At 39.2% G+C, this 144,179-nt stretch overlaps 2 protein-coding genes and 1 long non-coding RNA gene across 8 annotated transcripts; 2 read left to right on the forward strand and 1 right to left on the reverse strand.

Annotated features, from left to right (window-relative positions):
* Positions 1 to 7,799: 7,799 nt before the first annotated feature.
* LOC124865742 lies at positions 7,800 to 9,974 on the forward strand. Its single transcript, XR_007037653.1, has 2 exons — positions 7,800 to 7,931; positions 8,435 to 9,974. It is a non-coding gene; the product is annotated as an uncharacterized LOC124865742 (long non-coding RNA).
* Positions 9,975 to 11,064: 1,090 nt separating this feature from the next.
* On the reverse strand, positions 11,065 to 81,058 carry galnt1 (UDP-N-acetyl-alpha-D-galactosamine:polypeptide N-acetylgalactosaminyltransferase 1). Of its 5 annotated transcripts, none has more exons than XM_047361108.1 (14): positions 80,608 to 81,058; positions 51,404 to 51,517; positions 38,115 to 38,254; positions 37,862 to 38,030; positions 28,697 to 28,863; positions 28,070 to 28,197; positions 26,924 to 27,003; positions 26,402 to 26,572; positions 20,591 to 20,708; positions 20,185 to 20,365; positions 15,505 to 15,644; positions 13,705 to 13,803; positions 12,017 to 12,151; positions 11,065 to 11,898 (listed from the first exon to the last, which is right to left on the reverse strand). In XM_047361108.1, exons 3-14 carry the CDS (start codon positions 38,251 to 38,253, stop codon positions 11,683 to 11,685), a joined length of 1,743 nt encoding a protein of 580 aa, XP_047217064.1. In that variant the 5' UTR covers position 38,254; positions 51,404 to 51,517; positions 80,608 to 81,058; the 3' UTR covers positions 11,065 to 11,682. The 5 variants fall into 5 exon arrangements, with proteins under 5 accessions (XP_047217064.1, XP_047217068.1, XP_047217065.1 ...); XM_047361112.1 differs by having other exon boundaries at positions 11,065 to 11,829; positions 80,608 to 81,054; XM_047361109.1 differs by lacking the exon at positions 80,608 to 81,058 and adding an exon at positions 80,396 to 80,477.
* A 21,881-nt stretch (positions 81,059 to 102,939) lies between these two features.
* ino80c (INO80 complex subunit C) lies at positions 102,940 to 106,484 on the forward strand. 2 transcript variants are annotated; one of them, XM_047357281.1, is made up of 5 exons: positions 102,940 to 103,250; positions 104,667 to 104,780; positions 104,880 to 104,991; positions 105,117 to 105,184; positions 105,273 to 106,484. In XM_047357281.1, the coding sequence occupies exons 1-5, from the start codon at positions 103,062 to 103,064 to the stop codon at positions 105,402 to 105,404; spliced, it is 615 nt and encodes a 204-aa protein (XP_047213237.1). In that variant the 5' UTR covers positions 102,940 to 103,061; the 3' UTR covers positions 105,405 to 106,484. The 2 variants fall into 2 exon arrangements, with proteins under 2 accessions (XP_047213237.1, XP_047213244.1); XM_047357288.1 differs by having other exon boundaries at positions 102,940 to 103,244.
* The last annotated feature ends 37,695 nt before the right edge of the window (positions 106,485 to 144,179 follow it).

Below are 144,179 nucleotides of genomic sequence, written 5' to 3' on the forward strand. Positions count from 1 at the left end.
AGGACAATTTTGTCTTGAACCTATTAATAGTAGTCTGTCCTCTGGTGTGGTTCCTGATCATTTTAAACATGCAGTGGTGCAACCTCTTATTAAAAAACCTGGACTAGACACCACTAATTTAGCTAATTTTAGGCTAATTTCCAAGCTATCTATTATTTCCAAAGTCCTTGAGAAAATTGTGTACAGTCAATTACTTAGTTTTCTTGAAGAGCATAATATCCTCAAGGTTTTTCAATCTGGTTTTAAAACGTTCCACAGCACTGAATCAGCTCTTCAGTTTTTAATGATATTCTTTTAGCAATTGACTGGTGATTGTGTCATCCTTGTGCTTTTGGACCTAACAGCTGCTTTTGATACTGTAGACCATGACATTCTGTTATCTCGTTTGGACCAGTGGGTAGGAATCCAGGGTGTTGCCTTAAATTGGTTCACATCCTATCTGTCCAACTGAACATTCTGTGTTAGTCTTGAGGGGTCAGTGTCCTCCTCTTTTCCACTTTCTTTTGTTCCTCAAGGCTCAGTTTTAGGCCCGCTTCTGTTTTCTCTCTATTTCCTCCCACTTGGTTCTATTCTCAGAAAGCACGGTATATCATTTCATTGTTATGCCAGATCTATGTCCCTCTTAAAAAGTAAAATTCGTTTAAGATAGACTCACTTCTTAGGTGTCTTGAGGACCTGAAGGCCTGGATGGCAATGGATTTTTTGAGTTTTAATGAAACCAAGACTGAGGTTATGGTTTTTGGAGGTACTGCGTGTCACTCCCCTATAGGTTCCTTGACTCAGTACAATAAATTGTAAGTGAGGAATTTAGGAGTTGAAGTAGATCCTGATCTCAAATTAGACAACCACTTCAGGTCAGTTGTTAAAAGGAGTTTTTATCATTTGAGGCAGATAGCCAAAATAAAATACTTTATTCCAAAAACACATTTTGAGACAGTGATCCATGCCTTTATTACCACCCGGCTGGATTACTGTAATGCACTTTATCTGGGGGTTGGTGGGTCCTCCATTGCCCAACTTTAAAGGGTCTAACATGCTGCAGCGAGGCTTTTAACTGGCACACGTAAATATGAGCACATTTCTCACATCTTGTCTTGACTCCACTGGCTACCTGTGCCTTTTAGGATCCATTTTAAAATACTTTTGTTTTTAAATCTTTGAAGGGCCTTGCCCCACCTTACCTGGCTGATCTGTTGCATCCCTATATACCCTCCCGCTCTCTTAGATCAGCTGATCAACTGCTCCTGAGGGTCCCTAAGACCAGACTTAAACTAAAGGGAGATTGATCTTTTGCAGCAGCAGCTCCTAAACTTTGGAACGAGCTGCCCCTCCAACTTAAACAGTCCCCTTCACTGCCTGTTTTTAAAACGCGTCTTAAAACCTACATGTTTTCTTTGGCTTTTGACACTGTGTAAGGTGTTGTGTTTTGTTTGAATTATGAGCTGTGTTGGAATCTAGTTTCTGTACAGCACTTTGGTCTGCTGTGGTGCAAAACTGCGTTATAAATAAAGTTGGATTGGATTGGAGCTCTGGCTTTATGTTTACGATCATTCAGCTCCATCTTTCCATCAACTCCCATCTGCTTGTCCTTGCTGTAGAAACGCATCCCCGCAGCATGATTCTGCCACCACCAGGCTACACTGTGTGGATGGGTTGTTTAGGAAGATGTGCAATGTTACTTTTCCACCACACATATCTTTCAGAATCTTGCCAAAAAGTGACATTTTTAATCTGACCAGGGCACCTTTTATCACATGTTCGCTGTGTCTTCTACATGATTTTGGAAAATTGCAACAAGCTGCTTCACCTTAGACTTTAAGGTGGACAGCCATGTTCTGGTAGGTTCTCAGGTGTAAAAGGCAACATTTGAATGGTGTCTTATTCTGTGTGAAAAGTAATACAGTGGGAAGTTGTCATCATAGAGCACAATTTTGTCTTCTAACACATTTAGAAAGGTAATCACACGCTGTAAAGCATGTAAACAACCAAACTCTTATTTTTCAAGACAAACAGAGCCAAAATGTCCTCTGTGTTTGTGAGAGCTGAGTCAGACCGTGTCATCTGTTCTGTAAAGGCTTCACAGATTGCCAATGTGTCAGTGCAGCTCGAGACAGATGGACAGAATAAATATTAAAGCTGTGAAATGCTCCAATAGAGGCTGCTGCTGAAGTCAGGCTTCTATCCACAAAAATAGCTGACTGATTCACGTGCTGCTTTTCCTGCCCTCGTAAAATTTATTAGATTTATTGTAAATGTTTAAAGTGAAGTGAAAATTATTTAACAAAACATCCTGATCTTTAAACTTGCAGGAAGTCCAGAAGGAAACCACAGAGTCAAAACTGGCCTCAGTAAGAGGCTTAAATCATTAAAGGAAATAGGAAATGGGACAGAAAATTGTAGCATGTCTTTACCTCAGCTGAAGCTCTCTGTGGATGGCGGTCGATGCTATGGGGTGTAGGAGCTGGTGATTTAAGTTTTTAAAGTGAAACCAACAGCTTTCCATCATAAAACACTCCAAGCCTGTGAAGAGTTTTAATTACAGATCCCTCCTCACTTATTAGACCCCCTGCCAAAGATGTGTAAAAAGCCTTTAAAATCATTTTTCATATTCACAAACTCAAGCTGTAAAATAAATTCAAATTTTTAAGGACATTTATTTAGATGTTAGGAAATAAAGGTTGTAATCTTGAACATGTTCAATAAAATACAAAACATTTTTGATGGTCTAGGAACTTTTAATTCATAATAACGGCTTCCTGTTTTCCTGGTGTACACATATAATGTGGCATAGAGGCCCATTTCTCTATATCCCTGCATACGAACCCAACTAGGGTCACAAGTTTCCATAGCAACCACTAGACTACATTGCAATCAGTTGTTTGGAAGGCACGAAAGGATAAAGTCTTTTCCATCCAACCATCATAGTCATGTGGAGTTTGCTAGCCTATTCTGGGTCTTTAACCAGGCCTGTGTGCAGCGGTTCAAGTGGGTTTAATGTAAAACAAAGGATAAATATGCAGAATAACCCCCTTAACAGTGTCAGGCATGGTGGAGGATCTGTGTTGCTGTGGGCCATATCTTCTAACAAGGTTGTCAGACACCTGTTAGAGCCTGAGGCCCGGATATTTTAAATAAATAACCCGTGGACTCAACCAGTAAACTGAAGTAAAATAGTCCAAACATATCCCTGTCAACACAGAAATGGTTTACTGGGCACAAAATCAGCCTTCCAAGGCTGTTCACCAGACCCAAATCCTGTAGAAAACCTGTTGGGTGGTGAGATGACCCAGGACTGTGTAAAGGGAAATGGTCAAGGATCCCTCTCTCTTTACGCTCCAACCTCGTCAAATGTTACAGATGAACAATTGCTACCCTAATGACAAAAGGGGGTTGTAATGTATTAAGAGCAAAGGGTTGCCAACAATTGTTATACTGCTGATTTTGTTTCAATAAATTTGATTTAATGGAAAAAAAAAGACATTTAAGACATTACACAAATATTTAACAGAGTTGCCAATAAAGATGGCACACACTGTAGCAATATAAATAATCATGACTCTTCTATTCTTACAGACTATAGCAGTTTTATCCTTTATGTTTCTCCATAACTGATGAACAGACAAGACAGAAACTGGTCAGAGAGGCTGACAACAACATTGAAGGAGCTGCAGGAACATCGGCTCCTACTGTTGTGTTTCAGATGTTCAACAATCTCCTGTATTCTCTATAGTTCTGGACTGTGGAGTAGAGTTGAAGAAAACATCCAGACCCCAAAAACATTGTGGAAGAATAAGTTGTGGTCCAACAAAACCAAACTGGAACTTTTGTCCCCAACTCAATGGTGGTGACAGGCCAGCGTCATGCTCTGGGGTTATGTTTATTCAGATGAAACTAGACCTTTTGTCAGCTATTCCACATACCAGTCAGTTTTGACCCCAAACCTGCAGGTGTAGAGCTGAAGCAGAAGGATTTAAATTTTTCAACATCAAAGTGAGTCCAATATGTCAAACCAACAGAGCTTTTGGATGGGCTGAGCTAAAGTCCAGAACTAAATCTGACAAAAATGGGTGAGCTCACCTTCAGAGGGCTGTGGGTGAGAGACATCCTCACAGTCTGATGGATCTGGAAGACCTTTAGTCAAGTCAAGATGCGGGATGCTGTAAGAATCCTACCAAAGGAATAATGAAATTGAACAAGTTTTCATTTAGGGGTGTAGTTAGGATCTAATCACAAAAATCTGTAATTTGTAAAAGGATATGTACACTTTTCAGAGCCATTGTAAGCAAATAAGAAAAAAGGTTTAAAAGGTCAAATTTAATTTTACTTTCTAACTTTCTTTCTTTGTTTAAAGAAACTTCAAACTAATTTTGTTCTTCTGAGTATCCTGTTTCATCCCAACCTTCACTACCTAATATCTTCTATGTTGTTTCTACATTATTATAGAGGTGGGCGAAAAATATATATTCTTTGTTAAGTTACAATTTATTTATAAGTTCACAATATGTAAAAACATGGCTCCATTTACAGAGCATTCAGGCCAATGAACATTTTTGAACAGATTTTAATGAGTTTTTGTGATATGAGTAAAGCATAACAGACTTGAAAGCCTCTCTGACTGGTTTGATCAACACTCAATTAAAGTCACTCTTGCTAAATAATAGCTTATGAAGATAAAGAAATGGGAGAAAAATAAAACTGATATGTCTATCAATGTGCTCTATTGATGACACAATAATCTGCTGTCAGATCGTTAACGTGTGCTAGTCCTTCATGATCTATTATCCTGTCTCCTTCCCCTAATGTATTGGTATTAAAATAATAATTAGCAGAAAAGTGTTGAAATACTCAACAGGTTTTTCTAAACAGCTGAACAAATGAGGAGAGACTAGAAGCATCTAAACTGATCAAATAGCTGATTTCAGACAAACTATATCAACTAAATTTAAAAGACAGGAATCTAATTACACTCATTCACTCTGTTGCTCTGATCAAGCTTCAGTGTTCTGTCTTTTCTTAAAGTTTTCCCTCCGGACTGCGGCTTGATTCGGCTTTGATACATTTCTTCAGATCAAAGGCTTCACATATTTCAGTTGAAGTCTGTGGTACAAGACCAGAGCAGAGTCTTTCTGAGCCGGTAAAGATCTCAATCTCTTCAACAGCAGAGTCATTAGTTTCATTTGCAAATAGATCCTGATGCTTCCATTTTGCTCTCACTTTATGGAGCTGGGCTGTTTCAGTATAAACGTGTCATGAATGCATCCACCAGGTGACCAGATGCTGTCTGAAAATAAAAAGCATCAACACATTTTGCAAGTGTGCGCTAAAAGCTGTTGTCTATGTCTTCCTGATGGCTCTCTTTGGACCCAAATCCTCACAGATGAATAATTCATCAGATGGAGAGCAGAAGTTTGAATAATCTGCCCTGCATCAGTCAGTCTGCGGCCCGGCTCTCTCTCTCTCTCCCCATCACACTGGACCTTCATGTTTATTAATAGGCCGGGGAACAGTCCCACCAGACCTATCAGGCTTCAGCGCAGCCTCATTTCTCATGAAGGCGCTCATTTCTCACTGCGGCAGAGATGAGAGAGATTTATCTTTTCAATGTGCAAGAATGACTTACAGCGACAGCCATGTTTCACACATTGTGACCGTGGGATTCTCAGGTTGTATTACAGCACTCTTTCAGTTACAAGCCAACTAAAGGCTTTGAGAGGAGCTGATTCAAGTCTGATCAAACACAAAGCCTGATTGATGTTAATATTTCAAAAATAATATACTAACAGAAAACTAAATATTGGAGCAAATTATTAAAGAAGTTTCAGATCTAGGTTGCAGTTTAATAAATTTGAAAAAAACCTCATCGTTTATATCCTTAGACAAATAATGTTAATCTGACTTTAAAGCCGTTTTTGCAGCAACTGGGGGGAAATATTCAGTAGTTGTCATCTTACTACAATGCAAGTCTCCCTCCATAGATCTATATAGAACAAGGGCAGTGGCAGTTCTTGGATAAATCACACCCTCAGCAGGCTTCCAACTAGGCCACAACTGACAGATAAACTATATTTCTGTTTTTATCTGGTGCATGTCCACCTCGCTCTCATTACCGCCCTGGGAAACTGCCCATAGGGCCCGTATCAAAAACCTCAACAGAATACAGGCCATGAACTTAAAGCCACAATTAGCTCTCTGTGCTTCACAAACTGAGGGATCAGAATAGGGTCCATATTTTAATCATTTTGAGGTTTTAGAATGAAGAAATGGCATCTTCTTTCGTAACTTACAAAACACAGAATTAATGCATAGACTACAAGAAATGAACATCATTTATAAAATATTGGTTATAATTTTTATAAACAACCCTTTTAAGAGTATCCTGAATTTGCCAGATTACATTTAGAAGCATCTTTGTGTAGCTTCAACTAAAATCCGATCTGAGAGATGAGGAATAAGATTAAGTTCTCAGTTCTGGTCACGGATGTCATAATTCTGTCCTTTCTTGGGGTGGAATAGACAAGAAACGGCTTAAATGCTTCCTAAATACTTAAAAACAAACAAAAAGGTAATTGTGATTTTCACTAATGCACAGTGTTAAAATTATACATACCTAGAAGTTGCTGACCCAGAAAGAAGAAACCCCTCCAAAACCCAACCCTTTAAAATTGACTGCAATTTGTATCCACCCACATGGGAGAAGGGATTTATTGTCAGAAGACCCTAAACTTGAGCTATAACTTAGACCTTCGAACTGAAAAACCCTGTAGCCATTGTCAAGCATGGTAGTGGTAGCATTATGCCAAGGGTTTGTTTTGCTGCCAGTTTATTGGAACAAGGATGCAGGACACATTGGCTCTAGAGGACTGGAGTTGGAGACCCCTGAGCTACATGACTGAAACTTAGAAACAATTGGAAAGATGATCCAAAAGACATCAAAGCTTTGGGAATGGATCAAACAGGCAGACATTAAGCTTCACGAATGGCACCAACCTGAACCCTGTTGAAAATGTGTTGACTATACCTAAATGTGTCCGTTCCAGGAAACCAACCAGTTTAAGAAAAGCTTTAGCAATCCTTAACCAGACGAAGAGTTCTATATCCAGCCAGAAATAAGGTGTGGCTGCAGGGCAATTTGCAGCAAGCCATTTATTCAAATGTAAACGGGGTTATATGTATATATTTGAGCTTAAAGGTATATCATCGACCCTGTGTAGATTCTAGAAAATCACAGGAAGTTCAACCCAATTGTTGGGAAGAGATACAGTGAACAGCCTGAGGGGGGACCTGCAGGTGGGACAGAAACACGGACAAAGGCTCGATCCACCTACTAAGCCACACAGCGCTCCTCAATGCTTGTTTTCCAAAATCACTGAAGTTTTATAACCATTACAACCTGGAAAAATATTGGTTCAAATGCATCATTAAATCTCAATGTTGATTCGACATTCATGCCTTTGATACCTACACTACTGGTAAAAAGTTTCAGATACGCCTTTTCACTTTACAGGTCTCTTTATTTACATTGTAGATACTCACCATAGGCAACAAACCTATGAATGAATGCACATGGAATTATGTAGTAAACAAAAAGTGTGAAATAACTAAACATTTCTATATTTTAGATTCTTCCAAGTAGCCACCCTTTGCTCAGATTACTGCTTTTATCTGTCGGCGTTCTCTCTATGAGCTTCATGAGGTGGTCCCCTGAAATGATTTTCTTGAATCAGAGTCTTGAAAGAACTTCCCAGACGCTCATTGAGAGACGGCCAAAGGTTAATATTTCACTCATCACAGCAAATGGTGGCTACTTTAAGGAATCTAAAATATAAACACATTTAAAGTTATTTTACAATTTTTTGTTTGCTTCAAAAATAGTTGTAAACATAAAGGAATCCAATAAATGAGAAATGCGTTCTAAAACTTTTGACCGGTACGTCTGGCATTTTGGCATTTCCTTCTCCCCAGTCTTCCTCCAGACTCTGGCACCTTGATTTCCGAATGACATGCAGAATTTGCTTTCATCCGAAAAAAGTACTTTGGACCACTGAGCAACAGTCCAGTGCTGCTTCTCTGTAGCCCAGGTCTGGGGAATGCGGCACCTGTAGCCCATTTCCTGCACACGCCTGATTACGGTGGCTCTGGATGTTTCTACTCCAGACTCAGTCCACTGCTTCCGCAGGTCCCCCAAGGTCTGAAATCGGCCCTTATCCACAATCTTCCTCAGGGTCCGGTCACCTCTTCTCGTTGTGCAGCGTTTTCTGCCAAACTTTTTCCTTCCCACAGACTTCCCACTGAGGTGCCTTGATACAGCACTCTGGGAACAGCCTATTCGTTCAGAAATTTCTTTCTGTGTCTTACCCTCTTGCTTGAGGGTGTCAATAGTGGCCTTCTGGACAGCAGTCAAGTTGGCAGTCTTACCCATGATTGGGGTTTTGAGTGGTATTTATACACATTTCTGACTGGAGCTGTAGAGTTTGGCATAACAGAGAAAAGTCTTGATGCTTGTCAGAGAACTGTTGTACTGTTTGTGCAGAAAAATCAACACACTTCTCAAGTCCTTCTGTAAACCTTTTCACCTTTATTTTCTACATTTGGATCAGCTCAGTGTGGAAGCCTGGACATGTCAGTTCCTTTTAACCTCGCCCTCTCCACGGCCCCCAACATGGGAACAAATGAGACACTCCCTCGGTCTCACTATCAAAAACATCTTCACCGCCACAGTCACTCGCTCTGATATGAAAGTCCTGTCGATGGCCTCCTCTCTGTCGATCAAAGAAAAGTCTGCATGGCGTGTAAACCCTTCCTCCACTGGAGGATGCTGAAATGTTTTAAACCTTTACAAAATGACTCATGCTGACTTACAGCAGCAGGAGTGACAACAAAACAAAAACACAGTATCATGAAGGTTGAAATGATGACAGTTCTTTTGTCTGAAACTGAAATATGAATGTAGAAATTTGCAAAACAAAAAAGTGATTATAAGTGAAGATATGGTCTGCTCCCTCTAGCTCTCCAATTATTCCCTTACCATCTAATTTTCCTAAAACACCAAATAAACACTGCTTATGTATCCTAACAGCAGCTGTACTGCTGCCGATATGTCTGCACAGATATGAAAGCAGGGGTATGCTGATCTTTAGTCAGCAGTAGGTTCTGTTTGCCATAAAAAAAATAAATCAAGTTTGACCTAGTAATCATGGATGAAAAACTGGGATAAGTACTGAAGAAAAGCACATTCACACCTGCACAGATGCATCCACACACTCCACTGCAGGAAAGAAGCCCTTGGAGTGTATTTCATAAAAGAGGTCGATATGGGATTACATTTGCATCTCAACAAATAGGATTGACAATAAAAAGTTAAATTATTTCAGTAACTCAACTTTATGCATTCATTACAGATAGTTGGTGTTACTTTTTATTTTGATGATTATGGTGCATACCTAATAAAACCCCAACATTCAGTTTCCCAGAAAATTATAATATTACTTAAGACCAATTAAAATGTGGTTTCAATGTAGAAATATTTTCTCCAACATTATAGGAAAGACTGTTGATTATATTGTTGTCCAGTGGGGAGTCATGGACATCCCTCCATATGGAGGATAAGTCACAAAAGGTCATTATCCAGTTCTAGATACAAGCATTATAAAGGAAAGCTTAGTGGAAGGAAAAATGTTTTAGAAACTTAGGGATGTCCGTGGTCTTAAGAGGATTATGAAGAAAGGCCCATTCAAAAAAATCAGGTGGAGATTCACCAGGAGTGGACTGCAGCTAGAGTTAAACTGTCAACAACCACCACTCACAAACATATTCTTGTTTTCCAATATCACTGAAGTTTTATGTTGTCATACCCATTACAACCTGGAAAAATAATGGTTCAAATGCATCATTAAACCCAAATGGTCTGACTACAGCTTGGGATTTTATGACAGCTGTTACTTTGCTTGTGTTAAGGTACTCCTGAACCAGAGACCTCAGAAGTGTCTTACCTGTGCTAAGGAGACAAACAAAACGCTGCTCAGTGGTCCAAAGTCCTCTTCTCAGATGCAATTTTGCATTTCATCTGTAAACCAAGGTCTCAAGGTCTGGAGGAAGAGTGGAGAAGCACACAGTCCAAGTTGCTTGAATTCCAGCGTAAGTTTGCATAGTCAGTGATGATGAAACCACAGTCATCTTTCTAAAGCCAGCACTGCCATTTATTAGGAACCTTTAGAGCCCCTCCTTCCTCCATTTGCAGATGAACTTCATGAAGATGTTTATTTTATTTATCAGCAAGGTAACCATGGAGATCAGATGAGAGCTGCTAGTTAAACAGCCTATTCTTCCTAAGCACCTCAGCAGAGCCACAGGCTGACTGCCTCCATGCATCGCAGCATTGATGTAAAAGGAATGCGACTACTGAGTACATATACCACACAGCACATGGACATGCTTCCAATAACCTGATGTTTCTGTAATAAATATCCTTTTCTGAGGGTTTTATACATTGTAAGCCTGAAGCATCAAAAGAAAATTTGAATTAATCAATATGTGTGAGAAGTCTACATACTCCGAGTTTCATTTTTTTAAATTGAGTTACTGAAATATTTTTTTATGATCTTATTTACTGAGATGCATCTGTATGAACTCCCTTTTACAGAATGTGTGTGGCTTTATAGTGTTTGTACAGGAGAGTTTCTAATGGTTAAACTCCACTGTAGGCAGTAAGTATCAGCTTAATATGCGGACAGCCTGTTAATGTTTACGCGAGCTGTATGTTCTTTAAAGAAAACAGACAAACTAAGAGGTTAATGAAACAGTAGAAACAGACAGGCATGTAAAAACTGCACAAGGAAATCGGAAGATATCACAAACATATTTCTCTATCTCTACATTTCTGCTGTTGGCAGACGTCCAGATGAGTTTTCTTATTTTTCTGTTCATATTATGTGCCCTCCCCTCCCCTTTAAATTCCCCAGCGTGGAGGCTGCAGTCTGTAAGATGAGATACAGAGATGTAACACCAGAGGGGGACATACACTGCTGCAAGACCGCAAGGAGGGACTCTGACACGTCAACACACACACACACACACACACACACACACACACACACAAGACGTAATCTCTCACACACCCAGTCAAACATGCATTCTTCTTCATAAAACATTGTGTTCAATATCAGTTATAAAATTAACTTAAAAAACAAGAACTTGAGGAAAAACAACCCAAAAATATTCAGGCCCCTTCTAAAAGCATACATTCATCTCAGTTCAAACACACAGATAAGTGCACACACGCTGATCGGAGGCAGTCAGTAAACGTTAAGTGATGAGCTGAAGGGAAGCTGTGCACAGAACCTCGACTCCACGGTCCTGTATTTACCCGCAGGAGCCAGTCACTCTTAAAATCTCTTCTTAAAAAATAAGAACAAAACAAATGTAAAACAACAGATATGGTCTCTTAGTAGGAGTCTCTACAGTCCTCTCTGTTCGCTCTGAGGAAGCTTGAAGACTCTTCTTCCTCTGATCTCTAGCAGAGGTAGTACCGTCCCATCCGTCCTCCTGAATCCCCTCCAGGGAAGTCTCTGTCCTCGTGCCCAAATTGAATAAAACATGCCCATTAGCCTGACTGCTCGCTTTGGGCCACTGTGGGTGTGTGTGTGTGTGTGTGGGAGTGTATGTTAGGGAGTGTGCAGAGTGTGGTCAGAAGACCTCGGGTAGTGTGACATTGCGCAGCAGCCACTGTTGGGAACGTGAGTGTGTGCAGTCTCTGACACTGGGCACCTGGCTGTCCTCCTCGCTGGCCTTGTCCAGGCACTGGTTACTGTTGACGTGGACCAGAGTCAGCTTCTGCACAGACAGGGGGGTGTGGGGTGGGAGCGTGTTGGGGAACACGTGTGAGGGGTGCTGCAGATCCAGCTATAGAATAATTTGTTTACATCCTTAACACTAAGTGCATAAATCTTCATCCCAATATTGCACAGCATCAAAATTCCAAGTAGAGTTGAGCAGTATGTCAGAAATCTATCCCACTCACCACAGGATCGTATTCCCACAGCTGGTTGCCTTTAAGGTGATGACACTTTAGCATCATGACAGGTCCATTTAGCTTGGAGACATCTAAACACAAGTCATCTGTCCGGATCTCTTTGTTGGCCGTGTAGGAGAAAACCTGCAGGTCAAACAAACACGCACCAATCTGTATCTTAGTGTGTATCCCAAAGACTCCCAGTTTAGAATGTCCTAAAGTAGCTTCTGCACAAGGATTGTGCAGAAGTCTGTCATACTGATGCTATTAGTTAAACAAAATCTTGAACATGTGTTATTTCAAGCTGTGGAAGAACATTTTGCACATTCAAATTACTATTTGATAAAACATGCTGGTGTGGTACCTTCAGGCAGACATAGTACCGTGCAAAGGGCTTCACACCTGTTCGACCTGTTCACATTGTGTCCCGTTAAAAACCATAAACGTCGGCTTTCTTTATTGGGATTTTATGTGATAGACTAACACAAATTTCATTGTCATAAAGTGGATGCGAAATGACACTACATGGTTTGAAACTTTAAACTGGACCTCTAATTAATTTTCTTCTGTAATTTCTTTCTTCTTGCCATTCGTCCATAAAGCCCAGATATCTGGAGTGAAAAACTAGAAGCTGTCCGGTCAACAAGTTCTCCCACCTGACCTGGGATCTCTCCAGCTCCTCCTAACGTGCCAATAAAATACAGAGACGTTTGTTTTTGTAACATGGTAAAACCTTAAAAAAATAAAAGGGTAAGAACATCCTGCAAAGCACCGTATGACCTATAACAACCCAGGCAAGTAAAAGTATTTTTCATACCTGGGATGTATTTTACGTTGAACCCCATGCTAGCCTTGGGTTGTCTACATGATTTTAACTAGTCAGTCAGTCAGTCATTTTCTACCACTTATTCCATAGTGGGTGGTGGGGTAGCTGGTGCCTATCTCCAGCAGTCTATGGACAGGTCGCCAGTCCATCACAGGGCAACACACAAACAACCACGCACACACTCATTCATACACCTAAGGGCAATTTAGAGTGACCAATTAACCTATCAGGCATGTCTTTGGACTGTGGGAGGAAGCCAGAGTACCCGGTGAGAACCCACGCATGCACGGGGAGAACATGCAAACTCCATGCAGAAAGATCCCCGGACGGGAATCGAACCCAGGACCTTCTTGCTGCAAGGCAACAGTGCTACCAACTGCGCCACTGTGGAGCCTGATTTCAACTAATAAAACTAATATGCTGTTGAAATGGTGCACAGACTGTTCTCTCAGTGCTTATGTGTAGAGTTGTACATCAATCCAGACACTTTGAAGTCGGGTCAAACGTCTTCCACTGAATGCAGATTTAGGGGAAAAAGGTTAAATAAAAAAACAGCTTTATATAGTTAGATTTTTGTAAGTTGAATTTCTTAAAGGGACATTTTATCATCAACACATTTTTTAGTAATAATGTAATAATTGTTAGTTTTATTGTCTCAGTTTTCATCTTGGTAATCTTTCTGCCCATTGTTCGTTTTGAATAAAAACGTTTGCCTTCTGCCGTAACTATAAAGCCCTCTGAAAAACTGACCGTTGATCTTACCCAAAAGCATCTGACCTCTTTAAAGAATAAAAATTGTTTCAATTATGCTGTTAAATGAGTTTATACACCATTTACACATTTATTTTAAGAACAAGAATTGCCTTCTTACCTGGTTGCCTCCCATGCCGTGGCAGTTGAAAATGCCGACCTTCTCATTTTCCTTGCGGGCCATGTTGTCCAAACACTGGTTGGTCTCCACGTTACGGATCTGAGGCAAACCCACACAGATCAGAGTAAGGATCACTTACTAAAGCACAGTGGACCGTGGTGTAGATATGTACAGGTCCTTCTCAAAATATTGGCATATTGTGATAAAGTTCATTATTTTTTATAATGTCATGATGAAAATTTAACATTCATATATTTTAGATTCATTGCACACTAACTGAAATATTTCAGGTCTTTTATTGTCTTAATACAGATGATTTTGGCATACAGCTCATGAAAACCCAAAATTCCTATCTCACAAAATTAGCATATTTCATCCGATCAATAAAAGAAAAGTGTTTTTTATACAAAAAACGTCAACCTTCAAATAATCATGTACAGTTATGCACTCAATACTTGGTGGGGAATCCTTTGGCAGAAATGACTGCTTCAATGCGGCGTGGCATGGAGGCAATCAGCCTGTGGCACTGCTGAGGTCTTATGGAGGCCCAGGATGCTTCGATAGCGGCCTTTAGCTCATCCAGAGTGTTGGGTCTTGAGTCTCTCAACGTTCTCTTCACAATATCCCACAGATTCTCTATGGGGTTCAGGTCAGGAGAGTTGGCAGGCCAATTGAGCACAGTGATACCATGGTCACTAAACCATTTACCAGTGGTTTTGGCACTGTGAGCAGGTGCCAGGTCGTGCTGAAAAATGAAATCTTCATCTCCATAAAGCTTTTCAGCAGATGGAAGCATGAAGTGCTCCAAAATCTCCTGATAGCTAGCTGCATTGACCCTGCCCTTGATAAAACACAGTGGACCAACACCAGCAGCTGACACGGCACCCCAGACCATCACTGACTGTGGGTACTTGACACTGGACTTCTGGCATCTTGGCATTTCCTTCTCCCCAGTCTTCCTCCAGACTCTGGCACCTTGATTTCTGAATGACATGCAGAATTTGCTTTCATCCGAAAAAAGTACTTTGGACCACTGAGCAACAGTCCAGTGCTGCTTCTCTGTAGCCCAGGTCAGGCGCTTCTGCCGCTGTTTCTGGTTCAAAAGTGGCTTGACCTGGGGAATGCGGCACCTGTAGCCCATTTCCTGCACACGCCTGTGCACGGTGGCTCTGGATGTTTCTACTCCAGACTCAGTCCACTGCTTCCGCAGGTCCCCCAAGGTCTGGAATCGGCCCTTCTCCACAATCTTCCTCAGGGTCCGGTCACCTCTTCTCGTTGTGCAGCGTTTTCTGCCACACTTTTTCCTTCCCACAGACTTCCCACTGAGGTGCCTTGATACAGCACTCTGGGAACAGCCTATTCGTTCAGAAATGTCTTTCTGTGTCTTACCCTCTTGCTTGAGGGTGTCAATAGTGGCCTTCTGGACAGCAGTCAGGTCGGCAGTCTTACCCATGATTGGGGTTTTGAGTGATGAACCAGGCTGGGAGTTTTAAAGGCCTCAGGAATCTTTTGCAGGTGTTTAGAGTTAACTCGTTGATTCAGATGATTAGGTTCATAGCTCGTTTAGAGACCCTTTTAATGATATGCTAATTTTGTGAGATAGGAATTTTGGGTTTTCATGAGCTGTATGCCAAAATCATCCATATTAAGACAATAAAAGATCTCAAATATTTCAGTTAGTGTGCAATGAATCTAAAATATATGAATGTTAAATTTTCATCATGACATTATGGAAAATAATGAACTTTATCACAATATGCTAATATTTTGAGAAGGACCTGTATGTGTTGGCGAGAGTACCTCTCCCAGGGAGTAATAGTGCCTGGGGATCTGGGAGTCGGGGTAGACGTTCTCCAAATACCAGCTGAAGGGTTTACACTGGAGCTTTTGTCTCAGAGCGGAGCGAGATGAGATGTCACCATAGTCCACCTTGGTCACACCTGGAGACACACAAACACAGACATTAATGTGGAAAACTGCCTCGAAGCTGCCATGATCACTGTAAGATTATATAACATGTAAACTTCATTGAAAATGTGTGAGAGTCGAGTAAAATCCAGTTGAGTCAAAACAAAATGATGTGTTCCTAATAACTTTAAAATAAAACAAAACAAAACAGGGTTTTATTTCCTGTGACTTTAAACAGTGCTGTGCATGAGTAACTATCACATTCTGTGATGTTTCAACTACAAACTTCAATAAATGTGATTGTACGTTTATGTGGTAAACAAACACAAAGTTTAAGATGTTTTTCATTTTTGTATCCAATAAATATCGGAATAATTTAACTTGCATATCGATTCAGATAAGGGCGTCATGAGGACCAAGGAACCCACCATGGTCATGGAGAAACTTATAACAACGTTCATAGCAGGGTTAGAATATGAAACAACATTCCAAAAATGTGAACATCTCAAAGAAACGGTTCGATCCAGCTTCTGAAAACAGAAAGAGTAATGCTCATTCTGTCTCTGCACACCAATTGTGGTCTTCATTGAAGAGCAGCTAGAAGAAAAGCTAATTGATGAAAGAAAGATATAAGAAGTCCTATCAGCAACAAGTCATTTAGGGGGCACGGCAGACATGTGGAAGAAGGTTCTCTGATCAGATGAAACCAAAACTAACTTTTTGGCGTGAAATGTACATGAAATTTGCTAAATAACAGTGCATGTTCACCTTTCAGCTGGGCAATGACCCAAAAATATACACCTGGAGCCACAAAATAAAGGTTTATATCAAATCACACTAATGTGTTGTTGAATGGCACAGTCAGAGTAAAGACCTAAATCCAGAATAAAAGTTGAGAATATGTGGCAAGACTTTCTGAGCTTGAGCTATTAGGCAAAAAGAACGGGCAAAAAAAACGTACGTCTCCAGGTGTGCAAAGCTGGTAGAAACATTCAGAAAAGACTTCCAGCTGTAATGGCAACAGAAGTTGGTTTTACGAAGCATTAAATCTGTGGGCCAAATAAAAATGCATGCTGGAATTTTGAGATTTTACTTTGATAACATTTTCTAAGTCAGTATGTAGCCCATTTCTTTCCTTTCACAGTTATGCTATGGTGTGTTGGTCCGTTACATGAAAACCCAATAAAATACACACTTTTGTGGTTATAATGTGACAAAATGTGAGTAAGGATACAACGCACCATATCTTAACCAACAGTAGGCATTCAGCAGAAGACCCGTCTGTTTGCTCATTTATATAAAGTATAGAAAAAGATGAGAACCTTATTATCCACACCTTATCCAAACCTTTTATGTGTTATTCTAATGTCCTGTTAGGAGTTATTCTTGCTTCCACTCTTGAAAGCAACAACATTCAGAGACCTGGTTTGTAAATTTTCAGTTTTTCATGACTTCATTTAGACATTTGACAGTGACAGGAGTCTTGGAGCACACAAGAAACTTGACAGAACCTCCAGTGAGGTGTAATCTATGAGGTCAGAGTTTTCTTTCTTCAATATGACATGTTTTCATGACAGCTTTTATTAGTCTGACAGACCTGCCATGTTTGTCCAAGAAAAGACAAATAATGAATGGGAAAAAAATATACACTTTTAAACAGGTTTATTTGCAGAGAGTGGAGATTTTTCTGCCCCATAATTATAGAGAAAATGATTCTTTATTACGTTTTCTGAGCACTAATCTTTTTATGAATGTCTGTTTTAAAATAAGGTGAGTGCAAGCAGTTTAGAAGTGATACCCAAATGTCAGGATGACCCAGCAAGATTGCTATTCCACTGGAGTAATTGGCTCAGTTCCTCTCTGTGAGTCTCATTGCAGCTCTCCAGCAGCCTAATAATGCAGTCAGGCTGCTCCCTCTTCAGTCTGAACCAACCGGACAAGCCCAAACTCTCAGAACTCCCGTCTATCCCTCGGGATACCATGGCTGTCTCAGCCTCAGCTCATCTCTTCTACAATTCCCTCCCGCCTTGCTTGTTAAAATACTGATACATTAATAACCACCAATGAAATATTAACAGTCCAACGAGACTTTTCACCACTGACTGTAAAACTGTTGGCTGACCGCAAGAACAGCTTCCTGTGGTTCCCGGCAGCATTCCATGCCAGCTGACGTTGGATATCCAACCATGGCTTGTTTCCCAATCAGAAAGAGGAAATGTGTTTGTAACTGTTTGCAAGTGTGTGTTTGGTCAGTTTTTAACTTGAGTGTATTTAACAAACATGCCAGGACACAACCAAACACATGTGTTACTAACCGTGTTATTTTAACAATGAGACAGGCTTTCCACGGATGGCTTTACATAGCAGCAGCAGTTCAGAGCTAAAAGCTGATTGGTTTTAATTGATTTTAATGTTTGGACCAACTGCAGTAAAGTTGTTGCTTTGCATGAACCAGGATTTTGTCTCTTTATTTTCATGACAATTCACATTGTATATTCTCACCAAAGGCTTCAAAACTGTAAATAAACACACATGGAATTATGTCACACTTTTTATTTACTATATAAACTATAAACATTTTTATATTTTAAATTATTACAAAACAGCCACCTTTTGCTTTGATTACTGCATTGCTCTCTTGGCATTCTCTCCATCAGGTGGTCACCTGGAATGGTTTTCCAGGAGTCTTGAAAGCACTTCCCAGACGCTCATTGAGAGTCAATATTTTAGCCATCACAGCAAAGGGCAGCTACTTTAAGGAATCTAAAATCTAAAACATATTTTTAGTTATTTTACATTTTTTGTTTGCTACATAAATCCATATGTGTTCATTCACAGTTTTGATGCTTTCAGTGAGAATTTACATACAACATAAATAAAACTATTAAATGAGAGAGGCGTTCTAAAACGTTTGACCAGTAGTGTAAAACAGTGAAGACATCTCCTTGAGACACTAATTTAAAAAAATCTAATAGCCTCAGTAGTTGGGGTGGGTAGTGAGTGATTAACCATTAATCATCCTGTGATAATAATACATAAATTAGTGATGGATGCAAATGGTTGGGAGAGTTTAAATCATTTCCCACCTGTTGATCCCACCATCAATGCAGCATCAGTAAACACTGCATTTCTGTTTTAAAGTAGGATTGATGACTGGAATTGTTTTTGTGTGCTGTTCAAGTTGCACTACTTAATTTAATTAGTGCAGGTATTTGATGAGTACTTTTTATTTTTACTGCAAGTTTTGTTTTTATGCCCTTTAGACAATATGGTGTTCACAGTATAAAAACTGAGGACTGTAAAACTCTTTAATGTCAATTTTATCGTGCAATGATAAAATATAATTATGAAAGACTTTCTGGCTTTTCTCTATTCTGTATGTATGCATTTGCTGTGCCGCAGTGATTTCATTCACATTTTACAGTTTGACTTTATTGAATCAAATCAGCAACGCTGCTGATTTAGTGTAGCGTAGAGGACGACTCAAATGGCAATAATTAGAGATGCACTGATCATGCTTTTACTGCCTAATAGTAATTTCTGTTCTGCTTCTGAAATAATTCTGTGAATTTAGATATATTTGTAACATTCTATAAAATAAAATATATTTGCAAATAATTTGAATGAACTAAAGAGGCATATGATTGTTTAATGTGGAAACTTTCAACAGCTTCACAGTTGTTACACAACTGTTATCTGTAGCTGGGAACCTTGCACAGTAATCTCTAGTGCCACTCTAGGTTGAATATTTTGAAGTTATTATCTGGGTAATTAAGTCTTCTATTAAGAATTTAATTATTAATGTAACCCCAGGTATCAGCTGAGGCTCCTAATCACCGCATTATTGACTGCATTTACCTATGTATCTTCTGTCAGCTGCACCTAAACACCACTGTTGTAAAAAGTTGGGATGGAAAATACCAACTAGTGCTAATCTTTTGAAAACAAAAAAATGAAAGGGTTTAGGGTTAAGGGTCAGGCCCTAGAAATCAAGGAAAACGAAAGGAAGTCAATGGAAGTAACCGAAAAGTCCTCTTAAAGTTAGTAAAATGCACGTGTGTGTGATCAGGTAAATAGATCTTCTGTAGCATGAAATTACTTGCCACACATCCTGCGCTGCTCATCTACCACAGCAGTATCACACTGTCACCAGGTTAATGGATTGATCACACCTGCCAGAGATTAACCTCCACACACGACTACCTACATGCATATCTTAACGAACACTGACACACACACACACACACACACACTCTTGTTTTGCTATATGTAGTGAGGACCATCTGTTGACTTCCATTGATTTTCAGTCATTTTCAACCCTTTCTATGCCCTAACCCTGACAATAACCCTAAACCTAACCCTTACCAGTTCATGCCTAACCCTCACCTTAACCTAAACTCAATTCACATCTTAGTCCTAAACCTAACCGTTAGCAAAATAGGTCATGAGGACCAGCAAAATGTCCTCACTTTGGTACAAACGGTCCTCAATTTGATGGTGAAATCAGGAAAATGGTTCTCACTGTGATGCCAAGACAGGAACACACACACACACACACACACCCTGACTCACCAGGAGAGATGATGTAGAAGAAGTTCTTGAACTCATCCATCCAGACCTCTGCCAGGCGGCGGTTATTTTTGTTGATGATCTGTCCCGTTCCTCCGGGAAACGTGTAAGGCGTTGCCTTTCTGAACACGTGGCCCACGTGAGAGCATGTGACAATCTCCAGAGTCCCGCCACACTGCCAGATCTGTGAGGAAGAAGTTTGTAAAAAGCTGTAAAGTGTGTCTACTGAACATGTAAATGTTGGACTCTGTTGAAAGATGGGTGACTGCTGCCGTTTGTGTTCTAAATGGGTCTGAGATCAGAGTGTAGCATGAGTGTGTGTGCATGACTGTTAACCCTAGCTGACAATCCTGAAATCATGCCATAGTACTCAAGAACAGAGTCATGCTGGTTGATTGCGTTTGCTCACTCTGAAAGAGATTTCCAGGTTTTCTCCACCCCAGATGTCCATGCCTGCGTCATACGTGCCGATCTCCTGAAAATAATCTCTGTCAATGGAGAACAAGCCGCCTGCCATGGTGGGAGTCCTGGAGAGAGGAATAAATTAAAGAGTGAGGCTGGCTCATGTCACTTCATTCCCCAGCAGCCTGTTTTTTAAAGGTCACTCAGTATCAACAGATCCCATCAGAGCTCTATACATTGCTCAACAAAATAAAGGGAACACTTAAACAAAACAATATAACTCAAACTCTTGTGAAATCAAACTGTCCACTCAGGAAGCAACACTGATTGACAATCAATTTCACAGCTGTTGTGTAAATGGAATAGACAACAGGGGGAAATCTTTGGTGATTAGCAAAACACACTCAATAAAGGAGTGGTTCTGCAGGTGGGGACCACAGACCACTTCTCAGTACCTATGCTTTCTGGCTGATGTTTTGGTCACTATTGAATGTTGGTGGTGCTTTCACACTCGTGGTAGAATGAGACGGACTCTACAACCCACACAAGTGGCTCAGGTAGTGCAGCTCATCCAGGATGGCACATCAATGCGAGCTGTGGCAACAAGGTTTGCTGTGTCTGTCAGCGTAGTGTCCAGAGCCTGGAGGCACTACCAGGAGACAGGCCAGTACACCAGGAGACGTGGAGGAGGCCGTAGGAGGGCAACAACCCAGCAGCAGGACCCCTACCTCCACCTTTGTGCAAGGAGGAACAGGAGGAGCACTGCCAGAGCCCTGCAAAATAACCTCCAGCAGGCCACAAATGTGCATGTGTCTGCACAAACGGTTAGAAACCGACTCAATGAGGATGGAATGAGGGCCCGAGGTCCACAAATGGGGGTTGTGCTCACAGCCCAACACTGTGCAGGACGTTTGGCATTTGCCAGAGAACACCAGGATTGGCAAATTCGCCACTAGCGCCCTGTGCTCTTCACAGATGAAAGCAGGTTCACACTGAGCACATGTGACAGACGTGACAGAGTCTGGAGACACCATGGAGAGCGATCTGCTGCCTGCAACATCCTTCAGCATGACCAGTTTGGCAGTGGGTCAGTAATGGTGTGGGGTGGGGTGGCATTTCTTTGGAGGGCCGCATGGCCCTCCATGTGCTCGCTAGAGGTAACCTGACTGCCATTAGGTACCGAGGTCCCTCCCACCCCGGTCACAGACTCTTTGAGACTCTCCCCTCTGGCAGGAGGCTGCGGTCCATCCGGACCAAAACCTCACGCCACAAGAACAGTTTTTTCCCATCTGCCACCAGCCTGGTTAACAAAGCCCGGAAACCACCTTGACACTCTCCCTTTCCCCCACACCCCCCCTTTTTTTGCTGACAGGACACCTGTAACCTGTAACTCTATGTGTTACATTAACGCTCAGCTTGGACTCCTGCTTTACTTGCACTGCTTTACTTGCACAATGATCACCTGCACTGTTGTATTGCTCTTGCATCTTATACTGCTCTATATTTACTCTCACTCACTTAAAACTGTGCACATATATTTATATTATATTGTAGATATGTTTATACTGTTTAATTTGTACTGTATTGCACCGACTACGCCAAAACAAATTCCTTGTATGTCCAAAAACGTACTTGGCAATAAAGCTTTTCTGAATCTGATTCTGAGATGAGATCCTCAGACCTCTTGTGAGACCATATGCTGGTGCGGTTGGCCCTGGGTTCCTCCTAATGCAGGACAATGCTAGACCTTATGTAGCTGGAGTGTGTCAGCAGTTCCTGCAAGATGAAGACATTGAAGCTATGGACTGTCCCACCCGTTACCCAGACCTGAATCTGATTGAGCACATCTGGGACATCATGTCTCGCTCCATCCACCAACATCACGTTGCACCACAGACTGTCCAGGAGTTGGTGGATGCTTTAGTCCAGGTCTGGGAGGAGATCCCTCAGGAGACCATCCACTGTCTCATCAGGAGCATGTCCAGGTGTTGTAGGGAGGTCATACAGGCACGTGGAGGCCACACACAATACTGAGCCTCATTTTGACTTGTTTTAAGGACATTACATCAAAGTTGGATCAGCCTCTAGTGTGTTTTTCCACTTTCATTTTGTGTTTGACTCCAAATCCAGGCCTCCGTTGGTTAATAAATTTGATTTCCATTGATGATTTTTGTGTGATTTTGTTGTCAGCACATTCAACTTTGTACAGAACAAAGAATTCAATGAGAATATTTCATTCATTCAGATCTAGGATGTATTATTTGAGTTCCCTTTATTATTATTTTTTTTTTGAGCAGTGTATTTCAGCCCGTTCTTTACTTTCTTCCTGTTATTTTCCATTTCCCTTCTCTTTTCTGCTATGGACTCTGTTGCTGTGATGGCCATGTTTAATGGTCTCAGTTCTCTTCCCCTTTATACCCTTAACACAATGACCTCCTCCTTTACAGAGGAGGCCTATTTTCTCTGCTGCCTGTTTTCTTCTTTCAGTTAACACTTGCAAAAAAAAAACAGTACATCCCGTAGAAATAAACCCAGATGAAATGGCGGTGCACATCGCAGCATTTGGCTTAGGAATAAAAAGCTGGTAAGGAACAAGATGAAAGAAGATGTTGATTTTAAAGAAGCAACTGTGTGAGAATATAGAGGTGAAGACAGATAACTGAAGTGTTTCTCTCAAGGCAGATAACACATCAAAGTCCTGTAAACTGTTCAGAACAAAATTAAATCAGAGTTTTTATGAGACTCAAACACGCAGCAGTAAAACAAACAGCAGACACTAAATTAAAGGGGAGCTCTGATCCTGAATAAAGCCTTTATCCAAACAGAGTCTGTCATGTTCATAAAAAGCAGCGTTTACAGCCCTACGCTTATCAAAAAGTTGATGTACACAAATGCTGGGACCATAAAAGACCACAAACGCTCCAGTCGGACACAGACTTTATACTATGAACTGAAATAGCTTTTTATTCTTGTCTGGAGGGATTACAGCAGCTCCACACACTGATATTTCTTGCATCAGGGGAACTTCAAAGTTATTTCTGTTTTTTATGTTACCGTTAACAACTGTGACTTTAGTCACAAAGATTTTGGTCACACTGTAACAGCAAAAACGAAGGCTGGTTTTCTACACTTTAGCTATTAAAAAGAAGCACTGCAAGCAGTCAGTATGCACCATAACCTGCTTATTACAGGTTTATAAGGCCGTCCCAGCTTGAATAATAACTAATTTACAAACTAATTATCAGCCTACTATACCTATTTCCCTATATTCACTCGTTTACCTATTAAGGAAGTCTTATTGTAAAGAGACATTCACTCAGATGCAGTATAAACCATCCAGATCAGTATATTATTAAATTCTACCAATGCATCAAAACCAAACCGACATGGGGAATATTGTTAAATAAGGAAAATGACAACTTTCATGCTTCCATACTCCTGCAAAAAACATCTTCACACACACAAAAAAGAGGAATTTAAAAATATCTTGGGAAATTTAAAAGGAGCAACACTTGCCAGCATTTCTGGACACAATAAATGACAGAATTTTATTTATAGCATTAAATAAACAAAATAAAAAACTATGGGATACAGTATTGTGTAAAGGTATTTGAGATCATCAAACAAAGTTTTATATCAATCAAAGATAATCTGAGTTGATACAAAAGGTAGTTCTTCAAATGATTCAGATGATTCCATTTATTAAGGAAAGCAAGAGACCCAAACCAGCCTGGCCCCCATGAGAAGAGTAAAGCTAATAACCAGTTGTGCAATACTTGGTGGCAACAACTACAATCAATCGTTTCTGATAACTGGCAATTAATCTTTTCATGCCTGTGGAAACGAAGCAACTCATAATGTTTCCTATGAGTTAGGGACAAATAAAATGTACAATATTTCTTAATCCACCGTCCTAAATGTTTCAAGGGATTCCCTGCAGAAACACCGGACTTAAATAAATGGATTATTAACAGGCTTCTACAGCACTAGCAGACACCGACTCCTAGTGCTGTAGAAGCCTGTTATTAAAAGGTTATTAAATCATTTGAATCAGGTGTGATGGAGCAGAGACACATCTAAAACATCAAGAACAATGAGCCCTAAGTACCAGGACTGAGAACTGCTAAAATATAATGTATATTCCAGCATAGCAGTCCACACTCACATTAGTGAGTCAATTTCTCCAAAAATTATTAAAACAGTAAACGCTCAATCTAGCGTCCATAACGTAGTAGTTCTATTTCATCCCTACTGACCGCCAGAGGGTGGTGCTGAAAGCACTGAATGTTCCCTTCGCGCATGCGCAGTTCGAGTAATTATACCAACAGTCACACCTGTGACACCGGATGACCACAGAGGCTATATATGCCTACATCACCCGAGGCTCTGTTCCTACAGAATTGTCTCGCGGAACCAAGGATTCTGAGTGACAGAATCTCTGGCGGTCATCCGGGATTCATAGAACCGTAGTTACATACGTGACTTTCGTTTTTCACCTAAGAACCCTCTCTGCCACTCTTGTCCATTTTCTTTCTTCAAGCTGATTCATGTAGACTGACCCTAACTGAAGCAGTTAACTGAGGTTGGCAGTGCTTTAGATGTTCTGGGATGTTCTGTGAACTACTTCATTAGTTGCTGATGCACGTTTAGAGTCAGTTTGGTAGGCTGGCCTCTTCTGGAACGGTTTAGTACTATTCAATGTTCTCTCTATTTGTGGATAATGGCTCCCACAGGTGTGTGGGAATCCCACAAACGCTCAAATGGCTTTGTAACCCTTTTCAGACTTTTAGATGTGCTAAAATATCTTTCAAACAGCAGATGTTCTTTCTGAAATCTTATCACCTACTTCATGCTGTCATACAGGTACTATTTGCATGAATTCTTGATTATAGAGGTGTGGAAGTAACCTGACTTGGGCATGGTTAATGAAACTGAACCAAAAATGTGGTTAATCTCATGATCTAACTAGGGGGGTGTAATCACATTTTCACATAGTTATAGGCTGGTCTGGAAAGCTTTTTCCATTATTACATAAAACCCTCTTTTTTTCTCACTTTAATGATCATTTTAACGAAACTACAAATTAAACAGCTTTTGAGTGTGTGTTCCCAATACGGTCTTCCCTGCAGTGTGACAGAATGGGGTTTGTCTCCTAATGTAAAATAATCTGCTCTGCCCTGACACCGCGACCCATTTTTATATATTTTAGGCCACTTACAAAACACTCTCAGGAAAATTCTGCAAAGCAGAACAGTGGGAAAGAAGCAAAAACAAGGGCGCTTCAAGTTACATAATATTATCTGAGTGACCTTGGAAAGTGGCATCAAGCATGCTTAGAAACAAGAGCAGGAAGCGCAGATGATGGACAGCGAGAAATAAACTCTTGATTTTTGCTTCAAGGTCTAAAGCATGAGGGAAAGCAACAAGTATAACAAAACAGGAGCTTATAAACCGACACCGAGGTCAGCTACAAAGGAAAGTTTATGAACTGCGTTTATTCAGTGCTGCTGCCCTGAAAGCATCTTGTGATTAAGCATTTCCAGTTGATTTGGTATATATGACTACTCGATACAACTGTGAATGCCCATTAGCAACATTAAAGCTTACAGTACATGTTATTCTAAACAGCTGATTAATGGAGTTGGTGTATTATTGTGTCAGGTTGTTTGACTGATATTTTATTTTGTCTCTTGGGGAAAATCTTTTCACACATGATCTAACAGAGGTCAGACTCAGCTGCACAGAAGCAGAACAAGCTCAGCCTGCTGAAATAAGTTAAAAATGTTCTGAAGGAATGCGGTGCGGACTGTTCCCAGACCTGACGGGTAGCGTTCGGTCTCCTTTGCGACGGTCCATCTCCCTCTGAGGTACGGGGTACCAGCGGAAGTTGAGCTTCCAGTTGAAGCCTCCGTACGTCATGTCAGATCCTGCCATGTACTCAAACGTGTCATCGCTGATGACGTCGATAATGGGGCACACAACTGTTTTCCTGGAGGCGCAATCGGACATGCACAAGCACATCAATGCAAGTCACTCTACAAGCTCAAGCAGCTGTAAGAAAGCATAGGTGGCATCTACCTGCAAAATGTTTCACATACTTAACCAAATACCAGTTAAACAAAAAGCAGCTAATATGACTTCTAATTGTTAATCACACCTTAATAATCGTTAGTTTTCCCTAAATGTTTGTGTGTTCATGCAAGCAGTGAGGAAAGATTTAGAACTGTAAGCAAAGATGAACTAAACACAAGGACAAGCCCCCTGCAGGCTCAACAGCAGCTTACAGATATTGCATAACCCTCTGCTTTGGGTCGACGTCTCTCTTGTACATTGTCCTTACTTGTTTTGTTTGATGCGGGCCAGCAGAGGCTCTAGCCACCCTGTGGTGCATTCACAATGAGCATCCAGAAAGGTGATCACCTAGGAACCCAAAGAGAAAACGGACACATGGAGGATACATTAGCAACAGCTGCAGTGCAGATTCAGGCTAATTCAATTCACATATACACTACCATCTTTTGTCATGTTAAAACAACAAAATTATATGTATTTTAATTGCATTGTATGTGATAGAACAACACAAAATAGCACATACTTGTGAAGTGAAAGGACAATAAATGTGTTTTATAATTATGTATAAAGAAAAATCTCAAAGTCTTAGGTACTTGCATCTACCGTATACAAAACAAATCTACCCACGGGTATAAATAAAGTAACCTTGAACCTCTTCAAGTCAATATGTTGCAGAACTACCGTTGACTGGACCATTCTAATTCTATGATTTAAACCAATCCACTGCACCTATAGCTATAGGTTTGTCCCGCTGGAAAGCGATCATCTGCTCCGGTGTCAAACGTTTTGCAGCCTCTAACAGATATTCTTATGGTGCATCTTCGTGAATAAACTTTTTCTTGTCACTCAAACGAAAAGGTCAGATTCCTCTGTGGTGTTTTACTAATAAAAGTGACATTTGCTTGGCCTGTCAGATTAAATAGACAGCCGTGTCTTGGTGTGTTTGCAATTGCTCCCCGAGATGTGCAAAACTAGGATAGTTTCATAACCAACCCCTGCTTTAAACCTCTCCTAAACCTTATCCCTGACCTGTCTGCAGTGTTCTTTGGTCTTCGTTAACCTGTTTGTTCACTGATGTTCACTAAAACAACCTCTAAGGCCTTCAGAGAACAGCTGGATATATTCTGAGATTAATTTACACACAGGTGGAGTCCATTTCCCAGTAAGATGAATACTGAGGGCAGTTGGCCACACTGGATTTTTCTTTAGGGTTGTCAGAGTAAGGAAGGGGTCTGAATAAAAATGCATTCACATCTTTATTTGTAAAACATTTAGAAAATTGCGCATCTTTTTCCCTCCACCTTATGCACCTCTTTGTGTTGGTCTAACAAATAAAACCCTAAGAAAATACATTGCAGTTTTTAGTTGTAAAGTGACCAAATGTGGGAAAATGAACAAATAGACATGCACACACCTGGCCGGTAGAGATGGCAGCCCCTTTAAGGCGGGCACGGATGAGTCCGGACCGTTGCTCCATCCTCACCACCCTGACAGGCACTTCTAACTTTCTGACGTACTGCTCCAGTGGTCGTTTCAGAAAATCTAACACAAACACATGAAATACAGAAATATGCAAACACTAAACAGACTCTTAAGCATTTGGATTACAAGCTTTGCTCTTTGTAGCAACAGAGATCAAAGGAAACTGTGTGCTTATGTTTCAGCTGGTTTGTGTGCCTTGGCATGCCTGTCAACATCCCTTCTACCTGGACACAGCTCCCCTCCCTGCACAAACACCCCCATCCTCTGTTTTACAGCATCCAACTTAATATTATTATAATATTAAGGTCTTATTAGATGCACTGTTACTGTGTGTTTGCAACTGGGGGGAAAGGAGGGTTATAACACAGCTTAATCCCTGTGGCTGGCAAATTAAAGACCTAATCTCCCCCAAACAGGGATTACCAGCTGGCACACACAGCCCTAAACAAGTATATGTTGACTAGCTACAAACACACAAATAATATTATACAGTAATGCTAAAAAAATAGGCTAAGCCTGAAACAGGAGATGCTGAAGGAATTATCTGCACTGAGTTTACCTCTCTCGCTGGCATCGTCCACCAGGACAATCTCCTCCAGCAGCGTGTGTGGAGAGCGATCAATAACCGAGTGGACGGTTCGCAGCAGTGTACTCCAAGCCTCATTGTGAAATACAATCACCACGCTGGTGCGAGGAAGATTATCAGGGTATAACTTGTTCTTGCACCTATGAAGAGTGAATTAAACAGAACAAAAATTGTAATGCAACAAAACTTGTAATGCATTAATTACCAGGTACTTCAGAGATTTAAATGGAAAAACTGGCTAGTGGAGCTCTTCCAACAATCCAGCTTCTGTTTATTTGTAAGAGAACTGCAATAAAAGTGGGTCTACACCCCACAGTCGTCCAACAAAGACATCAGACAGTCTTTTCACCAATCGGACCTTCAGATCATGACCCTGTTAAAAATTAAACTTCTATCAAAGAAAAACCAGAGATCAATAATGAGGTAGTAGCAAAATAGATATTCCCAATACTGGAGAGTGATTCGAGACAGATTGCAAGTCTACAGGAAGACAGTTGATTAATGTTACTAATTAGATCTCAAGTCATTATCATAGCAGAGAAGAGCACACAGTTCTCTTACGAGAGAAAATAGTGGAAATACCTACAAGAGAACAAAAAACCGATCATACTGAAGACAAAGACCAGGGAACAGTTAAAGTCAGAAGGTTACATACACCCATCATGGGCACAAATGCCATTAATCTTACACAACAAATGATGTATTAGAAGTATTACACTACAAAAGTGATTAAGTCATTTTAAAAAATAAGAACTATTTGCACGTTTGAATTTATTTGGGATCTTTTCTAACCCACACAGGGTTATATTTTTATACACAGGGTCAAACATCTACATAAACCCGAACAAATACTTCATCAAATGTCACTTAGCAAGTTACATTTTAACAGCCCACTTTTAGAAGCCATAACAGGCTTAAGGTATAATTCTGGTTTTATATTTGACTACTTGTCTTGGCATACTTAGTAGTTTGTTGGTTGGTTTTCAAGCATAGTAAAAACATTTTCAATAGATTTAAGTGGTTTGGGAGGGTTTAATGTTAGCCTGTGTCGTCCATTCCAACCATCTGATCCCTGGCTGCCATGCTTAGATAAAAGGAAATTGTTTTGTCACTGTACATTTATATTTTAGCCTGTGTGGACAGATTTGATCCTGTGTAGCTTAGAGAAAAAAACCCACAATAGATTAAATAAAAAGTAAATCTTTGAAATTGTTAGTTGTATAATCATTTTACCTGTAAGTGTTTTTTTCCAAATTAAACATCATTAAAAGCTCTAAATAAATATAACATTCCTGCTCATAATGAGGGCATGAAAACATCTCATCTGAACTGTATTTAAAACTCTATTTACAGTATTCTCTGAGGAGTACTTTGAATCCAAACACTGATGAATAACACTGTTTATTTTAAGGCTATAAAAGTTCCCATAAAACAGCTGAGTGAGGGTTCTGTTGTTGGACATGTTTAGGTGCTTCCTGAAGGGAGGCCCAACATCCTGAAACAGTTTTTGTTTTGAAACTAAGAAAAAAACACACTAGAGGGACATAAAAAATAAAGATTGCATTTTACTGAAAACAAAAACATTTATATTTAAGCATTAACTCTGAGACTTATTTATTGGTTCACTTTAGACATTTTGATACATTGTTGAGGGTAGCTGCAAAACAGGCCACAACTACCAACAATTACAGTCATGGTCATGGCTGCATCAGCCGCATTGTCTTAATTCACGTGTTTATTAATAAAACTGGGTGAATACAAATAAACAAACAAACAAAACCAAAAAAAGTCGCATTACCACATTTATTAACCGTTTAAAATGCTGACACCCTTCCTCCCTGTAAGCCTTCAGCTTCTTACATCTTCTCTACAGCGAACCATTTTCATGACAATTTGGACGATCATTTTGTTCCGGCGGATACCTGTAAGTAAATAAGTATAACACCAAGTAATTTGATGCAGAAATGTAAACAATGGATTTCAAATTAAGCATTATTCTAATCACATTTGACCATGTTTCTAGGAATATTTAGTTTCTATATGTTTAGTTAATAGTTTAAATGGAGGTAGAGACATTAGACTGTAAGGTGTTGGCATTTAAACTTTGAATGATTTCCATTGCTTAACAAAGTTGGACAAATACAACAAGTTCATTCAGGAATCTTTGTCAGTTGTTTAGCCTTACAATTGTTCTGACCCAGCTAACATTTTCTTTAATTCAGCCAAAAATAATGTGTAAAATGTTGGCAGTTCAGCTAACCCATTAAAAGACAGAATAAGAATGATGTAATCATAATATACAATATTTTATAAAACAAAGTGGGTCAGAGTTAATGGCCCTACTTTCTTAAGACCAAATCTATTATATGTTGTTGTATATTAAACATATTATAAAGAGAAGTGTTTGCAGAGCACGAGGGATTGACCGGTTTTTAACAGCCAAACGTTTGCCTGTCTAGTTAGTTAAACTCTGCTTTTGTATTTAACTTTTTGGCTTTTTTCTACAAAATGTTAAAACCCAAATCTTAAAAAAATTGTTAGTTTTAGAAGAAGCTGAACTGGAATCAGAAATTTGCAAAAAATGTTGCAGTTCGGGTCTCAGTGCTCTCAGACGTGGGACCGCAGTGATGGAGGCACAAAAGCCAGGTAAAATGAACACATCTTTTTTTTCTTGATATGTTAAATTTAGTAATAAGTTATAACCTCCTCCCCTACTTAAAAAAACAAAACAAAAAACAATCAAACATCCTCTTCTTTAAATGTCAAGATGTAGCGATGAATTATCTTCAACTGTTCCCGCTAACGAGCAGTACAACACCACGGCACACTGACAAAACCTTGCTTCTACAAGAACCGTTGCTAATATACCATCATATACAATTTACAAATTGCAATATGGCAGACAACAGGGTCCTGCAGAGGATAGTGAGGGCAGCGCACTACAATTGCAGGACATGGAGAAATAAATCATGCGATGACAACAATGTCATTAATATTGTATCAATAATATTAGTTGCAATAAATCCACATTTTTCTCACACCTTTTCTAATCAGGCATTACAATGCCACCATCTGTCTCTGTGACCTTTAACATCTGTGTCCTCTTCTTGGCCTCCATTTACCAGGCTGAAAACATAACTGGAATGCAAAGCATGAATTTATGACCCCCAACAAATATTGCATTTCAGACAATCCTTTGCGATTTTAACTTGTGATAAAGATACATCAATGACACACTGTGCAGCCATAACTGAAATGGTCATTGTTATGTTGCTATCCTCTGTCCAGGAACTGTTTCAGAAAACGCTGCAGGTAGAATCTTCGATGTAAAACACCTTATAATAAAAATATAAATTGTTGGTGAATAAATGACAGCTGCTCTCTGATATTCAATCGTCTATATGTTAGTTTGTCAAATCTCTGGAAGCAGCTCATTCATCAGCAGAAGGCAGAACTGATACCACCCCAGTGACTTCCAACCACTGACAAATTCAGGTCTTTCAACAGCCAAATGGAATATGATCTCTGTTCGTCCTTTTTCATTTCTCCCCCTCCTCCTTGTGATCATCCTGGGGGCTGAAGTGTTTTCTCTGCTGCTGATTATGACAGAAGGAATGTAACAGCAACAGAGAGGAGGTTAAGAGTACACTTATTCTGCAGTTGCCTAGGGAGCATGTTAAATAAGACAGAAATTCTGTCTCTGCTGTGCATGTGTGTGCACACTAATACTATCCATAGGAGGGAGGCTGATGACTATAGTAGATGATTCATAACAAAACAGAGAGTCTTTCAGCTTTTATCCTGAGCGAGATGTTGTTTCTTGCTCGTATGTTCTTTCACGCACCAGACCCAATCATTTATTAGAGTTTTATTTGGTGTGAATTGGTCCAAAAGCAATTTTTGCATGTCGAATGATTTAAAACAACAAGTACTTGTTGGGTGTGATGCACATCCGAGCAGGCAGGGTGACAAACATTTGGCTGCAGCAAGGCAGGGTAATAAGTTAGGAGTTGTTTCTCCAGCCAGAGGATTGTGGGAATATTTGGGATGGGTGTGCAAACTGTTTTCAATTAAGCAGGATTACTCTTGCAACATTACACACAGAAAACCCCGTGGTCAATAACACTGAAATCAGCAACTCGATGAAAATAGGCAAAGTTTTCTGAAAAGTGTGGTCATGGAAAGTGTTTTCATAAACTGGAGATCCACCCAGGCTCTCACACACACACACAAACACACACACACACACAAACACAAACACACACACACACACACACACATCCGTGTTTTACTATCTTCATGAGGACTTTTCGGTTACTTCCATTGACTTCCATTCATTTTCCTTGATTTATAGTGCCTAACCCTGACCCTAACACTAACCCTAACCAGTTAATACTTAACCCTAACCCTAACAATAACTCAATTCATACCCTAGTCCTAAACCTAACCCTTGTCCCAAGAATGGAATTTGAAAAAGTGAGGACCAGGAAAATGTCCTCACTTTGTCAAAATGTCCTCACTTTGCAATAAAAATACAAAAAATGGTTCTCACTCAGCAACAAGTACAAGAACACACACACACAGACTGTAAAATGCTCAGTTCACGTTTATCTGCTGCCTGGAACTAACATGAAGTTTCTTCACTGCAATTTTATTTTCCACTTATTTTTGGTAAACCAGCTGATCAACACATACACACACATAATAAGCACAAATATATGCATGTTTATACACAACTAGGTGCACATTCCTCGTGATATTGACTCCGTCTACCTACCTTTCAAATTAGGAGATAAGACGAAGGGGAAGCAAAGTGGAAACACACCTGGTAATCAACTCTTACTCAAAGACTAAAACCCATTTCATGGATCAATGTACTCTGTCTTTCCTGCCTGGTCTGGTATGCACATGCCTCTACCTGACAGTCATACGTCTCTCTCGTTTTCTCATCAGAAAAAGGTCGTAGGGAAAAGGAGAGCCGGCTTCCAAAACCAACCATGACATTTCTTTCATGATCCTGGTGGAACGCAAGCTGCTCGACTGCTCTGTTAAATCTCCCTTTCCTAAAGACCAATAGCAGACAAGCGCTATTGCAAACTTTGAATTGTTGTTATAGACTGCAGTATTACATTACACTGTAAATTTCCTTGAAATTAATTACCATTATGTAATTCATGTTGTAAAATGGTTGTTTTCATAAGGCAACCCCTATAAAATCCAGTTGTTTTTGCACTGGAGAACCAGTCAAGGACCTTTGTGGGTTATTGGTAAGCAACAAAGCACATGCCTACACGTCCCTCTCATCTGGTGTTACAATCCTCATTTATGTGCATTCTCCAGTTTTTACCAAATTTCTTTTCCAGGGATTTATTCAAATAAGTGTAACAGCTGAAAACTTACATAGCGCCATTAAAATTATTAAACCTAACTAAAGAAGTAGCGACATGACAATACTAGACTAGAAAATGTGGATTTAATCAAGAAATGTGACCAATAAAACAGAATCAACTTAAAAATACTGAAATATGCTGAATCTCTTAGTTTTAGAAAGTGTGCCAATTAATCTGAAATATCCTTAACTGTCCAAGGTTTTTTTTTCCTTTTACAGTGGTGTTCACAGTTAAAGTGAGATCACATTAGCTGCTATAGCTTCCTGTCTGTCTGTGTGATAAGACCTTCTCAGCAGGGTCACTTTCTAGCAGTGCACTGAGTCACACTGTCCCTTAGAAATAAATGATAAAGTCACTAATGCTTTAGACGTTGTTAGAACATTATACATTTTTAAGTTGATATCTTGCAGAGTTGGTATTTTGCCAAATTAAGCAGTGTTTCACTACTCTTCTATGGTCAACATACCACTTATGCTTAAAATACTAAACATATTTACTCATAACTGCCATGTTTTACAGCTTTACCAAGACAGAACATAATGAATGAATCCCCATAAATTTGGGTTGTTTACTGTTGAAATGTTTTACATTTACCGCAGGATTAGATACATTATAAGAGAAATATTTTTATATTGTAAAACATACAATTTAGAAGTACTGAGACAAATGGAAAAAAGGGAATTAGGAGAAACAAAAATTGTAATAAAGTGGACTTTATAGGGTCCATTATAAAGCAAAATCTGGTCACTGCTGTTTCCTGATCTTGTGCAGACTAGACACAGGTTGGTAGACTTGCATGGTGTGATGAATTTGACCAAAATAAAACAACATGGAAAATAGAAAATATCAATGTTATCGTTAAATATAGCAGTAACAATATAGATTTTGATTAAACCACTTTTTTCTCGCAGTTCTTTCTTGTTCATCATCATGATGAGCCCCACCCACTGTACTTCAGAAAGCAAAGACAGTTTTAAATATATTGCTTTTGTAGTGAGAATCTTATAATATTTATTATGTTCATTCTCCGTGGATGTCCACATAAGGAAAATGTAACCAATGTATCTTTTATACAGAGATTGCATCCAGAATTGTGTTCAAACAACCTCCTAATGATGAGAAATAGTTTAGTATGGGTAGAACATCTTCCTCTTCTTCATTCCTCTGTTTCGTCAAATCCAGAAACTATAAAAGCGATCGCTCTAAACAATGTAATTTCACTCATTCTTCACCACCATACAGAAAACGTTTTACAGAACTTCTAAATAAAGGGTTTCAGAGTATAGACGTTCCATGAGAAACCACAAAGAGCTCTGGACATTTACAGGACATGGATAATGCAGTAGTCTCTCTGTTTTGAAATGCAAAATAATTGGCAGGGTTCCAAACTGCTGACTTTGCTCACGTGTTTTAAAATGTAAAGCAGCACTCATGATATACTAGAAGTGCGGTTACATTAATGTTGATGTTCCTGTTGATGTGAATCTTAAAGGTACAGCAAAAGGCCAATAGGCAAGGGCAGAAAGAGTTTAATTTGGTAACAAAACAACGGTGAGATTTTTGAGAAATCTGTCAATCAATATATTCAGTATTTTCAGAAACTATCACTAGTACAGTACTACACATGCACTGGTTACCACGTTCTATTTCATGTTTCTACAGGGGTTGGACAATGAAACTGAAGCACCTGTCATTTTAGTGTGGGAGGTTTCATGGCTAAATTGGACCAGCCTGGTAGCCAGTCTTCATTGATTGCACATTGCACCAGTAAGAGCAGAGTGTGAAGGTTCAATTAGCAGGGTAAGAGCACAGTTTTGCTCAAAATATTGAAATGCACACAACATTATGGGTGACATAACAGAGTTCAAAAGTGGATAAATTGTTGGTGCAAGTCTTGCTGGCGCATCTGTGACCAAGACAGCAAGTCTTTGTGATGTATCAAGAGCCACGGTATCCAGGGTAATGTCAGCAAACCACCAAGAAGGACGAACCACATCCAACAGGATGAGCAGTGGACGCAAGAGGAAGCTGTCTCAAAGGGATGTTCGGGTGCTAACCCGGATTGTATCCAAAAAACATAAAACCACGGCTGCCCAAATCACGGCAGAATTAAATGTGCACCTCAACTCTCCTGTTTCCACCAGAACTGTCCGTCGGGAGCTCCACAGGGTCAATATACACGGCCGGGCTGCTATAGACAAACCTTTGGTCACTCATACCAATGCCAAACGTCGGTTTCAATGGTGCAAGGAGCGCAAATCTTGGGCTGTGGACAATGTGAAACATGTATTGTTCTCTGATGAGTCCACCTTTACTGATTTCCCCACATCCAGGAGAGTTACGGTGTGGAGAAGCCCCAAAGAAGCGTACCACCCAGACTGTTGCATGCCCAGAGTGAAGCATGGGGGTGGATCAGTGATGGTTTGGGCTGCCATATCATGGCATTCCCTTGGCCCAATACTTGTGCTAAATGGGCGCGTCACTGCCAAGGACTACCGAACCATTCTTGAGGACCATGTGCATCCACTGGTTCAAACATTGTATCCTGAAGGTGGTGCCGTTTATCAGGATGACAATGCACCAATACACACAGCAAGACTGGTGAAAGATTGGTTTGATGAACATGCAAGTGAAGCTGAACATCTCCCATGGCCTGCACAGTCACCAGATCTAAATATTATTGAGCCACTTTGGGGTGTTTTGGAGGAGCGAGTCAGGAAACGTTTTCCTCCACCAGTATCATGTAGTGACCTGGCCACTATCCTGCAAGAAGAATGGCTTAAAATCCCTCTGATCGCTGTGCAGGACTTGTATATGTCATTCCCAAGACAAATTAACGCTGTAATGGCCGCAAAAGGACACCATACTAATAAATTATTGTGGTCTAAAACCAGGTGTTTCAGTTTCATTGTCCAACCCCTGTATGTTCTCCATCTCATTCGTTCTGTAGCCTGCTCACAATAAACAGACAATATGAAAATATTTATACTGAGTACAATAAGATTACTTTCACACCAGTCGTTGAACTCCACTTACAATAAAAGTTATGGTATGTTTCCTTTAATTTATGGTTCATATTTGTGGTGAAAAATAACTATTGAAAATGCACTGATATATGATATGATGATGGTTATTCCAACCCATAATCACCTGCTTTCACAGACCTATATTATCCTGGTAACTGAATCAGATGCTATTTAGTTAGACCAGAAATTTGATGTTTGAATTTCCAACTAGCCACATTTTCCCTCCTTTCAGTGAACACACAGGACCTACACACTACCAGGTCTGGGCTGACATCACTCTTCAGAGTAGATGTAAGTGAAGGAAGCCATTTTCAGAATAAATTAGGTGTTTAAAAATGTAATCAAAGGAAGAACTGAGATATAATAACCCATTTAAAGGTAACAGTTCCTTCACTATAAATGACTTGTTACCTTGCTAGTTACTAATTCAAACCATGCTAATCCTTACTATGAAAAGTTAGACAGTTGAAAATGTAATCTCTAATGACTTTGGTTTAGCTTTAAAATGAGCAACACTGTTCAGCTGTTTTGGTCAGTTTGACACTTTCTAATGTTCAGAAGGATTGTCCAATGGACTTTCCAGGTTTAATTCTATTTAAACCTGGAAACTCATTGAAGTGTCTTTATTACAATGCAAATATTTACTAACATGGTTCCCTTCAAATTTCATAATCTATCACTAGAAAAAAAAACACATGACTAGTTTCTGAAAGGCTGCTTACCCCTCCAGACGAACATCAGGCAGCGAGCGATTGAGAGCTATCATCTCAGAAGCCATGAGGTTGAACTGGTTAATCTTAAACATCTCCTTCATTTTCTCCTGGTTCTCTTTAGGGATCACCACTGGCTTCCCGCCTTCACCAGGCCCATCTCGCGGTCTGGACAGGCCATCTATGGTGGATACACAAAGTATTTTTTCAGAAATGTATTTATATAATGCAGTGTCAAAGAGTAAATGTGGACTTAAGCACCTACCATCTCTCCCAGGCAGTCCTCTCTCCTTTATGTTATCACACTTGTTACACTCGCTGAAGTAGAGCAGGATGAACATGTCCAGCATCACCCAGACCAGAGAGGTGGCTAAAACCACCTTACAGTAGGCAAACCGTCGCATCCTAGAAATGTAACGCCAAAGTATTAAAAAGCATGATGGAAAAAACTGAGGTATTTCTTTTAATTCAACCATCCGCATTTTCTGTTTATATCTGGTCTTTAAATTTGACTTATCTAAAGACTCACATCTGAGCTAATTCAAGCAGCCTTTACAGGGGTGATGTTTTTGGTGAAAGTGAAAGCGATGGTGCAGCAAAACTGGCAGCAGGGATGTTTTCATCTACATAAATCTCACTCTCTCGGCAGAGAGAAGAAACTATGGATCTGGACTTGTGTGCACTTCATAAATCCAATAATGCAAAGTTGCCAACAGCCATATAAAAAGAACAACATGGATAACCAAATTATCCCCACAGAGCTGGGCTGACTTCTTTACAACTGTAGGAACACTGACGTATCAGCCGACACATCAGGTTTAAATTGTTTTCTAGCAGTCTGCTCTCACTACAGCCTTGATTATTACAGTACGATGATGTTTACTGCAGTTGTATTTCCCCTTGTGCCTGCAGTGAGGACAGGGTGGGGGCTGGATGCTTCTTAAAGGAAGGCTGCTGGGAATATTACAAAGTGCTTGGATTATTGGAAAACGCCAAAAAACAAAAAAAAGAACAATAATAAATTCAAAAGCTTGAAAGAAAAATACATTTTAAAAGTGAAACTTAAGCCTTCCTCCTGTACATGGTTGTGTACTAGTGATGAGTTATTTTTAAGGGTGGAGCTGATGTTAGACTTGCACAGAGAAAATGAGAAACATGTAGTCTACTTACTTCACAAAACCCGACAGTTAAACAGAACTTCCCTATTCTGAATTCTTTCAAAGGCTAAATAAATACAAATTTGACATCTTTTGAACTGTTGATCAACATCCTTTTAAGTTTTAGTCTCTGAATGTGAATAAAACATTAGCCTCTGTGTATTTCCTGGATGGCAAATATATTTTGGCTCGAAGTTTAGAGACTGATGCTAAGCATATTACCATTTAGCTGGATGTTTGCACTCTTCCAGCGATCTAGTTTCTCTGTTTCATTCCTGACATGCTCATCAGATTTCTTAGGACTAAACCTAACCCATTACAGCCAAGGCTCTGTTTGTACTTGGCAGGACAGCCAACATAATAAAATGAGTCTTAATGGCTGAAGCGGTTCAAAGAGTGTCTGCAAACTTCAATAATTGAGTAAGTGAGATGTAACTTCCTAAAAACTTTGATAAAAAAAAAGCCCTGAAGAAAATAGTAGGCACCTTTATTATGTCAAATAACATTTTGAAGCTAATTAAAACATTTTACAGCACCCTCTCTGCGCCTACAAACACCATAACGAATGCTGGGTGTATTGTGTGTTGAGGCTGCACATTGATTTGTCTGTGACATCATTTAATAAAAGGCAGTGTAGAATTTGCCAACTTTTTCAGCCACTGCTTGAAAAACCCCATAAAACTGTTATTAATGTTAAATGCATCACAAGCGATGCAGTGGAGAGAGAATCAGACTGTTACAATATACAACACCTGAGTCCCTCAATGATTTTTTTATAAATATGTAAAAATCATCTTTTGCAGTGGTCCTATGACTATTTCAGTCATTCATTTGAATTTTTATTGCAAGTCTAAACAATATTTGCTCAGCTTGTCTATTTTAAGTTTTTATTAAACTAAAACATGATAATATTAATAAAAAGGTAAGGTATTTACACAAAAATCATAATACTAAATTATTATATCATCACATCACAACTAAATTGCACAACATATTTTGTCTTCTTGTACTTGTGCCAACATTTAAAAAGGAAATCCACACAGCATTCACCCTTCCGGTTGTACCATGTCTGACTGTAACCTCAACACCTCCATGTGTCCATCAGCCTGTCTATCAGCCATACACATGGGTCTCATTGTCCTATTTATCACAGCTACTTCATATGTTACTAAAGATGAGCACAGCGTCAGTCCAGAATAGAAAAATAACTCTGTAGACATTTTTTTCAGTTATAAAGGTTAACATCCCTGTAGGCAAAGTGAGCACTGACAGCTGTGTTGCAGAATGATGCTTTAAAGCTTTACCAAAACCTCTAGTTTTTAGAAAGGTTACACAGCAGAAACTAAGGCCTCAGTGTTGCCATGTACCCAGCAGTATGTACATCTAGCCTTTCTACAGCCAACATACAAAATCCCAGTGTGCTTAGTGCAGTCAGACACAGACTCGCAGGTAAGCAAACACAGCGCAGGGAGAGTGGATTTGATAGTAATTGCTTTCCTTTGGTGGGCAGTGAAAAGACAAGACAGCCACATTAAAATTCCACTGCTCCTCTTTCCCTCTCTCCACCAGCACCATATTCACCTCTTTCTGACTGAATGATCTCTGCCTCACTGATCCTGCAGGTTGTCGTTGCACAAGCAGAGGGAAGAAAATTAACTTAGTCACAGTTTTTTCTCTCATGCCTCTGGGGAAATAAAAGTGTTTGTGCATAGCTAGCTAAGCTGAACTTAGTTAAGCTTTGGTTAGGCAGCTTTGGAGGGAGGAAAACTACAGAGAAGGGTTACTGGCTACAGAAAAAGGTGTGCAAAGCAGAAAACTACTTTGAAGATTTGCCTCCTCTGTCCAAGTTTGTCCTTTATCAGACGTTTGTGGCTGTGAGTGAAACAGTTATGTAGTACTTCGACTGGATTGTGATGTCTGCTTCAGGGATTTGCTTGAGTTTTGTAAGATCTCTTCCTTCTACCAGTCAAACAGCTCTAATGTATTATTAATCCACCTTTAGACTAAGAATCAGGAATGATTAGGTGCTTACAGACAAGCTCTAGAGAAGAAAACGTTGCTTTTTTAATACACAAACATCAACTAGCCAATGAAAAATAAATGAAACAGCAGAAAATGATCAATATCAATCAGGTGGTAAGAAGAATAGACTGGCTTGAATGGTGACTGGGTGGTCAGACACTTGAAAACCAGCTTTTTCTTCTATCCTATTTGCATGAACGTACCGTAGCTAAGCAGCCAAATCAAATTAGCAACAGCAATCATTGAATATTGAAGTTTTACTGATTCACATGCCGTGCTTTTCCACATATAGAACCTTTGCTTCACCCATGCCTACCCTTGAGTGTTTATTGTCAACGGATTTATATCAATCGGACTAAAGAGCATGGTTCTAGTTAAAGTTTAGCAAACTCCACGTTAACATTTGTGATGGTAGGACAGAAAATATTTTTTCTCACTGTAAATTCAGCCAAGTGGTCGGAGGCTAACAGAAATGGGCTTAATTAAAGATTCCAAGACTCTCTGATCAATTTAAAAATAAATTTAAAGAAAAAGTTAGAATTTCTTATGGGTGCCAACAATAGTGAGGTTTTAATAAAAATAATATTCTAACAAAGATGGTTTTCCCACTGAATAAATGTACTAGAAGTATTTGTTTCATTTAATCAGATGAAAGCTGATTTTTAAGGCTTTTGGGATGCAAATATTTATGCCTGCGTTTGTATGTCACAGAACATGGTAGATTTAAAAATGTTGGTGGCACGTTGGCAAACCTTGTGCCAAGGTGAGCTGTATACACAGACTGGTTTACAGTTTGTGATGCTAACTGCACTAATTGATGTTAATGATTGGGTACCTGTGTCAGCTCTAAAATCATTTTGTCTTTAATTTTATTATTATATTGTAGAGCTGGTAGAGAAAGGTTCAAAAATAAAACACCGTCACAGATGGGTGTTATTCTGGGGACAGTGTGTACAGACAGTGTGGTTCTGGCTCAAAACTATGACAAATTGCCATACCAAGTGAAAGTTATCAGATCTCTGCATTGCTTCTGACCTTGCAGCTTTTTCAAATGTAATGTTTTTGTATAAACCACAGTAAAGCACAAAAGCTTTTTCAATCTTGCAGTATTCCTCATCAATCCCTGAAACACAAAAAACTATGGGTGTATTCACACCAGGAAAGTCCTTTGGTCCGCTTGTTTGGTCCGGACCAAAAGTTAACTTTATTTTTTTAATTTGGTGCGGTTTGTTTTCACATTGTACTTTTTGCAAGTGAACTATTACTTGTAAACAAAGCCACGCGGGCGACAATCATTGTTCCCATTGGACAGAAATGACGGGGGCGGGACAGAGCACAGACCCGGAAATTTAGGAAAACAGCTGTAGAGGTGCTGCTAACACAGATTTGAGACGTTCCATTTATAATTTTGGAACCCCGTCGAAGAATTCGTGCTGAACGCCGACGTTCTCTACGTGCCTTGTCCCACAACAAGCCAATAGCGTTGCTAAGCAACACACAGCTTATCAGGTATGATTACCTTACAACAAACACCTTTGCTACCGGCTACGGTGGCTTTTTATGTCCAAAGAGACATACGATTTTGTAGTTGGTTCGGATCGGGGCTGGTTTGTATTCAGACCATAAGCGGGCCGCACCAGAGTCCGTTTGGAAGCGGACCGAGACCACCTCAAAAAGTGGGTCTCGGTCCGGTTGTTTGGTACGGACCAGGGTTCGCTTGAGTGTATTCACACCTGCACAAAAGGTCCGGACCAAGGGGGGAAACGAACTCTGGTCCGTTTAAAGCGGACCAAAAGTGGCAAGTGTGAATACACCCTAACACAGTCCAACTGTATAATACACAGTATTTAGAGATATTTTGGGGAAACTTTTTAGAAAACCCTATTTTGATATTTCTTGTAGAACTGCTGCTTAGAACATTCCTACATCTTTATCAAAAAAATAAAATTAGTATCAAATTGCTTTGCTCACTGTCATGATCGTATAAAAATTCTTGAAATTCCAGGACAATGGAAAGCCTGTCCTCCTATCCTTGTCTTTGACAAGCAATCCATCAGAGTCACATATGAATAATGTTGCCCGGAGTTGTGTCATAATGCTGTAGAATGGCTATATACAGGATTTTCCTGAGTGTTACTTGATCACAGCGAATGTTAAAGAAGTGCACCGCAGTGCTCCTAACAGCAGCAGAGAAGATGTAGAGGTACATTAAATAAAGTCATGCACCTACGCACTGCCACTGCTGTCTCCATGCCTCCACACAGACTGTATTTGTAATCATGCATGACAGAGGACACCTCAGATCTCCTGTGTGCTCTAGGCAGCCTCAGGCCTTGTTTCTATGAGTGTATGCGAACTGCATGCGTTCGAGTGTGTTTCAGTTAAGTTTATGTTGATTGCTAGTTTCTTTGAAGTCTCTCTTTAAAAACAGACCGGCTGCCTCCGTCATTAAACAGACATGCTCCCTGATTCATTAACATATCACGTTCCCTCAATCCTTCTCCAGCATCTCCAGTCTGGGCATCTTGTAGGACTTCTACCAGCCACATCAACCCCCTACTTCCCTTTTCCTCTCTTGGTGATGATGTCTTTCAAGAGTGGTTGCCATCACTACTTCCCAACAAGAACAATTTCCCCTTCACATCCTTCTCCGTGTCGCTTTTCATTTTCCCTGCCTCTTCTCTAAAGGCTTAATCCGCCTTTAGAGATTGCACAACTGTGGTTTCTCATAGGCACTTGGGGAAAAACTCTACAAGAAGACTCAACACTTCTTTTGCATCACAATTTAGGCCTGAAACTGAGGAGCTTGCTTGTGAGGATTTCATGTTTATATGATTTAAACAAAGAAGGACCGGGGTGGCGGGTTTTTTTCTATGAGTTCTACTGAGACAAGAATTCAGGGTTCCAAAAGATTTTCTATGTAATTTTTTTCCAAACTAAATTTTCCAGAGTTCACAGGTCTTCACGTTAATTTAAGGAAGTAAGATAGAACGGAATGAGGAAGGACATCAGGAGGGAGAAGAGGTAGCAAAAGACATAATGAAGGAAGGACTTCGTAGATAAGAAAAGACACAAAAGAAGGGACGGACGGACGGACAATTGTTAAGGAGTCAACAAAAGAAAGAAATAAAGAAATGATACAAAAAAGGAGAGAAATGAAGACAGAAGGAAAGAGACATGGCAGAAAGCACAAAGGAAGAAAATGAGGGAGGGAGGTAAGAAGAACATAAGGGATAAAGGGAGAAAGCAAGGACACAAGCACGTATATGAACACGCAGAGTAACAAAAAATAGAGGATGATAGAATGGGACTGGGGATAGGAGAAATACAAATACTGCTGTCCATGCTCTTATTTTCCATTTCCACAAATATCCAGACCTGGAAAATACTGAAATCAAAATTCAGACTTTTTCAGAATGTGTAGGAACCCCAAAAAGTCATATGTTGATAAAATGTGCATCTGTTTGAAGCATCTTTAATGAGTAAAACCTGCAGTCAGGCTGCTCCTGTCTGTGAGCTGTCCTTGGGTCATATGAGCTTGATAGGCTCAATCGTTTCCAAGACAACAGTGATCAGAGCGCTGATTATCTGAGCAGCCATAATGTCCCTCAACTGGAGCAGAACAAGTCGCAGGCTAATATTAGGGATGTAGAACAAAACAAGGTGGTCTCTAGGCCCTTCTCTGTGGAGTAATTAAGATACACAGGATTTGAGATGAACCATCTAAGGTAATTTCATCTCAGATCATAACTCCGGCTGAAGAACGCAGAAGGCGTCACAGAATAAAGAAAACAACAAAGACAGGGTGGAGAGTAGAGAAAGGCTACAGCTAGGTGCTGTGGATCTAAACAAACCACAAAGAATATGTTTATATATAGGGATGCATCTCACTAAATTAAAACATCACCCAAATGTTAATTTATTTCAGTATTTAAAAGAAAAAAAAAAAGAAAATCAAACTTAATAGATTACTTTGAGATTTAGGATTTTGGCTTCTATATCGTGAAAATCCAAACTTCCCTCTATCAGAACATTTGAATATTAAAAAATAAATGAAGAAAAAAGTGTTTTTAAATACAGAACTTTTATGGTCTTCACAGTCAGTTCTGAAGAAGCTAGCTGTTCACAGAAATCTGTATCCAAACATATTAGTAGAAAGTTTAGCAGAGTGGTAGAAAAAGCTGCACAAGCAACACCCTTGGGAAAACAAAAAGTGTTGCATTGGACAACATTCCCAGGGGAAAAACTGGCTTCCAAAATCAAAGCTGGGGCAGGTGTGTAAAGCCAAAGCCAACTGTGTCCAGAGTCAATACTACTGATAGATTTATTAGCATGATAACGACTGTTATGGTGATGTGATTCTGTTGGGACATGCGTGTTTACTGGAAACCCTAATCAATAATCAATACCAGAGGCAGGGCTCTGCTCTGGAGATGCAGCTGCAACTTATCCTTTAAAGAAATGGTTCTAAGAATTATTCCATGTTCTTTTTCTAAGCATTTTTAAAGGTTGCTGTCAGACACAAAAACGTTTCCTGCATCTAGATCATATCTGGCGGAGAGACAATGATTAATTTTGGAAAATGACTTAAAAAATACCTTCTTTGTCAAATTCTTCTGTTTTCATTTTGATAAATGGGGTGGACTTGCATCAAAAGATGTTAAAAGTTAAGGTGTCTAACAAGACATCTGCAACATTTCTAAAGAAACCCAATGTAGTAAAAGATACAGGTGAGTGAAAATGTAATGTGGGTTGATCTCTGTTGTAATGGCATCCACTTTGGAGCTAAACTTTAAATGCAAAGGCAAAAAGTGCAAATAAAGTGTATTTCCCCCATTGCGCAAGCATCTTTTTTTCTAATTGTTTCCCATAAGAATAAAGTGTATCCAGCTAAATGCAGCCGACTAAAAGTAAAAGTGCTGCATTTTCTTCTGAGCCTTCCACGTTTTTGTACAGCTACCCCAGCACCTTCGGCTAAAAAACTCTGACCTGCACTACATTGACTGTAAGATTTGTAAAGAGTAGTAGCATCTTGTATTATTTATGTCTCATAAGTTTTTAATACCTCAAACGATCAATAAGCACTATTTATTTAGATGAAAAAACCCAAAGTGTTCAACAGACAGAGGAGCCAAGCACAGCACAAAAAGTCCCTGCTGAAATTGATTACCAATGTAAAACTTGGCTCAGGAGCAAAGTGGAAATGCACACTTCAATCACCAATCACTAAAGCATTTTTAGTGAAAATCAATACACATTACTGTCACAGCTGGTATTCCCTTAATGATTACAGAGAGCACCCCACAAGAAGAACCCAGGCAGACTCAAAAGCACACACCGAATGCTTCAAAAATAAATCATAGCCGACAAAAGGTCCTACAAACCACTTTATCACGCCTGCTGGTCTGATTGACGCCGGTCCACTTCAGCTGCTCTTTTAGGACTTCATCCCTTTATTTCCCTCCATTTATGTTTTACCATACCGACATCTGAATTGTTTTCTCCATAAAGTGGTGAATTTACGCAAAAAATGTACCAGACACCATCAACTCACTGTGAAAGATTTTTTTAATTAGTATTAACACAAGCTAACACACCCTGATTAAAACACTACAGACACAGCTTGAACTGTTTGACCCTGGAGATTTATGTGTCAGGCCTTGTATGTTTGACAGTATTACTGTAAAATCTGTAACTGCTCAGGCAGTGGCATCACAACAGCATTTCTTTCACTATAAGCTCTAGAAAACTTTTTGTTGTTCTCTGTCAGAAAAATATAGAAGCAGTTATGATGATTTTATTTATGAAGGGAAAAAGCTGTCCAAACCAGCTTGGCAAAGTGGAAGTAATATAACCTCATAACTGGTTGTGCAAGTCTTGGGCACAACAATTCCCATCAAGTGTTTTTGATAACTGGCCTCGACGTGTAGAACATGGACCCCACTGCTCAGCGGTTTTGGTTTAGTCACATTGGAGGGATTTTATGGATATAAAATAAAAATAAAAAGGAAAAATAAGGTCACAAACTGATGTCCAGACATTCTCCTTTAGGATTTTCTGAGCAGAGTTATGATTCCATCAATTGAGGCACATCTTCCAGGTCCTCAAGCAACAAAGCATACCCAGACCATCACACTAACACCACAATGTCATGACTGTTGGTATGCCTGTTCCTTTTCCAAAGTGCTGAAGTAGATGTAACGTGAGAAACTATCCAAAAAGATTTAGTTTTGTCTAGTTAGTCCACAGAACCTTTTCCTGTAAGTCTTGGGGATCATCAAATGGTGCTTTGGTAAATGTGGGACAGACCTTTGTGTTAAGCAGTGGTTTTGGCCGAGGAATTCTTTCATTGATGATCTCTCTCTAATTGTTGAATCATGACCACTGACCTTAACAGAGACGAGCGAAGCCCGACATTTTTTGGACATCGTTCTGGGCTTCTTTGTGAACTCGAGGATAAGTCAAATATGATTTTTGTAGGTGGGCCATTCCTGTGCCGGTTTACTCTGCATTTTTGAATAATGGTGTAATACTTTTTAGACTGATAAATTGCACCAACAAATCTATGAATAATACAGGTTTATTCATAATTTAAGAAGCAGAACAGTCACTTGTTCACGTAGGACTTTAGATAGCTTTTCCCCTTCAATAAACTAAACTCTATTTTGTATTTACTCAGGTTATCTTTATCCAATATTCTAATTTGTTTTATGAACTGAAACATTTATATAACAAATATGACAAAAGAGAACAAATCTGTAAAGGGGGAGAGGGTTATTTTTCATAGCACTGTATAATATATTGTTAATTTACCTAAGTTTAAATCTGCTTCAGTATAAACTGAAAGTAAACAGCAGTAGGGAAATGGGAGAGTAGTTTGGTATGTCAATTGTTGGCCATGCTGACAGGATTTATACATTCCTTAGGATTATTTGTATGTCTAATTGATGGCAACACTTAAAATGGGTTATTTAGTTAGAATAAAACTGATAGCATACATAATACATGTCACTGTGTAATTTAGGTATTCTGGAGGTATTATGGATGAGTAAAATTACTAACAGCACTGACCCAGAGTAACATGGTCTACATAAATTAGGAAATTATTAGAAACCTCTACCACATATGTTACAGTTATTTTTATACAATTTTTTTCCAATGGTTTTTTAGGCTGGGTTTAATAAAAGGCAATGGCAGGGGCAGTACTTGAGGAGAGTCAACACATGAGAAGAGGTGGTTCAAATGTTTCAGCCAAATTAGATGTAAATTACAGAGCAGAGAATTGCCAAGTGTTGACAACAGGAAGTCAGTAGGACCACATCTCATAGCCATAATAATACCGTTAGTTCTTAATCATGGTTTGTTTCAGAAAGTCTAAAACACTACAATTCTATGAAATCATTGCTGTGGGTTGGCAAATTAACAGCGTAACTCATAACTCTTTATGGAGGTACAAGTGGCAACATAGAGCAGTCCATCACCATCTTCACATATTTACTGTCCCAGTTTCTTTGTCTTTTAGGGAATATCCAATTAAACTCCTGGCAGTCATCTGACAGCCTAACATTCAACTAGGTAATACCTCATTCTAACACAGCAAAAATGAGATAATCTGATGTTATTAAGCCACTTGGTCTTTACTGCAGCGTAAAGTCATGTCCACTGAGAGACCGAACAAAGGGAGGTGCTCTACATGCGCTTAGAAAAATAACTAAAGTTGTTTGAGAGGTTTTTGGATTTCTTAAAAACTGTTTTATTAGACTGCAGGCCGTGCTGATCAGCTGTATGCTCCAGGCAGAAGTAATAACAGTAATCTCATCCACATTTTCATCAATCATGCTGTTGTTTTGCAACAGTAAAAAAGGGACTTGTAGTCACATTTCATGATAAAATAGGATGTTTTACACAAAGCAGGTGGTATTAGTTAAGCCAACTTACTGCTGAACTGTATTTGACAGTGTTTTCTGTTCTCTTATCTGTTAGGCAATGATGTCAAAGAAGAGATTATAGGCCAAGGGTTAAGATCAGTAAATGTTTTTAGAACAAATAATGCAATGAAGAAGAAAAATGTAAACTTCAGACAATTGAACCTACCGTAATACTTTTATGATTAACCCACTGAGATGTGCAGGTATTTCATTCAGATGGTTGCTTGTTTGCCTTTAACGTTTCCTAAAAGTTTGACTTTGCTTCATGTTTTGTTTGTACCCAGCTGCAGTTATGGGTTTGACTATGAATAACTGACCAGAAAAGGGCAGAAAGAGGGAAAGATGAGAATAATTGTAGAATTTTGTTTGTAATTGTTTTGGAAACAAGAACTGTTATGTGAAAGTCTGTTCATGTGAAGGTCCACTGAACTCAATATTACTTATGCTACCAAGTTAACTTACATTGGTGTTTTTTAGCAAGAGGGCCGTGCACCTTTAGACCAAGTTTAACAAAGTTCAACACCTAGTGTATAAAGTAAGTTTCATATGTACTGATAAAATGTAGACAAATACCGAAACTGCCTTCAAGCCAAACACACTTAAATACACTATTTATGATGAAAGAGCTGTTATTTAATAATTTAACCAGAATATTTTGATTTTATTTGCCAAAACATCTGCTAAGCCAGTTTCAGGAAAAGATATTTTGCAGGTTTGTGAGGAAGGTCAAATGTCTGATGTTAAATTCCTTATTGCTTCCCTGCAATATGGGGCTTGCAGTTTTGTCTTAGAGTTATACCATCCACATTCATCTGCGAGAACTACAAATTAAAGAGCAAATGACTGCCACCAGAGCATTCCTCATAAAGTGACAGAAGAAGCAATGAATCAACAAAAGAACAAACATAATGTAAGACCTTAAAAGGCCTTCCAGAAACCCTGTAACACCAAGGACATTTTTGTGTATGTTTTCCCTCTAAATAATGAATTTTAATTTCACCATGCACCCAAAACATAAATATTTGTGAGGGCCAATAATTGCTTTATAATGACAAACCGCTCATTAAACTACATTTGATCTTTAAAAGTTCCTTGGTTGTAAAATGGATCATTTTATATTTTTTGATGTTTTAAATTTCTTTTATGCATCACAAAAAACACAAAAAACATTTACTTCAATTTGTGCATTATAATCAGTCTGACAGAGGGAGGTATCCCAATCATTGTGACCATCAGTAGGACCCTTTGTGGGGTGCCTTGAGATGACATTGTTGTAAATAAGCGCCGTTTAACTAAATAATCTGAACTGAAACTATCTGTGTAGTTATGCTGCTATAGGCTTAGGCTGCTGGAGGACATAACGACCACTTTCACCTTCTTCGCTACATTCTCACACTACTCTCCAATTTTGCATTGTTTGCTGTTATTTCAGCTTTTAACTTTGTTCTCTCTTTTCTCTTCCTAGAAGCTACACCTGGCCTGGCTCTGTGTCTGCCTGTGACACCTTTCTGGAGAGGGGAATCGTCCAAGCTTCTGCTGGCAACAACTTAATGCTCACCCGCTACCGATGATCCACATCACCCTGTCTTTTAGTGTTTAACCCTTTCTCTCTCCTAGACATGGAAATTGACTGAGCTTTTACTGTAACTAACTGTATGTGCTCTCTTTCAGACTCTAACCTTGAAAACTGGCTCAGAGTTTATCTGTTCTTTCTTTCTAGGTGAAACGACTAAAGGAGCTACATCCATTAACATTTACTTTTCCTTCCCATAGAAAGTACTTCTGGATCAGTGCTTCTTTGTTCTCTTTGTGTCTCTACTGTACTCTCAAACCCCCAGTCGGTCGTGGCAGATGGCCGCTCACACTGAGCCTGGTTCTGCTGGAGGTTTCTTCCTGTTAAAAGGGAGTTTTTCCTCTCCGCTGTCGCTACATGCATGCTCAGTATGAGGGATTGCTGCAAAGTCAACTCCAGTGACTGTCCACTGTCTCTACATGCTCATCCAGGAGGAGGGAATGCTGCAAGTCACTGACTGGATGCAATCTGCTGGGTTTCCTTAGATAGAAAAACTTTTTATCCAATTTGAATAAAAAGCTAACTCCGACTGCACTGTCCAATTGTTAGCGTTAATTGGAATGTATGTACCTGACTTTTGTGAAGTGCCTTGAGACAACATGTGTTGTGAATTGGCGCTATATAAATAAAACTGAATTGAATTGAACTGTGGACTTTCCTTCGTACTATAGATATCTGAGCCCTCATGTTTCCAAGATCCTCCGTAATGCTGGGATGATTAATTCATTATCTCATTATCCAATTCTAAATAGTATAATAATCGTTACCTTCAGCCTATCACTGCTTATGATCGCAGTTGGCTGCTGAAAAATCACCATCAGTGTACACCACAGTACAAAGAAAGTTTAGCCTGATGATGTTTTTTAACTCATACCTTTGCTAGTGATCGGAGGTGTCTCTGGCCAGATGTGCAGAGTGCTCCACCAGCAGAAAGGGCCGGAGCCTCAGGGATCCCAGTTCCTCTTTTATGCGTCACTCAAACATGCTCCTTGAACCGAAAAAAAGAAAGGCAGACAGAACATAAACATTTATTTCAGTGAGCATGTTAGAAAATAGCAGATATGCTGGGAAGACACTTGTGCAGTCTTTAAAACCTTAAGGCATTTGTTAGAGAGTAAGAAACAGGGTGATAGGTGTTTTGAAGAATGTTCTCATGACTTTCTTCACCCAACAAAAGCCACAGACTTCCTGACTGTACACAAACTATATCAGCACTCATTCCCCTCGCACTACAGAGCAATTAGTTTTAATGTCGCCAACTACATTTCCAATCAAACCCACACTACCGTGTTACAAATAGTTTCCGAATAGTAAACTCTGCGGAAGTCATAAATTGCCAGTTAAAATTTCTGTCATCTCATAAACGTGTCATACTCAACAATCATCCAAAGGTCAAACCAAACTGGAGACATTTCCACGGCTTTAAGGAGGATAAGAAAAATGCAAACTGAATGTCAAAGGGAGGTAGTGGTGGACAGAAATATGGATAGACAGCTGATAAATTCCCAGAACTGCTCACTTGACCAGATTAATCTGCTATTTTTGTAAAATCCACTGAGATGAGAGTGAGAATGATTCAGCATGGGTTTATGTGTACGTGCATCAATGTAGCCCTAATTCTGGCCTCTGGCCTACTTTACAGCAAAGTCTTCATCCTGGTCCACTGGGACCTCATACTGCCTGTCTGCGTATAGTATGAGTGTATTAGGTTTGCATTACAACAGCAGCCATACCATAAATCTCTTCCTGCCAGCCTACACACTCCTGTGTTAGTGGCAACGAGAAGGATGTGCTGCAGTGCAGGTTTGCATCAGCTCACTAAGCATTTTGACCACCAAAGATGTCTGTCTGTTTTATCCTGGGTGACTCATCGCTTCTTATCTAACTTTTTTTTGTTTTTTTCTCAAACATGCATTGTAATTAGACTTTCTTTTCAGTCCTGTTTTCAGCAGAAATTTTCCCCAAAATCGAGTGAAACGCAATCCATCTGCAAATTGGAAGGAGAACGAGCAAAAAGCTTCTATAAATACTCATCAAATTCCCATGACAGTCACAAAATAAACCTACACAGCCATACACAACACTGCAGAGCAAATGGCAAATCATCTGTGTCTTTGCTTTGTCTGCAGAGGAAACATCTTCCTGTCCTCATTTCTCTCGTCTCCCACTGTGGGAGTACTAAATGTCATCACAAGCACAAAGAGCAAGCAGAGCAGACACAAGACAGACAAAATTGTATGGTTTCACAGTTCTGTGCTTAACTATTATTATGGAAGTAAAACTCTCATTTTAATTCATTTTTAATAATAAAAGGTGTTTGTTTTCACCTGTGTTCAATTAAGTTGCTATCCAGCAGTGCAGCAAAGACCTACAGGGGTTGGACAATGAAACTAAAACACCTGTCATTTTAGTGTGGGAGGTTTCATGGCTAAATTGGACCAGCCTAGTAGCCAGTCTTCATTGATTGCACCAGTAAGAGCAGAGTGTGAAGGTTCAATTAGCAGGGTAAGAGCACAGTTTTGCTCAAAATATTGAAATGCTCACAACATTACGGGTAACATACCAGAGTTCAAAAGAGGACAAATTGTTGGTGCACATCTTGCTGGCGCATCTGTGACCAAGACAGCAAGTCTTTGTGATGTATCAAGAGCCACGGTATTCAGGGTAATGTCAGCATACCACCAAGAAGGACGAACCACATCCAACAGGATTAACTGTGGACGCAAGAGGAAGCTGTCTGAAAGGGATGTTCGGGTGCTAACCCGGATTGTATCCAAAAAACATAAAACCACGGCTGCCCAAATCACGGCAGAATTAAATGCATCTCAACTCTCCTGTTTCCACCAGAACTGTCCGTCGGGAGCTCCACAGGGTCAATATAGCCAAACCTTTGGTCACTCATGCCAATGCCAAACGTCGGTTTCAATGGTGCAAGGAGCACAAATCTTGGGCTGTGGACAATGTGAAACATGTATTGTTCTCTGATGAGTCCACCTTTACTGTTTTCCCCACATCGGGAGAGTTACGGTGTGGAGAAGCCCCAAAGAAGAGTACCACCCAGAGTGAAGCATGGGGGTGGATCAGTGATGGTTTGGGCTGCCATATCATGGCATTCCCTTGGCCCAATACTTGTGCTAGATGGGCCAAGGACTACTGAACCATTCTTGAGGACCATGTGCATCCAATGGTTCAAACATTGTATCCTGAAGGCGGTGCCGTGTATCAGGATGACAATGCACCAATACACACAGCAAGACTGGTGAAAGATTTGTTTGGTGAACATGAAAGTGAAGTTGAACATCTCCCATGGCCTGCACAGTCACCAGATCTAAATATTATTGAGCCACTTTGGGGTGTTTTGGAGGATTGAGTCAGGAAACGTTTTCCTCCACCAGTATCACGTAGTGACCTGGCCACTATCCTGCAAGAAGAATGGCTTAAAATCCCTCTGATCACTGTGCAGGACTTGTATATGTCATTCCAAAGATGAATTGACGCTGTATTGGCCGTAAACGGAGGCCCTACGCCATAGTAATAAATTATTGTGGTCTAAAACCAGGTGTTTCAGTTTCATTGTCCAACCCCTGTATAACTTCTAACTAGAGATGCACTGAGGGCTTTTATTGGCTGAGGCCTGGATTTCTGCCAGTTCTGATTTTCCCCGATTGCAACTTTTCACTGTTTATTACTTAAAGAATATAACATTTTAGAGAAAAAAAAACCCTGCAATGTATTTTGACAGATGTAGTAGTTTTGAATCCAATGGAAAAGGAAGCACTAAGAAAGTTGTACCTATTTGAATCAAAAGTGTATCAAAGTGCATGCTAAGAGTTGATGCATCCTTTTACTAAAAATAGTGGAATTTCTTAGTTTTGACGTATTCATTGAACAGGAAAAAATAAACTGATTTTCAGTAATTGCTGATCATCAAGGGACAACTGGCCAATCCCAGTCCCTGACTGATTGATTGATTGATGCACCGCTACTTTTAACATATGCTTTTTCAATCTTTTCTGGTTTAGAATGTTCTCTTATTTAATGACTAATCATTTAATGACTAATCATTTACTTTTAAAAGTCAGTATAAAAATCTGTTTCTACTTCAGCACAATTTTACTTTAAATACACTTAAACACTTCACAGCTAACGTATACTGAGTACGGCTAGAATATTAGCCCCAAACAAATCCGGAACTTTGTGTGGTATTTATAAACCATGAACCTACCCAGATCAGACATAATGCACGGGACAGATGTGGCTGAGATCTGTGCTTTCTACTGTTGTTTGAATATTTTCAGATCAGAATATCTATAGACATGTGACAATACATCCATTACATGACAACATTAGTTTCAACAGAACAAGACAAGATTTTAGCTATATTTTCAGAAACTAAGAATACACAATAGAAAAGAATCTGTAAAGAGTATCGTATATTCTATTCCAGGTTCGAGTCTTCCAAATAACTCCGTTTTAATGCGTTTAAAGCTGCTGCCGATTTCTGGAAAATATTTATTGCAATACTGTTGAGGAAAATTATGAGAATATTGGTTATAATTAATCTTCATTTTCAAGACACTTTTCTTTCTTTACAATAAACACAATGTCCTCATCACTCTCCATGATGCCAAGCATCTCAGTCACTAAAGAAATACTCCTGGTGTGGGCATTAAAAGAACGTACTTTTAACTAGCCAATTATATAGTATAGGTAAGCAGAGCACAAATGCATGACACTTGATATATTATATCCTATCTTATTTTGCATCCAAGCAGTCCCTTGCACTTAGGATATTGTGAACACTGGTGTTACAATTCCGTTGTTAGTCTACCTGAGCCTCTATTTGCATTAGTTGACTCCAACAACACAATGGATCAACTACTTGATTTCTTACTTCAACATAGTGTGAAGCTAAAGCACACACCTTCATACAAAATCAACAGTAACTACAGAAGATCATGAGATATATTTAATACAAATCCCATTTACATTCAAAAACTTGTACAAAAACTGTACTTTTTGGTCTGCCTTTTTGAGTCTTTGCTTTTTTATTACCCTCGTCACTTCGCTTTCCTTCAGCAGTGTTCGGCTGTGCACTAACAAGTTAAATATGTTAGCCAAAATGCTGGCCCCTAATCATTGTCCTGTTCTTTCTTCTATCTTGGTTCTACATAAAAATCCCTATTAATAATCCATAAGTCCAACATATTCCTCTCCTACGTATCCCTCTTTCCATTCACTCTGGGACCACGTAGTTCCTGTCATAAATCCAAGAGGCCAATGACTGAGGCAGAAATACAAATGCAGTAATGAGGAGGGTGCGCTGGCAGACGAATGAAAAAGAAAAAAAATTTTTTTTGTATACAAAAACAAATTTTGGAGCAAAATTTAAACATGTTTCACAACCCTTAATACCTCGGAGGAAAAAATAGTCATGTAACTGAAGAGGGGCTACAAAGCCTATCTGGCTCCGAACACGTTTAAGAGACTTTGTTCTGGACAATTTGAAAGGTATCGTGGGTAGAACTAAATCCAAACAAGTAGTCAAATTAATCTTTCACAACTTGCTGAGCTCAGAGTGAACACTTTATGACCAACCAGCTGAGACCAAGTGCTTATCCGAACTGTTCCACAGAAAAAGCCACAGGCGAGATTGGCGACAGATCTTTTCAAGCTTTACGTTCTCTGAGCAGTTAACTGTTTGCATTTGTGTGTGTGTGTTCCCAGCCAGGATCTCTGTATGTGTTATGTGACTCCGTTTGTAGCTTATGTTGTAACAGAGGGAGTCCAAAGATGACATCTTTTGTATTAGCAACAACAAACAGAGCTTTGCCAACCCTGGTCCAACTGGTTCCCTCGTTTCTTTCTTTCAGTCTTCAACCTCCTGCTCTGTCCAGCCCCTTGTGCCTATAGTTCTGGTAGAAGAAGAAGCCGCTGCAAGGCCTATAGCAGTTCACACAGACACACACACACACAACTAAAATTCATGTTCATAAGACAGAGGAAAGGCAACAAAAGATGACAACAACACTATTGTAAGCAACTGTGGTCATAGCTCACCATTTCTGACAGATTTCCAGGGGAAGCCCAAGGAGGAAAAACAGGAATACCAGGAATAGAGTGTGTAGAAAACACGCATGAAGCAGCTGCTTCTGTCTCAGTGGACACTCCATAATAGACTTCTGATTCGCATTCAAAAAGATTCAACAAAATCCTTTACAAGCAAAACCTTTATTTGCTAGCCGAAGCGAGTTTGTCTTTTGCAAACGATACTCAATCACATTAAAGCATTTTGCTCAATCACATTGGACCTGACACGATGTTACTCACCAACTGTTTCTGGACACAGTTAGCTCACGTGACTGACTGACGCTCATGTGACAAACATTTCTACTGTATGTATTACAAAAGACTGACATTCTCAGTCTTTTCAGTTTCTAACCCCAAAGAAAGGGACTTGTAACCTTCCATTTTAAATTTATCAGACAAGGGGTAAATGACAACACAAACAGCATCAACTAACTGTTCATGTAAGAATTAAAGTAGAGAAGCACCAATGAGCGTTTCCTCACAGATTTCGGGTTTTCTTTGAGCTCTAACCTGCTGATATCAACCCATCCTGATTCCTTTCCAAAGGACTAGATAAAGGAATTATAGTTTCCCTATTGATGGATCAAAGCATCCATCCACAAAGTTTAGCTTATTTTTACTAAACTCAAAAAGTACATCAAAGTACATCCAGTTGGTTGATGTGTTTACAGCCCGAAAATAGTGGGAGTTCTAAGTTTTGATTTACTCTACACAGATTTTTCTGTGTAAAGTATATCAAATGAGATAATTATGAGGAAAGACTTCATATATATATATATATATATATATATTTTGTTGATACACAATTTGGGAACATTTATCCAAGAGTATGCCACCAGTTGTTTTTTTATTTACAACACAGTTGTTTATCTGTTCTTGGCATTTGTTTCTGACTGACAACTTCTCCCAACCTACAGCAATGAGAAGCAGCATGTACCACATCTTGGTAATGCTTTGCTCATATATTTTTAGTAGCTGACATGCTAAAGCACATACGAGAAACAAAAGCGGGAGTGAGTTTTATCACAATAGATACTATCATCTCTCAGTTGCATGCTTTCATAATATTGTGCAGCCATACTTTGCATTTTGAAGACATTTACTATGTGCTTGTGGGTCTGTAGATTTACCAGCAAATGGAGGCAGGAGAGGAAGAGAAGGAATTAGGGAACAAAGGACAGACAGGATAGATGAAAGGACAGAGTAACAGACAGAAAGACAGAGATCTACTTCCTGTTTACAGAGAGCACAGAACACAGGAAACTGAGCTGCAGGCCACTAGACCACTACTAATATGCGTAACCAAATGCGACAAGATACACACCACATGCACACACAAGTGCACAAACATCCGCACTACCTTCAGTTCTCTGTGTCCTGAGTGATTGCATGAGCTAGACTAAGTCAAAAACTCTCCTATCTGGACATCCCTTGGTGACATCTGGAAACACGTGATATGTATTTGGTCCCAGTTCTGGCCAGCAGCCGTGTTAACAGGACCAAGCTTCAGAGCATGCATCCCTCACAGCTGTGTCCTCAGAAGCTCTTGGCAACATTCCCAATCTAGAACTAAATTCGTAGTTGTATGCAGTGTGCAATCTCCTCTTCTGATGGAGTTTTTGGCAAAATGGGAATTTAATACATTTTCTGAACAATGCATTTTTTTTGCTACATGCAAAACGGTAGTGTTAATTAATGCTATTAATCAAAGCTGGATATTCCACTAGCTATTGTCAAAAACCTTTGAAACGTGCATACAATAAAAAACATAGCTATAGCAGAGTTAATTAACTTCTAGATAGCACCCTCTTAATTTTTAAGACAAACAATGAAATATGAAAAACTATTAAAGCTAAGAGAGAAGCAGACTAATAAAAAATGTAATGGAAACCCCAAACTGAACCTGCAGCACCAACATTTTAAGTACTTTGGTAGAAGTAAGCTCGCTCAACAGCTTAATTTTATATTTGATGGCTCATTTCAATGTACTTCCATTACCACTGCTTTGTGCTATACACCCCAAGGTTCAGTATTTGGATTCGTTATGTTTTTTCAACCAAATATCCTCTACCACAGATAATAGTTTAAGCACATTTCCTTCCTGCTCCTTCAAGTCTGCTAAATGTTATAGACTGTGTTCCTTAATCCGCTGCTGGACCATCATCAAACAATGGTTAAATGACAGCAATCTACAACTGAATTCTGATAAGGATTGTATAAACATTGTAAAACATACTGTAAAATCCACTACATTAAATAGCTAATTGGTACACTGGCCTTATCTTTCAAGCCTAAAGGGACCAAGGTATAGTTTCTGATTCCACCTTTTTACCTTTAATCACTCAAGAGGATACAATAATAATATCACCAATTATTAAATAGGCTATCTCGTTCTTTCGGTCATGACCCAAAGTTCATGGCCATAGGTGAGTGTAGGAACGTAGACCGACCGGTAAATCGAGAGCTTCGCTTTTCGGCTCAGCTCTCTCTTCACCACAACGGACCGGCACACCGCCCCCATTACTGTGGCAGCCGCACCGATCCGTCTGTCGATCTCCCGCTCCATTCTTCCCTCACTCGTGAACAAGACCCCGAGATACTTAAACTCCTCCACTTGAGGCAGGAACTCCCCTCCACCCTTTTCCAGTCGAGTACCATGGCCTCGGACTTGGAGGAGCTGATCTTCATCCCAGCTGCTTCACACTCGGCTGCGAACCGCCACAGCGCGTGCTGTAGGTCTTGGCTAGAGGGGGCCAGCAGGACCACGTCATCTGCAAAAAGAAGAGACGAAATCCAGGACCGGTGACGAAATTGTCCTGTTCATAACTTTTATGGACAGGATTTCTAGACGCAGCCAAGGGCCGGAGGGGGTCTGGTTTGGGGACCAGTGGATTTCGTCTCATTGAACCAACAGTGGAAAAACTATAAAAACAACAATTCCAGCAGTAATGTTACAAACATCATCAATGAGAGTTCATTGTTGTCGCAATAAAGCACGATTTTCATCACAATAAAAGCTTAGATAATTGTTTATCCACAATTTTTACTCTAACTTTCAGAGCCTACAACGGACAGGCTCTTTCTCATGTCTCAGAACTGCTGCATTAGTACACTCTGACACTTTGCTTAAGGTCAATAACCCAAAACCAGAAGGCCCTGCAGCTTCAAGGCAGTGGAACCACACTGTTCAACACCCTACCTTGTTTGTTTAATGTTTATCTGTTTCTCACGATTATTGCTGTTCTGTATTTTTCTCCCTTATACTTATTTGGCTTTATTTTGTATTTTTAGTCTGAAGCACTTTGTGATGTCATCTATGAATAAAATAGAGGAATTTAAAAAACCTAGAAGAACATTAACCCTTCTGCCTCAATATTTTCTGTTTATTCACACAAACATAACATCACAAAAACATAATAGCAAAGCAATATTGTGTCACTTTCTCCGGTCTGCTCTTAAGCCATTTTACCAATGACTGACATTTAATAGCTTTTTGGTTGCCAAAAATTGAACAATCGATAAGTGGGTGACATCTAAATATACACATCTAGCATGAAGATGAACTCGCGCACATTTCTAAATCGAGCTGATTTAGTGATATCGAGTGATATCAGTATTTCATTTAAGCAGGTCCATCATGAGATCAATAGCCCATGTCACACACACAGAAGCACACACACAACCCTCGTCACACTACATAAACTCCAATAGGCTTTCATTGTGCCTTCTAAATGTTCAGCAATAACTTGAGCTTAAAGACTTCAGGTAAAACCCACTGTGAGCTCCTGGCATGACTAATCTGGCCATCCTCTGAAATCTAGCCTTATTAAGAAGTCAGGGATTTTCCTTTTTTCTTTCCATCCTATTATGTCTCTATAGTCCCCTGGTTTAATACAACTAGATCCACACACTGTTAAACATGCCTGTGGTGCTCATTTTATTTTGGCACGTAACCACACATTTAAAAGAAGGTGAGAATGAAATTAAACTTGTTCTTCAGGGCAGCTGTAAATACAATACTTAGCAAAACTATACTTGTAACCCTGAACCAGCTTGCATTTCTTTTAACAATGTTTTTAACTCTGTTCAAATTACAATAATTTTGTCAAACAATGGACATTATAAACAAATTGATTGGAGACACAGAGCTGCATCACTTATCTCTAACGTACTGGTGTGTGTGAGCCTTGCAGACGCTTGCCAATTACAGCCCAAATATCTTTCATGTGACAAACCCTGATAGCGTCACTGGACAGGGGAGGAGCTGTGTGAAACAGGGGTAGCAGCCACCAATGAGAATGCAAAACCTATTTGAGGGGGTGTGAGAGCTGAAAGCATGGAGAAGGAACCCACAAAGAGTGGGCTGCGGAAAGCATGACCCACTTGAACTAAGTGTACGATCATAACAGATTTAGGAAAGAAGGCCTGGTGAGAATTTGCAGATTCTCCTTAATAATAAAGTCTAAATCTATGGATTCTTTTAGACAGAGTTTGGAAACAAAGTATTTATTGACCTTGGAGAACAGTGAACTGCCTTGAACATTAAACACTTCCTGTTAGCTTCTGGTTGAATCTTGTCTTAAAATAACAGTCAAAGCACTTATTAGAATGTAGGGAATTTTATACCAACAAATAAACAGAAGGAAAATAAGCAGTTTAGGGCCATTAAACACATCCTAGAAAAAAAATCTTAACTAGATATAAATGAAACCAAACATTAAAATATCAAAACGAAAAAACTCGATTAAAACAGATTATAAAAACGAAATGCAATTAAAAAAATAATTGCCTTTTCAGTACACTAAGCTATTGAAAGATTCCATACATATATTTAAATTAAGGCAAACTATTTTCACTTTCTGTAATAGTTGAAAGATCACTTAAATGTTTGGGGATTGCATAGATTATTGTGTTGCTGTTTGGCAAGGACTAAATCTTGCACACTTGCAAGTATTTTTGATTCACAGCTATGTCTTTAAACCTGAGGAGTTCCTACACAAAAAAACCGGCTCTACCTTTTCTGTTTGGAAAATGCTGCTGATGTCGTCACCGTCATTTCGCCCCCTGCACCATTGTGTACCTTTGCAGTTTTCACCTCTTGGACATTTTAAATCCTTCAGAGGCTATGTCCCGAGGAACCGACCATGTAATCCAGCCAGGGAGCTGCTGCTGCTTCTCCTCTCGTCTGATATTTTTGCTTGCTCTGACATTTCAAAACACAACCATACTGATCACATGGGTTCAGCCTTTGAAAGGTGTGAGACATTACAAGGCTACCCGTGACTTGAGACTTGGGAGGTACTTCACCTTCCAGCAAGACAACACTAGCCATAGAGCCGGAGCAACAACAGAATGGTTTAGATCAAGGCATATTAATGTCTTAGAATGGCCTAGTCAAATTCCAAAGAAGAATCTGTGGCAACACAGATTTTGTTCATCCAGTCTGACTGCGTTTGAGCTACTTTACAAAGAAGGGACAGAAATGTCAGTCTCTGGATGTCCAACGCTGCAGCTGTAATTACACCAAAAGATTGTTCAAGTATGTTTTGACTGAGGGGGGCACAAAACAAATGCACATTACATTTTGCGCACTACAAGTTTCACTAAAAAAAAAAAAAAAGCAAATCATTGATTTTTCACATTTTACTTCACAATCGTTCACTACTTTGTCGCGGTCTGTCAGTGAAACTCTAAGAGGCCATGAATTTATTCCCCAGGCACAATGAAAAAGTCAACAAACTTTACGAGCTATTGTGGTTGTTAAACCAGAACTGACTGGGACAGTAAGGCAGAAAAAAATAAGCAGCCATGGATTCCAGTAGTCCAAAGGGGGAAACAATGAAACAACAAAAAGGAACCTGATATCTGAAAGAAGTTCCTGCAGTTAACACAGTCTGACCAATTAAACTATAACGTTCTATTTTCTGATTCTGAAATAAGACACACTTGTCTGCCTGAGAAAATACAGGGGCAGTATCCTGCTGCTCTGTCCCTTCCTGGTCTGGCTACACTGACCCAAATCCCCCCTCTGGCAGATTACACATAGAACACAAACACGCACACGCAACGTTAGGAGATGAATGATCACAGAGCAAGTGAAATTTGTGGCTTGGTGGAAATGCAGTTCCTGATAGGTTAGCATGCATACATACACAAGCAAAACAAGAGAGGTGCTGTTCTGCAGTCCAGGAGTCAGGACTATCTGTTGATATGGCTATCCTTGTGACCCAGCCAGAACAACTCTACTCAAAGAGTCCTCAGAGACACAAACACACAGACACTTACAGTAGCAGTATGGCAGCTGATAAGAACTTGAGATAGATGGCTGTGTGCATCCCTGCTGCAACGTTATCAGGGTCACCAAAAGACAGATGACTCACCCTGACACAGTACAGAGCTACACAGCAGGATTTGTCCTTTTAGTCCAAACACCTAATATGTTGCTCATCCTCAAGAAATATTGAAAAGTCACAAGTGCTTTCTATTTCTGTTAGGGATAGAATTTTGCCTTGAGGAATCATGAGGGCCTTGAGTGATCCCTCTTCTGCTTTTTTGTCTGAACTTAAAATTGTTTACGATGAAAGACCTTTTTTAGATGATTGGTAAGTACAGGTCCTTCTCAAAATATTAGCATATTGTGATAAAGTTCATTATTTTCCATAATGTAATGATGAAAATTTAACATTCATATATTTTAGATTCATTGCACACTAACTGAAATATTTCAGGTATTTTATTGTCTTAATACGGATGATTTTGGCATACAGCTCATGAAAACCCAAAATTCCTATCTCACAAAATTAGCATATTTCATCCGACCAATAAAAGAAAAGTGTTTTTAATACAAAAAACATCAACCTTCAAATAATCATGTACAGTTATGCACTCAATACTTGGTCGGGAATCCTTTGCAGAAATGACTGCTTCAATGCGGCGTGGCATGGAGGCAATCAGCCTGTGGCACTGCTGAGGTCTTATGGAGGCCCAGGATGCTTCGATAGCGGCCTTTAGCTCATCCAGAGTGTTGGGTCTTGAGTCTCTCAACGTTCTCTTCACAATATCCCACAGATTCTCTATGGGGTTCAGGTCAGGAGAGTTGGCAGGCCAATTGAGCACAGTGATACCATGGTCAGTAAACCATTTACCAGTGATTTTGGCACTGTGAGCAGGTGCCAGGTCGTGCTGAAAAATGAAATCTTCATCTCCATAAAGCTTTTCAGCAGATGGAAGCATGAAGTGCTCCAAAATCTCCTGATAGCTAGCTGCATTGACCCTGCCCTTGATAAAACACAGTGGACCAACACCAGCAGCTGACACGGCACCCCAGACCATCACTGACTGTGGGTACTTGACACTGGACTTCTGGCATTTTGGCATTTCCTTCTCCCCAGTCTTCCTCCAGACTCTGGCACCTTGATTTCTGAATGACATGCAGAATTTGCTTTCATCCGAAAAAAGTACTTTGGACCACTGAGCAACAGTCCAGTGCTGCTTCTCTGTAGCCCAGGTCAGGTGCTTCTGCTGCTGTTTCTGGTTCAAAAGTGGCTTGACCTGGGGAATGTGGCACCTGTAGCCCATTTCCTGCACACGCCTGTGCACGGTGGCTCTGGATGTTTCTACTCCAGACTCAGTCCACTGCTTCCGCAGGTCCCCCAAGGTCTGGAATCGGCCCTTCTCCACAATCTTCCTCAGGGTCCGGTCACCTCTTCTCGTTGTGCAGCGTTTTCTGCCACACTTTTTCCTTCCCACAGACTTCCCACTGAGGTGCCTTGATACAGCACTCTGGGAACAGCCTATTCGTTCAGAAATTTCTTTTTGTGTCTTACCCTCTTGCTTAAGGGTGTCAATAGTGGCCTTCTGGACAGCAGTCAGGTCAGCAGTCTTACCCATGATTGGGGTTTTGAGTGATGAACCAGGCTGGGAGTTTTAAAGGCCTCAGGAATCTTTTGCAGGTGTTTAGAGTTAACTCGTTGATTCAGATGATTAGGTTCATAGCTCGTTTAGAGACCCTTTTAATGATATGCTAACTTTGTGAGATAGAAATTTTGGGTTTTCATGAGCTGTATGCCAAAATCATCCGTATTAAGACAATAAAATACCTGAAATATTTCAGTTAGTGTGCAATGAATCTAAAATATATGAATGTTAAATTTTCATCATTACATTATGGAAAATAATGAACTTTATCACAATATGCTAATATTTTGAGAAGGACCTGTAATTAAAAGTAATCCTGGACAAGTCAACACAAGCTAAACTGACAGTAGCAATGCTTTATGCTGCAACGCAGCTCTGAAAGGTTCAAACCAAAACATATTCTTAAACATGTGTTGCCTTTGTCAGTTTAAACAGAGATGAATAATCAGAATTTATTAAATGCATTAAAGAACTCCCACAATTTTCTGTCCATAAACGCATCAACGATCAGCATGTGCTTGGATTTATTTTTCAGTTTAATAAAAACACACACACACACAAGCTTAGGGGCATGCTATTGCATAAACTGGGATGAGGAATAGAAATTTCAGAATTTTCTGTTAGATTCAAAACATAATTTCTAGTGAAGAACTTGCAACCTATTTTTGCCTTTTTAATGATTTCTAGCCCTTTAAGAAAGGCAATACTCCTTGTGGCATGGGGATAAACTACTACAAAAAAGACTTAAGACAAATGTACCAACACAAAAACAATGGATGAAAGTAATAATAAAATACAAGATGTGGAGAGATTGACATACAAAATTAGACTAGAGGAACAATGATGAACAACAAAGATATTGGGGGATTTGAATAGATACCAGTGTAGTTAAAATCTGTAGACTTTGTTCTTTGCTTTTTTTATAGGAATGTTTAGTTAAAGTTGTTTACTAAATAAGTAAAATCCATGAACTGACAAGTGTGTTATGCGAACAGATAAAAAGTTTGCTTACCAGTATTATTAGTCTTAAAACATTAGTCTATAAAACAAAAAAAATGCTTTATACTAGTCTCAAAAGTTTATTTCCACACAGCAAATATGTCTGAGATCCAGAAAACAAGAATCCCCACTGATATCATGTTTAAATGTATAAAGTATATAGCCAGGCCTCCCAACACATATAAAACAGTTTTCTACAAACCTTGGCTTCCTTTAAAAAAAAAAAAAAAACACCTATTGCTTTTGTGAACCTGAAAATCAGCCTTACTGTACTAATCAGATTTTATTTGAAGACTTTCCAGTTATGCGAGTAAAACACAATGCATTAGAAATCACACAATAAAATGTATTTTTCTAAGTCAATCTGACAATCACTGACCAATTGTTGTCACGTGTAGTAAATATAGATGCAGATGACTGATTTCAGTTGACTTCATTTCATAAGATTTACATAAATGGTAAATGGCTTGTACTTGTTTAGCACTTTATCATGTCCCCAAAGTGCTTCACACTACATTCAGTCATCCACCCATTCATACATATTCACACACTGACAGTGGTAAGCTACATTGCGGCCACAGCTACCCTGGGGCAGACTGACATAAATGGTATAATAACATTTGAGATAGACTGATAGGAAATTTTCAATGGCCAATGCAGATGTTGATATTCATTAATCAATCTACACAGTGTTTGAATTTCATTTGACTTTTAACTTTGTTTCCCTTCCTTCAACTTTTTTAAGCCATCAGCACTTTGTCAAATTTTGTTAGCAACTCACTTTTTAATATCTAGACACACAGACTGCCCTCTGTGACCTTCATTATTCACATGCACTTCATGAACAGTTTTTAAGTTTTGCACGGACATTTTTTGTCATTGTTCTAAATTATGTATAACTTAGAAAAATAAAGCATGTTCTAACTTGTTACAGTGATTCACTGCACTGACGACACACGTGAGCAATACAGATGTTGTGCAACACTGGTAGATGAAAACAATCGTGCGAGGGAAGAGATTCGGTAACCATTAAAATTAAAAATATATTAAGAGGACCCTGATGTTGTCAGTAGTTGTGGTGTAAACAACAGGGAAAAACAAACAAACAAAAAAATCCTAAAATCATCTAAGATTTCAGCTCATTTAAATAAGACAAAAGATATATTCCTCTAGGCCAGGAAGAGATGTTCATATATGTCATACAACCAATACTTTATGAGTCAGCAGAATTTGGATATTTCCTTCTTCTGGTGACTGGAGGGCAAGGAAGAGAAAGCACGACAGTCAGCATAGATGTTAAGAGCAGCGCATAGAGACACACTAGAGGTGCACGATCACAAAGAAGGGGATTGCTGGAGCTAAACTGAACACAATGTACAAGGTTACTCAAGGCGACAATGAACATTATTTTACTTTATTGAAGTGTTCAAGGTGACTACTCCACGCTTTGTGCTGTTCCTACACAGGATCTCAGGATGTTCCAACTCACAGCACTGGTAAACTGAGGATTGGGACTGGCTTATGTAACTAATGTGCCGGAAAACATTTAATTTAGATACAATTTGAATTTAACTTCCAGTTATAATAGTCCTGCCTTGGGAATAGAAAGTTTCCTTTTTATGGTCTGAAGCCATAGTATTTTTCTAAAGTAACTGGCTACTAAGAGTAAACGCTGAGCACAACCTATCAAACCATTCACATTGGCAAACTTGTCAGCAAAATGAATGTTACTCATTTTCAAACGTTACATACACTCTAGATTCCACAACTGGACAATTTTTGAAAACCACCATCTCCTTTTCTTTTATTTTGATCAGCTACCTTTTTGTCTGATATTTTGACTGAGTGACCTGCTGTCATTCCGTTACTTTGGCTGAGAGCCTGTTAGCAGCTTTTGGGAACAAAGCAACTAACTAACTCTCAAATGTATGGTCTTACCAAATGATTTTTCCCAATAATATACTGTAAACCTTCTAATTACTTGTGATTATTTGTATACAATTTAACAAAACATTATTAAGCTGCTACTAGACATGGGGCGATGCTGGATTCTGACAGTAGGATAGCTCTGAGCGAAAGTATTATAGTTTTCGAATGTGAAAAAACCCAAATATGTATTACGTATATAAACTAGGGATGCACAGATGTGAAACTCTGTCGATATCCCACATTAATATTGCCGTTATGGCCGATAATTGATATTTACCCATTTTAAATGTATTTCCCTTCCTTTTCAACAACATAAAAAAAAAAAACAACCACACAGCTGAAATTGCTTTTCTGCTTCAGTTAAACACCCCCTAAACAAACAAATACCACATTGTTAACCCCTTCCAGAAACACAAATGGCACCAAAATCAAAACAAACATCAGCTGTTAATATCAGCCCAGTTGTACCTATGGGGCCGATACCAATTTATAAACAAAATAACTAACTCTCTCTGATATCACTGTTAATGCCAATAAATCGTACATCCATAATATAAACCATAAATTGATATAAAGCTTATGCATTTTATAGGTATTAAATGTATTTCTTATTATTAATTAAGTTGCATTTAATCCACAAATACACATACGGAGCATGATTTTATTTATTCTTCATTATACAATCTGTTGGCGATCACTCATTAAGATCTGTGGCAGATAATTCATGCCAACAGATCAGTCATAATATTGTGACCAGCACGGGCACTCTGACTCTGAGCGGACCTCCCGTGACGTCACTGTTTGAATAAAAACACCACGTTCCAACAAACAGACCTATTTCCAAGCGGATTTCAGACGGGAACCGGACAGTAGAGGCACCAAACGCGCGTACGTCTCCTTGCTGGCAAGCAAACATGACTCAACAACTTGGATCCAAAAGTAACTACAATCATATGCAGCAAAGTTAAGTAATGATTTGCTGTTTGAGTATCCAGCATTCACAAGTGTGACTTGACTTTTCTTCTGAGGCCTCCAGAAGCAGCCCTAATCGAAGCGGATTTCCCCTACGGCCTGGAAAAGAAGGCCGGGACGCCTTCCTGCGTGCATTTCCAGGTAGCGAGAGCTACCCTGTCGCATCACGGCCACTCAAGGAGCCGAACGTGCCTTTGTCGTACGGTTTGGCCAGGCCAGCTAAAAGCCCTTCCCCACAGCTACGGAGGTTAGCTGCAAGTTGACCCTTTGTTTACCCACAGATGGATGTTTTCCTCAACACCCAGGACAACTTCTCCTCAGCACAGCTCACGTAAGAGGTAGTGTTTGGGCAGAGAAGATTAGTTTAGAATTAAATAATCTAAATAATGTTAATTTAATGACATTGTGTTGAGAAACTCAGCTAATGATGTGTTGTGTTTTTAAAGGTAAGACAAACTGTATTTAAAGGGTGGTTTTTAAACACAGATCGGCCATAACGCGCTGTATTAGTGGCATTTAAAAAAAGGTACATGTTTGATTCTGGTAACACTAATAAGCTCCTTTTTTTTTAGCTCCAATTGCTAACGGCTAAGAACACGTACTCGCCCACTTTATGAGTCAGCTGAAGATCATTCACCCAGAAAGGTTGTTAGTTTCCTATCTCGGAAATAATATTTCCCTAAATATTATTTTACTAAACGTGATAATTAATTAAACACCATTAAGACCCATTTATCCAAAAGGTTTATTCTTATTCAAAATATTTCCTTAAATATTATTTTACTGAATAAAAGGTAGCTAATTCATTTCCAGATTCCTCAAGATAATCCTTGGTTCTCAAACATAAACACTGCATGGTAATATTTCATCACTCTTTTCAACCCCCTTTGATTCACTTGTTTATATTGTACATAGCCCATTAGTCTTCCCTATTCTTTCATTTCTTCTTGGTGGTTTAGTTGGGTTGTTTTAGCATAGTAAAGAGTTTGTTGATTGAAAAATGTTTGACTTTAAGTTGACTTATTTTTGTTACTAAATTCTTGTATTTTAGGAAATTGTGTGAATTTATTCTGTGTGTGTGCAGAATTTGCTGTTCAATGATGCCAGAGCTTGGCAGCTTTTTATTACAACCAGCATTAACTTCTTCAGCAATCTGAGCCACAGTAATTCATCTGATAGATCAGACCACACAGGCCAGCCTTCATTCCCACAGTGCATCATTGAGCCTTGGCCAACTATGACCCTGTCACCAGTTTAATGTTTTTATATGTACTGACCACTGGGAATATCCCACCAGCAGTTTTGGAGCTGCCCTCACCCAGTCGTGTCACCATCACAAATTGGTCCTTGTCAAACTTGCTCAAATCCTTACACATACCCATTTTTCCTGTCTCTGACACATGAACTTTGAGGACACATTACCAATATATCCCCACCATTAACAGGTGTCATGTTGAAAAGTTATTGACTTCACCCGTCGTCATGTTATGTTTTCTTGATTGATTGTAGATCAGGTCAGCTACAGATATGTTAAAGATCAGAGCCAACAACCCTATTTAATTCCAGTTGTTTGTCAGTAACTGAGATGAATGTAAAGTTAGTGTAAGCAAAAACACCTCCTATTTTAAAGAAATCATGACTTTCTACAACACCACAGTTTGAAAGTAAACATGCTTTTTGTGCAGAATAGTAGTTCTTGTCTACTTTTCTGGTCTTTGTAAAATAGTGTTGGGAAGCTAACTGAAGGTGATGTTAGATAATTAATTGGCCTGGTTATGCTTCTCTGTAATTGGGCCCCTGACAAGCTGTTCCCTTTCCCGACAGATGTGCCAAATCCCAAAACTTCTACAATTTTGTTTCAACACAGTTCTACATTAAAAAGAGCAATAGGTGACACTATTTTTGCTACAGTAAAAAGCAATTGTTTTTGTTTATATTAAAGTATGGGTGGGGGGTAAATTTTAGAAGGATTAATTGTCAGTCTGCTGTTGCCACATGCAGAGGAGGGATTTCTACAAAGTCACTGCAATCGGTTGGGCTTTAGTTTGAATTGTATGGGCAACTTTATGTCACTGCACTGAATTAAAATTATGATCTGATTAGTCTGATTTATGTGTTCGTTCTATATGTTTGGATTGTTTTGGTGTGAACTGGATTCATTTGATTATATAATTCTATATACAGTAGTTAGATATGACTTGGATATAGTTTATGGATATATAAATAAACTGAACTGAGTCCTTCCTTGCAGCTACAGGTCAGAAGGGGTGCAGATACTCTAAGCACCATATGACCAGACAACACCTGGTCCATCAGTGTGCTGGAAAACCGTTGTTTAAAAGCCATAACTTTTTACAACCTTGCTGTACCATAACATGTAAACCATTCCATGCTTACTGCATATCCATGTGATAAACTAGCATCATTAAGCATATTTTACATTTAAAATGTTCAGAGGAATTTCACACGTCTTCCTGAAAGAACACTATCAGTTACTTTTTCCGATTATTAACACTTCATATCATTGCATTTGAAAGTAGAAGAAGTACAAGAAATTACATTATCTTGTAAAGAACACAAAAACATCATCCAACAAAGACCATCTCACAATGTGGAGCCGCAGATTGTTTTTGTACTTTGAGGGAGTTAAGACATATTCCTGCTGGGCCTTAATCTAATATTAAACTATGCGTATATCTTTTACCTTCAAATGAGCTCATGATGCCTTCACTATTCAACAACGATGGGACACAGGCATGCAAGCAGAGAACAGAAATAGCCCATTAAATCCTCCTCAGAGAAGAACCAATGCAGAAAACAAGAGACTGCAGCTTGGGAAAAAAAAAAAAAAAACCTCGTCTGAATACTGCGCTAAATCCTATTTCCTTATCGTTAAGCCTGCAGAAACGCTGTGTCCATCCAGCTGAGACACACTGAGTGTGACAGCCTCTGAATCATCTGTAAAGGCTCTATAGGCAGTTTAAACATTCTCTGGCACAGCTTAGGGTTACTGCTCTTTTTTTCCCTTCACAAATACAACATTTCCAACACAGCCATTTATGAGGAGTCAAAGTGCATTGAATAAGGCAGGAACAAGTGAGGTCACTGCATGACATAACGCAAAGATCATACTCCTCCCACTCAGCTTACAAAGTGTGATCTTCTCAATATAAATTAACATACTATTTTCAGGGAACATGTGTGCTGAATACACGTGTACAACCAGGATTTATCTGTTTGTATTGGCCTTTAGTTGGTTCCAGTATGAGAGAAGGCAGCACAGCACTGACAGGACTCCCTGGTGGCGCTGGCTGACCCACTTCGACGCAATTCTAGCCCTAATGTAACCCGCTGCAGAGCAAGAGGACACACAGGCAGAAGCACATGCGTACAAGTACACACACACACACAAACATACCACGAAGCTGTCTGCTTACAAATCCTGCTTACAAATGTCTGCTTACAAGGACGGCCAGCCAAAAACAAAATGCTAAATGATCCCCATCGGTTCCTTTTTTTCTCATCCTTCTGCTTTCTGCTTCTGAAGATCAGCTACTGAAGTGCTATTTGATCCAGCTAAACTACCTATCCACATCCTAAGTGACCCGTTTTAAGATCTACAACTAATCTAGGCTGTCTGTTTTAAGTAGGGGAGCTGATATAACAGGATAACCATCTTACAACAACAAACAAGACATAAAAGCTTGTTTCTTTAATTAAAGAGAAAACAAGACGAATTGGGTTTTTAAGCACTAAAACATCACAGTGGACTGGGTTTAACCAATTAGGAAGGGAAGTAACATATGGCAGCTTCTGCCTTTTCAGACCTGAAGCAGTGTATCCGAAAGAAAGGAGGCAGAGGAACACAGCAATACAGGAGAAAAGAAGAACTCTGTCTTTTATGTCTTAATTCCATTAATGTTTTTGTTAGTCAGGGCACTGTTCTGAGACTTCAGGGAAATCCACTGAAGTATATATGTGAAAACACATTCATGGAAACAGTACAAGATGCTACTTCTCTCGGCCTTCCGTAGATAGATCAGCCTCAGATTGATATGTTTTGGCAAGGTGAAATCAAAATGTAGTAACGGTTTACCCAACAAGACTCTCTTCTGTGTCTGTGTAGAAAATACAAAATATATAACACCGAAGCAAAGAGAAAGAGTGCTCAACTTGCTTATCTCCACATAGCTCTACCATGACCTGTGTTGTTGTTTTAGATTGTAAAATGAACTATTATGTACAACATCACTGTGAAGAGAAACACTTACAGACCCAAAAAACGTTTACATCACTGAGGGGACCAACTAACCCAGTTCAGCAGTTTGAGAAGCTAATGCCAAGTTCTGTCTCAGCATTGGTATCTTGTTTACACTCGCATCGAGGTCCTGATCAAAGGCATCACTGACTAACAAGTATCATTGTAGCTGACTACACGCAACCCAAGATCTCTGGGATCAACCTTTTGTTAATGGTTTTATGTTTGACCCAAAGTTGTGGACAATCATGTGAAGGACCTTGGAAACCAGTGTTGCCAACACGTCTGCAGCAGATCCGTCCTCACTTGCAAACGTAGCCATTCGGGCCAATTTTGGAGGTCATTAATGAAAGAGCCATGTTCAGTACCACCAATTTAATCAGGCAATTAAAATGTAAACATTCAGCCAAATCAAACAAAAATGGGTTGTGCTACAAGCCCAGCATTTTATGTGGATCCAATACTGCAGAGCATATAACCAAGCAACTGAGAGGATGCGAGACAGGGGGGAGCTTGAATCCTTATCACATAAAATGAGATGCTCTCTGTCAAACCATGGGTTGTTTTGAACACACTTTAGCTGGCTGTGCACCGGAGCACAGCATCACAGAAACAGTGGCTACTAAGTATAGAATAGGTTGTCATTTCAAGCATTTTTACGATTTTTTTTCACTGAATTATCAATCATGTATTTTTCATTTACTGTATTTATAGTATGTAAGGTGCAATTATATTTATAGTTTTAAGCATGACAATGGTTTTAACTGGCAGTGGCAATCATACTAAGTTTTTCCTAAAACTAAAACTTTTTGAAGGCTTTTGTTAAATAACACTAAAGTTTAATAACAGTTGTCGGCTAATGCCACTTCCATTGGAAACAGTAAATGAAGCCAAGGTCCTATCCTGGCCCAGCATATTTCTCAGCATACAAGATTTAAACATGTTGGTGATAAACAAAGAACAAATAATTGAAGTTAAAGCCATTTTTTAAATAGGAAAAAAGCTCACTATAGCATCTTAGCACTATAGCACAAATACAGATACTAAATGGACTAACAATATCTTATTTAGAAAGTTTAAAACATTTTAGACAAAGAGAACAAAGAAAAATGTGACTTGCCTTTGCAATGTAATCCTGATCTATGGATTTAATCGACATTAGACTTTTAGACAGTTAAAGAAACCCACCACTTCCCATTAAGATGTGATCCAAATAGAGGACAATTTTACACAATGGATAAAAGTGCCTTTGTAAGAAGTTACACTTCTGCTAATGGTTAACCTAAATTTTATGGGAAAACATTCTGGTTTAACTCTCGTCAAATGAGTCTTCAGTAGCAGCAAAGAATAATCAGTTCCACTTTTTTTCAGGCAGTGATGAAAACAGGTAGAAAAATGTTATCCAACTGCATTTATTGCTCTGCAAGAGCCAGTCAAGGTCACTTCTTTTACTAAAAACGTATAAGAGTTTGGTGTTCTTGTCAATTTCATAAATTGGTGATAAAGATCATTTTAACTGGTTACTTATAATCTCAGTCACGCTGTGCAGGGCAGATACCACACATCCAGCCAATCAAATTAACTTTAAAAGTTGTTTGGAAGGGTAATAATGGGTCGTGACGGCAGGTCTGCATGTTTCAGAAGTGATCTGGTATTTAGAGACTGTTCTGTAAAGCAGCTGTTTATCAGCTTAATGAGAGTGAGACCAGACAACCAGTAATCAGATGTACGGAGAGCTGCTCTTTCTGCAATGTTTTCTATGAAGAGAAAACTTAAACTAAATTTGACATTTTATCTTTAACAAAAAACACACCGTAACAATGGAAGCATGACACAGCATACAATGTAGGCACTTGCAGAAAACTTGGCTCCCCGTGTTTTTCAATGTCAACAGAATGGAATTTTCCCATCAGCAGGCTAATCTGTCACAGTTAAATAAAGAAATTACTAAAGGCTACAAAACTCTGTTTGCCAGTAAATCACATGGCTAATTAACATACAGTTAAAAACCACGAAAGTTACTGCTCAGCATACACTCACCAGCCTCTTTATTAACTACACCCATTCAATTAACACAAACAGCAAATCACAGGACAGCAACACAACTTCTTCAAACATCTGGAACTGGAAAATGACTTGCTGAACCTAAAGTCCCTCCCTTTATGACTACAATGTACCCCTCTTCTGATGGCTACTTTTTTTGCGGCACTAGTGGCCTTTATTTTCCATGTTTGTCAGTGAGCTGACAGGAAAGGAGCGTAGAGAGGGGGAAAGATATGCAGGAAAGGTCAACAGACCTGGGACTCGACCCTGTGAGAGCCTGCGTTGAGGACTAAGGCCTATGAACATGGGTCACGCATTTTACCCCTCTGCGTCTCTGATGGCTCCTTCTAGCATGATAATGCACCATGTGACAAAGCTCAAATCCTCTCAAACTGACTTCCTGAACTTGTTCACCATACTCCAATGGCCTCCAGAGTCACCAGATCTCTATCCAGTAGAGTGGCTTTGCGATGTGGTGAAATGGGAAATTCACATAATGGATATGCACTGGACTAATCTGCAGAAACTGAGTGGTGCTGTAATGTCACTACAGACCAAGATCACTGAGAATGTTTGTGACACATTGTTGAACCTCTGTTATAGAGAACTAAAGCAGTAGTGAGGGCTAAAGGGTTTCTAACCCGGTAATAACAAGGTGAACAATAAAAAGTGGCCAGTGTGTGGATAAGAACATGCATTTTAGCAAACCGATATTACACGCACAGCTAACTAACCATGAGCCTCAATGTGGTGACCATGATAATGGAACAATTTCTATTTTACACAATGAAAAGTTTTTTATGTTCTGGAATAAAAAATGTCAAAGGTTAGAATGTGGAGCTACAGGTTCTAACTTTCTAACATTCTGGCTTTGGATTTTAAATACAGAAATCCCTCACAATAAACTTGCTAAAGAACAGAGACTTCTGCACTTTTTGCTACTTTATAAATAATTGATTGGCCATTTGGATTGGAAAATAGGCGTTATTAAAAAGCACCAGCTGGGACGTAGTGGTGTAGGTAGAGCAGGTCCAAAACGTGCTGAACCAACCTCAACGCAGCAGTTACAGGTTGCATTACCAGCCCAGCCCATTTACTGAATCACTTCCACTTATCTCTTTGCCACACATCCTGTCTATCAACTGCCGAATAATGTACAACCTAGAAGTACCATGAAACAATAGCCTCTTTGTAAATTGCTGGGACAGAGTGAGAAAGAAAAACTTTACTAAGCACCAAGGGTTTGTATCATCTGCTGCTACAAAACAAAAACAAGCAACTCATACATAGCTCTTTCGGGGATGAAGAGCTATGTATGAGTTACAGGGATGGAGTCTCAGTTTTCTTTCCCGCAATGTTTGTCTGATTACAGCTGCTGTGAGCAATGGCAAGGTAACAAAGACGGATGACCTACGTTTGGGACAAGGTCCTCATGCATGTGTCTGTTTGCATGTGCATCTAATCTGGCCGTAGTCTGGACAGAGGAACAATGGCATTCCTGTGCTTGGAGCTCCAGGTGGCTGTGGAAACCGAATCCTTAACCAAGCCTCGCTGGCACACAGTCCCGAGAGCGCCGAATGCTGTTGCCTGCCTCCGAAGACATGGGCCAGAATAGAGCTATTGTTCCTGAGCCACCTCAGGGCAGTAGGAGGACCAAAGCCAGACTCAATGATAAACTGAGCAAATATTAAAGATTGTCACCTTTTACATTACATACTGAATCTAGGTAAAGGTACAAGCACATATTCTTCTTAATGTCATATTTCACAAAACCTAAATGAATATAATTTCCAGGAAAATCTGTCCGAACCACCCTTATTACGGTCACAATGTAAATACTAACACACACTTTCTATATGAGCTACAAACCACTTGTAACACACAGACACCCAGACTTTCACATCCTGTACATTTGACACCTTCATTTACTCAACCACTTGGAAGAGAGAAAAGAAACTGACATAGTTAGGGAAAAACTTAAATCAGTTGTTGAACACCTGGACATACAAGCACTGCACATGTGCTGTGGCCTCAGTGCAGAGTTAACAGAAAGGGCAGGAAACACATCTACTGACTTCAATGGCCTTGAAATGGGGAACATGATTCATTTCCTTTCTATGCCTGACTGTCATCCTTTACCACGGTACTGAGCTCAGTTGTAGGGCTCAATGCTAGATTGTGACACAGGACAATCTATCTAGTATGCATCTTTCACCTGAATTTTCATAATTTTGAGCACATTTAACTGTGAGAACCATTAATTCTTGACTATACTGACCTATTGGGTCTAGTTAAGTTTGTTGTTATGTTGTTCAGCTTAGCCCCGCATATATATCAAAACCTTTAGTTTGGGGTTGCACAATGTATCATTATCGCAGTATCACTGTATATAATATAGATATCACAAGGAACTGCTTGAGATGCAGCCAGTGTTAACTAGTTATTTAAATATTATGCATTCAGAGTACACCTGCAATATATTTGCTGACACTAGTTCTTAAATGCAGAATAAAAATGTTTTACAAGGTCAAGGAGTGGTACGGTTGTTAAGTCATTAAGAAGACTTTGCCAAAACAGCAGATGTCAGGCAGAAGCAACTTTTTCAATAAAATCTTGAAATGGAAATAATGAATTTCAGGAATTCTACCTTTTCTCAAAGTCCAAACACCATTATGGACCAAACGAAAAGGTAATTAGACTGCTAATCTAGTCCCCACCTTCTTTTTAACAGTATGCTCCGCTGAGGCTCAGCCAACAAGTGTGTTGGAGAGAACTGAACGCAGCCCAGCAGGCTGTAATAAAACATGTCAATAATAATTACAAATGCTTAGTTTATTAAACAAGAGAGCCACTCTTATGTAAGTTTTGTTCACACTTGTTTTATTGTAAGGACAAAGATGACATGTTATGACAACTATTATCAACAAGCTTAATCAAAACAGAGAGGCATCAAGCTAACATTTAACATGTGGCACACCCTGCCAAAATATCCTTAGCAGGAAAAAAATGAATTTCCTGAAGACTTTTTGTGGTTGTATGCGGCGAGTGAAATAGCCATTTAAATATAAAAGATAGAGTTACAGGTGTTTTAGTTGGGGGTTGCTATCTAAAACCAAGTAAAAAAACAGCTAAATCTGGTGCAGACTATTACTGGTGAGAGAGTTAGGTTGATCACAATCACAATACGATTGTGGAACATGTAATTCTGATTTATTGTGAGTTTTAAGTCCATACCTGAATAGTTTTTATCTTACAAAAAGGATTGTTTTCCCAACTTCCCAACATGCATGCTACGGGTAGATTTTTAGAGCTTTACAAAAAAATTTTATTAATTCCAATAATTTAGGTTATTTTTCTATTCAACTGTTAAGATTATATAAATTACCTATATGATTAAATACTTTCTGAGGTTAGGAATGTATTTACTTAGTAAAACGTGATTTTGAAGAAGAAAAATCGAATTTGTGAAAAAAAAGTACATATATTTCATAGGGCCCGAGATTTAGTTAGCTCATAACAGGCAGGAAGTGCCAATTTCACCTTCTTCGCTACAATCTCACACTACTCTCCAATTTTGCATTATTTGCTGTTATTTCAGCTTTTAACCTTGTTCTCTCTCTTTTCTCTTCCTAGAAGCTACACCTGGCCTGACTCTGTGTCTATCTGTGACACCTTTCTGGCGAGGGGCATCGTCCGAGCTTCTGCTGGCAACAACTTAATGCTCACCCTCTACCGATGACCCACTTGGCCCTGTCTTTCAGTGTTTAACCCTTTCTCTCTCCTAGATATAGCAATTGGCTGAGCTTTTACTGTGACTAACTATGTGCTCTCTTTCAGACTCTAACCTTGAAAACTGGCTCAGAATTTATCTGTTCTTTCTTTCTAGGTGAAACGACTAAGGGAGCTACATCCACTAACATTTATTTTTCCTTCCCTTAGAAAGTACTCCTGGATCAGTGCTTCTGTGTTCTTTTTGTGTCTCTGCTCTGTTCTCTCAAACCCCCAGTCGGTGGTGGCAGATAGCCGCTCACACTGAGCCTGGTTCTGCTGGAGGTATCTTCCTGTTAAAAGGGAGTTTTTCCTCTCCACTGTCGCTACATGCATGCTCAGTATGAGGGATTGCTGCAAAGTCAATGCAAGTGACTGTCCACAGGTTTTTGATTTAACTGAATATTGTTGCTCTTTATATTCAGTTAATTTATTTTGTTTATTCTTGAGGGATGGAAAGTTATCAAATTGATCAAGTTTAGGTTAGAGATGCACCAATCAATGAGCCAATTTTCATTTGATAATCTCTGATCAGTGGGGGAAAACACACTTTTATTTTCATCCTACTCACTGAATGCATCCAAAGTAAGAAATCAAATAATCTAGAAAGCATGAACCAACAACATTTACTATGACACACTTTGAGTTTAATAAAAAAAAAAAAAAATCATTAACTCGTTAAATCGATACTTTTCATGAATGGGGAACATCTCGTAATTCCTTCATTTTCTCATTTTCTGTTGGATTCAAACCTACTACCTCTTTCAAAGAACCAGTAGCATATTGTTTCTCTTTCATGTGATAAAATAACTTTGGAATGAAAAAAATAATAATAGTTGGTATTGGTCAAAATCAGAATTGCGAAATCAGTTCAGTTTAAGTTCAATTTGTTTGTATTTCTTTAAGTTACATGGCTCATTATACTTTATTTTCACAAATATAGTGGTTTAAGAAAAAGAAAAGCAATTAGCTTATCCATAGTTTCTCCAGACGTTTGACATTATCTAGAAATCAAATTTGCACTTTTAAAAATAAACTTTGAGAACTGCTTGCACAGAGGATAAAACACATATGTTCAGCTTTTCCTCGGCCCTTAAGAGACACAAGAGAGTAAAATTAATTTGTTTCCTGTCAATCATACGTCTTCATTGTCTGATCTGCATTTGTGACTCTCCTTGGACTAATAGTGAATCCATTTTCTTATCTCTCTAGATAATTACAGCATTGTTAATGCATGCTCACTCGAGCACAACCCATCATTAAACACATTCCCTGACATGTCAGGCTCTAAGCACCTAAATCAACTCACCAAGTCATTCGTATCCTTAAAATGTGGCTAAATATTATTCTAATCACTTTTTCCCCTCTTTGTGTGAAGCTGAGCTGACCGATCGAACCTCCAACAAACACATGATACACAACAGCAACCAACCCGAGGTTAAACTCTTGTTTGGGGGCTAATTTTACCAGTCTGTAATGTAACACTCAAGCTCCAGTGTTTCAGGAGGAGGAAAAAGGAGAGGAAACGGCCACCAGGAAGAGTAACACATTCTCCATTGTAAAAGCATGACGGTCAACTTTGTCCATGCACACCTTGCTGCGCTCCTTCACAAACACATGCAGACAGGGTAGGGCATCAGTTAACTGTCTCAGTAATTTGGATTAACCGTTAGTAAAATTTACTGCAGCAAAATGCGGCAAATGTGCGATTATTTTAACCCGACGGTGGCCCATTCACCGAAAATCAGCAGTCAATGTTGAACGCGAAACGTTAAGTGTCTCATAGGAAGTCTTAAAGAATGATGATTTTTTTATGCGAATCCTTACAGTCAGTGAAAAGTATTTAAAGGTGTGCCCGCAAGAAAAGAAAACGTGGAGCCATAATCTCACCTGTGAGGTGATAACCAGCGTGTTAAACGGTGAGTCGCATCACATCCCCGTTGCTTGGCTGCTTCTGTCAACAAGAACCCTCAGAAGCACCAGCCTGCTGCTGCTCCTACATACCGTTAGAACCTCGTTGGCCAGCGGCAAAACCAGCGGTAACATTGTGGGTCCAAAAAACAACAATAAAGAACATATTTCCACGCGTTTTGTTCGCTTACCTGTCGTGACGGGTCACGTTGATCTGCCGCCGTGGCACAAAAGACCGCAGGCTAGCTCCGAGGCAGAAAACTGACGTTGATACCGTAGAAAGTATCACCGCTAAGTTAGCGGGCTAGCTAGCTTAGGAAGCTAACGATGTGGGGAGAGTGGCTCTCTGTGAACGGTCGAGAAGAACCAGGCACCAAAAAAAAAACAAGTCCGGGCGTTTGTCCTTCTTTTCTTATCTAAAAGGACACAATGCAGACTCAAAAAGAATTAAAACAGAATATATCCATTTAAGAAGACCGGGAATGTGAGTGTCGGTTGAGTCTTCAGTGCCTCTGCGCCTCCGTGAGCGCTGCTGTCTCTCTCCCGGGTGGACGTGCTGCCTGTGCCACTGACTGTCTGACTGCGAGCTAGAACCCCGGCTGGCTGCTGATGTGCAGAGCAAACACTGGCAGCATCTCTGCTCATCCCTCCCTTGATTTCCTCAACCCGGAAGAAATACTACAATTTATGCCATCCTAATTTATGTATGCGCTTGACACGGCAGAGATGCGTTTAAAGCATGATTAAGTTAATGAAAATATGCTGGGCAAAAAAAAAAAAAACCTAAACAAAAAACCAACCCTCTGCAGATTAAGAATGATGAGGCTGGAGATTAAATAAACTGACTGCATGAGTAACAATAGTGCGTGACACAATATAAATCATTCAAATTCAATTCAATTCAAAAATACTTTATTAATCCCAAAGGGAAATTAAATGTTGTTATAGCTCATATTATGAAGGTTTCTTCAAAGAGCCGTTGCAGATGCTGATGGCTGTGGGCAGGAAGGATCTCCTGTAGCGCTCCGTCTTACAGCAGATCTGAAGAAGCCTCTGACTGAAGACACTCTGTTGTTGTAGGACAGTCTCATGAAGAGGATGCTCAGAGTTCTCCATAATGTTCTTCATTTTACGAAGAATCCGTCTTTCCACAATGATCTCCAGAGGTTCCAGAGGAGTCCCCAGAACAGAGCCAGCCTTCTTTATCAGCTTGTTGAGCTTTTTTAAGTCCTTGGCTCTGATGTTGCTTCCCCAGCAGATGATGGAGAAGAGATCAGACTCTCCACAACAGACTTATAGAAGATATGCAGCATCTTGCTGCAAACACCAAAGGACCTAAGCTTCCTCAAGAAGTACAGTCTGCTCTGTCCCTTCTTGTAGATGGCTTCACAGTTGCATCTCCACTCTAGTCTGTTGTCCAGGTGAACACCAAGGTATTTATACTCCTCCACCACCTCCACTTCTTCTCCCATGATATAAATAGTTTTTGACTTATTCCTGTTTCTCTTAAAATCTACAATCATCTCCTTTGTTTTAGTCACGTTCAAAATGAGATGATTGTTTCCACACCATGACACAAAGAGGTCCACCACCTTCCTGTACTCAGCTTCTTGTCCATCTCTGATCCACCCCACGACTGCAGAATCATCCGAGTATTTGACAGGAGTCTGTCTTGTACTGGAAGTCTGAGGTGTACAGAGTGAAGAGGAATGGTGAGAGTGCAGTCCCCTGTGGTGCTCCTGTGCTGCTGACTACCTGGTTAGACTCACAATCCTTCAGTCTCACAAACTGTGGTCTGTTTGTCAGGTAGTCTTTGATCCAGGAGATTGTTGAGGCCTCCACCTGAGTCTTAAATCATGCCCACATGAAGCAGTTTAAAAGCATCACAATAGGGGATATACATATATATATATATAGATATATATAGATATATATATATAGGTCAAAACTTTTAAACACACTTTCTCATTTTATGTTTTTTTTTATGTTTATAACTATTTACATTCTACGTCGATTCTCACTGAAGTCATCAAAACTTTGAACGAAAAATTGTAAAAGAGCTTTAAATATGTTTTAGCTATATTTTCGATTACAAGCAGCTGCCCTTTGCTCTCAGTGAACCTCTGGGAAGTTCTTTCAAGACTTTGAAACACCATTTCACCTCATGAAGGTCATGGAGAAAATGCTAAGGATGCAAAGGGTCAAAAAGGTGACTATTTTGAAGAATCTAAAATATAAAAATGTTTAGAGTTATTTCACACTTTTGTTTACTGTCTATGTGTCTGCATTGATAGTTTTGTTGCCTTTGGTGCAAATTAACAATGTAAATAGTCATTATCAAAGTATTGGGTTACACCACCAAATCAATGAATCCTGGTATTAAAGTCACTTCCATGGCAGGTGTATAAAGTTTGGTGTGGAGAAACCTGACTGCTTTGCGCCACAGTCCAGAAACCTCAACCTTCTTGAACACCTGAGGCTGCAGTTCAGGGTTCTATTATTAGAAAACCAGAATTATCAGATTATCTTAGTATTTATCATCATGAAATCATGCAGGCAATATAGGGAGAAAAGAAAAGGATTCGGTAAAAACTGATTTACATCCAGACAGGACCTGAGCAAATGGAAAACAGTAGTCAAAAGACTTCAGATTATTTGTACTTTTTGACGAATACAGTATGTGATGAAACATTTTTTTTAAAAAATTTAAATGTAATTTAGCATACTCCAAGCAACATGACCCCATTTTAACGTGGTGATCTAGGCAATAGTTTGAAAGTACATTACATGAACATTTGAAATAACCTACATTACACAATCAACTCTCTGAAATCATATAACTATATTCAGATCTAAGCCAAAACAAAGATCTGCATCTTCCACTTTTTTTTTTTTTTTGCATGAGTCATACAGTTGTCAATGAGTGCAGTAATGCAGAAATAATATATCAACTACAGTCACTCTAAATCAGGGGGCTCAAACTCTTCCAGGGAATACCAAAAAAAAAAAAAAAAAAAGACCTGCAGGTCCTGCAACTTTTTGTATGCTTCAACACACCTAACTCAAGAAATTAGATAATTAACAAACTGCCTGCTAATGAGGCAATTTAACCATTTGATTCAGGGGTCATAGGGCTAGGGACACATCTAAAGGTTTTATGACAACGGCTGTCGAGGACCAAAGTTTAGGACCCCTGTAGTTTACTTTAGTTTAGGTTACTGTGTGAAACAAGAGACAATTAAAAGTTTTTTTGAAGACTGGTGATACTTCAAGGTCAATAACAAAAAGGTAAAACATATCACAAAGAGGTTATACTTTGTTAAACATGTGATTAAGAAGTATATCCACATCTTTCAGCAATACATGTAGTTATTGCCAAACTAATACATGGATTTCTTACATGTAATTAAAGCTACAGACTTTTTGAAACACCAAATTCTAAACCAAATATCACATAGTGTTTCATGTAAAATACAATAATTTAAACAAAAATGTTTTTACAGGAAAATTGAGACCTGACATCTTTATTACAGAGTAGTAGAATTGCTTGTGTAAAATACAAGCTTTGTGATCTTGTATATGTTAAATGGCCTTTAATTTACATCTGACAAACCTTGAACCTGAAGGTTTTTTTCTTATTGTTTACCTTTTTGTCAAAACTTGGAGATCAAAACTGTGCTAATGCAGAGTTTAACTGCGATTTAGTGAGACTAGCAAACAAGTCACCTTTATATAGAACTTATCTGATCTTGTATTCATCTGGTTGATACGTTTCTTTTTTTATAGATGGTGTTTAGTTTAATTTACAGGAAGTACAGCATTTATATAGGAATGTCTAAAAATAAGCTACAACCCACTGCTGGAGTCAGTGGGAAGCAGTGGTAGATCTCAAGGACCATAACATTTATGGGCCACTTTCTGCAAACAAACCATCAATCCAAAAGGATCTCAGACAGAGCTAAGGGCTTGACATTTAAGGTTACATTCTGAGGATAAAAACCTAACAAGAGTAAAAGGTAGCAGAAGTAGAAAAAGTGAATTAGTTTTTTGCTTTTTCTTTGCACCAGAAAGAAAAGTAGAACATTCTATGGCAAACGGGAAAGTTATAAAAAGCAATAAACAATATGTCAGTGACATTGCTCACTATTACCTCCTCCATCAGGGGAGTTCTTAATCGTCTTGACTGCCAGGCACCACCTTTTTTAGTTATGATTTATTGCCAGAATAAGAGACGCGTTTGGGAATACTTAGACTCTCGCCAGTGCAGGGCAAAGCCTTCTACTTTGACTCAGCGGCTACATTTTCTTGTGATGTTCCCTATTTTCTGACTCATTCGCCTGGATGGTAAATTTTGTTACTGATTGGCAACGCAGCCCCCAGGTGCAGCTTTGTGAAGAATTCATGGCGGCTAATGTTCTGATGTGTGAGATACAGCTTGGGCACACATTTTTAGATTTGCACCGACAAACTGGTTTGTGTGAGCATCACCGCCAAACTCCTATTGGACTTAATAAGGCCATTGAGGAGCTACCTCTCATTTTTATGACTCAGCTCTGTAACTGCACGGACAGAAAACTCTCTACCTTGGCAAGATGAGATTTAAGAAAGAGCTACATCTGCTCTTCTATAGGAAGCTAAATCCAGTGGAGGGGCATTTGTTTATTGTTTACTGTTAGCTACTTCTTTTGTTTTGCTGAGAAAATTTAGCTTTGACCTAGAGAGTAAGAATGGTAATGAGATTTCCTGAGCTGTCTCCTCCTAACTTCTTTACATCCCTTCTGCAGCTTCTGTTATGACTGCAGACCTAACAGATTCCAATCATCTCATGAAGCCACAGCTTAAAAGGCCCTGAGCAATTTATAATCTAAAATTCCTAGTTGTTATATTACCAGTAATTGTTGCTTATTTTGTCTCTCACTGTGTCCTAGAATCACCTGCACAGATTTTACCTCATACCTCCCCCAAGGTCCATCTCGGATCCTCTAGCCACGTGTTTCAGACCACAGCTACAAAACTTACTTACCTGGAAATCTCTCCTGCATCTGTTACCAACTCAACTAAAGTAAGACGAAACATAAACACTAGACGTGTCTTACAATAAAAAACAAACCTCTATTTTTTTCACATTTTATCACATTTCAACCACAAACATTACTGTCTATTATTGGGATTATATGTAATAAGCTAAGAAAAATGTAGAGCATAATTGTAAAGTGGAAGGGGAATGAAAGATGGTTTTTAAAGTCTTCTCAAATAAAAATGGTGATTGCATTTGTGTTCAGCTCTCTGAAATGTAATACCGCTAAATTAAACCCAATGCAACAAATTGCCTTCAGAAGGTCCTTAATTAGTACAGCATTCATTTGTGTTCAGTTCAGTCTTCTTGTCTCCCTAAATCCAAAGGTATTCCCCAGAGATCTGTCCCTGGATCCATTCAGTTCATAATTTACATGAAGAATATTACATTTTCTAATTGTAGATTGGTTCTTTATGCTGATTATACTGTTTTGTACACTTATGCATCCTCATTCCACTTTAAACTGCTTGGAGACTAAATGTTTTTTTGTTTTTTTTTCACAAAATCCAGAAACATTAAATGAAGTCATACAACTTTATGTTTCAATTGAAGACAAAGGTACACAGCAGACAGGTCAGGACAAAGCTAATGAATAGTTTTAACAGGATGCAGTTATAACACAAAACTTCCCAGAGCGCTGTTCAATCAAACAACTGTTATTTGTGCCCTCTACAAATTTGTCCATTAATGTAAAAGTGGCAAGAAGAAACCTTTGTTAAAAGAAAGCAATATGCAGTCCGTTTTGCAGTTTGTCATTAATCATGTAGGGGATGCAGCAGACATGTGAAAGATGGTGCTTTGGTCAGATGAGACCAAAATGTTGCCTACATGCAAAACCCTGTGTGGAGAAAAAACTAACAATGCCTTTCAACTAGAAAACACCATCTACATAGCGATAACATGGAGGTGGCAGCATCATGCGAGGACAGGGAATCTGGTCACAGTTGATGTAACACTTGACTGTATATTCATATGTAACATTATGTTGGTCTATCACACAAAATTCTTGTAAAATACATTGATGCTTGGGGTTTTAATGTGACAAAATGTTCAAAAATATTTTCAAAATGTGAAAAACAAAATTATTCCCCTGATCTCCACCAACCTCTTTCTCCTTCTTTTCACATCACTTCATGGTTTGCTGTTCACTGGCTATTTCAATACATTTTACAATTACATAACTGTGCAATTAATTTTACCTTAACCTTATATCAATGTCTGCCCGTCTGATTGTGGGTTCATGCACCCATGAGCTGCAGAAAAGCTGGGATATGCTGGAAGAAAATACATTAATTAAATACATGACATATAATATATAACAAAAATTTATATATAATAAAAACTGATGCCAACAGTTAGCATTGACAACAAATACATTCCTTGTGGAGGTACTTAAATGTTGAGTATTCATTAACTACGTAGAAAGGGGTTTCACTTACACAAGATTTACATTTATGCTTTATCTTTAATAAAAAGAAGAAAACCTGAGACAGGAATGTTTCAAAGTTTTCCTCAGATAGTTCACTTTTTTGCTCGTTTAACCATAGAGTAAAGAAAAAGTTAAGTTTGCTTATTTCCGGACTCACCTCCCCGTAGTCATAACATTAGCCATCAAAATTTAATAGATGTTCCAAATGAGCTTTAATGGAGTCTCTGGACATGCTTTATTTATATAAGCGACAGCAGCAATGTACCAGTGTTAAAAAATGAATGAAACATTTAGAAAGTCCTTACTCTGGATCAGCATTCCCTCTGTGACAGCAGTCCTCCAATCACAGTAATGACAAAGAAATAACAGGAATGCCTCTGTGCATCAGCCAAATACGCTTTGACAATATATTTAGCAGGATGCTAGCTTCCAAGAGTTAATTAAGTAGTTCTCAACTGCTCAGAAAGCACTGTGTTGAATTTGGATGTCACTGTTGTGAGGGCTGACTGAATGCTGACAGGTTCCTCCCATTGGGCCAGTGTAGACGGCTAGATTAGCTACAGGCGCTGAACCTCAAAGATCTCTGCATGAAACTGCTGTGACAGTATGACAATGGAATAACCATGTAAGTCCCAAGGCATTGCATCTTACTTTAATATATCAAAGGATAGCCAAGAGCAACTCATGACTGGTGCGCTACCTCATTAGGACCACTGAACATGTAATTTATTTTCATTTCCACAGTTTTACTTGTCTGTTTAAATGGAGATTCGCCGGGATCTTCTTATGTAGAAATACTACAAACACAGTTTTTGATGCATTTTTGGAATAGGACAGGAAAATATGGAGTCTAATTATAAGATTTTTATGTTTTTTATTTTTTTATTTTTACGTGAATGAAGGAATGAATGAATTAATATTTTTTTTTGTGTTCTGCATACTGCAGTATACCCAGCCCTCAAGGGCTTATAAGACACTAATAAATCTAAACCAAAAGACCAGATACAGTGGGCACAACACACTCATAAATTATTTAATGAAAACAAGATTTACAAACGTTTTTTTCCATTCATCCATTTTCTTAATGGGAGCAATGGAAACAAGAATGTCTGAAATTTTAGAGCGGAACCTATCTACGTGCTACATTTACTGAGTTACATGATGGAGTGGAGGTGGAAGAGTAAACTTAGTTAAGGGTTTCAGTTGAGCTGTCTTTAAAAGAAAATGTTTTCTTATACCACCATCACTCACGAACAAGATACCTTTGCCTCTGCTTGAGCCAAAGACAGACCCCAAAACTGTAGAAAGGAGTCCATGATTTTTGGTTGAGATCCATGATTTCAGTCTTAGAGGACCTTGTTCTCATGCTGCCCACTTTACACTTAGCTGTGAATGTCTTTAGTGCAGGCTGAAGGTCATTGCTTGACAATGCTGATGGAGCCAAATCATTTGGAAAAAACAAATGTAAGACCCTGAGGTTCCCAAACCAGACACACTCCTCTCCTAGACATCACCCTGAGATCAAGTCCATGAACACCACAAACAGGATCGAGCAGAGTCCAATCCATCCTGGGAACTGTTTTGACATTGTGCAAAGAATGTGGACAAAGCTCTTGCTCTGGGCATACAAGGAGCAGATAGTCTTTAAAAGCATCCCCTGCCCAGCGCCCAACACCAAATGCCTCAAGGAACACGGTTGTGACCTCTTTCCAGACATAGATGTGGAAAGGACAACCAAACTCCATTGACTTGTTAGGAATAACCTTAATTAATATGCTCATAGCTGTTTTTCCCTTTTATACTATAGTGAAATAAATATAAGTTCTAATGTTTCCCTTTTGTTACAATAGGATAAGAATGCTCGTAGACATACAGTACAAGGATAAATGGCCCAAGGTTTTTTAAAAATGACCTGAAGCTGGGGCACTGAGTTTGATAGTGGAGCAGCTGGTATATCTGGGTTGATTAGAAAGCTACAGCACACTTAGATTAAGGATGGACACCCGCTACTACACAATCTAACAGATAGACACCACAATGGTGACACATAGTCTACTGATAATCACTGAGGGAGTGCACATCCATTGCATTGGAGTGCCAGATATAAAAACTGTATGTGACCTTCTATCGAGGCTCTTTGTCATCCTCTAACAGACTGCGACGGTCCGAGACGGGAGCCTCAGCGCTGATCTCTGTAATCATTCCTCTGCCTAAATTTAGATTAGAGGAGCTAAAAGTTAGAAACTGGTTGAGAGTTGTTCCTTTAAAAGTCTTTAGATAGCGTGGTGACTGTTTCTGGGGTCCAAGGACCGGTGGAGCTCCGAGGCGTCTGACCGCCAGCAGGGTGCGGTAGCCCGGACAGACCCCTTAGCTATTCTGCAAGTGAAAAAATCGGGTCTACCACTCCTCAACCAGAATTAAACCCCCACCGCCCCTCCTGAACCTGAGATTTGATGGGCAGTCTCGTTATTTCCAAAATCCAAGAGCAGAGGTGTCCAGAGCCATTTTCTAAAAGCAGGTATTCTGCATATTTTAATTTCGGTCACTGGTTCAGCACAGCTGAATCTAATGATGATTTATTCTCAGGCCCCTGCTAAACCTAATCAGATGCTAATGAGATAATTCAACCATTTGAATTAGCTGTATTGGAACAGGGACACATCTAAAACCTGCAGGATACCGCCCCTTAAGGAGTGGAGTTGAAAATCCCTGCCGTGGAGAAATGTTTGCTGCCCTACCTTGGGCAGATACAACGATAAAGTTCTCAAGTAAACAGCTGAGCTGTTTGTCTAAAATATAGTAAGAAACCCTTACATTAGTATCTCTCAATCTGCACACACTCATGTTCCTTTAAGTAATATGCTGACTCGTGCTCTCTTTTGCAAGAGACACGTGTAAGAAATGCTTTTGTTCTTTGATATATGAAGCACCTCCTATGGGTGCAGGAGTGATATATTTAATTAGGAATTTTGTATTTCATGTTAAATTACTTCTGCAAAAGAATAGTTGATGAAGCAGAAAAAATCTCAAATACCAGAGCTATGGTAGAATAATTAATCACTAACTTCTTTTTCAGAGTGCGAATCAATATAAGGTTTGAAAAACAATATTGAGCCAGTCCAGGGATTTAAATAGGCATCTTAAAAAATATACAGTACTTATTACAAAGGGGCAGATACTGTATGTGATATCTCCAGAGCTCTAGACAGTTTGTTAACGTTCATTAAGATTACTGTCTGATACTAACACTCCAGGATAAAACAAAAATGCATGATTTTATATCAGTTCTCTGACTTTGCAACAACTGAGTTTTTGTAAGTGGACAGATTCACAGATTTAGATCTGTTTAGATTAGGGATAAAGTGGGCTGTACAATAAATACAATAAGTACAATGAATAAAGAAACAGTCAAATCAGGGAGGAAAATGTGGTTCGGAAAAAATCTAAAAGTTTTGAATCAGGGAATTTTGCCGTAGCTAATCTTAACTGTTCAAGGTAAGTTTTCAAGTAAAAGACCCACTGTAATGGATAGTAAATTATCATTTAAAATGATTTGAAATTTTGTGGATTATTTGTGGATGTTTGTCAGTTTTGATTTTGCTGTATAGGTTGTTTGTAAATGTTTTTTTTTTTTTTCTTTGATTGTACCTCATGGGGTGCCATACTCAGGAAGGGTGGGCTTTATAAAGCTTGCTGTAATTAGTTCGACAAGGAATGGCTAGTACCAACTGTAAGCAAGGTTAAATGTTTGCTGTTAAAGAAAAAAGATTTATGCATTGTATTTCCCTGGTGAAAGCAGCGAGGTACGATTTATTTATTTAATTTGCATGTTAAACACATGTTTATGTATTTTAATGTTTGTATAAATGTTTTAGTTTTCACGGTGTCTAAGGTGGCCACGATGCTCAAGGTGAGGAAAAAGAGACAAATAAAGCACCTGAAATCACCCGTCGAGGCTGCACTGACTTTTGTCCAAGTGCTGGGGAGCTACTACACCCACTTTACTTGAAACTGGCCTTTTAGAAATATCAAGCAATAATTACTTAAGGGAAATGTCTTGATTTTTTTAAAACTAAGACTAAAACATTTCCTTTTTTGTATTTTGTATTATGTATGGTATACACTGTATATCCTCGTTTTACTACCACTTTCAATTCAGTTTATTTATATCGTGCTAATTCACAACAAATGCCACCTTGAGACAAACAGATCCAATTACTAAGTAGAAATATATAGTAAATTCACTCCAATCAGATAGATAGATTACATTTTATTTTACATACATAACAGGTTCACCCACCTTATAAACCACTGCAGTTCACTTTATTATGCCATTTGGAAGAATGTTTTCTATTTAAGGAAATCCAGCCAATCGCATTGTGTGACTGACTTTTCCTTCCTCCTGAACGAGCATGTGGCGACAGTGGGAAGGAACAACCCCTTTTAAACAGGAAGAAACCTCCAGCAAAACTTGGTTCAGTTTGTGTAGCAATCTGCCATGACTGATGCGCTAACTCAGTCGATGATGCTCTCCAGCAAGCTGTCTACTCTTAAAGCTAGGCTCAAAATGTTACTTTTTGATACAGTTTAATGTAAGAGTGTCATACTGAGCTATATCTGTAGTTATTTTTGCTATAGGCTGAGGAGCCTTGTAAGTAAGAGGTATATATGTCTCTCATTCTACTTTTAGAAACTATATGAACCACCAGTAAGTGTTTTGTTAGGGTACATGTGGAACAGTCAGATCTCGGATACTACTGGAAGGTAAGAAAGAACATTTTTTATTCTTTTTTTAAATTTTAATCAATTGTTAATCAGATGTTGGTATATACTGTAGCAACATTTGCAAATTTTGTTGTTTTTTGTTTTAGGAGTCTTCTTTGAGGACCAGGGTTTTTGTTTTTTGCATTTTACCTAAAATAGCATAGGTTCTTACATAGTTAAAACCTGACTTTTACACACACAAGTTTAATCTAATTTAATGTCAAAATGTGAGATAAAAAAAATATTATGTGTCATTTTATACAATGTATCTAAATGTCAGGTTTTAATTGTAGGTCTTAAAGTAAAAACTGAAATAAGGAAACAAACCTGTGACAAAATTGCTAATGTCTATCATAATATAATCTTCTAATTTAATTAGGAAAGATATTCTCTGTTGCTGTACTTGGTCAGTAAGTCCATCAACTTTTTTTATGTGTGCCTGTAACCTAAAGCAGTGTCCTGCAAGTTTTAGACGTTTCCCTAATTTGCACATCTGATTTACGATAATTTGTCCCAAAAAAATCTCCTGCAGAGTTTGATGAACAGTTGATGTTCCATGTCCAAATCCATGCATGACAATGTGCCTCGAGTACCAAGGCTGGGAAAAGGTAATATGAAGAAATGCTTCTGTTTAACTTTAGGGTAAGGGGTGTTGTGCCCAACCATGGGAGGAAACAAGGGCTTAACTATACACAGAGAATAAAAGAGATTGATAAAATTCTGAATCCCAGAATGCACAGCATTAACCCATTTTCATGACGGCTCTGAGGAAGGATGAGTTTCACAGCGGGAATTCATGTGATGTCATAGAGGTATAAAAGCATTAGCAGAGCAGTGTCCTTCATCGTTGTCCACAGCTCTCCAGGCTGCATTGGAGAGGATATGCATGTCTTGATCTCGCTGGGTGAGTAAAAGAATGCACCTCTGAAGAAACCTTGAATACAAAGACTAGCTTCCTGAAACTGGCTGTCTGAGCTCCTCCAGAAAGAATCTCTAATTACGAAATCCTTCTACAGCCCTGCCTTTGAAACTGCAGCTCTGCATGTCTGACGTTTGCCCCAGTCTGAGCAGACACCTACACCTTTTGCCTTCTGCTTTCCATTGTGAACTGGTTGTTTGAACACCTAGGAACTGTTGTTCTTTGTTATCGCTTGGAGCTTATTTGGCCTTATTCCCAATTCCTCAAAACAAATCATGATTCTTAAACGTACAGTGGTTTGCAAAAGTATTGAATATACAACTGCAAGTTGCCCTGGATAAGTCTCTATGAGCTTGCCACATCTTGCCACTGGGATTTTTGCCCATTCCTCAAGGCAAAACTGCTTCAGCTCTTTCATGTTGGATGGAGTTTGCTTGTGAACAGTGATCTTCAAGTCTAAGCACAGATTTTCAATTGGATCGAGGTCTGGACTTTGACTAGGTCATTCCATTCCAACACATTTATATGTTTTCCCTTAAACCACTCGAGTGTTGCTTTACCAGTATGCTTTAAATTAATGTCCTGCTGAAAGCTGAACCTCTGTCTAAGTCTCTAATCACTGACATACTGACCCTGGTTTTGCTCCAGAATATCCCTTATTTTGCACCGTCAATATTTTCCCCGACTCAGACCAATTTCCCAGTCCCTGCTGCATGATACTGCTACCTCCATGGTTCACTGTGGGGATGGTGTTCTTGGGGGGGGATGGAATGTGTTTTCGCCAGTGCTCTGACTGGAGCACCTTCCTCTATACATTTGGGGGTCATCCACAAGCCTTTAGGCAATCTCAAAACATTCCTTCTTATTTTTAAAACTAAGTAATGGCATTTTCATGGCCAATCTTCCATAAAGCCCAGCTCTACAGGTCCTTCTCAAAATATTAGCATATTGTGATAAAGTTAATTATTTTCCATAATAATGATGAAAATTTAACATTCATATATTTTAGATTCATTGCACACTAACTGACATATTTCAGGTCTTTTATTGTCTTAATATGGATGATTGTGGCATACAGCTCATGAAAACCCAAAATTCCTATCTCACAAAAAAAAATAAAAGTGTTTTTAATACAAAAAACGTCAACCTTCAAATAATCATGTACAGTTATGCACTCGATACTTGGTCGGAAATCCTTTTGCAGAAATGACTGCTTCAATGCGGCGTGGCATGGAGGCAATCAGCCTGTGGCACTGCTGAGGTCTTATGGAGGCCCAGGATGCTTCGATAGCGGCCTTTAGCTCATCCAGAGTGTTGGGTCTTGAGTCTCTCAACGTTCTCTTCACAATATCCCACAGATTCTCTATGGGGTTCAGGTCAGGAGAGTTGGCAGGCCAATTGAGCACAGTGATACCATGGTCAGTAAACCATTTACCAGTGGTTTTGGCACTGTGAGCAGGTGCCAGGTCATGCTGAAAATGAAATCTTCATCTCCATAAAGCTTTTCAGAAGATGGAAGCATGAAGCATGACCCTGCCCTTGATAAAACACAGTGGACCAACACCAGCAGCTGACACAGCACCCCAGACCATCACTGACTGTGGGTACTTGACACTGGACTTCTGGCATTTTGGCATTTCCTTCTCCCCAGTCTTCCTCCAGACTCTGGCACCTTGATTTCCGAATGACATGCAGAATTTGCTTTCATCCGAAAAAAGTATTTTGGACCACTGAGCAACAGTCCAGTGCTGCTTCTCTGTAGCCCAGGTCAGGTGCTTCTGCCGCTGTTTCTGGTTCAAAAGTGGCTTGACCTGGGGAATGCGGCACCTGTAGCCCATTTCCTGCACACGCCTGTGCACAGTGGCTCTGGATGTTTCTACTCCAGACTCAGTCCACTGCTTCCGCAGGTCCCCCAAGGTCTGGAATCGGCCCTTCTCCACAATCTTCCTCAGGGTCCGGTCACCTCTTCTTGTTGTGCAGCGTTTTCTGCCACACCTTTTCCTTCCCACAAACTTCCCACTGAGGTGCCTTGATACAGCACTCTGGGAACAGCCTATTCGTTCAGAAATTTCTTTCTGTGTATTACCCTCTTGCTTGAGGGTGTCAATAGTGGTCTTCTGGACAGCAGTCAGGTCGGCAGTCTTACCTATGATTGGGGTTTTGAGTGATGAACCAGGCTGGGAGTTTTAAAGGCCTCAGGAATCTTTTGCAGGTGTTTAGAGTTAACTCGTTGATTCAGATGATTAGGTTCATAGCTCGTTTAGAGACCCTTTTAATGATATGCTAATTTTGTGAGATAGGAATTTTGGGTTTTCATGAGCTGTATGCCAAAATCATCCGTATTAAGACAATAAAAGACCTGAAATATTTCAGTTAGTGTGCAATGAATATAAAATATATGAATGTTAAATTTTCATCATGACATTATGGAAAATAATGAACTTTATCACAATATGCTAATATTTTGAGAAGGACCTGTATACATTTGCATCTAACAATTAAATTTTTTTTCTTTTTTTCTTCTTTTTTTTATATACATTTTTCTCATTTCACTTCACCAACTTGGACTATTTTGTGCAGATCAATCACATAAAATAAGATTTAAAACATATTTACTCTGAACTGTGATATCATTGCATCATTTTTGGGTTATGGTCTCAGTTTATTCTTATTTGTCCCCTTTTAAATTTTTTTGTTGTAGTTTATTAGTTTTCCTTGCTCCTTTCATTTTTACTTAGTAGTTTAGTTGAATGTTACTAGCCTAGTTAAATAGCTTCTTGACAAAAATATTTTAATTAGAAGAAAACCACTCTTTTATCTATTATTCTATAATTATTTATTATAATATAATTAAGCAATAATTGACTGACTGAGAGCTGTTTGGCCATTAATTCCTGATAACCAGGTGATACCCTGACTTGGTAAGTTTGAATAAAATCACTAACATAGTTAATAATTGTCTTTTGCATTTATTAATAGTCATTCATACCAAAACCAAATCTACTATTGCACAACAGTCGAAAATATTACGGAACAGCTTTTTCAGTTTCATCCAGAAAAGCAACAAAATACTAGACAGGAAAGATTTCAAACATTTAATCAAATAATCCTGACCATTAAAAAATGTATGTAAAACAACCATTTAATTCTGTTCAGTGACACAGGTGGGCTGGTCTATCATCCAACAGATCCTGGACAGGATGCCATTCCAGATGGCAGAATGACAGAACGTAGAGATATTCTTGGAATGATGAGCAACAGTGAATTAATAAAACGCTACTGGCTTGATCACGCAGAGATCCATCACCAAAACAGTTGAATACATGAGAAAATAAACTTCTATGACAATCATACAATTATTAATATAGAGATAAGATTAACCTTATCATCCCCATAGGGGGAAAATAAATAGTTTAAGTGGCAGGACAGATTAAAGATGCACCTCTAGTAAGGTAATATTAGGAAGGAAAAATAAATAATAGAAACAATAATAATTCAATTCAATTCAATTCAATTCAAAAATACTTTATTAATCCCAAAGGGAAATTAAATGTTGTTGTAGCTCATTATGCAGGTTTCTTCAAAGAGCTGTTGTAGATGCTGATGGCTGTGGGCAGGAAGGATCTCCTGTAGCGTTCCGTCTTACAGCACATCTGAAGAAGCCTCTGACTGAAGACACTCTGTTGTTGTAGGACAGTCTCATGAGGAGGATTCTCAGGGTTCTCCTAATGTTCTTCATTTTAAGAAGAATCTGTCTTTCCACAATGATATCCAGAGGTTCCAGAGGTGTCCCCAAAACGGAGCGAGCCTTCTTTATCAGCTTTTGTGCTTTTTTAAGTCCCTGGCTCTGATGCTGCTTCCCCAGCAGATGATGGCAGAAGAGATCACACTCTCCACAACAGATTTATAGAAGATATGCAGCATCTTGCTGCAAACGCCAAAGGACCTAAGCTTCCTCAAGAAGTACAGTCTGCTCTGTCCCTTCTTGTAGATGGCTTCAGAGTTGCATCTCCACTCTAGTCTGTTGTCCAGGTGAACACTGAGGTATTTATACTCCTCCACCACCTCCACCTCTTCTCCCATGATGGAAATAGTTTTTGACTTATTCCTGTTTCTCTTAAAATCTACAATCATCTCCTTTGTTTTAGTCACATTCAAAATGAGATGATTGTTTCCACACCATGCCACAAAGCGGTCCACCACCTTCCTGTACTCAGTTTCTTGTCCATCTCTGATCCACAACACGACTGCAGAATCATCCGAGTATTTCTGCAGATGACAGGAGTCTGTCTTGTACTGGAAGTCTAAGGTGTACAGAGTGAAAAGGAATGGTGAGAATACAGTCCCCTGTGGTGCTCCTGTGCTCCTGACTACCTGGTTAGACTCATAACCCTTCAGTCTCACAAACTGTTGTCTGTTTGTCAGGTAGTCTTTCATCCAGGAGATTGTTGAGGCCTCCACCTGAGTCTTCTGGAGTTTCTGACAAAGCAAATCAGGTTGGATTGTATTAAATGCACTGGAGAAATCAAAGAACATGATCCTCACAGTGCTGCTGGCTTTGTTCAGATGACAGTGGGTTTGTTGAAGCAGGTGTATGATGGTATCTTCAACTCCAACTCCACAGCAATAAGCAAACTGAAGGGGGTCCTGATGGTTTACTGTTTGCTTACTCAGGTGGGCCAACAGGATTCTCTCTAGGACCTTCATGATGTGGGATGTCAGGGCAACAGGTCTATAGTCATTGAGGACTGATAGGTGAGTTTTCTTTGGTTCTGGAACAAGACAGGAGGTCTTCCACAACACCGGAACCTTCTTCTGGGCCAGGCTAAGGTTGAAGAGGTGCTGCAGAATCCCACAGAGCTGCTCTGCACAGGCCTTCAGAACTCTAGGGCTGACATGATCTGGACCTGCAGCCTTATTCCGATTCAGTCTCTCCAGTTGCATCTTCACTTGACTTCTTGAGACACACAGGTGGAAGGGGGAAGCAAAGGAAGCATCAGCATCTTCTGATATGGTTGAAGGCAAACATGTAGAAGCAGAAGGGTCTAGGGCTGAGGTGGAAGATAAAAAATTTGAGGTGTTACTGGACAGCTGTGGGTCCTGTGGGTCAAAGGAGGGTGGAATGTCTGTTTGGCTGTGAGCAGGAGAGGAGGATGTGAAGCTTGTTTCTGAACTGAACCTATTGAAGAATGTGTTCAGTTAATTGGCTCTGTCCAGACCTTCATCGGTCCGATCATCCCTCTGCCTGAAGCCCGTGATCTTCTTCATCCCTGTCCACACATCCCTGATATTGTTTAGCTGGAGCTTGCTCTCCAGCTTCTTCTTGTACACCTCCTTGCTGTCTCTTATCTTGACTTTAAGTTGCTTCTGTAAACTCCTCAATAATTCTCTGTCTCCCTCTCTGAAGGCTCTTTTTTTCTTGTTAAGCAGGTCCTTCAGGTCACTGGTGATCCAAGGTTCTGGTGGGGATGATGTTATCCACACAGAAGTTTATATAATCGGTTACACACTCAGTCATGGCATTGATGTCCTCTCCATGTGGCTGGCACAGTGCATCCCAGTCTGTAGCCTCAAAGCAACCTTGCAGAGCTTCTTCAGCTTCCTGTGACCATTTTCTCACAGTCCTCTTTATTACAGGTTGCCTCTGAACAAGGGGCTTATATTTCGAGCAGAGAAAAACAAGTTTGTGATCTGATTTGCCTAGAGGAGGTCTTGCTGTAGAGATGTATGAGTTCTTGACATTTGCATGAAACAAATCCAATGTTTTGTTTTCTCTGGTAGAGCAGCTGATAAACTGTTGAAACGTTGGAAGTGTAGCAGAGAGTGAAGCATGGTTAAAATCACCAGAAATTGCCACAAAAGCATTGGGGTTTTGTGTCTGTAGCTTAGCAACAACTGAGCTGACGGCATCACATGCAGTGTCGGCAACAGCGGAAGGTGGAACGTAAACTGTTGCCAAAATAACACTGGTGAACTCTCTGGGTAAATAATATGGACGAAAACTTACTGCCAACAGTTCAATATCTGGACTGCAGAGATGACACTTCACAGTTACATGTCCTGGATTACACCATCTGTTGTTCACAAGTACTGCCAGTCCACCTCCTTTACATTTGCCGCTCCTCTTTAAATCTCTGTCTGCTCGTATGGTTAAAAAGTCCGGCAGAGAGACGCTGGAGTCGGGGATATGATCCTGCAGCCATGTCTCAGTAAAACGGTAATACTGCAAGCCCAGTACTCTGGCTGGGTCCTTTGTAGGGCTTGGAGTTCATCCAACTTGTTTCCCAACGATCTCACATTGCCCATCATAATCGACGGAAGAGATGGTTTGAACTTCCTCCTTCTCTTCTTTTAGCTCCTGCTATGCATCCACGGCGTCTCCTTTTCAACTCATCAGGGATCTGGGGTTGTAGTTAAAGTATTATTTGCGCTTTTGAGATATTAATCAGCTGCTCCCGGTTGTAAGAAACAACCCCGTTGCCATGGCAGTGCATCATAACAATTGTCCAAAAATAGAAAGTATTAGGAAAAATCCTCCAAGCTGAATAGCATCTGACACCGGAGAGGACAGTTGTCCAAAAAAAAAAAAAAAAAAAAAATCAACTGTATCCACCACAAGAGGAATAGTTCCCAAAAAAGAATAAATCAGAAAAAAAAGTAACAGAGCTACTCCAGCCTGCTGCCACCTTGAGCGGCACAATTCTAGAAATAATAACCATAAATAAAACGTGAACAAAATTACAAACAATATAGTAAAGAATTATTGAAATATTTACAGACTGTAAAATGCTTTAAAAAAATACATATGGGAAAATTTGGAAAAAACATATATATATATATATATGTAAATACAAACAGACAAGGTGCAGTACAATAATCTAAGCACTATATACATAGAAGGAAGATGTAAATGTGGTTAATAAGTATTTGCTGTATTGTACATGATGTTGTCAACAGCCAAAGCCTAAATGGTCATCTACAACGTCCAGGTCTGTGGAAAAGTTCTCTGGTGTTCTGCTATCTCCTCTCCAGCTTCTGATTGCAGCAGGAACCAGAGCTGCTCACATTCCAGGCTGGTGCTGAAAGCAGAGGGAACGACGCATTGATCTGTTTGGGAATGCCTGTTTGTTCGCACCCCGATCCCAGGACCAAATCTACTTTTCAATACTCCTCTCTTCTCCTCCACCAACAGACTCTGCTCCTCTGTTCAGTTCAGTTTTCTCTACCTTTTTCTCTCTGTTTTATTGTGGTCATTTTACCAAACTAAACCTCATTATACAATAAAATGCTGAGTTTAAATATTAATATATAATTATTTAATATGAAATAGGTGTATTATGAAAATGACCAGCATGGCAAGTAGAAATAATAATATGCAAATTAACTAATAATGAGCATGTAAATAAGCTACGTTCAAACATTTTGATGCTGTGTGACAATTTTATTTCCCCAAGTCACCATCATGATTTACACTGAATCTAGTCTAATTTCTATCATCGGTTTAATTCTCTCCATTGATTACTAGAAGCGCTGTTCTTTGCTGTTTCTTTTAACAACCAGTCACAGCTCTTAGAAGACAGCACCTAGCAAAGGGCTCAAGTGTCCCTGCACAGGGTCGCTCTCAGACTCTTAAGCTAGGAGTCCTTGGCAGGAATTTTTAAGCTCCGTTTGGAGCTCTCTGAGAGAACTCTGAGAATCTTTGTGAATACAGGCCCTGATGTCTGTATGTAGAGTTTTCTTCATAATTTGTCCTATTCGCACCACTGAAATCTATAAAATGACCAGGTTGCAGCTTATTCCATCGCAGATCTTTGTTTGCAGTTTAGTGGATGAAGAGTACAGCAAACATTTTCACCTGAGGCTCTCCTCTTGGTTATGATAAATGTTTTCTGCAAAGCCCTTCTGTTTTTAAGAGTAACACTGCAATGAGAAGCATTTTTCAAATAATATTTATATTCCAAAACTCTATTTGATTCAGATGAGCATTCAGTCCTCTTTTGGATAGCTTTATTTATGCTATATAAATAACACCCTAACTATAGATATGTTGTAGTTTATGTTTCTGTCCTTGGGTCTTATATTTAATACTAATTGTTTAGATGTTTTTGTTTATTTATTTTTTATTTTTTAAGGTATTTCATTGTATTGAAGAGTGAAACAAGATTGCTTTGCATATCAATAAAACAATAAAAAAAGGTTTTGCCTTGATGAAGGTAAACAAAAAGAGTTGACAAGAAAGCATTCTTACCAAAAGCTCTTTGGTGACAGTAAAGCATTTTTAAATATTTGTAGCTTTATTATCTTTTCACCAAGTAAAACAGTTTCATAGTTATTACTTATGTGCAAAAGTTTTAATTTTGCTAAATGCTATGCTCCCCACAAACACTTGGTGGCAGCATCGATCCTTGGACAACATTTTGTCCACTTCTCAGCCTGTTTTCATTTTTGCTGCATCTGAACTGAACTGAACATTTTTATTTGAGTAAAAGCAGGAAAATGTTCGCTCATCATAAAAAATATGTTTTTGTTCTTGGGTGAATGACAAACTTGCTATTACATATTATGGATGTATGAGTCTGTGGCCTTTTCTAATCATCTCTTTGCTGCCCTAAGTAAATAGGGCCTTTGTTGCTTATCTGCCGCACCGCTCACTGCTACAGCTTACACAACATAAATGTTGATATCACATAAGACGCAACAAATAGTCAAGGATAAACTGATACAACAGGATGACATCCTTTAGGAAGGTTAAGAACAGGCATAGATAAAAGCAGAACTCACGCTCCATTCTTTGCTCCTCTCGGTTCATCCCTAAGATGGGCTGAGGGGGGCCCGGTACCGAAGGTGAATGTCACTCTGTATCTGTTTAATTGTATACTCTGTACACTGATCATTTTGGCATTAAATCTTGATTTTATACTTAACCATTTCTCATTATTTCACAAGGTAAATACTTTGCTGGTTTTACTGGTTGGGTCTTGGAACTGGAGAGAAACGGACCCGGTGGTGGACAGGGAGGAAAGAGAGTAAAAACTTCCATTTTACAACATACATTTGCAGATTATTCGCAAATGTTCAGCCATCTCCTTTCTCGGAGGAGAATCAAATATTTTGATTGTTAAGATTGACCAAAAACGTATAATCAACTCAGGGATGTAAAACAATCTGAACAAATGTTTCAGGGTACAGATTGTTTAAAAGCTAAACCAGTCAGTTCAGTAACCATGCCCAATTTGATGTAGTCAAACTTTAAAGCTACCAGTGAGACTATTTTCTAAAACCAAGCAGTCATATTCGATGTAGTTTGTAACCTATAAAACATGTCACGATCAGCTTTCTGTATGTTTTGCTATTTTGTTGTAAATACATTTTTTAGTCAAGATAAAATCCCCGTTCCCCAAAACAAGTTACCATGTGACACGGCACATGCCTTTGGTAAATTCACATAAGGCATAAGTCTGCTGCTTAGAGTTCTTTAGAGTTTATTTGTATCTTTCTTGCTTTTTCCTTCTTTAGTTGCATGTTTTTAATCGTGTTACAAATCTTCAAATGTATTTACTTGGCAGCAACAAAACGTTTGAAATGTATAGTAGGATCCTGTATGGAATTTATGGAAATTTGGCGACAAGAAAAAACATTGATTGTTATTTTTTAAGGGAACTACGACAGACTAAAAACAAAAAAAAAAAAAAATCCCTTTACTAATAATTTCAAGAGAGAGATTGTTTGGGGTGAGCTAAAGTAGTATGATTTCAGAATGCACACAGGACAACTGTACAGGGAAAACACTTCCCTATTTAACTCGACACAAATAGAAATGGAGTAAATTTCTTTTTGGGTGAATTTTGCATAGAAAACAATAAACAGATAAACATATTTGTTCTGGTTAAGGTTCTGAAGATTGATATAGTCATAGTTAGCATTTGCTTCAGCTTTGCCTTCAATGGCAGTATCCATACTGGCTTGGGTCGGAAAGTTGCTCTTCTTTTTTGTGCTTCTTGTGACGCCATCAAACCAAATTCCCAAGAGATAGAAAAAGCATTATTTCCCTTAAGTGGAATCACATCTGTATATGTTGTGAAATGTTGTAGTTGTAATTCATACGTAATTACCAAGTTGTGCTTTTATTGTTGTGCTCTTTAATTATTTAAAGAATTCCCAACAGAATCTTTAAAATGCCTCAAATTAACTTATGAGTCCAATAAAAAGGTTTTGATTCTTAAAACGTCAGTCATAAAAACTCACAAAACAATAATTTCTCTAAAGATGTGTATACAATTTTAAGATATTTTAAGACGCGTTTACCCGGAAGTTTTTCCATTCCACATCCGGACTAGAGACTGTTTACCATGAAGATGGGCTAATGAGCTAATGAGTGAGCTATGGCTAAGTTCGGAAAGAGAAAAGTGGATTCGCACTGGCATATTTTGATTAAATTGCTACGGTTTTAGTTGAAATGGCATCCCAGATCCCAATAACGGTGAAGCCGTATCCGGCAGCCGCCAGCGCGGCGGCTCTCCGAGGGAAGAAGCGTCCAGGCAGTCCGGCGGTTGCAGGCGCTCAGCAGGCCGCAGGAAACAGCAACCTCAGCGGGAGCAAAAAGAAGAAACCCCCGCTGACAGCCACACCATCCACACAGGCACAAGTACAACCATATTGACTCACACACGGAGATGGAGCTCATCACGTTACTTAAAAACAATGAAAAGGCTCACAGAAGTTACCTTTAGGCACTTTTATGTTAAATGACCTGAGTTAATTCCTTTCAGTTACTGTCTCAGTATGTAGGTATAACCTTTAAGATATTTTCTCACAAAAGGACAACATTTCCTGAGGTTTTCATGAAATATTTCCTTTCGTCAGAATCCAGTATGATAAAAGACAGAAGTCCTGTTTCAGGTCTATTTTAAGAGCTCTTTTCATTGGAGCTGATTTTAGAGGGCATAATGAGACTCACCTCCACTACCCCTCCATCTTTTCTGCAGTGTGTGTCCTTGATTTTCCATTTAAATTCATCTTAGTGACCATTGAACCACTTTATCAGTATTTTCCAAAGACAAAATTGTTATTACAAGATTATCCCCATTTATGCATATTAGCACATGTCCGTAACCTTTATCTAGTTTTACAGTCAGATGTATTTCTGCTGTTGGTTGATGTGTTGTTATAGATGTTATAGATGGGATATGGTAGAGGTTAAGCTTTTAAACTGTTCAGAGCTGATAGTGGAAAAATTATGAGTATGATCTCTGGCTGGTTGATTGGTGCATCTCTTCAGAAGTTTTACCTTCATCTATCACAAGTTACCCGAAACACCAAAGCACAGATTCCAATACTAAATATATGTTCCAGCATTATACACTTCAGCAGTGCTGTCTTATATGTTTACTTCCTTTTAATGACAATCTGTTTCTATTTTCCAACAAAAAAAGAAAACTGTAAAGGTTAGAGAGCCTAGTAAGTATACCAGATTAGGTGCTGGTAGAACATTACATGTTAAATTTTTCTAATATGTAAAGAGAATCAAATAACTGCTTATGAAAATGTACATTTAGTAGTGGTAAGGCAAAACAAATGAATGCAACATGATTTGAAGCTGAAACTGGCTGGAGATGAGGATACTTTGCCCTTTCAGAAAGCAGAATTGCACAGGATGAAGCTGCGGTCTGCAGAATAAGAATAAAAACATAATAAACCTTGAAAACAGATATGCTGTTTTTCTTTTTTGTTGGGTCTGTCCCATTTACTGTAATTGTGGCTTTTCAGTGATGCAGTGGCAACAAGTTCTTGAATCCTTTGAGAAATAAGTACATAATTTTTCAATAAAAATGTAATTGTTCAATTTTCAATTCATGTAGAAATTAAAGAAAATGTTTGTATTTGTTTATAGTTCCTGAAGTAACTGATATTGATAAGATCTCCAATCAGTTCACCTGTAATTATTAAGTAGATTAAGGCTGTAATAACTGATAATCTAATAACTAGCATCTACATCTAATAGTTAACATGTAGGGGAAACTTAGACATGTTTGGTGCCTGTCTGAATGCTGCATGTCTTCAGATAACAGCAGTTGAAACTGTGGCTGAGATGAAGATGGTGGGATCAGTGGACAGCACGCCAACCACCATGGAGTCTGCTGCAAAGCCCCCTCCTTTCAAAGACAACATGTTTATGGTGAGTAGCTACAGCCACCTGAATTCACATTTATCCCCTCATTCTGCTTCTGGCTCAGTTTCTCTGCATCTCTTCTGTTTTCTACCTTCATTCCGACAGCATTCAGGGATTGGTGGAGCAGCAGCTGGAAAAAAGAACCGGACCTGGAAGAATCTTAAACAAATTCTGGCCTTGGAGCGAACTTTACCCTGGAAGCTCAGTGATCCCAACTGTAAGATAGTTGTTCTGTTTACGTGCTATAATGCAATAGAAAGTCATTCTAAGTAAAGCAGTCTGATGACCTTAGTATACTGACAGATCAAATAAGTAATGTAATTTCTAAATCTATGGTTTCAGACTACAACATTGATGCTCCTCCCTCTTTAAAACCAGCAAAGAAATACTCAGACATCTCTGGCCTACCCGTAAGTAATCCTTCAAACAAGGACTGCATAGCTTTATTCAGTTCATGTTAAAAGCAGAATCAGAACGCTGTCTCATGCGTTTCCTCAGGCAAATTACACAGATCCACAGACCAAGCTGCGCTTCACATCATCTGAGGAGTTTTCCTACATCCGTCTCCTCCCCACCGATGTTGTTACAGGCTACCTGACCCTTCGAAAGGCAACATGCATCGTTCCATGATAGCTGAGCAGAGCTTCATGCCTAAAAACATGTTTGGACCAGTGATGGACTTGCATCAGTAGATGTGGAGGAACAAGGCGTGGACGTGGGACCGCAGGAGGTTGCTGCTGAACTTTTGCACTGCAGTTATGAGGACAGCAGTCTAAGTCAGGATTGTGGCTGATGAGATTCACAGAAAGGAAGACTGAACAATTACTATAATGTGTTTTGTCATTCTTTTGAGAGTTTCTGGATGGTGTGAAGTCATCCCAGGAGAGAATTTCCAGCGAACAATTTTGAGTACATACTTTTGCTTAAATACATGATGCTGTTTTTCCAATAAGTACTTGCTAAAGTTTGGAAAATTTGAGTGCCCCTACACTTAGTGGTACCCCTGGTAGAGGTTTGCATTATCAGTCGGCTGGCAGAGTTCTTCCAAAGTTTTATTTAAAATATCCTGGTATTTTAAAGACTTTAAGATGTTATGTACTCTAACATGGTTCAGAGAGCCTTTGGTAAAAAAGAAAAAAAACAGACCCACGGCATCACAGATCCTCTGTCATACTTAATGGGCATCGGGCTCTCTTCCACTTGTTCATCTTTTGATTTCATGCCAGACCCATCTGGAGTGGTGCTGAAAAGCTCAGCCTTGGTCTTATCTCACCAGACTCCACATGTTTATGCTTGTGATAGTAGGACAAAAAGGATTTTTGTTGGGATGCCACTCAAAACAAATGACAAGCATGTAGATGGTATCTAATGGATTTTATGGAGACTCGGTGGCTCCAAGATGCTACTATTTGCTGCAGTTTCAGAATGCTGATTGTAGTGAGCTTTAAAGATTCCCGTTACCCTCTTAGCCTCCTCCTACCTTTGCAAATAAGCAAGATAAATGGGGTTTCTCAGCGAGTTTAGCTGCCAACAGCTAAGATAAATGAGTCTCTCTCAGCCGGATTTTTACCCGAAGGAAACGGGAAGTCTTACATTTCTAATAGTTTCAAAACGCTGATCAACTTAAGGAGGGCTTGGTAACCGCTTTGTTGCTGAAGGTAGGCCATCTTGTGTAAAACATCGAGCATAAATAAAGTCAGTGTATACAAACCTGTTGGAATTGCTGCTGTTATGTTTTAATAAGTTGTATTATTAAAAAAGACAACCTGTATTTCTAATAAGTAACCATTTGCTTTATTTATCTTCAGGCTCTTTTGTTTAGGAACCCAGCTGTAAATTGGAGACAGACAACAACAAAAAAGGTCTAAGGTTCGCTTACAGAACAGCTATAATCACACATGTTGAGTGTGCTCTATATAGGAAGCAGCAAGGAATGTTAAACCCACTCTACCTTACTGCTCTCTTTGTTAAAGACTAAATAAGGTGTTTTTGTGAGTGAGCCACCAGACAGGTCTAATTTGACCTTATATTAAAACATATTACTGATTAAACATGTTTTAACTCCACAGGTTCACCTTTTGTAGAATTTGCCCTTTAACTTGTACAGTGAGACCGTGTCATTAATCACATCAAGCAGAGGCCAAAATGATGTGAGCAGTGTTTCTCATGGGAGTAATCCCTGTTATGCAAATACTGAGATATAAATACACAAGATAATCACAGGTATTTTTCTTTTTGTCATTGCAAATTTTGTAAGTATTGAGTGTTTAGTTTTTTTTAAAGGACAAAAGCAAATCATAAGTGAGATGTTATCAGTAAAGCATGTTGGCATCACAAGAGTTTCATTTTGAGTGTTAAAGCCACTCCTTTTACTTTTGGGTCTACTTTGGGACGTTACTTTTGTGGCACATTCTTGGAAAGGTTCCAGAGGGATTTACTGATGAGACATCACAAACTGCCTTGGCTGACTCTTTGCATTGTGGACAACAAGAGATCATGCTCCTTTACTTGAGGTAAAGAATGACCACCAACCCTGAGGCAGCTAACCAACCTTTTCTAGTTGACAACCATGGCTTTAGACTTAGATGAGCTGCCTCTCATCCTGGATGAGAGTGCACTGTTCCAGTGCACACTGTTTGTCATGACCTTAAGATGCCAACAGAAGTATATCCTCAGCAAAAAGCAATGATGTGACCCTAAGGTTCCCAAAGCAGACATCGCCTTTCGTCCTATACATTAAGACCACAAACAGAATTAGAGCCAAGGGGCAGCCCTGGCACAGTTCTTGTAAGCATTTCTGATGCCCCATATTCCTGCAGCTCCCTGTGTAAAATGCCTCTGGTAGTAAATCTTCACATTTGTATGTCTTCTTCAAATGCACAAAATACATGTAGAATAGACAACCAATTGTCCATGACCCCATTGGTGGTTCAGTGAGCATAAAAGCAGGTCCACTGTTCAATCACCTCATTCTGCCACTCCTCAGGTGTTGCCCCAGTCTTCCATGAATCTTTTAAGGGGTGTGTCAACCAAGACAGACTCAAAATGACCAGAGCCTTCAACATCTTGGGATGAATATTATCCACTTTTGGTGGCATGTTGATCAAGAGCTGTTGTTAAAGTTATTTGTGAGTGGAAGAAATATAGATGACAATTATCAGTGATCTGATGCTTCATGTAAATCTTGGCACATTAATGAGGGTGATCATGAGAAAGCTGTCCCATGAGAGACCAGCCCACAGTTTGTTAATAATATGAAGGCAGTTGGATCGACAGTCCCCAAAAGGACTACTGATAAAACCATAATTGACCCATATCTCGCAATACAAATGCTGAACAAGGCACATGTTCATGCCTGTCTTACGTTTGTCACAAAACAGTTCACGCCAATTCACAACACATGTCGTCTCAAGTACTTCACAAAGGGTTTGGAATGGTTTAGGGTTGTTGGGGAGGTTGGATTAAACTACTGAGTGTTAGAGTTTGGTCATTTTAGAATAGGCTATGTTTAGGGGTACTAAGTAAAACAATAAACTGATAAAGTTTGTCCATGTAGAGCCCATTGGTGGCTATTGTTATACTAAAAAGCACAAGGATTGGGGTTACCTCCCTCTGTCAGACTGATTATAATCATTGGAAAAGAGAAGGGGTCGCACAGGTAGAAGAAATGGAGGGTGTGTTTGCACCTCAACCATAACTGAGCCAAAATCTTGGGCGAGAACCTTATTCCTTCTGTCTAAATATTTAAGATGGCTTGTGGATGAGTCTTCCATTATGACAATGACCCAAACCTCCTGCAAAGGCAGCAGAGGAGTGGCTAAAGCAGAACCACGTTAGGATGGCATGGACATGGAGTTTTCCAGACGTCTTCCAGACCTTAGTTCTACAGAAAAGTGTGTAGGAAGCTGAAGCTCTAAGTTAAAAATCAACAGTCAAATCACATCAAGGATTGTGAGAATTTCTGTAAAGAGGAATAGCCCAAATCCCTCCTGAGATGTTTGCAATCCTGGTGACCAACTATTGCTGTGATGTGACGTGATCAAATACTTATTTCTCTAAATTACATTCAAATCAATTTTAATTTTCATGTAATGTGTTTCTCTCCAGTTAAATTGAGCTACATTAAAAATGAAAGACTATTCATTTCTTTGTCAATGAGCAAACCAACCAATTCAGCAGGAGATTAAACAGGTATTTCTCTATATTTCTCTACTGTATATGATGGTCCCCATGAAGCACGAATTCTGATGAAAACAAATGACAAGTCTTGCTCATGGGTGAGTGTTATTTCCTTCTGGTATGAACTCGAGCAATGCTGATGAGGGCAGTATAGTATATCTGTTAAAGTCAGAGCAGCGTTTTCATTCCTGCTGTGGCATCAAAACTTCAACATGGTGATTAATGAACAGTGTCAGAGCTTTCCACTACCTAAGCACACAAGCCAGCAGAGTGTGTCCCAGTGCAGAAGCTGGCAGGTGTTTGTGCTAATCGGGGTTTCCTTTCTGAGTTTGGGTTATACTCATGGAAGTAACATTTCTTAAGATGCAAATTCATTCCTGAATAATACCATCTATTTCACATTTCTGTGGACCGTTTTTTTGTTCTTTCTGAAACATAGTGTTAGAAGACATCTTTGCAGTTACACCTTTTCACCACCTGGATGTGCCAGAGTTCTGCCCATTGTGGGATCCACGACTGCTGAGTGTGTTTGTTGTCTACACAATAAGCTAGAAAGGTCAGCCAGTCAGTCATTTATTTATTTATTGTTTATTTAACTGCTTGGAGTTTGTATTCATTCAGTCGGAAAGCATTCTAAACAAGTGCTCGTTGATGAATACCAGTGACAGGTCAGCTTCAAATCCACATTACGGTGTCAGTTATTAATTTATAGTGACTCATAAACGTATTCAGTATTGTTACATTACAACCTCAAGACTCTTGTGTATTTATTGGGATTTTATGTGATAGACCAACACTAAGTGATGCATAATTGCAAAGTGGAGGGAAAATGAGACTTTTCTGTCAAAAGGTTTTACAGATAACAATTTGAAAGTGTTGCATGCATTTGTATTCAGCCTCCCAGAATGAATATTTTGTAGGTCAACCTTTGCTGCAATTACGTCTTCAAGTCTTTTGTGATATGTCTCCAGCAGCTTTGCAAATCTAAAGAAACTATTTGCACGATTGTTATGTAAAACTCAGTGTGACTGGAGGGAGACTCATCTTTGGTCACAGATTCTGAACTATATTTAGACCTGGGTCATTTCACCATGTAAAATATTTTGATTCATTGTAGTTTTTCTTGCTGGAAATTGTTTGTAGCTCTAACAAGTGCTCTCCAAAGATGACCCGGTATTTTGCTGCATCTGTCTTCATATCAGATGTGAGCATCCTTCTTGTCCCCACAGCATGATGCTGCCATTGAGTAACTCGTACTCGCCGTCTTCCGCTTTATCCGGGACCGGGTCGCTGGGGCAGCAGATTCAGCAGAGATGCCCATACGTCCCTCTCTCCAGACACCTCCTCCAGCTCCTCTTGGGGGAGCCCAAGGCATTCCCAGGCCAGCTGAGAGACATAGTCCCTCCAGCATGTCCTGGGCCGTCCCCTGGGCCTTCCCCCGGTGGGACGTGCCTGGAACACCTCCCGAGGAATTCATCCAGGAGGCATTCGATATAGATGCCCGAGCCACCTCAACTGGCTCCTCTCGATGTGGAGGAGCAGCGTCTCTACTCCGAGCCCCTCCCGCCATTAAGTGAAGTAAGTAAAATTTTATTTGTATAGCACCTTTCACAGATAAAATCACAAATATAGACATCATTTATGAACATCAAATTAATTAAAAGCCTGTCTGTACAGATATGTTTTTAGCTTCATTTTGAATTGATCAACGGAGTAGACACAGCGTAAAAACAATGGAAGGGAATTTCACAATTGCCGTGCAAAGGCCTGGATTGCCAGATCCCCACGAGTCTTAAGCCTTGTTCGAGGGACAAACAGTAGACGTCAGAGCTCTGGTAGAAGATTGGGGCTTAAGCATATCTAAAATATATTGAGGGGCCTGACCATGCAGAGCCCTAAAAGTTAAAACAAGAAGTTTAAAACAAAACCTAAAATCGGTAACCAGCCAAGTGAAGCTTGGAATTTGAGTTCTCCTGCTTATCCCCGTTAAGAGTCTAGCCGCAGCATTCTGCACTGTCTGAACGCAATCTACAGCAGATTTGTTAAAACAGGTAAAAAGTCCATAACAATAATGAAGTTAAAGCATGTAAAATATTTTCTAAGTCACATTTAGACACCATAGATTTGAGCTTAGCAATATTTCTTAAATGATAGAAACAATTTTGAGCTAATTTCTTGGGATGGTGATTAAAAGACATACAATAGTGAAAAATCACACCCAGATTTCTGAGATTCAACTGAACAGAGGATCCCAGGAAACTGATGTGCTTTCTGATTTCAGAAATTTTTCGTCAGGTGCTAAAGTCAATGTTTCAGTTTTCTTAGTATTCAGCTGTAAACAATTTACATTTAACCATTTTTTTAATCTCTGCCAAGCAATCAGATTTGATAGTTAAAAAAATTCAGCAGGTTTAAAAGAACACCATAATTGTATGTCATCAGCATAAAAATGATAAGAAACATGGATGATCTGGGCCTAATAGAGTAATATACAATAAAAACAGGATTGGGCCAAGAACAGATCCCTGGGGTACACCACACAGAAACATGGATGATCCGGGCCTAACAGAGTAATATACAATAAAAACAGGATTGGGCCAAGAACAGATCCCTGGGGTACACCACACAGAAACATAGATGATCCGGGCCTAATAGAGTAATATACAACAAAAATGTCAGACTCTGAGTCTCTGTGTGCGTGTGTGTGTTTGGTGTACTTGTCTACATAACCATTCAGTGTTTCACAGTTGGTGCTGGAGCTCTCAGGTGAGCTGGATGACAGGAGTCTCCTATCTGCTGATTGCTTGGAGGAATACTTAAGTGGGAGGCTGCCAGCACTTTGATGCCAGAGTGTTTGCCTTAGTGGTAACAAGCTCAGCCTCTACTGATCTTTTGCTTCGTTTTTGAACTTCAAGTAACTTTGTATTTTGTTCCCACGCAGGTTTTTACCTGAGGTTTTGTTTACCTCGCTGAATTCCAACTTCGTTCCAGAGTTTTTCTGAGCATCTGGATTATCAACTACTGAGTTAAGGATCTATCTTCCTGTGGATTTCTCTCACTACCATCTGTATCTTTCGGACACGGACCAAGCTGGCGGCTTCCCATTTCCTCCAACTTCAGGACCCAGGCATCAGCATACCCTGTCCCTTCCTCCATCTCAAACTTCGGCACCTGAGCTCCATTTGGCTGGCACCAAGATCACAACAAAGAAGACAACGATCTTCCTTCGCAAGTTAAGACTCTGAATCTCTCTACCCCTGGTGGTTCAAGCTACAACAATTTAGTAAGCCATATCTCAGATCTAAGTAATCAGTTACTTCATATCATTCGGTTCATTCTTCTTCCTTCCTGTACAGTTGGCGTTTCCAGTCCTCATCCCAGATTACTTTGCTCACAATAAAATCCGTAAAAGTTTCTCTTCTGAGTGTTCTCTGTATGTGAGTCAGATCTATACCAAAAATGACAAAAAACAGGATTGGGCCAAGAACAGATCCCTGGGGTACACCACACAGCAGATCTGATGCATCAGACAACACTTCATTTATACAAACACTTAATGATCTCTTTGAAAGGTAAGAAATATACCATTGTAACACAACCCCAGAAAATCCAAAATCTTTACGTCTATTGATCAGGATCAACCTAGTCATGATCAACCAAATCAAGTCAAAAGCAGAGGTAAAGTCCAAGAGAACTAAAACCATGTACTCTCCCGAGTCAGCTGCCATCAGTATGTCACTTGACACTTTAAGTAAAGAGGTTTCTGTTGAAGGCATGTCACAAAAACCAGACTGAAAATTGTCCAATTTATCGTTTCTCTTCAGAAAATAAGTAAGTTGTTGAGCTTCAACTTTTTCTAGAAGCTTGGACATTAACGGGATTTTAGATATTGGCCTATAATTGCTGGGTAGCGAGGAATCAAGAAGAGATTTCTTTAAAATCTGATTAACAACTAGTCTGAATGATGTGAGGGCATTGTTAGTTTTCTGCCAGAAGTGTTTTTGCAGATGGACCAAAAATATTAATTATGGTCTGATTTGCAATGTCTCCTATATAGCTAGTGGCAAGCTGCAAACAGGACTTCTTAGGGCTGTCTTTCAACAATGGTTTCTCTGGGTGCGGCGCTGGTGTTGTAGGGGTTGAGCGTGCAACCATGTGCAGAGGCTATAGTCATTGGTGCAGCTGTCCCAGGTTTGAGTCTTGGACCTGGTGACCTTTGCCAAATATCTCCCCCTCTCTTTTTGCCCCTCTTTCCTGTCTACCTACCATTGAAAAATAAAGGCTTATAGTGCTGCAAACCCCATGGTTTCTCTGTGGTGATATTGTGTATCAAAATTTATCCTACAAAAACTAATACAGACATTGGTTTACATATGCAGCAGTCCACACAGAATCAATGACAGACTTAAACTGGCTGATGACAATCATGACTAATTTTAAGTATGGATGTGGAAGTGGATGTAAGCAGTTAAGAGCTGCAGCCTGCAGCTCAATCATATAATAACCATCATTATGACATTGATTGTGATGCACATCGAAGGCTCATCCTTGGAGTGATGGAAGATTCAGCACCTGCCACACTGCAAAAGAGCTGTCATGTAGCGCACACAGTAGCTGACCTGAAATCAAAGAGACAACCGTCAATTGTTTTTGTTTAGTGTTTGCTTCACTGAACTTCTGCAAGCCTTTGCTGCACGCTGGAGAATCTCTAAAAAATATTTTCAGTTTTTCTCATTTGCACCCTGTCCTTCTTTGGGCTTTTGTTGCTGTATTATTAGACAGTTATCAAATCAGATCAGTATTCTAATCACAACACTGTAAATAATAATGTGTAAAGGTCATGAACCACTTGTTTCTTTCTATTGTCCTTTAATAGGAGTTAGACCATTTTTTTCTAATTATTGAAACTGAAACACCTGGTTTTAGACCACAATAATTTATTAGTATGGTGTAGGGCCTCCTTTTGCGGCCAATACAGTGTCAATTTGTCTTGGGAATGACATATACAAGTCCTGCGCAGTGGTCAGAGGGATTTTAAGCCATTCTTCTTGCAGGATAGTGTCCAGGTCACTACGTGATACTGGTGGAGGAAAACATTTCCTGACTCGCTCCTCCAAAACACCTCAAAGTGGCTCAATAATATTTAGATCTGGTGACTGTGCAGGCCATGGGAGATGTTCAACTTCACTTTCATGTTCATCAAACCAATCTTTCACCAGTCTTGCTGTGTGTATTGGTGCATTGTCATCCTGATACACGGCACTGCCTTCAGGATACAATGTTTGAACCACTGGATGCACATGGTCCTCAAGAATGGTTCGGTAGTCCTTGGCAGTGACGTGCTCATCTAGCACAAGTATTGGGCCAAGGGAATGCCATGATATGGCAGCCCAAACCATCCACCCCCATGCTTCACTCTGGGCATGCAACAGTCTGGGTGGTACTCTTCTTTGGGGCTTCTCCACACCGTAACTCTCCTGGATGTGGGGAAAACAGTAAAGGTGGACTCATCAGAGAACAATACATGTTTCACATTGTCCACAGCCCAAGATTTGCGCTCCTTGCACCATTGAAACCGACATTTGGCATTGGCATGAGTGACCAAAGGTTTGGCTATAGCAGCCTGGCCATGTATATTGACCCTGTGGAGCTCCCGACAGACAGTTCTGGTGGAAACAGGAGAGTTGAGGTGCACATTTAATTCTGCTGTGATTTGGGCAGCCGTGGTTTTATGTTTTTTGGATACAATCCGGGTTATCACCCGAACATCCCTTTCAGACAGCTTCTTCTTGCGTCCACAGTTAGTCCTGTTGGAAGTGGTTCGTCCTTCTTGGTGGTATGCTGACATTACCCTGGATACCGTGGCTCTTGATACATCACAAAGACTTGCTGTCTTGGTCACAGATGCACCAGCAAGACGTGCACCAACAATTTGTCCTCTTTTGAACTCTGGTATGTCACCCATAATGTTGTGTGCATTTCAATATTTTGTGCAAAACTGTGCTCTTACCCTGCTAATTGAACCTTCACACTCTGCTCTTACTGGTGCAATGTGCAATCAATGAAGACTGGCTACCAGGCTGGTCCAATTTAGCCATGAAACCTCCCACACTAAAATGACAGGTGTTTCAGTTTCATTGTCCAACCCTTGTAGTTCTCCAGGTTTTCCAAAGACGTTTTTATGAAAACAGACAATCAAGCAATAAAAGGAAAAAAACAAAACAAATAAGGCTGACCAATTTTTAATGTTTAATGAAATATCATTCAGATCTAAATAAAACAGAAGCAGCAGAGTCTGGCTAAAAGGACGTAAACACATAGGGAGCAATTTTTCTGAACAATTACAAAAAACATTGCAGGGAAAAGAGAAATAATTTGACGTCAGACTGCTCAACATGTGTATGTTAACGCAAATGGAACTAGCGTGTCTGCTAGTAAAGGCCACGGTGGTGTTTCCAGATAGTTTTCAAAGTGGTGGCCAGATGGGGGCCACAAATAATTTCGGGTTGGCTCAGTAAAACGAAAAGCCGAAAGCAGAGTGAAGAGCTAGGCTGGGACAAACATTCATTAGTGGGGGGCTATGAAGGAAAAAAAAGTGTTCTAAGCCTAATTAGTTATAGAACAAATTGACAAATATAATAGTACTAAACAAAAAAAATACTTTAAAATAAGAATTCAATAAAAAATGACAAATGTTACAAATCTCTGAAACATACATCTCCTTGATTTATGTTTATAAAAATATGCATATAACTATCTGATTGTGGGGTCTAGTGGGACGTGAGAAAATTCAATATGGTGGTCGTTGCCCTCTCTGCTCCTCCCCTTGGTGGTTCCCCTGACAGGCCATCATTAAACACAGATCTAATATGTCAGTTACAATCACAATCAACAGTATACTCATAGGTGAGCTGCTTGCATAAAATCAAAGCCACTCTGAATCTAGTTTGCTTGGAGATTATCGCAGCTGTGGATGTTAGCCCAGGTAAGCAGAGGACAGTAGTGATTGGTCCAGAGGAATGGAACACTTGTCCAATCAGCAACAGCAAATGATGCACCAACAATGTCACAGCTAAAGATTGTAAGTAATTTACTGTAATCTGCATATTATTTAGAGTAAGGCAATGCTGATTATGGGCCTCCTGTAAATAATATCTAACAACTGGAGGTCATTCGTAGTTAATTTGTTTTATTCAACGGTCATAATCTCCATATTTCATCAGGGTGACCTTGTTAAGCAAAGATAGGTGGATCATTAATTTGAAATGGGCTGTACAATAACATCTTTGGTAAATAATACACTATTAATAAGTGTTTAACATTTTTGGGGGCAAAATGAAATAATTATTTGTTTTCATAATTCATGAACAGCCTATTTAAGGTCATGCCACAGCATTTAAATTGGTCAAGAATTTGACTTGGCTACTTGAAAAATACATTTTTAGCTATTCAGAGGTAGGCTTGCTCATGTGATTTGCATTTTGTTGATCTGTCTGCTGCATAACCCCAGTATACTTGATCTTTAACCAACGGCGGTCATTCTCCTGCAGGATTTTCTGGTAGAGAGCCTAATTCATAGTTCCATCAATAATGATAAATCTTTCAGGTCCCGAAGCAGCAAATCAGCCCCAGACATCACACTACCACCATCGTTTATGACTGTAGTGTTCTTTTTCTAAAATACTGGTTTAGTTTTAAGCCAGATCTAACAGGAGACACACTCTTTAAAATGTTCATGTTTTGCATTGTCAGTTAACAATTTTGTTTTTCAGATATTTAAGCAATCATCGAGACGCTTTTTTGGCAAAACTAAAACAGGTGTTTGTGTTCTTTTTGCCATTCCTGCCGAGTTTTTCTTTTACTGTTGAATCATGATTACTGACCCAAACTGAGGCAAGTAAAGCCTGCAAGAGGTTTGGATGTTTTTATAGGTTCTTTTGTGAGTTCCTGGATGAGTCGCTCTATAGGAGTAATTTTGGTAAGCTGGCCACTCCTGGCAAGATTCACCGATGTTCCTTGTTTTCTCCAGTTGTGGATAATGGCTCTCACTGTTGAAGCCTTACAAATATTAGCCCTATTTAAGCTGCTAGATGTCATTGACTGTGTCTCTCATCGGTTGTTGATTTTCTTTATATCCAGGACATGATGTGTTGTTTTTTTGTGACGGTTCAGTCAACTTCAAATTGCCAGATACGTTATTTTTGAACAATTTCTTGATTTTCTTTACAAAAGGAAATCACTATTTGAAAACAGATAAAATCAGTCAGGGGGTAAAATACATTTTCACAACACCGTATTTCGCCGCCTTACTTCTCCCATTTCTCCTTTTACCTTCACCATCATCAAGGTTTCCTCATGTGTGAGGGCATCTTTAATCACTTCTCTTCTTCTTTGCGTTCTCGGCAAGCCTTTGCCCTTTACCACCTTCAGGGGTCTACTTCGTGACCTCTTTTGTGATTTGTCACCGTCCTAACAGGGACAAACCACATGCAAAGTGACTTTGTGCCCAGAAGTGATCATGCTGTGGTGGCTCACAAAGTATCACATTATTATGGTTCATTTAGCCAAGAAAAAACACTGATCCCCATCTCAAGGAGGCCTGTGGCAGTGCCTTTCCTCCCCTTGTTTGAATGTAGCCAAAGCGAACGGTGCTAGTTCCCAGTTTTCATTGGGCTGTAGAGGTCAAACAACAAAGTGTCATCAGATAGCTAATCAACTCATTCAGATATCATTACACTGGGCTAAATCCCTGTTAATCCCACTGAAGATTGAATCAGTTTTCCCTTGCAGGTCAGCTTGTTTCTCTTTGTGTGTATGTGCAGTTGCATGAAGGCAAAAGGGACAAAGAAAAAGTTAATTCTTGATGTTGATAGACAGTGATTGTCCTTCAATGAGCCATATTCACCATCTCCTCTCTGTCCTTCCCTTCGTTTTCCTGCTGGTTCCTCTCTCTCCTCTTTGGGCTCTTTTTTAGTCTCCGTCAGCTGGCGCTCTGCTGTTGTTTGGTTTTAATAGTATGTCTATCTGACAAAATATCCAATAAACCACAGTTATATTCAGATGTATTTTGTACAAGATACACTTTTTTCATTTAACTGTAAAATAAAACATATCAAAGCCACTTGTGCTCAATAAAGGTAATCTGACTGTATCTGCAGTCACTGAAGATGTCATTAAGGATTCTAAATATTAAATGTATATGATTTTGTTTTTATGAAGTCAACATATTTGTAGATATCAAAAGAACCATTAAGATCTTAATTTTTCAAAGAATTTCTCAGAAATTGACAAGTGTATTGCCTGCTGGTCTGAAACAAGTCAATTAAATTTGATTTAATTTAATTCAGTTGATTTCTATGCAGTTGGCTTTTATTTAATCTTCTTCAGTTCTTTGTAATGCAGTTCAGTTTGGTATAATTTTATAAAATTTGGTTTAATCAATTTCTGTTCAATTCTTGTACATTTAGTTCAATTTGAATTGTTTCACTTCACTTTCATTTAAATAAATTCAAATCAACTTACAGCAATTAAATCCAAATCAGTTATAGTCGATCGAGCGTGGTTTGGTTTGATTCAATTCAACTTGGATTCAGTTCAGATCAGCTCAATTCAGTTGAACTGAATTCATTTCAGTTCAGCCAACAGTGAGGAAGACTGACTCCCTTAACGAGAAGTAAACTTCACCTGAATCAGGCTCCAATATTCTGCCACTTGCCTCTATTGCATTGGCACTGAGATGACAATTGCAGGCATTTATAGCCTTCTGCTACGTTTCTGATGTTTGGCCACTCCTAACACTTTGATTTCTCTCTAATTTATTTTTTTTTGTTTTATTGCACTGATTTGCAAGACTTTGACTGGATAATGCTCATTGACTTGGAATCAACCCCAGATGTTTTATGTCCTCAAACTACTGTGAATTCTAGATATTTTTTATCATTGAGAGCAAAGTGTACCGGAGTCAAATTCCTTATTTGTCTGTACAAACTTGGCAATAAAGATGATTCTGACTGATTCTGAAGTGAAAAGGAAACGCCTATATAGATAGAAACCTACCTCTCCATCTGTCTGTCTGTTGGAATAGCTCCATCCATCACACAAACCTAGATTCAGGTGAATAATGTATCGTTGGATGGAAACAGAGGTAATAACAGGGATGTGACCCTCCAACCTTCTCAACAACAGATGAAACCAATCTCGCCTACCAAAGACAGTCCATTCACACCTACCTACCTACCATGGTGTGTGTGTGTGAGAGAGAGGGATGATAATACCCATCCATTCACACTCCTGCTGGTGATGCAACTCAATGCCTAACTGTGCTTAAAAGCTATTATATGTCAGGACTGAATTTGTGTGCTTTCAGCTGTTTGTGTGTATGTAACTTCAAACCTATGTCTCAGAGCAGATATTTTATGACCAGCTCAGCTCTGAAAGCCAATTATCTGTCTTATGGCTGTTGTTTGAATTTTAGTCGCCACTTCGAAAAATGATCTCGTGTGACTTTGAATGAACTCGTGTTTCTCCAGGAAGTGTCTGATGCCTCTTTTGAGACCATTTTACACAGATCTTTTATGCAAAACTGTATCAGATAGTGTAAATTGGAGAGTCCAACTCTGAATTTTATTTGTTCATAACAGAAATAAAAACCTGTAACTGGACATAACTAAAAAAAAAAACAACTACTTACTTGTTCTGAGTCATCTGAATTATAGTGGTAGAGGGAAGTTCATATCAATAATTCAGAAGCTTTTTGAGAAACAGCACCTCCAATAACTGCTGTTTTACCGCATGTCTCCAAGCCATTTTTATATATTGTATACACAGCAGAGAAAGAAAAGAGATAATTGGATTAAGTTTGGGGCAAAATGAAAGTTACAGGCTCAGTGTGTGTGAATGTGTGTGTTTAGACCTTTTGTTCACTGTTTTTAACAACTCTAATCCATTCTGTCGTTGAAGAACAGCTTCTTACTGATTCTGGCAAAAAATAGTCTCTGATTCACCTTGTAAGCTTGAATGCATGTCTGGTGTGCTCAGATACATGTGTGCATGTGTAAAGGACAGAGTGAGACAAATGCAACCTACCAGGTGCACCCACAGACATACATTCAGATGCACAGTTAGTGTTTTGGGGGAGTGTGATGGTAAATGAGGTGTGAAATGAAGAGTCAGAGATGTTGGAACATTCCTTCCCCAGGGAACCTTTACTGCGGCCTGACACAGACAAGATGGAGCTTTAACCAAAGCTTTAATGTCACTGCAGCAAAACGCCCCCTGGTGGGGAGAGCATGATGCTTCTGTAACCCAAATATATATACAGTATATATATATATTTTTTTTTTTCCAAAGAGAATAAGTAATTGGTAAAATATTTTTATTTATTTAGGTGGTACTTAGAAAAAACATTTAAGTTCACTTTTAAAGTAAAATCTGAAAGAATAAACCAGCAGGTGCATCCGCAGACACCTGGTGGCAATAACACCAATAATAACTGGCAGAAAGTAACAGTAAAACATTTATCACTCTGTGTGTAATAAATGTAAATAATATGCAAGTTCAACCTTTTGAATAGTGGTGACGGGTGACTTTAATTACCTCAGTAGCTTTTATCAGTACATTACTTGCCGAACTCGCTGTAAATGTTTGGATCTTTGCTTTGGAACAATTAAAGGAGCCTAGAAATCCCTCTGCAGAGCTCCTCTGGGAAAGTCGGATCATAACATTGTTTACTTCGTTATGACCAACAAATCTTTACTAAAAATAATAAAGGTGTAAAGAAATGTGTTCCTACTTGGACTGATGAATCTATCCAGGACCTTCCAGAGTGTTTCTCCTGTATGAATTGGAATGTTTTTAAACATGCCTGTGTGAACTTGGATGACTTGACAGGATCTGTGTCTGCTTATATCTCCTGTTTGAGGACATGAAGAAGAATATTAGTATTTTCCAAGAAAACAATAATCAATATAGGGAACTCACTAAACAGGTGAAAAGGGAATTTAAATGTGACAATGAGTAGTTTTAAAGCTCTTTTGTGGAGACGAAGAATAAATCCTGGTCCTGACAACTTTGGTTTTTTGAAAAACTGTGCCTCACAGCTTGCAGATATATTCAGTTTTATTTTTCAAATATCTCTGCATCTGCATGAAGTTCCTTGTCTATGGAAGGAGTCAGTAATTGTACCCTTCCCAAATTCCAAAATATCAAATTCATTAATGATTTTAGAGCAGTGGCTTTGGCATCACTAGTCATGAAGGCATTTGAGAAATCGATAAAGGAGGTACTGTAGGACATAGAGGAGAGACTTGACTCACTCCAGTTTGCTTATAGGTCAAACAGAGGAGTAGACGGTGCAACAGAAACACTTAAAAACTTGGTTATAAAACGTCTGGAGGGTGCTAAGACTCTGGTGAGTTACATTTTTATGGATTTTTCTTCAGCTGTTAATTGTTTCCAACCTCATACTTTAGCTTACCGGTTAAATAGTTTTTATAATGTTGATCCTGCGTTTATCATCTGGTTGATAAAATATTTAACAGTGAGGACACAATAGGTCAGAGATGATGGTGTTTTATCAGAGCCCCTTTTTTTTCTACCGGGTCTCCTCAGGGTTGTGTCCTCTCCCCCCTGTTATTTGTCTTATACATAAATGACTATCATAGCCAGTACACTGAGCACCACATTATTAAGTGTGCAGATCTTTCTGTCAATGTGTCGCTTTTTAGTAGTAAAAATGTGGATCATGGTATGGTGTGAAGCTTCCTTTTTTTTACATAAATGTGGATAAGAAAAAGAAAACTGTAGTGAGTTTAGTAAAAGCCCTACCTCGATCTCTCTGGTAGTGATCAACAATCAGTCAAGCTGGTGCCACAGTATACACACCTGGGAGTACTTATTAATGATAAATTGAGCTTCGGTCCTCAGGTAAAGTGATTTGTTAAGAAAGCACACCAGCGTATGCAGCATAATTGGAAACGTTGCACTTTTAATGTCAGCCCGGTTTTTATAAGAGTGTTTTATTTTTGTTGTATTGTGTCTATTCTTACCTTTTCTATCATCTGTTGGCACTTGTCACTTTCAGTCAGGAATAAGAACTGTTTGCAGGGAATCACTGGCATACCTCTTGACAATCTCAGTGCCAAGATTATTAAATCTGATCCTGGCCATCCACTTTGGGCTGAGTTTCAACTTTTGTCGTCAGGACGGTGATTTAGAATACCACTCTGAACAACCGATAGAGTGAGGAAATCTTTCATTGCCACTGCTGTCAGAGCGATAAATTTCAGCATGTGAGAATTGTTGTTGATGAGGTTGTTGTATGTTTGTTTTTTTGCGTAACTGCTGACTATACCACAAATTGCCCTTTGGGGGCAATAAAGATTAACTAAACTAAACTGAGGTTACACTGGGATGAGGTTAAAATAACCGATCAGCACACATTATTTCTAAACACAGAAATATTTTAAAGATACAGTGTATATATTACACAAAATGCATAAACAAATACCAAAAGGTGTCATGATCTATGGGTATTTTTGTGTTTCGTTACTCTCTTGTTTTTGCATCTGTATTATTTTGGGTTGTTTATTATTGTCATCAAGGTCATTTAGAATTGGTTCATTCCTTTGTGTTGATTTTCTTAGTCCTCTCATGCGTTCTGTTCTCTCTATACTCTGGTTGGACTCCTATTACAATGTTTTTTTCCCCTTGGTTTGGAGATCCCTTTGTGTTTATTCTCCCTGTGTGTTAATTTTGTGTATTTTTCTCTCAGTCCCATGCTTTGATTCTCTCACAGCTGTTTTCTATTCCTCGGATTAATCTCACCTCTACAGTATTTAAACTCCCATGTTTTATTGTTCGCTGCTGGTTTCTTCTGTAGCAATCCCTCCAGTTCCATGTCCTGTTCTACTTCGGTAAATGTCCTTTGTTGCCTTTACTGAATCCCCCAACCGCCATGCTTTTGCCACTGCCTTTTCTGCATCTGTGTCCTCCACATATGACAAAAAGGGTTTTATACTTTACTAAAAGTCTTTACTTTACTAAAAAGGCAAAATAGAAATAAGTTCAATGGCACCAGCTTCTATATTTTCCTCTGCCGTAGCATCAATCCAAATTTTAAGACAATTCACTCAGATTCTGTTAATCATTTGTAGCCAGTTGACAAATTTTTTTTTCTGATTGCATTGAGTCATTCACTCAAGCAGCAAGCATGTAGCCACAGTGGGAATAATCTATTTTCTTTTACTAGAAAGAAACATCCAGAACTCAGTATGTGTGGCCATCAGCTGGGAGACGATTAAGAGCACAGAAATGAGACACAAAAAAGACACAAAAGCCCTGTGCCTGGAATACTTTCAATGGAAAAGGCAGATAAATGTAAAAGCAGCAATAGCTCAATCAGTGGCTTCAGGAAGAAAAGAAACACCTGTAGGCCTTTTGCATGAAGACTAATAATCTTCAATATGTCCTTAGCAACACCAATATTGAAAGCCACAGGACACTTACTACAATAATTATTTAAACTGCCACTTTTCTAACTTTTTTTTGCAACCAGCTGCACTGCTGGAAAAAGTGATTTAATGTTAGGTCTCTTTTCTAATTATAAAATAGAAAACTACTTCATCTAGTTTTCTATTTTATAATAGCTTGTTAACAGATTGTTAACAGATTTACAAACAAGCAAAATGAAACCAAGACTTTTCAAAATTTATACAAATGTGTTTATATAAGTCCATAACTTAACATAACATAAAACCTATTTGTATAAGTTTCAAACTAAAACTAGATGGTCTTTAAAAGGAAATTGTCTGGCTTCCAGTCTGGCTATAAGGTACCAATAAAAATTATTTTCACCTTTTGCAAATTTAAAATGGTAAAGTTTGTAGAAATACAACAGTCCAACCTGATAGGAAGTAGCATTAGTCAGCACTAACTCCCAGTACAGGACATGATACGTTTTCTTTTATGGCCATGGTTAACATTATTATTCCTGGCTTGACTGCTGTAACAGGTCACTTAATTCTATTGGAGATGCATAAAGCCTTCCTCTGCTCCACCAGACTCCATTACAATCGGGTCTTATCTCCTCTAATATGCTCTGCTGTTAATGAGCAATCGGTCCTGGTAATGTCCTGCTAATTAATGACCCATCAGCCTCTTCAGAGTTGTAATTAAGTGCCAGTTGAGGCGTCTAATTGGCATGATTTCTCACTGCATCAAGTCAAGCTTGACCCTCTTGGGACGCAGGAAGTGAGTTATACCATCGTCATCCATGTGGAGGACTTTGGCAAAGAATGCTGACTTGCTCGTTTAAATAACAGAATCCTCTTGTTAACCTGAGCAGTAGCAAACTAGGAAATTTGACCAACATTGTGAGGACAGACTGTCAATCCTGAAAGAAATAATTCTCTGTAGAATACATCTTTTTAATCAATACTGTCCAAGCTGTAGAATAAGTTCTATTAAAATAGTAAATTTAAGTACAGATATTAGAATTGGAATGTAGTGAATCCATTAGGAACAGTAAAACCTGCATGGATTTGAATAACTCATTTTTAACATACGGTTATGGGAAATAGTTTTTATCACAGTTGTTGTTGCTGTAAATGAATCTGGGATGGGTTATAAGGCTACTTCAAAAGTACTTTAAGTTCTTTATCCTACACCGATAAAGATTATTCACAAATGGAAAATAGCCTTTGTCTTTCCAGGACTGGACAATTCAGCAAATTTACCACAAATCAGACCATGCACTGTTTTGATAAATTGGAAAGAAAGATTGCTGAAAATACATTATGAAAAAGACCGGACAATAATGTCTTTTTTGGGAGGACTGCCAAAATTCTCTCCTTTCTACAAAGAAAACTGGCTGCATGACTTCAATTTGTAAAAGCGCACGTGATGCAGTGGTTTGGGATCTCCTTTGAATTGGAGAGACTGAATGGGTGTGTGAAAAATGAACACCACAATGTATCACCTCAAACTAGGTGTGAAGCATGGTGGAGGGGGATTGGTGAGATGAAGGTGTTTCGCAGCCACGCCACCTGAGCACTTTACAGGCATTACTTCTATCTCAGTATACCAAGGGATTCTGAAGTCAAATGTGATGCTGCCTGTCCAACAGTTAAAGTTTGACCGAAAGTGGGTCTTCAACTGGAGAACGATCTGACATAAAAAAGCAAATTTAACCGAATGACTAGAAAGAATGTCCAAGGTGTAGGAAAGACCTGGTTGATGTCCAGACAATGATATCTGAAGTGGTCATTGTCTGGACGAGAGATCATTGTCACTGAGCCAGAGCAGGGTACACCCTTGACAGGTCATCAGTCCATCACAGCATAAAACAACAGACAAACCTGGACACACTCACTAACACCTAAGAGTAATTAAGATTGGCCAGTTAACCAAGCATGCATATTTTTGGGAAGAAGCCATATTACCTGCAAAGAACCCACTCATGCACAGAGAGAACATGCAAACTTCATTATGAAAGGCCTGGATGGGAAGCAAACCAAATACCTTTTTGCTGTGCTAAACCATTTTATTGTACCTCTGACTGTTTGTTAAGGGTCATTGACCTGCTGGAAGGTAAACCTCCATCCCAGTCTCAATTCTTTTACGGCCCCAAATAAGGCTTTTGGTAAACGGGACTTCCTATAGCTAATCTTGGCCTTCTTCTTGACACTCTTTCATTTTTGGAGTGCACATCCTATCACAGCCTTGTCAAAATATTCTCTACCTTCAACTGTGGATCCACATTTTTGTTTTGCATTTTCAGATGATTCAGATGATGGATTGAATAAAGTTCTCTGAAAGGGTTAACGCTTGGGACATTGTTTAATAACCTAAAACTGCTTTAAACTTCTCCATAACATTCTTCATGTTTATGTCATGCCACACTTAAAATTTTAGTTTGTTAACAATTTTGAAAAATCAGTTTTGCATGACACCGTTTTTTGTTTTGTCACATAAAATGTCATGATGTAGGGTTGTTTGGTTTTTGGTTTTGGGGTTTTTCCTTATGTTTTTCACTGTTCAAGTTTTGAATCATGTTTCTGTTTATTTTCCTGGTCATGCTTTTGTTTTGTCGTCTTGTTCATGTTTTGTCAAGTTTGGTTTTCGGATCTGGTTATGCTTTTGCTTCATGTTTTTCTAGTTTGGGTTCAAGAGTCTGTTTTGCTCCAGTCACGTTTTGTTCTGTTAATTAAGTTTATTCAGTTCACCTGCTTCAAGTTAATCTGTCTCCTTACTCCACCTGGTTTTCACGCCATATATTCACACCTGTTCTGTTAGTCTTGGCGGAAACATCTTTCATTCTCATGCTCATGTCTTGTTCTAAAACCAAGTCTTGTCTTTTTGATCTTGCCATGCCTGTCTTGCCTGCCCGTTTGTTTTTTTCCTGCCTCCTGCTGTGAGTGAGTTTTTCTTATTAAACCTTTTTTTTCACTTACCATCACGCTGCCTGCTTGTCTGCATTCTGGGGTCCAATATCAAGTAAACCGTGACATAAAATCCTAGTAAAACACTTTGCAGTGGTGGTTGTGATGTGAAAAATATGACAAATTTTAAAGGTTATGAACACTTTCCCAAAGCACTGTATCAGCTGGAAGAAATAAAGATGCATTATTAAGTTGCACAATTTAAAATGGCTTTCCTTCATAAAAGGAATTGAGACAAGTAGCTTGTCATCCATCCACTGCCGGTAAACAAGGCAACCAAACAAGCTTCACACATGGCTGATGACGAGTTCCTTCACTAATGAGGAAAAAATTCTTAAGAGAACAGAAATTCCAGCAAACATGGGTTCAAATCCCGACACAATCGTGATGCAGACTCACATGGCTGGCTGCTAGCTGTGAGAAACTTGGTTAATTAGACTGACTCTTAAAAGAAAGGGAGAAGCGAAAGGTTTGGGGCAAACTTTGAGCAAAGACCAGACTTAATATAATACAAGCTAACAGAGAGAGGTGGCAGTTTTCACTCACATATGGCTGAGTGGTTGCTTCAAGCTGTTGGATAATGAGTAAAAAGAAAATGGGGGAGGGAAAGATAGACAGGATGAGAAGGTTGAGCGATGAGAGAGAGATAGTGGATGGCTGCAGAAAAGACATGGGAAGGAGAGAATGGGGGGAGACAGGGGTGAGGTGCTTCTTATAATGAGGGGACTGAAGAGACAAACACCTGAGTTGGGATTGAACAAGAGAAGGTTGGAGGCAAATAAAGACTCCAATTGGCAGCTCCTGTACCCAAACACAGTCACGCTCACACTCAGATGCACACAGCATACTAGTTGCTTCAAGCAGCTTCGGATAATAAGAAACACAATAAGGTGGTTTTTCATAATGAGAAACAATGGCTGAACCACCGATGGCAGAGAGAAGAGTGAAGAGGGTTTTTGGCAATGGACAACTCCACTTACTTTACAAAACGGAAATAGAAAGCTGTTATATGACACGTGTACTTAAAAAATGGTCTAGGAAAAAAGTGATGATAGGCGATGATATTTAATGCATTTCTTACAAAAAGTCTGACTTAGTACCTGACTGGTACACTAACGGAGAAACAGATATAATGCTTCAGCAAAATGTGGTGTCACATAGCAAAGCAAGCACAGAAAAGAACTGCAGGAGACCAGCGATCAGGAACCAAGTTATTATTAAAGCAACAGATAAGGTGCCTGTTTGGTATCGAACATCTGCAGCTGCAGGTACTGAGGTATTTACAGGTACTTCAGACATAGGAAAAACAACATTGGATATGCCTTTATTGACAAATCTCTAGTTTTTTTAAGTATTTTGGAGATCCCCTTTATTCCTGTCTAGTTCTAGTAAGAAATGTGGAAAGCCCTTTACCTATATAAATGCTATATATTATTTTAGCAGGTTGCTCAACAGTTTGCCACTAATCAGAGGGTCAGTAGCCTGACCCCTGCCACTTCCCAATCCAGTCCTCTTGGAAAAAACACCTAAGTCCACATTATGTCTATTATATTCAGTATGTGTGTGGGAACATAGTTGATTAAATTGTACTGCATACAAAGGGTTGTAGGATAAGAAGTATTGCATGAATATGTGTATGAATGTATGAATTGAATGGCCTGGTGTAAACAGAGTCCCTTTATGAAGTATTTCTGAACACAGTCGACATGAATTAGTCAATATTTTTACATAATCCTTATAACACAGGAAATTCCTTGCTTATTTCTTACAATGTTTTTTTATTCAGCATGAAAACCTTTAATGATTTTAGCCTAAACATGAACTAGTTGTAATTTATAAAGATTTGATGTAATTTTATGTAATGTTCTTTGTCACATTTATTTACTTATTTCTCTCAATTCTATACATATATATCCAATGACCAGGACAGCTTTAGAGGATTGGTATGGGAATCCCTGACAAGGCTCAAATCCCACTACCTGTTGTTGGTCTATTATCTGGGGTTTTGTCCAGTTGCAGACATGGCAAGCTGCAACCGGGACTTTTGGGTTTTTAAGTGCATGGCTTGCAAATTGTTTTGGATAATTTAGTTTTTCTAACAGATCTGGGATTTCTCTAAAAATCAAAATGTGCTTTTCCACTACAGGGACCTTTTCCAGGAACCAAGGAATGTTACGGGGGTACACAGGGAAATTTGTTTTTTTATTGTTTAATCAAACAAAAAGTAGTTTTAATCAAAAAAACATTTGTGAACAAAACGCTTAAAATTGTAATAAAATTTTTTCCTGTCGAAAGTAAAGTTTTTTTAAAAATTCAAATCCCTTATTTTTTCTCATGAAGTGAAAAAGTTATTTGCGAATCAGAAACTCTTATTTGCGCCTGACAAATTTTCCTCCATACGTGGGCCGCTGTTCCATAATTTTCTTCTAACATGAGAAACCATGGCCAAATCAAAATGGCAGGGTAGAAATTCACTCCAGTAAACAGCCCTGGTTGGGATGTAGTACTTTTTGGATAGACCCTGTATTATAGCTGAAGTTTTATGGAAAGACATTTCTTGCTGAATCTTTAAGTCTCTTCTACAGTTAATATTTTCTGTTAACTTTTATATATATATAATAGTAGTAGCTGATATTTTTATTTGCAAACACAACATTTACACCCAATCATGTTAAAAATAAGTGTCTTAGATAGCTTTTATTTCAATGCATTCATGAAACCAGCTAACCTTAGTGGAAATATTAATTAAATGAATTAAATTGCATACAGACTTCTAATTTTAAATGGAGCAGACAAACCGCAGCGAAAGCTGCATGTGTGTGTGTGGTTATTCTTCAATCACATCTTGTATGCTCTATTTAGTAAAATATTGAGGATTTTTACAACTTCTTTAAAGTTAAAGTTTTTTTTTTTACATTTGTTTCAGAGTGTACCTTCAATAATTTGTTGGACCACTTGTTTGCTGAATATTGGACCATTTGTACGTTGCTGAACGCCACTATGCCTTTCCAACGTCATCGGCCATTTTGAACCGCAGGATAGTCTGTTCCTACAATCCCAGCGGGCACCGCGGCTGATAAGACGGGGGCGTCGCAGCTCTGAGGCCACCGTCAACTATATAACAGAGTATGAGACGGCCCACCATTGCTTTTGACGCTGGAAACCGGACCAGCAACTGAGGCGCATCCCTCTGGAGAAAAAGTCCCACGTGGATTTTATTCAGTCTTCTTCGTTGGCCAACGGGAAAACTATGCAAATTAAGCTTACAGGAATAAGAAGGTTTGTAAATTTTCACTTTGCCGATCAAAGATGTGAGTTTAACACGTAACCAAAAAACCACGGAGTTTCAAGGAGACGGATTGCCGCCCTTGTTTTGTTCTAGTCAACTGCTGACAGCCAGATCATATTTTCCCCTTTCGCCAAGGAGGCCAGAGGACGAAGATTGACCGCTCTTCTTGGGTTTAACTGCGGACGCACAGTAACCCCCCCCTCCCTTTCTCACTCTCGGCCCAGAAGGAAGACACCACCAAGTAACTCGGTTCTGTTTTATTATTTTATTTCTAGTAAAGTAGTCTGGGCAGGGTTAGAAATAGGATTTTAGCGCGATTAGATTCACCACTTACAGTCTAATGATTTTTTGAATTGTATGTGCATGCAACCTTTTTTTTTAAACGACTGCTGTTGAATTTCGGAGGCTGCCGAGTCTCACAAGTTGCGTTTTTACTGTGCGAACACCTGAGCGCAGGTGCGCTGTGAAACTGGACTGCTATAATAACCTTATGGTGAAAATCAACCATTTTCTTTGTCTTCAATTCATGTTTTACTGGTTTGCCACCAAAAAGGTTTATGTTTAATCCTTTGTGTGCGCTGAGTTTACAACTTTGCTTGGGGGTTTTATGACCGCCCGTGTCCCGCTGAGCTACACTTTCTGGCGGGCCGCTTTCCAAAACTCCGCTCCGCGCCACATTATCATTTGTTTGCCATAACTGCTGGTTTGATCTCATACACACCCACTGCTGTTTTGTTTTATCTGTTTAGTTAGATATTTTTTTACCCTTCTGTGTAGAACTTTGCATGTTTGATTAGGTGAAGATTATTGAATCGGAATAGCGAGGTGTATCAGGATGTTGATTTAATAAATATTCACATAGATAAAGAGAAGTCGTTTGTGTTTATTTTTGCAAGAGTGATTTGTCAATCAAAATAAGGTTAAAGTTCCCCACGTTTTGGCACAAACGGTTGATTAAACTGTGATGTCTAGTAATAGTTATCAATTATTACTGAGTATTTAACGGTTGTAATTATCAAAGGTGTTGAGCCACAATTACAACACCAGAAGACATCTCTGGTTTCGATTCATAAATGAGGATTTTTGGTTAAGAAATTGATTTTCTCAAATTATGATTTTTAATTATAATTCTTGATGAATATTAATTAATCAATAATCAGAATCCTAACATATTTAATCATAAATGTCTTCAGATAACAGGTTTGAATCTTAATCTTAGCTTTCTGCTCCTTCCTCCCTACTCTAAAGGTGAGTAAACACAGAAGTCTAGTTCAGTGAAATTCATTGAAGGTTCCTTACATTTTTCCATAAGATTTGGAGTGACTCTGCATAAGTCATAAAGTGTAGTCACGGTGACAGAATCATGATTTATAGTTTTAGTGTTGGAAATCCCTACTTTTATTTTCACATTGCTACAACCTGTGTCCTCACATTGCAACAACACTTCTGCAGGAAGAGTGCCTATTCAGAATAATGTCATTTACATGACTTGCCTTGTTTTGGACCCCAAAGTAAAACTGGTGGACACAGTAAAATAGAAGGTTATGTGAAATGAAGTTTAGGGGAAAATGTTCTGAGTTGCACTGTTGAAATGCACCTTACATTTCTATTAAGTGCTCTACAATGATGTTTACAGTAATAGAAAGAGTGTATTAGTTACTGCAGCTTCCTGTATGTCTGATGTCACTTGGTCTGTACACTATGTACAGATCCCTCAACAACTGTTGTCTGGTACAAAGTGCAGCTAAAATACTAGTTATTATTTTATTAGGACATTCAAAGCAAAGCAATATGTTTATAAGGCAAGAAAACAGCTTTTTAGTAAATGTTCACAAAAGCTTTTCCTGGAACCGGACAAAAGGCTGAATTATCAACCTATTACATCAAAACAGAAAGTTTGCTAAGTATTAAAATAACATCTGCTGGAAAAAAAGATTCAATGCTTTGTATGTGTTGAGACATAAATATTTTTAAAAACAAATGATCAAACTATGCACATCTGAAATGATTTGGAAAAATATTCAGGGAAACAATAAGACAAAAGTGGAACCATTTGGAAGGTGTGCATTCTGTTACATCTGATGTAAAACACAGGAGTTCAGAAACGGAACATCATTGATAACCAAACATGATAGTGGTAGTGTGATGAGTTGGAACTCCTTTGCTATCCTTGGACCGGTGTTACTTGTCTTAATTGATTAAACCATAAACTTTACTCTTTACCAGGAAATCCTGAAAACAAATCTCCTGATATCAGTTGCTGACCCTAAGCTAAAGCGTACTTTACAGTATATGCAGGGTAATTATCTGAAGCACACAAGCAAGTCCTTTTCTAAATGGCTCAAACAAAGAACAAAATACAAATTTGGGTTTTGGGATTGCCTTATCAATTTTAGGGTTACATTTTATTGAGATGCAGTGGTATGACCTTAAATACGTTGTTCATGCTAAAAAGCGCTCCACCATAGTTGAATTCAAACAATCCTGCAAAGAAAAGTGAGATAAAATGAGTGGCGCAACCAGTTACAGGGTTTAGAAGGAACTACTTTTTTACATAGGGTAATGTTGGATTAGATGATGAAATCACCACTTGATGCATTTTGTAATCTTTTTTTGGATATAAAAAAAAGTTCTGACAAACTGAAGAAATCTGTGTACTGTATGATGAATAGTGGGTGTGTATGTGTGCGTGTGTGTATGTGCATTCGTGTGTGCATGCATGTCTCTTTGATCAGGAAGCTCTTCAGCCTACCTCCTTTTTCTCTCCTGGATAAGCACTTTGTTGTCCTTGGGAGACTGCTGGTGCTTAGCTTCTCGTGCACACTCGCCAGGCGCTGTTCCACTGAGCTGTGCATGTGAGGTGACCTTCCTTTGCCTCTGGCTCTGTCATGCTTCTGTGGATCACAAACACACACTTACACAAATACATGCACACATACCTTCAGAGCCTCAAGGTAGTGCACAGAGTGTCCTCAGCGATGTTTCAAACTGACATTCTTTGTTGTTCACCTTAATGGACCAATAGAAACACAAAATACCACATTTAACCAGATGAACCACCTCACACTAACCTGCATCCCTCCACACATACCAAGATACTCAGTCACACATGGCTTTATCAGGTAACATTATCCATTTCCATCTCCAAAGGCTTTACCAAAGGTCGGTTTTATAGGTGTCTTGACAAAAACATCCACCTTTCACCCTCAAAATCCTAGAGTCGCACAGTCTAAAAGTGGGAGACATGCTAACAATGTTGTAAAACAGTAAAAAAATTAAGTCATGTCTAACATACTCACTACATTTTGCACACTCACCTCGAGGAACAGGGAGGTCTCAATTATTTTTATGATGTAGTGGTAGAGTTAGTGGTAAAGCTTTCTACCCTTTAAACCTGAGATATTTCATTGAAAGGCTGTAGGCTGTGTTGGCAAATAAGCCTTTTTACTGTTCAGAATATTCTTGTCAGAACAGTTTTCTAAATAACCTGTGGATATAGGCCTCATAGGCACTTGATCATTCTGGATGGCAAGTAAGTGGAGATGGGTTCACAATGGGCTTCTTGTTTGAGACCTATCTGGTTTGACTAAGTACAACCCATAACAGCAAAATCAAATGGGCACCCAATGTGGGTCCAAACTGGGTTACAAATTGGTATTAGAGAAATCAGCTAATGATGCACACTTCATCTTATTTTACTAGATTTTATAAAACAGAACTTTCCCAAAATCCTGTTTGCCCTCACCTAAAGCATAAACACACCACAAAACCTAACATAAAAGAAAAAAAATATTACAATATGATAATCTTAGTATAACAGTTTGTTGCAGAGTGGTAACAAATATGTATTTTCAGCACCTGTTACCTTTCACACATCATCTTTTGAAACGAAACAGATTTTGTGTTACAAAAAGAGACCTTCAGCTGCTTCCATTCACTGTGCTTACACAACCACTAGTGGGTAATGCAAAATATTTTGGTGACAGGATGCTTTTGACAGACACCAATTTGTATCAGTCATAATGCTGGGTCAGATTAAGAGTACAAATATCTGAATGCTACCAAAACTGTTATTCTTTTTGACCGGGCTTGCCACAGAGGGCTTTTATGTTCCTGGGTTCTCACTCTGTTAGGTCTCGAAGTTACTGCTCTCAGACAACATTTCACTTTACTTTCTCCTCCTCTCCGGATAAATAGCCACCAGATATAAATCTTTATCTTATAAATGCAAATTTGAGCAGGAGACTTGGCTATGCATTTTCTCAAGTCCGGATACTAAAATTATATAATCATCATGAACTTCAAACCCAAACATGACTGAAAATGAAAAGTTGTAAAAATGTGTTTGTGCTATCCAAGCCTAATATATCTGTGTCAGACAGAAATCATGTGCCTTGGTTAGAAAGTCTTTAATGATAGAAATGATGTTGGGTGTGAGGGTTGTTGACTCAGCCCAGATGTTGACCTTGCTATGCAGGCAGCAGAAAATTACCTCAGGTGTCAATGTGGTTAGCAGGTCTGTACTGACAGATGATAATTAGAACATACAAGCAGACATGCACAAACCTTGCCTCCCTCACACTTACTGGGTGATGACTTCACAGTTTCCTGACACTTAGAAAGCTTCTTTACACTAAATGTAACACATATGGAAACTGGTCAGAGGAAAACGAAAATATGTTTTTTTCTTTTAAGGACTTTTACTTTTTGTTAAGCCTGGAAATTATAGTCTGGTCCGGTCCCAATACCTGAATTTATCCAGGTAATTTTGTGTAATGTGTTACCATTTTACTTTATCATTAACAGTGTGGCCATTTTTGGTTGGTGTGTTTGTTTACGATATTTTTTAAGGTTACATGGTGCTATAGCGAACCACACAGACACTGTCAACTATGTTGCTGCAATATGTTTTTACATATCCAATACCAACATAAGAAGTGACAGAATAATCTCATGCTTGCACTCACTCCCTTGTCAACTTCACAGTTGCTCTACCCCGTTTTTCCCTTCGAACAGAGTGAAACACATCTGCTGCCACATCAGGTTTAAATATCTGCCTCTAAATCTGGAGCAAAATGTGTAATCAGATTGTCTCAATGCTTTGATGTAGACTGCCGAGGGAGAGAAGACTGGGGTTAGCAAATGAGATGGATTTTAACAGAAAGAAACAGTAGTTTGCTCAAAATGTTGCTTGTTGGATGCCGTGTTTGAAAAAAATTGTAAAATTGCTTGAAAAAGGTCTATGTAATTCAACAGGTCTTCATGCCAAATAAGAATAACGATTTAGAAGCAGCTCACAGTATATTCAGTTAAGAAAGAAGCTTTAACACGGTGAAACAAAACAGTAATTCAATAAATATGGATCTGACATATTTTAACAGTTTTTGTCATGTTTATAGTGACAGTAGTGTGTATATCTGCTGAATGACCAAAATGACCTGCTTTGACTCAAAGTTTTCCAGGTGGCCATCAAAGCTTCACACTACTTAAATTTAACATTTTCCACCACTGATAATGGTTGATTGCTTAAAGGCATGGGGTAGAGTTACATTTGTGTAATATTATTAATGTTTCTGTGACTTACTGAAGAATCTCTGGTCACTCGGCTGCTAAGGTTTGCTGAGTGGCATTTTGCCTTGGTTGTCAAAACGGTATCATTTAGCTGAATTTGACCACATAAGTGTGTCTTACACATGTAAAACGTTGCTCTCTTGCTTCTCCTAGAAAACACATATATGACCAGAGAAGGACCAACTGAGTTAGTAGTAGCTTACATTGCAGAAAGTTCTTGCGACAAAGCTCGGTCCATCTGTATGACAAAAACCCATTAACAGGTCTCTGAGATAATCCCAGACCCCAGACACCCTACCCGTGGGTCCCAGCTCTCCCATAGGGACGTGTCAGGAAAATCTCAAAAGGAAGGAGGGTGCCCATGAAGACACCCTGAACATCCTGAACTGGTGGATGACGGAGATCCACACCATATATTTGAGGCTGGCCTCAGTTACAGAGGAGTCTTATTTCAGCTGCATGAATCTACATGTCACTCTTTTGCTCATAATCCATATCTCATGACAGTAAACGTTATGAAGCTGTTCCTACAATGAATGTGTGATTAGAACCAATATTCACACTGGGTACATTTTTTTTATTCACCAACAGCTCACAATTATTTTGCCCAATAAAAAAACTATAATGAAGTTGTTGATTTTGTTGTTTGTTTCCTGCCATTTTAATACAAATGTTTATACTTTTACTTCACACATTTAAGATACATACTGTATAAATACATGCCTGGTATTTGTATGTGGTAACAGCTCTCCCTTCTATTGTTTTCAAACAGTCACACATAAACATTCTTCTGCACAGAGCTGTGGATGTGTAATTATGAATCCAATTCATGAATGTTTGCTTGGCGACTTATTGATAATTTTTTGACAACACCAAAATTATGTCAAGACTGTCAATATAGGGCCTCCACCTTCACCTACATCTAAATTGTATTTTTCTAATTGCTAAATTTAAGTGGCTGGTCAAAACTTGCACCAAGTTAGCAGATACTGGTAATAAACTTGCTGTGCCTTTAATGTTGTGCCACTATAATCAAAAATTTTTTACATGTTTTAAGCACATTTAGTGAACTGCAATTTCCTAGATTTTTTACTCCTGACTTAATTAATTTAGGAGCAGACTCAAAGGTACATGAATAATAGAAACTTTAAGGAAAAACAACAAAACACCTCCCCTCAAAAAAGATTTCAGAGGCGGAGAACTACATTAAAATACATTTTGTTTCCTTTGGAGTCATGTTACTTTCAGTGTTTATTTAATCAACCAGATTCCCTCTGAGTGTTTTCTTATTTAAAGCAGCGGCTTTAGGGAGATTTTTTTTCAAATAAGCAATTTCTTCTTCAGGCATTTCACTTAAATTAAATAAATGTAGAGGCATGCAGTGAGCTATGAGACAATAGACAATGTGAAATGTTCAAAATCAACCCACATGTGCACATAATGGATGTTTTTGACTCTCTTTAAAAAACAGTAGAACGTTATCCTAATAAAAGAAGAATACAATAGAGCACTATAAATAAATAAGGCAGCATTATATTTACAAAAATATAATAAAGTAAAATGAAAAAATACAAAATAAGCTGAAAAATAACTTTCAGCTTTTACCAAACACTGGGTCACTGGGTTTTCTTGTACAGTAGGAACAATGAGCAGACAACCAGGTGTAAATAGTCCTTCAGAGGCATCAGATATTTTATTCATGGCTTTGTCTTATTTTGCTAGTTCATTGTTGTGTCTGTTGCAGACTCCTCCCTGGTGGCTGCGTTGCTCATTAATATTAATGCTCTGAATTAACATAATAAGATGCGGTGTTATCATCATCATAATAAAGGCCTACTGTATATTGGATCTCTAAAAGGATACTAGACCTCAGATCAAGTCTTTGAGCTTTGACCAGAACAAAGATGATTCTACGGACAGGATCCCTGTTTGCATCTGCAACTGCCAGCAACAAGATGCACAGATGTACAAAATGTCAATGTTTAAGTATGCAGGACGAAGTTTGTTCACAACTAAGCTCCTCTTTATAAGAGACAAACTAAACATGTTGTGTATGCTGTAACTGTTGCACCAGGTGTGTGTTTTTGTTTGTTATATGTTTGTGATAGGCTTTTTTTTCTTGTCACTACTCTTTGTCTCTCCATCTCATATGTCTCTCAGACACCCAGCGATCCACACACATCCACCCACCCACATAGAATAATGATAATTTTCTAACCCACAAGGGGGCTGCCAGCTTTGAATCTAGATTTAATCTGGCCTCAGAATGTCCTATTTACAGAAACACTTTAGTGTACTTACTCTGATCAGATGCACACATGTGATTGGATATGTGCATAAATTCACACTGGGCCACATTCACATTACCATAAGCCTGTATGGTCAACTTATGTTCAAAGTCCCACCACACAGACAAAAAATGTGTGTGTCTCTCTCTCTCTCACACACACACACACACACACACACACACCACACACACATACACACACACAACACACACACACACACACACACACACACACACACACACACACACACACACACACACACACTCACTCACTCGCAGTCTCACATGCTGCCTGGCTGTGTCCTGTGGTCTGTGTGTGCTGATAAGGGCTTAATCCTGATTGGAGCCATGGTAAAAGGCTTTGTTATGAACACTAAATAGACTGGCCCTCGGCGAGCACACTGGGACACTGCTGATAACATGTGCGCATAAGCACAAACATGCACAAAAAGGGATGCACAGAAACACGCGTGTGCCTACATATGGACACAAAGCCTTTACACATGGAAAGTAAGGCCTCAAGACAGAATATGTTGAATATGTGAATATTGAGAAATGCCCCTATCCACTCACACACCCAAATGCTTAAAACAGGTTCACCTGTGTGCAGGCAGACATACACACACAGTACATGGACTCATTGCATCAAAAATCAGGTGCATGCCTGGATCTGTGAGTAAATGTGCATGTGTAGTTTATCAGTGGCTTGATAACACTCTGGAGAGCAGTGAGTGTTGATAGACTCTCGACTAAATATGCTGTAAATAGACTACTAATAGAGGAAGAGAGATTAGAAGAATGCTGGAGAGGATTGTGAAGGAGAAATATGAAAGAGAAGAAGGAGGAGATGAGAGAAGAATATTAATGTCAGAGGAGTCTCACCTCACCTCTGATTCTGGTCAAACGTGAGGATCCCCGATCCATGATATTACAATAGAAATCTCTTACTAGAGCTCTCAGAAGTTTATATTTCTACCATATATTTTTATCTGCTTATCTATAGTTGGATTGTTGAGGTAAAATGGCCAGGAAGAAAACACAAAGGTTCCTCTTCCAAGCAACATACACTATGTTCCCATGGAGGAGGCTAGAAGTGATATGCAGTCCCTCTAATGGCTTTTGGGTCTGCCCGTGGGTCTCCTTCAGGTGGGACATGCCCAAGAAATGGAAGGTAAGCAGCTAAGCTACTTCAAACTCCTCATGGATGGTGAAAATTTCTCTACAAAGACATTTCATTTCAGTGAGTTTCATCTGGGATCTTGAGGTTTCAGTAATAATTTAAGCCTTATTGCCTTTGGTGAACATATAGGGACCAGTATGTACAAGCTTCACCTTTCTGTCCAGTTAATTTTTTACCACCACAGATTGCAGAACCAATCTTATTACAGACAAAACCCAAATTGATCTCTCCATCCATAGCTGCATTTACCCACACTCTTCAACAAGATACTTTAACTCCTGAAACTCCTGAAAGGCAGAAACTCACTCCTGACCTGAAATTAGCATTTGCACATTTTCCATTTGACAACCATGACCCCATACTTAGAGGAGCGTAGTGACACCTTAACCTCATCAAAATCCCCAGTCCATACTGAATTTCAAGTTCAGAAGAAAACTAAAGAATTACATTGTATGCAACAAGCAAAGATCAGACGCTGAGGTTGCAAAGCTGAAAAACCCATTTAAACTACTACACATTGAGATTAGCAGAGCACAAGGGTCTATGGCAAAGGGATATGCTGGCAAAGTCTGACATGCACTGGAATTCTTTTAATCTGTGTGCTGAGAAGCCAAGCACAGGTCTTGCTGTGTTTATATTGGGAAACTGTTGCCCATTAAAATAATCCTGTATTATTCAAGCTACCCTCTGTAAAAGTCAGAAGTCTTCTAGATGCAAAAGTGCACTGGACAAGCAAACCCCCATTAATAATAATAATAATAAAATTAATACATGATTTATTTATTTAAAGACACCTTTCAGGGCACACAAGGGCACCTTACAAAAGTAAAAGCAATACAAGTTTAAAAAAATCTGTTAAAAAAATCAAGAACAAAATATTAGGACCAGGCTGCTAATCACGGTACTAATGCGTGTTTGAACAGGTGAGTTTTCAGCTGGGATTTGAAAAGAGAGACAGTGGCAGCGTTTCTGATGTCAGGAGGGAGGGCATTAAAGAGGCGGGTGGCAGATTGGCTGAAGGCCCTGAATCCCATAGTGGTCAGACAAGCAGGAGGCACATTGAGGCTGTTGGGGAGGCTGACCTAAGAGGCCGGGAGGGAGTGTTAATGTGGATGAGGTCAGAAAGCTATGAAGGAGCGAAGTGATGGATGGCCTTAAATGTATGGAGCAAGATTTTGAATTAAAGGCAGTATTTAATTGGAAACCAGTGGAGCTGTTGCAGTACAGTGAAATGTGACTGGTGGGTGATGTTGTGGAGATGATATGGGCAGCAGCCTTCTGGACCAATCGGAGTTTACGAGTAGATTTGTGAGGAATACCAAAGAGGAGAGAATTACAGTAGTCCAGCTGAAAAAAAAAAATAGAGTCCCTTCAAAAAAGACACTCAGACTTTTAACCTGAGTAAATGGAGAGACAGATGAGTTGTCGATAGTGAGGGTGAAACTGGAGGGATTTGGCAGGATGGATTTGGTTGGAATTTTTGTTGCATCACTGATCAGTTTGAGAAAGTTAAATGAAAACTTGGCTTTGATTTCCTGTAAACTCCCACAAAGGGAGTAGAGGAGGGTTTGGGTGAGAGGTAGAGCTGGGTATCATCAGCATATCAGTGGAAATTGATGTTGAATTTACGAAGCAAATAACCAAGAGGGAGGAGGTAAATTTTGAATAAGATTGGGTCATAGACAGAGCCCCGAGGAACACCAAGGAAACTGGAAATAGTTGGGATCTGGCAGATTTCAACTGAATGAATTTTATGCGGTCAGAGAGGTAAGATTTAAACCAGTCCAGAGGTGTTAGGTGTTGATATCCCAATACACTGTAGTTGGTCAAGGAGAATAGTGTGGGAGATAGTGTCAAAATGCTTAGTAGCCCAGAATCTGCTATCACCGGGAGGTCATTAGATATTTTTAGGAGGGCACTTTCTGTGCTGTGGCGAGGTTGGAAACCTGATTATCTCCTTCGTGACTCTGAGAAGGTAAAGATCTTATCCATTGTTCCCTAACCTGGACAAAAGCCTGACAAAAGACATGGTCCCTCCTGGAGACTCGACAATCCATATGAGTGGACAGGCTGGACAGGCGTGGTATTCGTCTCTTCCTGTTTTCACTGTTGCACTCGGTGGCTTGTTTGGTGTGTGAAGGCTCTCTTGTTTGATCTGATTTCTCTCTACTGTGATATCTCTTACTTGTTCTAATACATAAGCACGTTAAAACACATACTATCTGTTGCTGCATTTAACGTTTGGGGACTCTCCGTGTTTTACATGTTTTTTTCTGGTAGTGGTAAGGGGTCGCTAGCTTAGCGTTAGCTTTAACTCTACCATGACTACCCATTCTGCTGTTTCTCTCTCTGAGTCTCCTCCTCTCTCCTGCTCTCTCTGTCAGATGTTCAGTTACTCTTCTGCTTCCTTTAGTGATAATGGTACGTGTAATAAATGTACCATTTTTGTAGCTTTGGAGGTGAGGGTGTTGGAATTGGAGACCCGACTCCGCGCTGTTGAAAAAACAGCAGATAGCCGAGGCCCCTTAGTCAGCGCCACTGAGGGTAGCTCCCCGTAGCAGTCCTTCAGCAGAGCCCGCGCGGCCGGGGCATCATGCCGGCTGGGTGACGGTACGTAGAAAGCATAGTCCTAGATCCCATCCCACAGGTCACCACCAACCCGTCTACGTTTCTAACAGATTTTCCCTGCTCAGCAACACACCCGCTGAGAAGCCAACTCTGATAACTGGCAGCTCCAAAGTCAGAAACGTGGCACTAGAGACACCAGCGACCATAGTCAAATGCCTGCCAGGGGCCAGAACAGGCCCTACCTGAAATCCTACCTGAAACTGCTGGCTAAGGATAAGCGTAAATACAGTAAGATTGTAATTCACGCTGGAGGTAATGACACCCAGTTACGTCAATCGGAAGTCACCAAAGTTAGTGTTGCTTCGGTGTGTAAGTTTGCCAAAACAATGTCAGACTCCATAATTTTCTCTGGTCCCCTCCCGATTTGACCAGTGACAACATGTTTCGCTGCATGCTGTCATTCAACCGCTGACTGTCTAGGTGGTTTCCAGAAAACAGTGTGGGCTACATTGATAATTAACGAACATTTTGGGGAAAACCTGGTCTGACCCGGAGAGACGGCATCCATACCACTTTGGATGGAGCAGCTCTTCTTCCTAGGAATCTGGCCGAATTTATTAGTTCTCCAAAACTCTGACAACCCAGGGTTTAGGCCAAGAAGTGGGGTCGTAGTTTAACACTCCTCTCTGCAGCTTCTGTACTGCTACCCACCCATTACCCTATTAAGACAGTGTCTCGCCCACGGCCAAAATTGAATAAATTAAAAAATAATCTAAAACAGGAAATCAGGAAAATCTAATAAAAATAAACACAACTCAGACTAAAAAGAAAAATAAAACAATTAAATGTGGCCTACTGAACATAAGATCTCTCTCTTCAAAGACTTTGCTAGTTAGTGACCTGATTTGTGACAATCAGATTGATTTATTTTGGCTCACAGAAACCTGGCAGCAGCAGGAGGATTATGTTACTATAAATGAGTCAACTCCTGCTAATTATTTAAATTTTCACATTCCTCAAAATACTGGGCAAGGAGGAGGAGTAGCAACCATCTTGACTAGTCCCAGACCAATCAATAGCTACAACTCTTTTGAATATTTAATTCTTAGTTTTCCTCATCCAAATTTCAAAGCACTAAAACCACTTCCGTTTGTTGTTTTGTACCGTCCACCAGGCCCTTACTCTCAATTTTTAGATCAGTTTTCAGACTTTTTATCTGATTTAGTGTTAAATACAGATAAGGTTATTATAGTAGGGGATTTTAACATTCATGTTGACACTGAAAGTGAAAGCTTAAATATATCCTTTAATGCTATCTTAGACTCAATTGGCATTGCTCAAAACATTAACAAACCTATCCACCTTTGTCTTCATTCTCTGGACCTTGTGCTGACATATGGCAATGAGTGTAAAGACATAACAATATTTTCTCATAACCCTGTCCTGTCTGACCATTTTTTAATAACCTTTGAGATTAATTTAACCAAGCACCCCACACCTGAAAGAAAATTTCATTATAGTAGACAATGCTGTAACAACCTTTAAAGAATCTGTTCCACTTTTGATTTCCTCATTATCACAGAAAAACACAGTGGAGGGCAATAATTTTGTTTCTTCCCCTTCACAAATTGATTCTCTTGTTCATAGTGTTACTTCATCATTGTGTGGTGCATTAGACAATGCAGCCCCCTTGAAAAAGAAGGTAATTATTCATAGGGGGCTAGCTCCCTGGTTTAATTCAGAGCTGCATACTTTAAAGCACAATGTTAGAAAATCGGAGAGAAAATGGCACTCTACACACCTAGAGGATTCCTACTTAATCTGGAAAAATAGCCTACTGTTGTATAAAAAGAACCAAGCTAGAACAGCTTATTTCTCATCATTAATAGAAGAGAACAAGAATAATCCTAGGTTTCTCTTTAGTACAGTTGCTAAACTTACACAGAGTCATAGCTCTGTTGAGCCATCCATTCCCTTAGCTCTCAGCAGTCATGACTTTATGGGATTCTTCCAAAATAAAATTGATTCTATTAACAAGAAAATCTTTGACATACTCCCAAAGATGATTACTTCATCCTCAACAAGTGAGACAACATTGGAAGTAACTGTAGAACCTGATCTGTGTTCGACTGCTTTGTGTCAGGATCTGGGTTTGTGTTTGTGTTTTTGTGCTTGCTACATGTGCTCATTCTCAGGTGGTGCTGGAGCTCTCAGGTGTGCTTGTTGACAGGTGTGATTTATTCCACTGATTGCCAGGAGGCGTACTTCAGCAGGAGGCTGCCAGCACTTAAATGCGAAAGTGTTTTGCCACAGTGGTACAAATTCTAGCCACACTCCACGTTATGATTCGTACTTCTACCTCGTTTAACTTTGTTTTTTGCTCCTCTGCAGATTTTGAAAGCCTAAGCTTTGGATCTATGTCACTGAGTTTTTCTGGACTACGTTTCTGAAAGTTACTCTGGATGATCAAGCATGTCTTCGTTCTGAGGATTCCTATCCTGTGATCTATCTTCGTTTGGATTCGCATCAAGCTGGCAGTTTCCTGTCCTCTTTGTATCCTGAGCCAAGCCACAAGCGTACCCTGTCCACCCTCCAACGTAAGCCACCGCACATTGAACTTGTTTACTGTAACCTGAGCTCCACAGAACAGCACCAAGTGAACTCTCTACGGATATTCCTGCTTAAGACCTGGATCCTGAATCTCATTCCCCCTGGCAACCTGACCACCATAACTCAGTAAAGCCGATCTCAGTATCAAAATAATAATAATAATTTGCTCTTAGTTTGGTTTATCCCTCCGTTACCTGTACTCATCCATTCTCTTCCCTTCTCTCCTTACAGTGAGATATTTCATCCGTTCTGTTCCTGACTATATCTTCAATAAACAATCTTT

The sequence above is a fragment of the Girardinichthys multiradiatus genome, chromosome 3, assembly GCF_021462225.1.
Source record: "Girardinichthys multiradiatus isolate DD_20200921_A chromosome 3, DD_fGirMul_XY1, whole genome shotgun sequence".
Classification (NCBI taxonomy): domain Eukaryota; kingdom Metazoa; phylum Chordata; class Actinopteri; order Cyprinodontiformes; family Goodeidae; genus Girardinichthys; species Girardinichthys multiradiatus.

Excerpts from the sequence above, each read along its gene's own strand:
- ino80c (XM_047357281.1), top strand. The coding sequence starts at position 103,062 with ATGGCATCCCAGATCCCAATAACGGTGAAGCCGTATCCGGCAGCCGCC. Across the intron at positions 104,781-104,879 it reads TCAAAGACAACATGTTTATG|CATTCAGGGATTGGTGGAGC; the intron begins GTGAGTAGCTAC and ends TCATTCCGACAG. Across the intron at positions 104,992-105,116 it reads GAAGCTCAGTGATCCCAACT|ACTACAACATTGATGCTCCT; the intron begins GTAAGATAGTTG and ends CTATGGTTTCAG.
- galnt1 (XM_047361108.1), bottom strand. The coding sequence starts at position 38,253 with ATGCGACGGTTTGCCTACTGTAAGGTGGTTTTAGCCACCTCTCTGGTC. Across the intron at positions 20,709-26,401 it reads GACCGAACGCTACCCGTCAG|GACTCCCACCATGGCAGGCG; the intron begins GTCTGGGAACAG and ends TCCTCTCTCCAG. Across the intron at positions 11,899-12,016 it reads TGTGGGAATACGATCCTGTG|CTGGATCTGCAGCACCCCTC; the intron begins GTGAGTGGGATA and ends ATTATTCTATAG.